Genomic DNA, 140,202 nt, shown 5'->3' with positions numbered 1-140,202 from the left:
AGGGAGGACAGAGGATGGGGGAAGGAGGAGGGGAGGAGGGAGGGGGAGGGAGGAGGGAAGATGGGGAGGGAGGGGAGGGAAAGGGGGAGGGGGAGGGAGGAGAGGGGAGGAACCTCTGGACCAGATCTTGGACCCATTCCCCCTCTGATTCCCCCTCTTGGCTTTTCTGCATGTTAGATACAGGCCTTGTCCCTGGCTGGGCCAGCTTCCCAGGGTCTTGTGAACACAGTTGGCTGAGAGTTAAGAGGGGAATGTGAGATTGGAATGGGGGACTCCTGTCCCTTACTATTGTGATCCTGGATGCACCAGGGCACTAGGAGGCTGTGTGTGTGTGTGTGTGTGTGTGTGTGTGTGTGTGTGTGTGTGTGTACTGCATATCATGCCTCTATGATGAACAAGTGCATCTAGCTTGTGCTACTGCACTTGTGTCCTCTCCCTCCTCTCCCTCCAGCTGGGTGGGGGTGGGGCGTGGCTGGTTCTCATGCCCAGGCCCCATGCAGCTGGTTATTTATTGATTAATCCTGCTGCCAGCTGATGGATGCGGAGCCTGTGCCAGGCGCAGGCCCTCGGCTGATTTGCATAATTAAAAACCATCAGTAACAGAGCCAGGCTCACCCACCAACCGAGTGCTCAAGCACAGTGACAGGCTGAGCCCCCACCCCCGCACCCTTCTCTCTGCACCCCTAGGCCTCCTGGTCCTAGCAAGCCCTCAGCCTGCCTGACGGGCAGAGGTGTCACTCAGGGCTCCTCTGGTCTCCCTGCATGGACATCGTTAGTCTTTGTTTCCAGGGTTCTCTGGCAGAGAGGCCCAGAGTATCAGATTCAGCAGTGACCCTCCCAGGATGTGATTTTTCAAGAGTCTATTACTCTGTGACAAAGAGGAGACATGTTTGCTCTCAGCTGCTGCTGGGCTCCGACAAGGCGGGGCTGCGATCCTGGGCACAGCTCTCTGCAGCTACTGGGAATGCCAGCCACTGCCATGCAGGGGAGACTTGTCCCTTGCAGGGTGGGGAGCAGGCTGTGGAACTCCCCAGAGATACCATGAGATTCGGGGGCCTGGGATCCTGCATCTGTGTGATGTCAACCCCTCGCCCAGGTCTCCTTTAGTGACCTCAGGGAAGGGTCGGATTTAGAGGCACAGCAGGGGGTCATGAGTGTAGATTCTTCTGCTTCCCAGCTGTGTGTCTCTAAGGAAGTTGCTCACCCTCTCTGGGCTACATTTACCTCACCTTTAAAGGAGAAGGTGCTGTAACAATTTAGTGCTAACCTCGGAAAGGGCTCAGTGTGCAGCAGTTCCTCGTGACTCCCTAGTGAATGGTGGCTGTAGAGACTTCGGGGTGAGGGGGCTGTTTTTCCACTGTGTGGTAAGCCAGTCATCAAAAGGACAGTTTTTGCAGAAGAGGGTTGATTCATGAGCTGACCCAGGAGGTGGGAGGCTCAAGTCATCTTCCTGGGGGTCAAGTTTTGGGGTCCTTACAGTTTTTATGGTGTGAAGTACGAGGGAAGAAACTGGAGTTGGGGGAAATGACGTAATGGCTAGTCTATACCTGTGATGTTAAACTTCCTGTCACTCTTTTGCAGACGCATGTTCAGAAAATGGTGGAGGTATCTTGCTCTGAGGGTGGAGTCTTGGGCTTTCTAACATTGAAGGGTCACCTGTGACACTTGGCTAGGGGAAGGCTCAGTGACTTGTAGCTGGTCTCCTCCCTCCGAGGCCTGAAGCAACCTTGGCACTGTTCCACTGGTGACCCTGAGGTGACCCGTATGTCTGAGGTGTCATCCTCAGCCAGGCGACATCACAAGTACCAGTAGAAGTGAGGGAGGCGGGGGCTGGCCCCAGTATTCCTGCATTTCATGGTAAGGCTGATCGGACACACAGGCTTGAACACAAGGAAGTTGGACTTCCTGCTGCCTTGGGGGCACACCTTGGTGTAGTGCAGGAGATGTTTGTTGAATGAATGAATGATTGCTTCTTTTTTCTTTCAGAGCCAGATACTCATGTAGGGGCCTAGAACTCATGAACTTTCTCTGGTGGGTCCCACCCCTCCCTTTGACCCCTCCCTTTGACCCCCGACCTCTTCTTCCTCTCTATTTCCACTGCTCTAACCATACCCTTCAGCAGGAATTCCTGTTCCTCCCAGCTGCCACACTCTCCATAGTTTTCCAGGTGTCGTAGCTAGCTTACCCTCAAGGCCTCAATGTGAACTCGCGTGGAGGGGGACGTCAGCCTTGGTGTAAAAGTTGCTCTGACCCTTCAGTGCTCAGCTTGAGAGTCCTAGAACCAGAATCCATGTGAGTGTGTCTACAGCCTGTGTCAGCTCCAGTTGCCTGAAGACACAGGGAACCCACATGAGCCACCAACATCGGGTCAAGTAGGATGAGATTCTCATAACGAAAAATAAATGAAGTAAAATAAATTGATATTATCTGGGGGCACACTTGGAGTACTAGCTGGGAGGTGGAGGCAGGAGGATCAGAAGTTCAAGGCCATTCTCAGAAACTTAGGGAGTTCAAGGCCGGCCTGAGACAAGAAGCTCTATTTGTTTCAAACAAACAAAACCCATCAGATTGAAGTGAGTGGAGATTATAAGACGGTGTGGATGCAGAGAAGACAGCTTGGCATTGTTCTTTAAGACGATGAGTGCTGGGGCTGCAGAAACCACTAAGCAGTTAGAGCACTGGCTGCTGGTACAGAGAAAGGATTCCGGTTCAATTCCCAGCACCCACTGGCGACACACAACCATCTCTAACGCCAGATCTAGGGGTGATCTGATGATGCCCTCTTCTGACCTCTGCAGGCACTATGCAAGCACATGGTGCACATATATACATACAAGCAAAACACACACACGCGCGCGCATGCGCACACATACACACACACACACACACACACACACACACACACAATGAATGTAATCAAATAAATAAAATTTTAGAAGTTGACTAGCTCTTCCAGTCCTAGGGATGTACTTGGGGAGCTGAGAGGACTCAGACAGATGTCAATATATTCTAGCCTCATTCATGACAACAGCCAAACCCAGGGGAGCAGCTGCACAGCCATCAGCCTCAAGGAGGAGAGAGGTGATAACGTGCACAGCCCTGGCGAGCCTTAAACATGCCGGATGAATGATGAACCACAGGAGGGACAAATGTGAATTTCTGCTCACGGAAGGGTCCCAGGAAGGTCACATTTACAGATGGAGAGAGCTGTGGCTGGGGCCTGTGGTGCAGAGTCTAGGAGTTCTTACTTAATAGGCCCAGGGTTCACACTGGGGCTGAGGCAAAGACGTGGAAATGCAATAGCTGGCGATGTGAGTGGGCTTCCCGACACTGAGCTGATCACTTAGAAATGATGAGACCAGTGGATTCCTCCTATTTACATCGTACCCTGTCTTCACATGGAGCTCTACAGGGGCTGGGGAGAGGTGTTTCAGTAAGGGGCTGGTCACGCAGGCATGAGGACCTGAGCTCGGAGGCTTGGAACTCCTGTTGCTTGGCATGCCCGCCACCCCAGCTCTGAGAGGTGGAGACAGAAGATCTCCAGGCCTCCTTGTCCTGAGCTGTGTGAGGTAGGGAGCTCTGCCTTCAGTGAGAGACCTTACCTCAAAAAGTAAGATGGAGAGAGTGATTGTCCTCTGCACACATGTGCACACAGATGTGCGTGCGCGCGCACACACACACACACACAGCCACATACAAAAGAGTTTTGTAGGACTCAAAGGGATGGTTCTTTTATGAGTGCATGGATGTGTGTGTGCATATGTGTATGTGTATGTGCATGTATGTGTGTGTGGTATGTGTGTATGTATGATGCCTGCATCCGTATGGACACACATGCTCATGGGTGCACGTGTGTGTGTGTGTGTGTGTGTGTGTGGTATGTGTGTATGTATGATGCCTGCATCCGTATGGACACACATGCTCATGGGTGCACGTGTGTGTGTGTGTGTGTGTGTGTGTGTGTGTGTGTGTGTGTGTGTGCAGGCCAGAGGATGTCCTTAGCTGCTGTTCCTTGTTGTTATTGTTATTGTTGTTGTTGTTGTTGTTGTTTTTAAAGCAGGGTCTCTCATTGGCCTGGAACTCAGCGAATCAGGCTGTCTGGTTATGGAGCCCCAGATCTTCCTGTCTGCATCTCCCCAGGGCTAAGTGAAGCCACCACAACCAGCTTTCTTTGTGGGGATGCTGAGGCTTGAACTCTTGTCTGGCGAGCCCTTCACCACCCACACCATCTGCCCAGCCCTGAAAGGGGTGAATCCGCTTCCAATCTTCTTGGTTGTTGCTGTTGTCTGTTTCTCATGGTGCGTCCAGGAGACAGTGAGAGGCCCTCTTTCCCCTGCAGGGAGCTCCACAGAGCTACCAGTACCGAGATCTGAGCAGGGCTGTGTTCTTCTTTTACTTCGTAAAAGATGGAAACAAAACAAGTATTTATGTGAGTGTTATATGAGTGTTTACCTGCCTGTATGTGCACCATGTTTGTGCCTGGTGCCAGTGGCGGTCAGAGGAGGAACTGAATGCCTGGGGAATGGAATTTTGGGTGGTCGTGGGGATGTAGGTGCTGGAAATCGAACCCAGGTCCTCTGGAAGAGCAGCCAGTGCTCTTAACGGCGGGGCCATCTCTCCAGTCCCCTTCCTTCACCTCTACCAAGACAGGGGACTGCAGCTGTGGCTGGGCGCCTGCAAGTGCTTGGTAGTGATTGTCATCCTGGGCTTTGGGGACTGGACGCAGCTCATGGGATGACACAGAAGGGATTTCTCAGGGTGGCCTCCTTCGTCGTGTGCAGTGCCCTCAGGAGCTGGCACGTGGCAGGCCACTGGGACGCCTCCCTTTGGCTGCATTTCACAGTAGAGAGGAAGCTTGCCTGTTGGCTGTGGCTGGCACTCAGCTGTGGTTTTTAATATGCTTGTCACCGTGTCATCGATTTCTCCCTCTAAGCAGCAGAGAAAAACATCAAGGACTGGTTCAGAGTAGGCCTCGTGGGGATCAAGAAGTTAGCCCCATGGTCTGGTTTCGAGAGACATCTTGGTATCTTTTTATGGAAGGTGAGGATTATATCCTGGATCCAAGGAGACGAGCAGATTGTTCAAGGGGCTAGGAGGACGGTGTGCTGACGCGCACTGCTCCAAATCAAAGTGGCTTTCCATGGCTTACTGTGTCACAGAGAAGGGCTTTTAAAGCCGTTCCTCCCTCATCTCCAAAGGCACCATCATCCACCAGTTTGGCGGCGGCTCATTTCTTATGAAGCACCCCGAAAGGCTCAGTTCTGGGTGCAGCGCTGCTCTGAGGGGGACCTTTAGGGAGAACTTCCTGCCCCAACGGCTCTGACCTTATCTCTGGGTGTTCACTAATGTCTTCATAATTTGACCGCATTATTGGGGTGTAGGAGGCAGGGCCTAGTTGGAAGAAGTAGGGCACTGGGGTGTGCCTTTGAAGGATGCATCTTGTCTCCGCCCCTTCCTCCCTCCCCCCCTCTTCCTTTCTGCTCTTTGGCTATCACAAGGCAAGGTGGCTCCTCCTGTTGCCCACGATGCAAGGTCGTCCAGGGCTGAGATGAACACAGGAGCCTAAGTGGAAGGTTTGCTGCAGAGTTATGTGGCTGCTGTTCAAGGCTGTTGTCTTCTCGGGACTCGAAGCAGAGTGGGATGAGGTGGCTGTGCCGCTGGCTTTAGCACTTGGCCAAAGGAGGCCAGCAGGACATGGTATGGGGGAAATGAGGCTTCACCCATGACGACTTCTGACTTAGACCAAAAGGCAAAGCTGAGGCCGGGGAGATGGCTCTGTGGTAAGAGCTCTGTGCTGTGCAAGCCTCAGGACTTACGTTCCACTGTCCAGCACCCAGGTACAAAGCTACTATGGTGGTGTACACCTACCACTGTGGTGGGGAGTGGGGCGAAGTGGGAGTGGAGACAGGAGGATTGCTGGGATGGCTGTTAGTTTAGCGCCACATTCAGTGAAAGACTTTCTGTCTCAGAGGGGTAAGGAGAGAGTGGTAGAGCCAGACACCTGATATGCTTTTGTCACACATGCACACCTGTGAACAGGACACTGATGTCCTCTTGTCACACATGTACACCTGTGGGCAGGACACCTGATGTTCTTTGTCACACAGACATACCTGCATGTGGGGACACAGACTTACTCACTCACACACAGATAATTTTGCCACTCAGTGTGTTACTTGCATCCTAAATGTCCTTGCTGCAGATTTCTGTGTCTGGCTTTTCTCCTCAGCAGTCACTTGGATGCACACCTCTGGTTTTGGTTTCTTTTCTTTTCTTTTCCTTTCTTTTCTCTTCTTTTCTTTCCTTTTCTTTTCAGTCATAGGGGTCACCAGTTTTACACCTGATGCCTTCATTCTATACGCATTGTATAGAAGTCTCCTGTGCCTCCACCCCCTAGGGGCATCTTGCTCCCCCCCACCCCCCATAGGAGAAAAGATAAAAACTCACAGGCTTGAAATGACCACTATCCAGTGCCAGGTAGGCCCAGACAGGCTCCCAGGACAGTGAGGAAGCTGGAGACCCTGGCAGGAGTAACCACAAGACAGATCACCCATGAAAGGGGCCACTTGGGTGAGTGGGCCAGGCAAGGGGCTACCCCAAGAAGACCACTAGACCAGCACAATGGGACCTGGACAGGGAGCCAGCCTTCGATGAACACCAGTCTGGTGCCACACAGGCCTGGAGGGCGAAGTGTCAAACCATTCTTAAGATGACCCCTGCCTGGAGCCATACTTCAGGAGTGGGACAGAGCACTCCTGAGACCGCTCCTGAGATGACCCCAGACACTTAGAGACCCCAGGCACTGATAAGAGGAGCAAGTAAGTGGTGGAGAAATGGAAGAGAAAGAGAAACAGAAGGATGCGGGCACAATGAAGAGAGGCAGAACTGGAGACTGAAGGGTGATGAGGAACAGCCATCCATATCTCTTAGGCCCAGACCCAGAACTTTGAATTGACCCACCCCAACATCTACCCCATTGATGAACTGCTGGAGCACATGCAGGGGCCAGTTCTACAGATACAAAGCTGCAGGATCCCAATGACACAGGGCTACAGTAGCATATCCAAGAGGAGTCCCAGTGAGGATCCAGTATTGACAGAGTAGCAGAAACCAGAGGCCTCTTACCAGACCAACCAGTCATTAAGTGTGGACAAAAAGGTACACTGCGAGACATCCCGTGAAACACTGCAGCTTCCACAACCTTTTCTCTGTTCAGGGGCAGGAAGCAAGGGTGGAGGGCAGGTACGAGGGGAGGGAGAGATGAGTGGGATTGGGGTGCGGTGATGTGAAGTTCACAAAGAACCAATACAAAGGTTTTTTGTTTTGTTTTTTTTTTTTTTTGTTTTGTTTTGTTTTTTTGGTTCTTTTTTTCGGAGCTGGGGACCGAACCCAGGGCCTTGCACTTCCTAGGTAAGCGCTCTACCACTGAGCTAAATCCCCAGCCCCTTTTGTTTTGTTTTTAATTCAGTTTCCCAGGCACCGTGCCACAGGGGCTTGAACCAGCCACATACATCTTGACTCTTTTCTCCGTGGTTTATGAATGCTTACTGGTTTGTGTTTTCTCTTTGCCCATGTGAATTAAACTTACATGAAAAAGTCAGGCTTGGGACACGACACGCCAGAGAGACTTGTGCTCTACACCCCGGGCCACATGCCTAGTCCCAGTCCCCCAGTTTTAAAATAAAGTTCCGATTTGGGGATGAGGTCTCTGTCCCTTCCCTTTATTTCTGTCTAGAGAGCCAAGAGAAAGCAGAGGAAGTTTACACCTGTCACCCAAGACTCAGGAGTCTGAGGCAGGAGAATTACCATGAGTTAGAGGCTAGGCTGGGCTACTGGTCTCAACAAAACGAAACGGAGTGGACACGTCTTCTGATCTCTAAGGCCGTGTGTGCTTCTTGGCCTGCTCTACTGGGGTGCTTGCCCAAGAAGCCTCTGCATTGTACAAAACCCCATTTCTCTCTCTGCCATCCTGTGGGTAGGACTAATTGCCAGCTCTGGCAAACCCACCGGTCAGCAGCAGTGGGCACCTAGTGCTACTCTGTGGCTGAACTTTCTTGGATGCCCAACCCAGCTGGTCTATCAGATGCGGGCAACTCCAGCAGACAACTTGGGGCCACATGACACACATGAGCGTCACCAAGCTGAGCCTTTTCAGAAGTCTGGAGACTCAGAAGCAGGGTGGCACTATAAAGTGGTTGGTTCTGTTTAAGTATATACCTACCTACTACTGATCATCTCAATTATCTATTTCCTTATCTACTGTCGATTAGATATTATCTATCTATCTATCTATCTATCTATCTATCTATCTATCTATCTTTCATCTACCTACCTACCTATCCATCCACCCATTTGTCTGTCTGTCTATCTATCTATCTATCTATCTATCTATCTATCTATCTATCTATCTGTCAGTCATCTATCCATCCATTTATCAGCTATCATCTATATCTCCCTATCTGCTATCAATTATCTATCTATCTATCTATCTATCTATCTATCTATCTATCTATCTTTCATCTACCTACCTATCCATCCACCCATTTGTCTGTCTATCTATCTATCTATCTATCTATCTATCTATCTATCTATCTGTCAGTCATCTATCCATCCATTTATCAGCTATCATCTATATCTCCCTATCTGCTATCAATTATCTATCTATCTATCTATCTATCTATCTATCTATCTATCTTTCATCTACCTACCTACCTATCCATCCACCCATTTGTCTATCTATCTATCTATCTATCTATCTATCTATCTGTCATCTATCCATCCATTTATCAGCTATCATCTATATCTCCCTATCTGCTATCAATTATCTATCTATCTATCTATCTATCTATCTATCTATCTATCTATCTATCTATCATCTACCTACCTACCTATCCATCCACCCATTTGTCTATCTATCTATCTATCTATCTATCTATCTATCTATCTATCTATTTTCCTAGCTACCTATCCATCCATTCATCCACCCATCTGTCTATTATCTGTCTGTCTGTCTACCCACTTATCTATCTGATCTATCTACTTACCTAGCTACCTATCAATCATATATCCACCCATTTATCATTTATCGATACATCTATCTATCATCAGTCTATCTATCTGTAAGCACTGGAGTCTCTCATGATGAATAGCTAGCAGGTATGAACTCTCTGAGTTTCCATTTATTAGAGAGATGAGGCCACTTGCACATACTCATACAGAGTCCAGGAGGGATGCAGGGGCACCTACATTCCACCTCTGGGAGTGATAAGGGGGAAGAAGGCTAACACACAAGACATTTACCCACTGCACTCTGCAAAGGGAAGCTAGCTCCTTTTGCAGCCCATAATCCACCTTTAGGGACCCAGTGAGGAAAATCTCAAATCTTACAGTTTGACACATGAGTGAGGTAGCCGATCTATGCAGTTCAGAACTCTGGAGGTGAAGGCAGGAGGAATGAGAGTTTAAGCTCATCCCTGTTTACAAGGTGGTTTTGAGACCAACCTGGGTTACATGAAGACATGTTTCAAAAAGGAATCCAAAAGATAAAGAAAATTATAAATAAACGTACATTTGAAGGGTTCTAGATTAGTGTGGCTTCACTGCAGGGCTCTTGCCCACCAGACTTAAACCCTGGGAATTCAATTCCCTAATACATGTGTGTGCTCATGCACGTGACACACACACACACACACACACACACACACGAAAAAAGAAAGAAAAGAGAAAAAAACCTTCTAATTTTGCATTTTGTGTTTGGGAAAAAAAACTGGTGAATGAAATTCTAACAAGGCTTTTCATCTAAAATCTCCAAACTGTGGGCGGACAGCAGGCTGGAGAGCCCTCAGGGGAGCCTGACCCCTGACATCTTGAGCCTGTGTACTCAGAGCTTCCTGGCAAAGATATTAGAGCCATAAACTTAAAGGACTTGCAGCTTAACTGCAGGCAGCACCTTGAGCTGCTCTCTTGCTGCCTGCTGCCCAGGGCAGATGGAGAGCAGTCACATCAAAGTGGCAGCCACTGGGGGTGGCTGGAGCAGTTTGGCAGCCCTGGGAATGGTGGTGGAGGCCAATGGTGTGGGAAGGAGGGCTGGGGAGAGCATAGGCATCAGCTCACAAGAGTAGGTGTGCCCTAAGGCTGGGTGGGGAGGCATAGAGCAGCCCTGTGCCCTGTGCAGAGTTGTACAGCCCCCAGTCTGAAGGCTCCACACTTGGATGAATGCTTGGCTGCTGCTGTCCTAAGTTCTTAATGCAGTGGATGCAGGAGCCTACAGTTTCCGTCTCACTTGGCCTTGGAGTCTATAGAGGTACGGACTGCAATGGCTGTAGGGAGTACTATAGGGGGACGAGGTGGCGCTGGCTCAGAATGGAGTATTTCAGGTGGGTGCACAGTGTCTGTATCTAGGCCTGGAGAGCCTGCAGTGAGTGTGGGGAGTAATGAAACCACTGTGTTAGGAAACGGGAGCCTGGGGATTTGAGCCCAGGCTGTGGCACTCCGGAGCTTGAGATCTGACACGCTGGACTCTGCTGTGTCCTTGTGGAATCACATGGCCCTTGCTCTGTGTCCCTCTTTTCCAGTTCAATCTTCCTCCCTGCTCTAGTCTCCTTCCCAAGGCCTTTGTGTCAGCTTTTGCCACCTCTCCCAGCTAAACTTGGCAGTATTCTCTGTGGCTTCCTAGTCCCGGGGTCAAACCTCACTGGGTCTTGCTCTCTGAGTTTGGGCTCAGTCTTCATGGACACTCTGTGGCACAATGCATGCCACCTTCTGTCCCTAGAGACTTTCCCCTCCTAAAACTCAATGGACTGTGGCATAATGGCCCTTCCCCCTCCCCTAGAGCTAATAACTTGCCCCTCCCCCCATTAACCAGGCAATCAAGGTTGACACCAACAAGGAACACTCTTCACCCACAGATCTGCATGACCTTCCAGCTCGACTTTCCCCTGCAGTCCAGACCAATGACATGGAAGACAGACAAACTCAAATGGAAGGACATTCCACACAGTATGTGACCACTCCTTCACAACTTCAAAGCCATGAAAAATAAGGCTAAGACAAGAAACTATTACAGGTCCTGGGAGAGAGGGTGATCAAACACAGGCAGTGTGGTTTCCTGGGTCAGACCCGGATCAGAAAACAAGCACTGGGCGAGAAACAGGTGGATCAAAACGAGTGGGGAGTGTGGCTAACCGTGGTGTGTGATGAGAGAGTAGTGGGTAGACCAGAACAAGTGGGGAGTGTGGCTAACAGTGGTGTGTGATGGGAGAGTAGTGGGTAGACCAGAACAAGTGGGGAGTGTGGCTAACAGTGGTGTGTGATGGGAGAGTAGTGGGTAGACCAGAACAAGTAGGGAGTGTGGCTAACAGTGGTGTGTGATGGGAGAGTAGTGGGTAGACCAGAACAAGTGGGGAGTGTGGCTAACCGTGGTGTGTGATGGCAGAGTAGTGGGTAGACCAGAACAAGTGGGGAGTGTGGCTAACCGTGGTGTGTGATGGCAGAGTAGTGGGTAGACCAGAACAAGTGGGGAGTGTGGCTAACGGTGGTGTGTGAGTGGAAATTCTGAAGGATGGCAGGGACAGAAGCCCAGGGGACATTCATCTGTTCACTGGATTTGGAGCCAGAGTCACTTGGGGACAGCCACAAGAGGCTCATCTTTACCTGGTGGGGGAAAGCTCAGCTGCTCGCCCACCTGCAGCAACCTTTAGACACTCAATTCTAGATGGAGAGAAAGTTGGAAAGGTGAGGCCCAATGACTCATGTGAGTAGGGCCGGGGATGACATGCTGGTAAAACACGGGCCCCGACCTCTGCTCTGACTGCCAGCAAAAACAAAACAAAACAAAACAAAATAAAATCACAAAACCCTGTGTGGATCACACTGCGCCTTCCCTGTGTGGCCCTGGTAGAATCGCTTAACATCTGTCACAGAGACTTTAATTCTTGTGGAGTGCTTGGCTTAGCTCCTGGTGTCAAAGTAAGGAATGGGTGCCTTATTGCAAGTATTGCTTTTTATCTTTTCTTACTTATTTATTTAAATGAGTACATTTTATTTAAATTGTGGTGTGTGTATGTGTACGTGTGTGCCCCAGTGTGTGCAATATGGAGGTCAGAGGTCAAATGTGGGGGTCCTTTCCTCTCTCCTTCTACCACATGGGTCCGGAAGATAGAACTCAGGCCATGAGGCTTGGCTGCAAGTGTTTTTAGCTGCTGAGCCATCTTGTCAGCCCCGGGTGGGGTACTTTTCAGCAGAGAATGAGCAGGAAGAAATCAGCCAGTCAGCAGCTTCCTCTTCCCTGCAGCACCTGGAGCCCGAGCCAGCAGGTCAGTGGTCACAAGCCTGGCTGCAGAGCCGGTGACCTCCAGCTCCCAGGAGACCAGGACTGCCCCAGTTCCGGACCAGAAAGAAAAGGGAGAATGCCACACACCCCCAGCCTCCCTCCAGGCAGTTAGATAGATGGCCCTAATAATGCAGTCTGGCTGGACCTGTGACCTGTCTCACTGTGCCTCCTCCAATGGATGGAGCTCCTGTGGGAGCCGGGGCAACAGCATTGTAGAGCTCTGGGCATACGTTTCAGGCATGGTAGAAAATTTCTGATATCAGAGCTGGGCAGCTTTGACTCTCAGGTTTACGCATCAGACCCATCCAGACAAGCTTCCTGTTCCCTCAGCCAACTCTTTGTGGTGTGGTCTTGAGGGAGATAGTGGGCTGCCATTGGGCTCTCAGTACCCTGAAGATGCCCCTCTGTCCAAGCGTTCAGAGGAGGCCTTATGGATACAACCTTAGTCTGACACGTGCCTCCTCAAGTGGCCCCTCACGAGCGCCCTCTTTCCCTCAGCATCTCTGTGCCTGGCTAGGGTACTCTGGCCTCAGTCACATACGGACTCCCGTATTACCTCCAGGAACATGCAGTAGTCTGTGCTCTCCCAGGCCTGGGGCTCATTACAGTCCAAGCAAGCAGGGGGCCATCTGTACTCCTATTGGGCTCTCCCTGTAACAGGCTTTTGGGGTCAGATAGTCCACTCCAGGAGATTTAAGAATGTAGCACTGGCCCCTGCCTTTGTAGGCACCTCCCCTTGGGGCCATGTTCTGGACCTCCTTCGTCCTTGCTAGCTTTAGAAGGAACTTCATGCTCATTCCTCCTGCCCTGTCAACTCCATAGCTGCTCTTGAATCACAGAGACCACAGATTCCCAGAATCCACCTCTCCTGTGATGGAGAGCAAATGGTGGCTGACTTGGTACCTGTAACCTTTGCTGTTTTCATCTTGTCTATCTGGATACAGAACTTAGAACTTCCTCAGGTTCCTCTGGCCTTGGAACAGCCTGACAGGACCTTCTTCCTAGACCCCACACCCTGTGTAGACCCAGTGTGGCCCTGACCTTGGTGTCATCTGGGGACAGGTTTGTGAGAGCCATCCTGGCTTCTGACCTTTGACCAGCTGCAGGGGAAATAGTCATTGTATCATGAGGGTTTGTAGGTAGACCTATAGGAATGGGGCTCCGCATCCCACCCCCACCCCACCCCTCAGCCTGGACCTGCTTGTCATCCATCATGAAGCAGGCGAGGGCAGGGATGGTCTTATAAGATCGCACCCCTCCCTCCCACTCTGAACCCCAGAACCTGAGTGGCAAGCTTGTGTTGTTTCTGCTGATCTCAGCTACCGAGTTGGGTGGGGGTGGGGGTAATTCATTACACAACAGGTGACAGATGTGGCAAACCAGGGAGGCTTTCCTGAAGGAAGTAGGGCAGAGAAAGTGGGGAGAGTGGAGTGGGGGAGGGGTCTTAGCTGGCCGGGGTGGGGGTGGGGCAGGCTTCCAGCTCCATCCTCCTCCTCCTGACAGTTGCTAACGCATCCTCCTAGTGACCCCAGCCCACCTTCAAGGTCTCTCATCCTTCTTAGGACCCAGAAGTATTCAACCCCAGATCAAGGCAGAAGGCCCAGAGAAGGCAAAGGAACCTGGCCTTCAACCTTGCTTCCTGGACCCATTGTAGTGTCCAGGAAACTAAGAAAGCTACCATTTGAGGACCCCTTGCTGAGAAGGCATCTCTGTCCCCAGTCCTCGTCTCTTCCCGCCCCAACCCTGTTGGCCCAGGGATATCCATGTTGGGCACAGGACAGGGTTCTCTAAAGTCACATGTGTCATCTAGACTCCGCCTCTCATTGCACCTCTCCCCTGCAGTGGGTCAAGCATTCCATCGTGGCCCCAGAGGCCCAACAGGATCGTGACTCCTAGTCCCATGCACGTATCTGTGGTTAGAGAATTGCTTAACTTAACTTCCTAGAATCAACTCAAAATGGCATGCAGATCAAGTGAAGATCATGTATGTGAGGGATTCATCCTGCTACTCAGCTACATGTGGGCATGGCACTGCCACACGTCTCTTTACACTGTTCTCCAAGCCCCAAAAGAAAGACCTTCTGGGGAAGAACATCCTGAAGACATGGGGTCATGGGAATGTGAACCACATTTGGTCAACTCAGGAATGGAGGTCACTTTGCTGGTGGGCTCTGGGGACCACCCATCAGCACTATGAGGAGATCCCAAGGTGGGTGAAGGTCTAGGGTAATACAGGGCTCCAGGCAGTGCCCACCATGTTATCTTGGACATCTCGATTCTGGGATGGTTCCCATACAGCCGTTCCTTCTGCCCACACATCATTCCACCTGTGAGCAATTAGCTCAGCTTTGGGGAGGGGCACCCTGATTCATATCCCATTAAGACGGCCCATGGCTGTGGGGAGAGAAGGAATTGGGTGTTATGGGAAGAGGGAGAGAGGCTGCCCTTAATGGCCACTTTCATAGCTTGTTAATTTGAGTGACCTATGAGGAGAGCACTGGGCTCCTTGATTGGGGTGCTCGGCTGAAGAGGAACTGGGGAAAGCCACAGACAAATGGGTCCCACCAGGGAAGGCCCCAGCAATGGACAGGATAGGAGCAAATGACGTGATGTCATTATAGCCTCTAGAATGTTCTGGGAGCCGAGGAAGGAAGAAGCAACAGCCAGCTCATTAGAGTTAGTCAGGGGAAGGGTCCTGTGGGAGGTGGGCCTCGAAGAGTGCCCTGTGCTAGATAGCCTAGCAGGAGGCATGGAGGAAGGGTCTGTCAGGGAGCGGAGAGGAGGAAAATCCTCAGGAAGGACAGAGTCTGGGATGAAGGATTTGTGGTGTGTTCTGGAAAGCGCCAACCTTGTGCTGCTGGCCCATAGAAAATGTGCCATGTGTTCGGAGGGATGCTGAAAGATGCCGGGGTCCACCTTCTAAGGACCCGTGAGAATGCCTCAGGGTGTCTATGGCTGTGATGGAGCACTATGGCCAAAAGAAACTTAGGGAGGAAAGGGTTTCTTTACTCACAGTGCCACAGAACACTTCATCATCAAAAGCAGTGAGGGCAGGAACTCAAGCAGGGCAGGATCCCGGAGGCAGGAGCTGAAGCAGAGGCCATGGAGGAGGCTCCCTCATCATGGCTTGCTCAGCCTGCTTTCTTATAGAACCCAGGACCACCAGCCCAGGGGTGGCCCCATCTGCAAAGGGCTGGGCCCTCCCCATGAGTTGCTAACTAGGAAGGTGCCTGACAGGCAGCCCTTACGGAGGCATTCATTTCTCAATTGCCATTCCTTCCTTCCAGAAAACTCTAACTGTCGAATTGCCACCAGACTAGCCAGGACAGAAAGCAAAGTGGAGAGTTTGGATTCCATTCTCTAGGAGAGAAGACTTAGCACAGGCCCCAGCAGTTACACTTGAGGCAGACATCCCCAGCTGACCCAGTGAGAACTTCAGGCAGCTGGTGCCACTCACTTGGCATCTTTCTAAGACCACATCTGCATCCCTGCCTGGGCTGCGGGCCACCTCTGGATTGCTTAAACATGCAAGAGAGGAAGAGGGGGCTGTTATAGGAGACCAGGTGACCAATGAGAAGGCCCAGCCCAGATCGGGGACACGCTGATATCCATCTTTGTCTCACCCCACACCCACAACCTGGGTCTTGAGGTGAATGTTTCTGGTTTTCTGAGAAATCCCCAGTGATGGTACAAGTTTGCACCCCCACCAACAATGGAGGAAAGAGGGTCCCTTGTACCACATCCTCGACAGCATGTGCTGTCCCTTGAGTTTTTGATCTTGGCCGTTCTGTGAGATGGAATCTCAGAGTCGATTTTGTTTGCATTTCCCTGGAGTTTGAGCATTTCTTTTTTTGCTTCTCTGGGATTGGGGAGTCCTCTGTTGAGAATTCTCTGTGTAGCTCTGCCCCCCATTTTTTAATTGGGTTATTTGGGTTGCTGGTGTCAAACTTCTTGAGTTCTTTATAAATTTTGGATATTAGTCCTCTGTTGATGTAGGAGAAGATCCTTTCCTGATCTGTAGGCTGCCATCTTGTCCTTTGCCATTCAGAAGCTTTTCAGTTTCACGAGGTCCCATTTATCAGTTGTTGATCTTAGAGCCTGAGCCACTAGTGTTCTGTTCAGGAGTTGTCTCCTGTACCAGTGAGTGAGTTCAAGGCTACTCCCCTCTTTCTGTTCTATTAGACTTACTGTATGTGGTTTTATGTTGAGGTCCTTGATCCACTTGGACTTGAGTTTTGTGCAGGTGATAGATAAGGATCCATTTGCAATCTTCTGCATGCAGGCATCCAGTTAGACCAGCACCATTGGTTGGAGATGTTTTCTTTTTCCATTGTATAGTTTTGCCTTCTTTATCAAGCATCGGTTATCCATAGGTGTGTGGGTTTATTTCAGGGTCTTCAATTTGATCCCACTTTCAACATGTCTTTTCCTATACCAGTACTGTGCAGTGTTTATCACTATTGCTCTGTAGCACAGCTTGGGGTCAGGGATGGTGATGCCTCAGGAAGTTCTTTTATTGTCCAGGGTCATTTTAGCTAGCCTGTTTTTGTTGTTGTTGTTGTTTGTTTGTTTGTTTTTTGTTTTGTTTTTGTTTTCCATATGAAGTTGGAAATTTGCTCTGCCAAGGTCTATTAAGAAATGTGTTGGAATTTTTATGGAAACTGCATTGGATCTATAAATTGTTCAGGGTCCTGGTGTGCACACTCACACCAAGCGCTCAAACGCTCGCTCTCTCTCTCTCTCTCTCTCTCTCTCTCTCTCTCTCTCTCTCCCCCTCCCTCCCTCCCTCTCCCGCCTCCCCCCCCCCTCTGGGCTTTTTCAATGAGGAGGTTGCTGTGTACCCGAATTTTCACTAACATGGTAGCCACAAGCCACACGTGGCCACTTAAGTTTAAATCAATCAAAATAAAAAAGATAAGTGTGTTCGGCAGTTGTAGAAGCCACGGTTTTAACCACACAGTAGCCCCACGAGGTTAGTGGTTCCTTAAATCACTTCCACCGTAGTAGAACGTTCCATTGGACAGTGCGGGTGTAGAGAAGGCACACTCAAGGAACCAGATGGTGTGGTCCACAATGACCCCCACCCCAGCGCCGGCCAATGTCATCCATCTGTGTGGTGCATCAACAGAGCTCAGAGAGGGAAAGTGGTAACAGCTTATCTCTGCCCTGAAAGGGCCAGTCTTCAAAGCGGGAATGTGGGAAACATGGAAGCCCAAAACTACTGCTGAGTGAGTCTAGCCAGCTCCGCAGGCCCCAGGAGAGAAGAGAGTGTACCGGTAAGGACTGGCTGGGACTTAACCATTTCCTTCAGGAGGAAACTGAGGCTGGGGGTGGGGGATGGGGGCGGGGGTGGCACGGGTGTGACTCTCACTCTGGCTGATGACTGGAAACTCATTCAGATGAATCAGAAATGTCACTTTGTAATTCCATGCCTGGTGCTCTCCGGAGTTATTGCTCAATGTCTTGGGTCAGGGCGGATTTAGTAGGCCTCTGCCAGTGCCCACCTCTGAGCACACGCGAGCCACAGGGAGTTTTCTGCAGTTGCGTATTTGATCCACCAGAGGGCGCAGGGGCAGCTGTCTCTTCAGAAGCGGGCCTGGCGGGGGTGGGGTGGGGTGATAGTGGGGTGGGGGATGGTGGGGCTGTGTGTGTGTGTGTGTTTGCGTGCGCGTGGAGCTAGACCCACCTCGGTGCCCAGCCTCGGGTGGGGAACCCTGAGCTCTTCTGGTCCCTTTTGGGGAAGGGGATTAGGTTAGAAGGTGGAGGCAGCGTTCGGGCTTCTTTGGGTCTGCAAGAAAGGCCTGAAGGATAGATAGGAAGGAATGTCCCTGGAACCCAAGAAGGTACAGGTCGGGAGGCTTAGAGGTGAGACACTCCCACAGTCTCTCTGAATTGTGATTTAACAGGTGGCCTGGGTCTCAGCACTTATCTACCCTTTTGGCCCTATCCTGGGCTGCTTTCCTGTCCTCGGATGACAAGAGGGAGATGTTTCTGAACAGCAGTTCTTTCTGCTCTAGTAATATCCAACTCCGCGGGTCCCTCTGTACTTGATACACCAGGATGTTTTCCGCCTCTGTGACTTTTGCACATGTTGTTCCCGCAGCCTGGGATACCCTTCTCCACTTCCTACCCATCAGCTGAGCAACTCCTACCCATCAGCTCCCATTCATCTGTCCAGATTCAGCCTAGGCCTGCAGGAGACATCCTTGTTAGGAGTTCCAGCAGCCGGACTGAGCTGCTGTGCACCACCTGAGGACAGGCACTGGTGAATGCGCCCGGAAAAGTGATTGCGAAGCAGAAAGCTTGGCGGCGGCAGAGATCAACTGTCTGGGTTGGCGGGTCACAGAGGCTGGAGGAGACTCCTGACACCAGCCCAGACTCCCACCAGCTGCTGATGTGCCCAGCTCCTAGTGCAGAGCCTCTCCCTACCGCTGCCGTGCAAGGAGACCCCCTTGCAGGTGGTGGCGGTGGTGGTGGTGGTGGTGGGTGGGTGTGTTTGATGCAGAGCCAGGAAGGCCTTAGGAAGTTTCTCTGTGTGGCCATAGAGCCCAGTATCCTCCCGGGGATGGGGTAAGGCAACGAGAGGTAGCCAAGTGCCTTGGTTTGGAGGCAGGGAGAATTGAGAGACGCCGCGAACTCTGTGTTAACGCTGTGTTAACTTTGAGCAAGCACTCTGCTCACCCACCTCAGCTGCCCCGCCTGCAAAATGGGAACGCAGCAGCCCCACCGCAGTGCTCTCCAGTGGTTAGGCGCGGAACACCGGGTCAGGGAGTAGGCGGAAAGGGGTGCAGGGAGGTGGGGGGATTGGGGATGAGGTTGTCCTCGAGTGGGGCGCTGCACCCGGGGCAACTTAGCCTCCAGCTGTTGAATGAACTGGAGGAGGCAGTAGTGGGGTGAACTGAGACACAGCCTGGAGAGAGGTGGCCGAGGCGGGGCGGGGCCGGGGGGCGCGCTCGGCGGGTGCCCGGGGCTTGGCGGTCCGCGGTGCAGCCACCTCACAGGGCGCTGCAGCTGCAGTAGCGCCAGAGCCCAGCGCGGCCCCCGCCTCGTGGCGTGTGTCTGGGAGCGCGCTTGTGGCTGTGGAAGCAGACGGCGGAGGGGCAGGAGGGTCTGCAGCGGAGAGGCCTGTGAAGGGATCCGGCTACAGAGCCGGACGGACGGACAGACGCAGTGATCACCATCCCCTGAAGTCCTCCGCCCAGCACCCGGGCCCTCTGCGGGCTGCAGCCCTGCGCGGCGGGAGGCGGGGGTGGCAGTGTCTGCGCGCACACGCACGCTCACAGACACACACGCCCGGGCCACGCCACAGACACACGACACGCACAGAGCCACGGCCGGCCGCCGCGCACACTCGCACCCGCGCTCACGCTCGCTCTCCGGCGCAGGCCCCGCAGCAGCCGCTGCCCGGAGGCGGTGGCATCCCTCTCGGATCCCAGTCGGGACTGGAGGTGAGTGGATTCCTCCGGATCCGAGCGCTGCAGGCGGCTGGCGGAGACCCTGGGAATCCGTGCTGAGCTGAGGGCTCCCTGGCCGCCAGCGGGGGTGGGGCTTGGAAAGGGACCCGGGAGCAGAGATGAGCCAGGGAGAGCCACTCCGGGTTCTTCTTGGTCTGGGGATCCCCGTAAGACCCCCAAGGGACCACCCTGCGCAAGGTGGTGGGGGAGAGGCTGGGCGGAGGCTTGGTGGGAGGGCAGGGAGGACGAGCGTCGAGGTGAACATTTTCCCGGTGGTGATGCAGAAGCTTGGTGGAGGACGGTTTTGCTAGCCAGTGCCACACCGCACCTATCTGGCCCCCATTTTGGCGAACCAGAGCTCCAGCCCGCTTTTCACTGAGTCGTGGCGGGTCAAGGAATTCATCTCACTGGTAAGGGGGGTGGGGTGGGGGTTAACGGGGTGGCTAGATGGCTGGCCTAGGAGGAGAGGACCGGGCATGCGGCTAGTCCCCTTATCTCTCAGGGGCACTGTGAATTTAGTAGGGGAACCAGAGTTAGGGTACACTGGAACCCTTGCAAGGGCTTGGATTTTTTTTTTCTCGGCAGGGCTGGTGTGGGACAAGCACAGAAGCACCAGCATAAATCGACAGACTGCAGCTCTGACTGAGCCCCACCACTGCCTAGTGGTGTGTGTGTGTGTGTGTGTGTGTGTGTGTGTGTGTGTGTGTAGACTGCTACTGGCTAGGAGGGGGCAGAAGGTGGGTGTGTTGGCTGGTGGGGTGGTATATGCATGTGAGAAGGGATGTCTGTTGACTCAGGATAGATCCCCCACTGCCACACAGACATAGACACACACACACACACACACACACACACACACACACACACACACACACAATCTGTGGCCCAGCAGGGCTTCCTTGGAATGTTTGGAGGGGATAGAGCTTGTGTGTGTCTGTGCGTCTCTCTGTGTGAATCTGCGTACTTGGAAAGATTGTGTGGAGGACAGAGGCTGCGAGGCCTCTGTGTGTCAGGCATGACCAAGGAGAATGAGCCAGGGACACTGCTTGGAATCTCAGTCAGCTTCGAATACATGTGGTACTTAAAGGCACTTCTCAGGGCTCTGCACTCTGCCTACCCTGCAGCCAGTTCCTTGCTGAGAGATACAGGTGTTGGACCAATGTGTGTGTGTGTGTGTGTGTGTGTGTGTGTGTGTGTGTGTGTGTCTGTGTCTGTGTGTTGAGCGCGCGTGCATTTGTGTGCGCGTGCTCTTGTGTCCGGCTGCGGATGTCACTGCCAGCAGGCCAGGCTGTGGGAGGAGAAGCTGGGGGAAGGGGCAGCTGCCGGCGGTACCTGGAGAAATGTAGTGGAAGCTGCAGCTCTGGCTGTTGGCTTCGATGACGGAGGAGGGGCATCTCAACACCCGGAGCTGCATCACGAGGGCTAGGCATGTTTGCCTCTGTGTGTGTGTGTGTGTGTGTGTGTGTGTGTGTGTGTGTGTGTGTGTGTTTGGCTCAAACTGTTTATGTAGCCTGTGGACACCTGTGGGACATGTCTAGATCCACAGTGGGCTTGTACATGCGTGTAAATGTTGTCTGGTATGTGGGTGAACTCACACTGGTGCTGTCTTAGGTATCTCTGGGCCTTACTGTCACGCATGGGGGACAGGGGAACCTCTGGGCCAATAGTCTTTAGGCAGGAAAAGAAGAGTAGAGAGACGTGGGGAGAAAGAAATGTGTGTGATGTCAGTGAGAACCTTGGGGTGTGACATCAGCTTCAGGCTATTGGTGACGTCACAGGGACAACAGTGTGAGGGCCACCCTTAATGGGCCGGGGCATATGATATCGGTGTGTATGTGTGGGACTGAGTGTGTTTATGTCCCTTGCGGGGTGGAGAAGGAGAGGGTCAGAAAATGGAGCCTCAGAGCAAGCTGTCTCTTGCCAGGGGCCCGTATTTCCTGGTAGTCTGAAGAGGTGTGGTCCTCATTTTTTAAGGAGGTTGCTCCCCAGCCAAGGATGCACCTCATCCTCCCACTCATGACACCCCCTTGAATCTCTCTACTAGCAGCTCACATACCCTGGGCACAAACCTTGTTTGCAAACATTCGTGTGGATGCACGGGCACATGGTGAGGAAGCCTGGAGCCTTGGATTCTAAGCTCAATTTGCCGTTTTCTGAGTTTTACGATTTGGGTACTGTCTTTCTACTTTCCTGCCTGGACCTTCGTCTGTTGCTTGTGGAGGAGGCTAGAGGTAAAGGGTAGGGGGGGTCACAGAAGGTAGCAGGCCCGTTGGTGTCTGGCTCCTGGGGTGGAGCTCAGCCTGTGCCAGATCTGTCTTCCATTTCCTGGAATGCCCCTCCCGTCCAGCACCCCCTGCTGTTCTGGTTAAGTTGAACTTTGCAAAGTTTCGGTTCTCTTCTGGGGTCCTCACAGTAGTCCTCTAGGTGAGTGGGCTGGCTGCTGTCACATCCCTCAGGGAAACTGAGGTCAATACATTTTCTTTTCCCACAGGGTGACTGCAGGGAAAACAAATCAGATCGTCAGGGAAGGGGACCTTTGTGACACACAGGGTGGGTTGAGTTAGGTTAGGTTGAGAGGTTATTGGCTTTGCTCCCACGGATTTGTATAGAGATGGGCGCGTTCATCTGTCAGGCCTTCTCCAGGGGCTCTGACAACCTCATGCTCTCTCCAGTATGTCCCGCTTATCATCCCATGGCTGTTCTGGAAGCAGCAAGAAGTGCTAGGGCCACATCTGCCGTTTCCAGTTGTCTGTGACATAGGCTCTGTACAGAGGAAGGAGTGAATTTGACAAGTAAGATCAGGCCCTGCTAAATCTCCAGAGTCCAGGTCCTCCCTGCCACAAACCTCTCTCTACCTTCTGTGTTGAACTAAGCAAGTCCACCGCCTCCCAGTTTGAGCCTCTGTTCCTGTCAGGCTTCTTGGGTGAGAACAGTGCATAGAAGGTTAACTCACTCATCTGCCTCAAGCTGTCCCAGGCTATCTCTGAGCAAATTAGCCTTCTCCTGGCTCAGTGACTACCCAGGGCAGAGGTTCTGACACCATTACTGGGGATCGTGTCTATGGGGTTGGGATGATAGAGTGGCCTTTCCCTCAGCCCAACCCTGCACACAGCTCCCAGGGGAGCCTTCGGGAGGTCTTGAGGAATGGAGAGACACCTGGACAAGCCAGAGCAAGGGGTTGGCTTCTGAGAACAAAGACCCCACAGTGGCAATGCTGAGAAGAACATTAGGGAGGGGGGTCCCTTCAGGCCCTGCTTAAGACCCAGTTTGGGGTACAATCTATAACTTGTCCTTGGCTCTTGCTTAATCCCACAGAATTCTTGCACAGTGAGAGCGATAGGAATTCTTCATTCCACAGACAAGACCCGGAAAGGTTGTAGACCAGCCCAGGGCTGCACCGACGGGCAATCAGGACCGGAACTTCAAAGGCAGACGCTAAGACAAGCTCCATTCTTTTCTAAACTCCTTGCCAAGTGGGCCTGGGTCTTTTCATCTTTGGGTGCCCTGTCACTAGGGTCCTCACTCAGCTCGTGTCACTCAGTTGTAAGTAAAAACAGGAAGCTGGCCATATGGGAAGCATTAGGTGGGGGGACACCTAGTGTGATGGTTGCAAGCAGAGACAGACAGGAGGAAGGTCTTGTTCTCCCAACCCACTTTCTCTTCTGTGACATTCCTAAAGAAAGTTCTCTGATTCTTGCCTTGCCATGGTGCCTCTGGCATTGTGTTTGTGGGTATTTGGCTGTGTGTGTGTGTGTGTGTGTGTGTGTGTGTTTACAGGCTTGTGAGTGCATACTTCCTGCTCTTTCCAGCCTGAACATCGCATCTTCTGAACTGTGTAGGAAAGTGAGGAGGGTCTGGGAGTTCCATCCTGCCCACCCTAGGCTATGAGGTGAGCAGGGATAGGACAAGCCCCATCCTCCCTGTCATCCCCTCTCTGTAGGGGACTATGGGAAGTGACTCCCGAGAGTTGCTGATCTGTCTGCTCTGAGACAGTTCCAAGACTCAGATGTGACTCAGTTTCTCTCCCAAGTGACATCTTTCCCCCACTGCAGTCCTACTGGGGTCTTGGACGGACAGACAGACAGAGGCTAAGTAGAGCCTGCTTGCTTCTCTTTTCTGCCCTTCTCATGACCTGGGCAGGAGGAGGGGTTTATTTCACAGGTCTGCTTGTTCGCCGAGCTGTTTTTGGTCTGTCTCTGCCGCTGCCTGCCAAACGACATGGCCCTCAGAAAATGCTCATCAAACACATCTCTTTTATCTACCCGAGGTTGGTAGATGCCATTCCCATTCAGATTGTGTTCACATATGTACACCGTTCACCCAGGGAGAACAACAGGCCCCGGGGTTCAGACAAGTGCCTCTGGAGATGAGTCCTAAACCTCTGGCACACAGTAGGGCTTGCTTGACAGCTGGTCTTCATTAGTGAGTGCTCTGACTAGGACGGGCTGGTGCTGGAGGCTGGAGGCAGGTGCTGTGAAGCCCCAGGCCGGCTGGTGGAGGCTGGGCTGCCTTCTGTTCTGGGGAATGTAGAGCTCCCTTGAGCCGGCACCTGCTCTGTGCCAGAGAAACATGCGAAACTCTTCTTTTTTTCCTTGTTTAATTTTGGCTAGAGGATTTTGACTGCCAGCCTCTGGGGGTGGGAGTGGGAGCTCGACCAGGTGGAGAAAGCATGTGTAGGCCAGGACCGTGGAGGTAGGGAAGCATGGAGTGAATTCTGAGAAAGGCAAGTCTAGACTTGTGATTTGGGGGTCCACCATACAGGCCGTGAGTGCTGAGCTGAGAAACCATGCACCGAGCATGCTGTTCTCTACTGTCTGCTAAAATGTAGGGTCTCAGGCCCTGCTGGTTATGACTTCGGTTCCACAGTGTGCTGAGGGGGTCCAGGAACCCCACATTGATGCTTTCCTTAATGATCAACTCATTCATGTTTGCAGTGGGATGGAAGTTGGGGGAAGCTGTTTCATGTTCCTTCGGGTTTCTGGTACTCTTCCCAGACTTTGGGGGAGGCAACAAGGCCATCCTGGTTCTTCCGAGGGGCCTGAACTAAGGACAGAGCCCTGCCTCTGGTGACACAGGTGGATACGGACTGACAATCTTTAGCTTGCCCTGGTTGTTGTTCTGCATGGATTCTGTGAGTCCCTAACACAGTCCCTAGACGCCCTTTGGTAGCACCACTGTTGCACAGATGATCAAGAGGATGCAGTTTGATGTCCCGGATTGGTAAAGCCAAGCCTTGGAGGCAAAGAGCTGGAGAGGGCCTGCCCCAGCACCTTGGACAGAGCATCTGTTCCTTCAAGGAGCTCGGCCTGCGGCTGCGCAACGCAGCGGGTGGGAAGGAGGGGTTCAGAGCCGGGAAGGCATCCCAGAGGAGGTGTGTATCCGGTGGGCCCGAGCTGGTCCCGCGGGTCCCCGCCGCCTCAGTCTCATCCTGCGGCTGCCCGCCCCCGGCTCGGCCGCCGCTTTCCGCCTTACTTCCCTGTGCTTAGAATTTGTAGCCGCAGCCGCTGACGCTCTCACAGCCAATTTCACGGGCTCTGGGCTCGGCTCGGTGCGCAGGATGGAGAGCCGCCGGCGGAGGCGGGTCGGGGTGGGGGTGGGGGTGGGGATAAGGGTGGGGGTAGGAACGCAGTGAGGCCGGCGCGTTGGTGGGGCAGGAGCGTGTCCTGCTCAGAAGGGGATCCAAAGTGCATCCCCTGGGATTTACTGCAGAGGGTGCAGGCATGGTCCAGTGTCCTGGGGTAGCATGGCAGGTGTGCATTGGTCCCCGTGCCTGGGAGGGGTTCCCTGTGTGGGAGGGCTTGGGGACATGTATGTGTTGGCGTGTGAAACTCTGTAGGGTGTCCTGTGCATGGGGGCGTGTTTGTCTGGGTGCCTTTGGCAAGCCTAAATGTGTGAGCAGTCCGCAGTGGGGGGCTAGTGTGTGTCTGTGGGTGTGCTGATGTGTGTCTCTGCAGAGTCTCCAGGCGTGTTGACACAGCTGTGGGGCTGTGTGTTGGGACGTATGTCTATGTAGGGCTCCCCCCTGTCCAGGCTTTGTGGGCGTGTTGGTTCTGTCTGGGTGCACCGCGTGGGTGTGTGTCTAGAGTGTGCCGCATGGGATGGTTGCAGCCCCGCTGGCCAAGGGTCTCAGTGGGCCTCTGCTAGGGCTGGGAGTCATTCTCTAAGCCCCCACCCTTGTTCACCCTCTCTGCCTCTGGGTGGGGGTGAGGGAACCCAGGCAGGCAGGGCTTCAGTGTTTATGTTCTGAGTGCGATGGCTGCCAGTACTGGGTAGGTCTACATATGTTTGTGAATGGCACTGGTGAGGGGGTGAGGTGTGAGCCCCTGCCTGCGTGGGAGGTCTGGGAGTGCCATCTGGGCTGATGGAGGATGTGGGAGCAGACAGGCGAGGGGGGCCCGTGAGTGTGCACAACACGTGTGTATACATTCAGAGGCAGAGCTTGGGCTCCACTGTCCCTGCTCCAATTGTGCCAGTGCAGGTGGAGAGCAGACAGGTGTATGTAAGCCCATGGTGGGAGACTGGCAGAGCAGGGCAGGGCATGACTGGGCAAGGGGTGTCAGTCAAGTGGAATTCTGAATGAGAGGGGGCACGCAGGGTCAGGGTTCTTCCTTCCTGGTGGCAGACAGGGTGTGGCTCCAGTTGATGAGAGGGGCTGCGTGTTGCTGGTGATTTGGATGACCGGCAGGAGGGTGGCACAGGTGGGCACTGAGGTGAGGTGAACACTGTCTGTGTGGGTACCGGACATTACTGTGGGTATGTAACTGTGTGGCAGTGACTGTGAGTGACGGGACTTGAGAGAGTCAGGGACCCTGTGGCAAAGCTGGAGTCCCTCTTTTCCCAGAAGATCTACCCATCTATTGATCAATATTGATTATCTATTGATTACTTCTACCCTTTGACTTCAAAGTTGTCTGGTGGACCCTGGCCTCTTGCTTTGCCCCTAAGCTCCATGGTGTACCTTGGAGAGTTCCCAGTCTGCTTTCTGTGTCTGGAAGCCCTAACCCTCCGCTGTGCCTCCCCCACCGGCACTCTCTCCCCATTTTGCCATATAGCTCCATCCTTCACCCCTACCTCGTCCCTTTCCGTCCCTTTCCCCGTCTTCCTCTCTCCCTCTCTGTCTCTCTCCCTCTCTGTGTCTCTTCATCTCTCTCTCCACCTCTGTCTCCATCTCCTCCCACATGTCTCTGTCTCTCCGGCTATCTCTCTCCATCTCTCCATCATCTTTCTGTCTCTCTCTACATCTCTTTATCTCTGTCTCTCCCCCATCTCCCAGCTGCCACAGCCCTCCGGCTCCGTCTCCAGCGCTGCCTCCATCTCTCTCCTTTCCCTCCACCCCTCCCTTCCCTCAGCCTCTTCGCTCTCACACTGATATCATTTGTGGTATATGCTGTTGCCATGGGAAACCTAAGAAAGAAGTGAGTGTACCCTTCAAGACTTCAGCGTTTTCCCTCCTCCCTCCTCCTGCTGCCCCCTCCCTCTCTTCCTCTCCTCCCTCCCTCTCTCCCCCTTGCCTCCTGGCAGAGCGGAGGACTGAGGAGCCGCTGCTGTGCTGGGCCAGGACCCAAGACCTTATTACCACTGCTGCTGCTGGGGCTGCCTAGAGGACCTCCCTCTTTGAGACCTGGGTCAGGGACAGAGCCTCACTGGCTGCAGATATCTGGTAAGGACAGGGTCCTTATGACTGTGAGTGTGTGGCTATATGTGAGCACAGCTCACATGACCTGGCCTTGCAAACCCGTGATCTAACCCAGCTTCAGCCTGCTGTGGGTCCCCTTCCTGCCTATTCCAGACCCTGCCTCCAGCTATGGGCACCCTAACCTAGCCTCTTCCTGGCTCCCTTTCCCCAAGGCCTCAGAGGCTCCTGTCAAAGTGGCAGGCTATTGGGGGCTGGGACAATCTTCACGGAGGGGGAGCAGAAACCCCTCATTTCCAGTCCCTTTAACTTAGAGGCCGACTCTTGCTGGCCTATGCAGAAGAAACCTGTATCTGCCGGGAGCTGGGTCAACCTCTGGGAATGACTCTTTACTCGTCAGTGGGGGCTTTTCACTAGAGAGCAGGCTGATGAAGGGTCTAGCTGAGAGCTGAGGTGCTGGCTGTGCATGTGTGTGGGGTCTGATCCCGTCGTTGAATTTTAGAGGTGGCAGGGAGAGCAGTGTGGCACCAGGAGGCCGCAGGCAGGCAGGCAGGCAGCCAGCACCAGTCCAGCCTAACTATGGTTGGTAGCTGCCATGGAGAGGAGAGGGCTGTCAATGTCAGCAAGGCTGTGTTGGTGGTGGCCACGTGGAGGGAGCTGTTGTCCAGGCGAGCGGGGCGGGCGCTGAGTGATGGCAGTTGCTGTGGCATTGTGGTCTCCATGGAGAGAGGAGGAGACAGGGAAGCGGCTGGCTGGCCGGGCTCAGTGTTGGTGGTTGCTAAGCAGAGAAGGATGCTGTCTCTAAGGTGTGGTGGTCTCCACGTGGAGGGCTGAGGCCACTGAGATGTGCAAGTCCCAGAAGGGGCTTCTGTGGGGAGGTGTGGTGGACGAGTAACAAAGAGGGGGGCTTCAGGGGACTCCACTATAGGCTGAAGTGGGTGTTTGAGGGGGGAGTGCTCTTCCATGGGTGGGCCTTTTCAAAGCTTTAGTTTGTTCTCTGAGGGGATGGTGGCCTTCCTGGACCTCTCTTAGCCCCTCTTTCCTCAGAGCCTTTGATCATCCAAGTCTCCGTCTGGACACACGGTTCTTTCTTACTCCTGTACTTGTTGGAGACCCGCTGTCCCAGGTGCCGTGCTGTGGGAATCTGACATTGATTTTTGCCTTTGAGGTCCCAGTTTTAGAAGTTCATTGTGCCGACGTCACCCAAGAGGCTCAGGACCCTGGTTGCCAAACACCCAACTTTCAGGCCCCTCTCCTTCCCCAGGGGACCTGTCTCTGTCTTTCCCACTCCCCAGGAAATCCCTGGAGGCAACATTTCCTTGAAATAATAGCATGGTAGTGGAGAGAATGCTGGACTATTGGGTTTGAGTCGTGTGACCCTGTGCTTTGGCTCCCTCCTCTGTGCAGGGGTGGGGGCGACATCTGTGAAAGAGACATCTGCCTCACAGGATGGCTGTCTATGGGACATGGCATGGATACCTAGAGTACCTAGCATGTTTCTGGGTCATAGCTGACTCACAGCAGGTGACGCCGTTGCTATCTTCCTAAAGGTGACTTCAATGTGATTTTCTGCTATTCACAGAAGGCCAGTGGTCTTGTCCCCAGAGATCTGCCTTCGCATGTCCCTGTCCCCAATTCTCTAGGAATGGGAGCAGGGTCCACTGCTGGCCAAGCAGCATGGAACCCCAAGTACTTATAGACTCCCTGGTGGGTCCTCTCCTGCCTGCTTTGTGTGCAGTTCTATTGAGGGGTCCTGCTCACAGGACTGCCTGAGTCCCTGTTTTCTGCCTTCCTCGTTGAGGTTCTCAACTAGCCCTGGCCTGGGGCCTGCCCACCCAACTGACCTAGGAAATATTCTGTCTACTTAGCGACACAATGACATTAAGACAAAAGACAGAGAAGGTGCCTACAGGGGATGCTGAAGTCATGAGTAGCAGTCAAGATGACTATCTTTCAAGTGACAAGGATCTTGGTTCAGATCCTGATCTGAGATGCCTGACTTCACCACACCAGTGGCAAGCCCCTCGCCCCTCACCCCTCACCCCTCTACCCCTTGCCTGCCTTCTTTGCATTTCAGGTTAGCCTGGCGGGGGCGGGGTGCTATTCTGGGAGCCCCCAGATGGTGTTAAGAGGGACCAGGCACCCCTGGACATTAGTTGGGTACTATACCAGACTTACACGGGGTTAAGCTGATATGAGACGGGCAGACAATGGACAGGAGCTCAGGCTTAGGTGGTCTCCCAAGGTACCATTTACGGCCCGTGGGATCTTGGGAGCTGTACTTTCCTTACCTGTAATGGTGAGACGTGCAATGAAGATGACTTGAGATACACTGGGGTATGAGGAAGACATCTGGAATTCATGTCACAACTGCCCAGGTGCTGCTGGCCCCTGAGTACCTACCGTTCCCAGCTGTGTCTCTGGGTTTGAGGTCTCATCTTACCCCCCACCCCCACCCCCACTCTGCAGTGGCTGCCTTGTCTGTCATTGCTGCTTCCTGGTTGACCATTCCAGATGTCACATTTTTTGGGAAAGCCCTCTTCATGGACCAGTGAGTCTCTTTGGGCTTCCTCGCTTTCCCTCCTCATTGCCTTGAACACCACCAATAGTGCTCTTAGTTTATTTTTCAAAGTTGTTATTTTACATGTTTGGGTGTTTTGCCTGGACCTATGTATGTGTACCTGATGCCTGAGGGGCCAGAGGAGGGTGTTGGATCATCTGGAATTGGATGGTTATGAGCCACCATGTGGGTGCTGAGAACTGAACCCTGAACAACTAGTGCTCGTAACTGCTGAGCCATCCCTTTAGAATCTATTAATTTTTTTAGTTTGCATATGCCTATATGTGTATTTGTGTGTGTGTGTGTGTGTGTGTGTGTGTGTGTGTATGTGTGTGCACATGTGTGTTCCGGTGTTTGCATGTCTGTAGAGAGCAGAGGATATCTTTGTCATTTCTCAGACACTGTTCAATTTCATTTCTTTCCTTCCTTCTTCCTTCTGCTCCTCCCTCCCTCCCTCCCTCCTTCCCTCCCTCCCTCCCTCCCTCTCTCCCTGCCTCCCTTCTTCCCTCCTTTAAGATAGGGTCTCACTGGCCTAGCACTCACCATGTAGGCTAAACTGCCTGGCCGTGGTCTCAGGTCTTCCTGTTTGAAGGCCAATGCTTCCCTGAGAGTTATCTCTCCAGCCCAAGGCACCACTTGTTTGAGACAGGGTCTCATGTAGCCCAGGCTCGCCATGTAGATGAGGATGACCTTGAACTCTAGGTCCCCTGATATCATCTCCTGGGTCCTGGCATCACAGGTTTGGCTTTGATGCCTTTTTAGTGATCTGTTGGTTTTCCCTCTGTCCCCCTAACTCTGCGGTGTGTGGGCTCCCCAGGGCAAGTTTTCTGTGTTACCCCTGCTCTGATCTCACAGTCTGTGTGGGGTCTCCATACAGCATTTCACTATGTGATGAGTGTGTGGGAGGGTGACCCTGCCTGTCAACTTGGCAGGCCAGTCTCTTCAGCCCCATTTTACATGGGGGTGGGGTGGGGAGGGATTGAGGCTAGCTGGGCCTGACGATTGCTGGGAACACATGGCAGGAAGTAAGTGACAGGTCCTGAGTGTGAGCCTTGGACTGAGGGACTCCTGATCGGGACTTCAGTCTGCTGCATGCCTAGTCTTGTTGGGAGCCCCATGTCCTAGGCTGGAGGGTTAGCTCTTGACCCAGGCCTCAAAGGTCACAGAAGGCTTTTGGATAAGGAAGGCTAATGCAAGACTCCGTGGTAATGGAGCTGTCAAAAGGAATCATTCTGTGTCCTTAGTTTATGTGACTGTAAAATGGGGATCCTTAATCAGAGCCCTCAGGACACAACAACTTTTGGCTTTGATGTACAGGTTTGGCTCTGAGCCACTGAGTCTAGCAGTCACAGTTGCTCTACACGGAACTGAAGTTTTGATTTCTTGTGTGTGTGTGTGTGTGTGTGTGTGTGTGTGTGTGTGTGTGTTAGATGGCAGAAGCCAAGATCATGTGTCAGTCCTCAGGTGGCATCTATTTTGATTTCTAGGTGGCTTCTCTCACTTCTATCTGGCATTCACTGATTTGGTGGATCAAAAAGGAACCCCAGAGGTCTGCCCCTCTCCTCCTTCCCCACCCTGGAACCTCCGAGCTGGGCTTTTCATAAGGGTTCTGGGCATTGAGCTGGGGTCCTCATGCAGCAGGCATGTTACCAGCTGAGCTACCCCCAAGCCCGAGGTGTTGATTTCTGAAAAAGGACATCGTCAGTGTACAGGAGAGGTCACACTGTTCCCTGCCAGTTTGGGTTCTGTTGTGCCTTGTTATGTCAGGATGGGGGTGGGGGGCCTGAGAGAACCAGAGAATATCAAAGAAGAGTGCAAACTGTTGTTGTCATTATTATTATTATTATTATTATTATTATTATTATTATTATTATTTTGAGACAGGGTTTCTCTGTATAGTCCTGGCTGTCCTGGAACTCACTCTGTAGACTAAGCTGGCCTCAAACTCACAGAGATCCGCCTGCCTCTGCCTCCTGGGTGCTGGGATTAAAGGCCTGCCTCCACAGTCCAGTAAGAAGCTGGAGCCCCTCCTGTATGCCAGGGACTTTCCACTGGCATAGCACCTTATCCCATACTGAGCATACTGAGGTCCATCCGGGAAGTTCTTTACCAGGACATGGGGGTCGGGGATGAGCAAAGCTCAGAACCTCCTATTAGAAGAGGGAACAACCCAGGCTTGGGAGAGATCCTGATCACCTGGGCAGTGGGCTATGGTGTTAGTACTGCAAGGATGGGCTGTAGAGTGCCCAGCCCCATTTCACAGCCTGGACAAGGGTGCTAAAACAGACAGATGGCCCCCCGGCTTGGCTGCCAACCCCACTGGCAGCCACGCCAGGCAGGGAATAGATCTGGCCTTGTATGCAGCGTCCCAGTGTCTTGCTCAAGACCCCATTTGTTTGGGGAGGAAAAAGGGGGGGTCTGTGGTATCCAACAGAGGTGGGATTCATAGACAGGGTCTGGCAAGGAGGGTGGCCTGCCTGGTACTGGCCCAGTCTGGAGGGATGCCAGGAGGGAGGTAGAAAGAGGAGGGAATTGGGTGTGGCACTCAAGAGGAGGCCATGTGCACGAGGGCCCAGGCAAGAGGTGGGCGTCCCACTCTGCCTTTCTCATCTGAGGAAAGGGAGTTCCCAGTGTGGGGGGTAGGGCTTCCTCTTCTAGGATCCCTAGTCTGAGGATGGAGGTGCGGGGGGGCGGTGTGCATTCAGCTAAGCTTGCTCTTTGAGTGTGGGAGAGGCTGGTCCCCTTGTCTGTAGGCTTGCTGAATTCTGGGGAGACTCCTTGCAAGAGGTGGCCCCTGGGGACTGCAAGGGGGTGGTTTTGAAGAGGGACTGCAGCTAGGTTTTCTGCCATTAGAAGTCAGACTATACATTAGATCCACTTTAGAGACGTGGGCTGCATGCGTCTTGGTCTGCTCTGGAGGGGATGAAAGGAAGTAAAGTTGGAGGCAGAGGGGGATACACGCACAGAGGGAGGGAGGAGAGGGAGAGGGAGAGGGACAGGGACAGGGAAAGGGGTAGGGAGAGAGAGAGAAGAGAGAGAAGGTCCACAGGGATACTGTGCCTACACTTGATGACTTCTAGACACTGCTGTAGACCTCCCTCCCACCCACCTGGTGTCCACACTGAGTCACAGCACAATTAGCCCTGCTGTAATGGTCATCAACATAGAGGGAGTGGGGGCGGGGCTGTAAGCCTCCTTCCTGCCTTCCACCTTGCAGAGTGACCCTGGTCAGTTCCACACTGTCTCTGGACCTCAGAGGTCAGCTCCTGCCCTTAAGAACAGTGACCGAAGTGAGTGGATAGACATGGACCTTCCCCTCTTCCCCAAGGTCTGGGCCTTGAGGATCCGGTGGGGAGGCAGAGCTCTCCAGGAACAGACCTGTCCTGGTCCTCGGAGGAGATGGGTGTAAAAGGATGTTCGCAGAGGAGAGATAGTGGCTCATGAGCCCCGGATCTAGGCAGAACCTCCACGGGTGAGCCTTTTCTGTACTGCTAGACACTCCGGAGGGCTGGCAGGGGTGACAGATTAGAGCTGAGAAACTCCTGGGCGATGACGCGTGGAGACGCAGGAGGAGTCAAGCACGTGGGCCCACACGTCAATTTCCGACTCTACCCATAGCAGGCTGCCTGGCTCCATTCCTCAATAGCCTGAGGTGGTGCTCTTCAGTGTCCAGCCCCACCCCGACCCAATAAGGGCTCCTGAATGCCAGCTCTGTGCCCAGCTCCCTGTTGTAGGGGAAGGTTCCAGCCATTATGCTTTGAGGCAGTTAGAGATGGGCGTGGCCAGGGCCGGAACCGTGGGGTTGTATGCCTCTGTAGCCCCTCCCACTCGTGGAACTCACTGCCTGCGAAGACCCTGCCTTTGGAATGGAAGTAAGGACTACTCCTCTACCCTAGCTCTTTGCCCCTCTGTGGCTTTGTGGCTCTGGGAAGATCAGACTCCCAGTGACTTCATTTGTAAAGGGGATCCGTGCTGTTTGGTGGATTGAGCAGATAGAAGAGGAAGATGGGGTTTGTCTGCTCCTTGCCAGGCACATGCTGGACACCCACCTGCTGCTGTCTGCTTCTTGTCTTTCTGATTTGGTGACGGCAGGGCAGCTTCTGAGCGGGGTCTGAGCAAAGCCTTCCTACTGCTGCCTCTGGGGCTGTCCTTCCTGCCCTGTCTAGTCCCCAGCTCTCTGCCTGGAGCCATCTGGGTCCCACAGCCTTCTCTGGCTCTAGGCCTGAAGGGAGTTGGATTGATTTGTGATGCATGGTGGCCTGGGCAGTTTTGCTGTGTGTTGGCCTTGGGCTGGAGGGTATCCCAGTCAAAAAATGTATGGGTAAGCAAGCCCTTTTAAGCCAGGGGGCTGACACATGCTTGTGGAGTATGAATAGAAAGGACTAGGCTGCTGTCTGCAAGACCCCACCAATCTGCCAGCTCTGCCCTGCTCCCTGCCCCCTCCCCCTTCCCTTCCCCCTCCCCTTCAACTCTGGGGTGCTGTTTCTCTTCTTCCCTGCTACAGCTGGCCAGGCACTGCACTCCCAGTGCAGGCTTCTTGGATACACTCTGGGACCAAGGTAGTAGTAGTTCTTGGAGATCTGCTTCCAGGACTGTTGGGCATCTGGGCTCCCCTGGTACCTTTTGGCTGAGCACATGCAGGACCCTGTTCTGATTGGGGTTCTTACCTGGCTGCTTTTTGAAGAAGGGTGATGTGGACTCAGAGTTTCCACGTGCTGGATGTCTCTTGCAGTCCCCGTGTGCTCTGATTTAGGCTTATGGGTGCCCAGAGGAGCTTTTTCAGGACCCAGTGTCCTGTGTGGTAATGGAAGGGTGTGTCTATAGACACGCTGGGGTTTTCCACAGTTGAGGTAGGGTAGGAAAGACGATAGTCACCAAGAAGGGAGAAGAGGAGGATAGAGAGGGTGTAGGGATTAGCCCCCGCTCTGTCCCCTGCATTGTCTCCCACAGTTGTCCTCAGTGTCTCCTTCCTCCTTGGTGTCTGAGCTGGGTGAGTCTTGTGAGTTTTTGTCCTCTAGGTTAATCTGGGGATTTGCTGTGGGCAGGGAAGCCAGAGCCATGGTTTGAGCATTGCCTTTTACTTCCTGTGGGACCCAATTCTTGGGACACCCAAGATTCAGAGGGAATTTATTATTATTATTATTATTATTATTATTATTATTATTATTAAAATGATTTGATAACCTCTATGCTGGGCACTATTGTAAGAAGGTTATAGGTGTTCATTATGCTCTCAGCATTCCAAGAAAATAGATACTATTATATTCCCACTTTACAGAAGGGAAAACCAAGGCACAGAGAGATTAGGAATCCTGCCTACCATCAGTAGTGGAATCGGATTTGAACATCCTAAATCCTTAGCTGCTGCCTGTTGCTTTGTGTGCTAAGTATCCTTGGTGATCTTGAGAACTGAGAGGCAGGCCTGGGTTAGTCCTGGTCCAGTCTGGCCTATGACCCAAGCTGTAAGTGTCTGGGAAGAATACCCTGGATGGGTGGGTGTGGCAGCTTGTAACCAGATTATGATTGGGTCCTTAGCCTGCCATTTACCAGCTTAGTGGAGTCTCAGCTTCCCCACGTGTAAAATGGGGTAGCAATGGTCCTTTAGTGGGGCTGTTATGTGAATCTGGCATCAAGAGGCCTGTGGGGTTCTAGGCACACAGTAGGTGTTCAACACATAGTAGACATTGTGATGGTTCTATGACAGAGTGAGAGAGCACAAGAGAGTTGAACTTACCCTGCAGTGTTTGACGCTGGGCTGTAACTAGGAGTGGAGGGAGCCTAGTGGGTTCACTGACAACTCCTCCTCAGGGTATCCAACTGCTCACTCTTGTCTCTGCCCTGAGGCTGGGGCTAGGCTTGTTTGTGATTATGCATTCAGCAGTAGTTGTAGACCTAGAAGTGACTGACTGGGCTGGGGTGTCGCTCAGTTTGTCAAGTGCTTGCCTAGAACGCAGAAAGCCCTGAGCTCTGTCCCAGCACTGACAGGCCACATGTGGTGAGGGAGGCCCCCAGCTCCATAACTCAGGAGGTAAGGCAGGAAGCTCAAAGTTCAAGGTCATTCTCAGGAACATAGAAAGTTCAGGGCCAGCCTGGGCTGCCCAGAAATAAACAAGCAGTCAGTGATCTGACTCTTCAGGTCATTTGTCAAGTGATTTTACTCTCAACTGCCTCCTGGCAGAGGCCTAGTTCAGAAGAGCCAGCAGGAGTTGGCCTGGGACCTGTCCCTGCCTCATCTTTGTTCACTACAAGCACGAGTTTGCACACACTTGAGAATGCTCACACCCTAGGCTGATTGGAAAGCTTCACCCTGTTTTCTAGCCTAAAAGTATTCATCTCTCTGCCAAGTCCCTGGGCTGCGTACCTTCTCCCAGCCTGCGGCTGTCTTAGGATGGTCTCAGGATGGGCAGAAATCCTGCGAGGGTTCTGAGAAAGTGGGACAGTGGATGCCTCACCTTCTCCCTCACTCGAAGATGTTGGGTACCTGGCAGCTTCTGTTTCACATTACCTAGAAATCACACTCTCCAGACTTGATGCTTGTTCCTCCTCTCTGCCACTTCTGGCCCTCACAAGCTACTTTTTTGGGGGGGGGTGCCATTACCTAGGACCAGTACCCCTCACCATCCCCGAGGACAGCATCCCTGATGCCAGGGATGATAGTAATAGGCACAGAAGGCTTTTGTGAGCACTTACTGTGTGCCAGGCACTCACCATATGCTGAGGACCTACAATGTGCCCACCCATGCCTTTCCTCCCCAGACTTCCCCATGGGTAGCACCCAGCCATACTCACCCCTCCTAGCCATTGTCTCCCTAGCCCAGTTGACCAACCCAACAGCCCTTCCCTCTGTATGTGCCTAGTTAGGGAAATGGGGGAAGAGCAATCTGCACTTTCTCTGATGGGGATCCTGAGTCGGGTGCTTCTGAGGCCTGGCTGATTGTGAAGTCATCTGCTCCCTGTTCCTGTCTGTGGCCCATGACTGATGATAACTGCTCTCATTGATCGAGTTCTTATTATGTGCTACAAGCAAGACACCTTCTGGGCACCACCCAGTCTTCAGGATGATGGTGTGGGACTCAGAGAAGGAAGATGACTTGTTCAAGTCACACAGCTAAGAGGCAGGACAGAGCCCAGATCACTGCTGCCTCAAGCTCTATACTGTGAGCTGCCCTGGGGAGAAACGAAGTGGACAATAACAGTGAGTGCTTACTGTATGCAGGCAGGGAGACTAGTGAGTGAGCGCTTACTGTATGCAGGCAGGGACAGGCTTCCCCCCCTTCCCTCCCTCTCCCTTTCTCTCTCCCTTCTCCCTCCCTCCCTTCTCTCTCCCTCCCTTCCCTCCCCCTCCCTTCTCTCTCCCTCCTTCCCTTCTCTCTCTCCTTCCCTTTTCTCTCCCTCTTTCCCTTCTCCCTCCCTCCCTCTTTCTTTCTCCCTTCCTTCCCTTTTCTTCTCTCTCCTTCCTCCCTCCTCTCCCTCTTCTCTTTCTCCCTCCCTTCTCCTTCCCTCCTCTCTCCTTCCCTTTCTTCTTCCCTCCTCCCTCCCTCCTCTCTCTCTCCCTCCCTTTTCTCTCCCTCCTCCCTCCCTCCTTCTCTTTCCTTGTAAGGTTTTTTTCTTTTGATACCATAGACCTGGAACTCGATATGTAACCCTGGCTGGCCTTGATTTTACAGCCTTCCTCTTGCCTCCTCCTCCTGAGTGCTGAGATTTCCAGCATGAGCCACCATGTCTGCCTTCAGTCTTTCTTATTTCATGCTCATGGTGACCCCTGTGACCATGTGCTCTAGGTCTTTGCTTTCTCCATCTGGTGTTTAAGGAGTAACAATTCAGGGAGGGGAGGGGGTAACTGACTAGTTCTGACCTTTCTTTCCTGAGTTCCCTGTGGTCAGGTTTATAACATGGCTGAGGGGCCTGGCACATAGTAGGTGTTCACCACAGCTCAGTTTCTTGCCTCTTCCCTGAACATGTAGCACCTGGAGCTGCCTGGGAAGCTGTGGGACAGAGCTTGGGTGACATCCCAGCACACACACACACACACACACACACACACACACACACACACACACACACCCGTTGCCTTTACCTGCCAGTGACACAGCAGAAGGGAGAAGGCAGAGTCAGGTTGCACTGCAAGGGTCGGGGATTGGGGGCTGGGACTTAAACTCCAGAGGTCTGGCTCTTAGAAATGTTATATAACCAGCACCAGGGCACCAGAGTGAGCTGTCACTATACCTGTCCCTAACAGTCCCCAGCCTCGTCCTCACACTCAGCCATTGCCTAGGTAGTGCTCCAGGCTCCACGCCCCTAGAGTTTCTTACAGCAGAGTGCTGCGGACACTCACAGCTCCGTTCTCCCTGCCCTCCTCCACTGGAATCGGCCTCTGCCTCTCAGGCATCAGTTGTGGCCACTTGCAGATGGAACATGTCCTCTGAGTCCTGAAGCTTAACTTATAACATGCTATCCTCTCCTTCTACACCCTGCCCTTTGCCCCTTCCTGAGGCTCCCTCCTCCAGGGTAGAGGCTGCACTCTGGTGAGCCTTCTTGAACCTTACTCTGGGTTCCCGGCCTGGAGACCAGCAGTCTGTCCTCACATCTCCCTGTGTTTGTCCCATCTGCCGCCCTTGCTGCTGTCCCTTCCCCATCCTTGCCTGCATCCTCACAGCACCCTTCCTCTGTGCCAGTTCCCGTGCATCCCCCGGCTTCTCACTGTTTCTGGGCCAAGACCCAGATGCCTTGCTCCAGCTTCTGAGACCTGACAGGACTTGGCCCAGGCTTGTGACTTCCTCAGGGTCCCTTCTCCCGCTCACATGCACCATCTAGTCCTGGCCTAAGCTTAGCTCTTCAAAACTGCCACCTTCTGGATACTACTATACCCATGGTTCCCGGGCCAGATTCCACCCGGGTGACATTCTCCCTGGCTCTAGGATGGACAATACCCACAAGTGACCCTGAGGAGGCTTCCCTTGGCAGGCAGTGTCTGCCCACTCTGCAGATGGAAAAACTGAGGCCCAGGTATCTCAACTGGCACTGGGACCTCAAGCCTTTGCTTTTCTGCCCTGTGCTGTCTTCAGTGTGTGCTTGTGTGTCTGCACGTGTGCGCTCACATGGACGTATTCTGGCTGCTGACGACATAAGGCGGTGCTTGGGCTGGATTGTTGAATATTCTCCAGGAAAGGAAGGTTGGGGCTGTCTCTGGGGACCAAGCCCTCCTTTTCTATGGGTGCTGGGGGTGCTGTGTGTGAACCTGGGGGAGTGTCACAGCCCCCCATCAACCCTTGGGACCACAGCCTCTCAGTTTCTCTTGATTCTCTCCCCTTCTCTTCAAAACAAACACCCGCGAGCCCAAACCACCCATCCAGCCAGGGCACAGATGGAACCCAAGTTGGAATTAATTAGTCCTGTTGCCAAGGCAACCGGGATCTGGACTGGGATCCAGTCTTCTCTCTGGGCCCACCCCTTCCTCCTCAGGCCCTTCTCATGTTTCCTCTGCTTGTGTCCCTGGCTCTGGTGTTTGCCCCTGCAGCAGCTGGGGTTGCCTAGGGCCTTCTTCCAAAGTCATGGAGGCAGTGGTGAGAGTGTCTGTGAGCAGGCTTGGAGTCCCCGCTTGACCACTCTTGGCTTGGCGGGACCTTGGGCAAGTCCATGGACAGCTGTGTTTGGTTTGTTAGGACGTGTGATGGAGAGGTGGGCCTGACTGAGTGGCAAGTGTCATGGTACTGGGGGATGGAGGGAGTCTTGGAAGGGGTGTAAGCTTGAGAGATCATGGGAGACCGTGGGTTCCACGGTGACACCCAGTCGGTGGCCCATGATGGATGATGCTTCTATGAACCTGGCATCTTTGTGATCTGTGACAATTCTGGGGTGCCCTTATCCCCATGTGTGATCAGTGACAATTCTGGGGTGCCCTCATCCCCATGTGTGATCTGTGACAATCCTGGGGTGCCCTCATCCCCATGTGTGATCTGTGACAATCCTGGGGTGCCCTCATTCCCCTACATGGGCTCTCACGCTGCCCCTCCATCCTGACCTTGTTCTTTCTCCTCTGAGGAGCCTGCCTCCTTTCCTCTCTCTTTGCCTCTTTCCCTCGGAGCCTCACTGGACCCCAGTCATCAGGCTGTGTCCCCTATCTCTGCTCATGGGGGTGCCCAGCATTGATTCTCCCCACCTGGGAAGAAGTTTGACTTCCTGACACACAGCATACTACTGGTCACCTTGCAGGGCCACAGTGACCTGCCCAGTCCTAGTGGCCACCGGCTATTTCCTGTGCCTTTGATGGGTATAAGCCAAGGGGTAGGTGCGAGCCATGAGAGAGGCCCTGGAAAAGCTGAGACACATTGTAGTTAGCCAATCCTTCCTCCACTGTTCCCCTTGCCTGTGAGGAGAGCTGTGAGGCAGGTGATTGTCCTAAAAGGGACTGGCTGCTGTTTCCTGCCTCTTGCTAGAAGGTGCACGTTGGGAGTGCATAGCCATGAATTTGAGGGCTGGATTTGGGGGCCAGGCTTTCAGATCCTCTCAGTGACTCTGAAATCTGCTGCTTGGACCGGTTGCTTTTCCTGAGGGCTGGGAGATGGGAGAGGATGTCGCTGGAGTATCCGAAACAGACCAGACTGTGAGGGTTAGTTTTGGTTCATAAAATTGGGCCCTGTGTATGGTTGCTGCCTTGAGCCATTAGCGGAGGTAGACTCAGCACGGAGGATATGGGGACTCCAAGGAGAAGGGGCCATCTTCACCCCCTACCCTTATCCAGCAAGCCCCCCGTAATAGTCTGCGAACACACAAGTGTTATTTTCCAAGCCCCTAGGTTGGCTGGCAGTGCAGCTTCTGCTTAGCCGCCCTCTGGGTACACCTTTCCACCTGGCCTGGTGGGACAGGGAGAAAAGCGGCGAAGTCTGGTGCCCATCCTCTCCCTTGGGACCTGTGGATTGGTTACTCTTCTCTCTGCTTTCCTCATTCTTCAGCTGTGTGTGTGTGTGTGTGTGTGTGTGTGTGTGTGTGTGTGTGTGTGTGTGTGTGTGAGAGAGAGAGAGAGAGAGAGAGAGAGAGAGAGAGAGAGAGAGTCTGTTTGACTGAAAACTCATTTTGTAGCCTTGAACTTTTGGCAATCCTTCTGCCTCAGCTTCCTGAATACTAGGAGCTCAGAAGTGGGCTACCACATTAGCTTACCTTCTGAGGCCATGAAATTATGAAGATGAACACACACACACACACACACACACACACACACACACACACATCCTGTCTTTCTTTTTTCCTTCTCTCTTTCTCCCACAGTCTTACACAGGCTAGCCTCAGACATTTATAATCGCCTCAGCACTTTGAGTGCTGACATTTAGTACAGGCGTGGGCCACCATGGTGGTCTTTTAAAAACCCTTTTCCTGAAGAAGCAGGAGTGTCATGTAGCCCAGGCTAACATTGAATTTCTGATCTTCCTGTTTCTATGCCCATGTTCTGGGACTGCATGCACGGGCCACTGTGCCTGGCTCTGAAGCAACTTTTGAGATACATCAATCCTGAGCGACGAACCCTGCTGTGTTCATGTGGAGCTGCCTGTGGGGTGGGTCTGAGTCAGGCAGTAGGGTGTGGTGGGGCTTGCAGCCAGCTCCAGTGGTCAGCCAGCTCTGCCTGATGGCACGGAAGCTGGAGTTTAAATCCACGGAGCTAGCCAACACAACCAAACTGCGGGCTGGGCTGTGTTTGGAGCTGCCAGCCTGCCCCAGAAGGCAAACTCTACAAATGGATTAGCTGGGGGAGGTATTTAACTCTCCTTCTCTCCTTTACATAATAACAAGGGCTAACATTTATTGAGGGCTCACTCGGTGCCAAGAGACTACTAAGCACTTTACTGGGATTATCTGCCTTGATCCTCACACCCACCCTGAGGCAGACAGGGTGCAATCACAATTCCTACTTTGTTTGGAGGCAATTAGACCACAGAGAGGTTAAGTCTGGAGCCTGAGGTCACACAGCAGCAGGAAGATAGTACACCTAGCCCCCGAATGTGTGTGTGTGTGTGTGTGTGTGTGTGTGTGTGTGTGTGTGTGTGTGTGTGTGTATGTGTTCCCTTCCAGGGCAAGCAGGGAGGGAGGTAAAGGCAGACCCACTTGGCAGGGAAACACGGGAATCTGCAGCTTCTCATGTCTCTCACCATCTCAGATGCTGGGGAAGGGAGGGGAAAACAAAATTAAGCAAACGCAGGGTGTTGTGGGGCTGAGGAAATATCTCATTTTCTTATGAGCCTGTTAATGTTTGGGAAGTATGCAGAAATCTGTACCCCTCGTTTGTAAGTGAGGGCTGAGGCGGGCTCTGTCCAGTGACACGGTAACACTGACCTCCAGGTAAGGCTGGCCTCTGCTCCTGCCCAGTGTTAGCTGGCTTTGGCTGATTCCAGGTGAGTTCATGACACAGCTGTGTCCATGGCTCCCAGGTGACCCTTACTGTGGCTAGGCTTTCTCTTGCCCTGCTGCTTCTGGGAGCCTTTGGCTTCAGTGCCATCAGCAGTGACGTGGCCCTTAGATCAGAGACTGTTCTAGTGACTGCCATCAGCTGCTTCAGAGGCCCTGGGACTTATAGGAAAGGCCACAAGCTTTGCTGTCCCAGAGCAATGGGGTTTGAGGCCTGTTGCTTCAGATCTCTGGGCCTCAGTTTCCTCGAGGACAATGACAGTAATGGAGAACAGAGATGACAGTGGCTTGTCAGGCAGCCATGCCCCTTTTCCTGTGATTCATGTTTCTTGAAATCATTGTCTTTTGTGAGCTGAGAGGGGTTTGATCCTTGCTCTAGAGCCTCACTCTGGCCTGGCCTAGGACGTTGTCCTGAAGTCCCATAGCCACCCCACCATGACCCACTAACAACGCCTGGTCTCCAGTGGATCTCCTCAGGAGTGGTGAGTTTCCTAAGTGCAGTACCACGCTGTCTGCTTTCCACGGGTCCCTCACGCCTGCCTGAAGGCAAGGCACGGAGTGGGGCCTGGAGGGGCAGAATAAAAACCATGCGTGACTTACAATGGCAGCTGTCACTATTGAAACCAGAAGTCCCTCGCAAATGTGGTGATTTATGAGTGATTCGGGCTGAGCCCTCACTGGATCTCCCCAGATAGGAAGAAGCAGGGCAGGAGCGGTGAGCCACAGTGACAGGTGACAGGCCTAGAGATGGGCAGGGTGTCGGGAGCCTGTGGTTTTGCAGACACAGCCCTCACTGTCACCTGTTCTAGTTGGGTAGGTGTGAGGCTCATGGGGGAGGGCGGGGGGAGAATGGGTGTTCTTTCTTTTAGGGGTGGTCCCAGAGGAGCAGGATGCTGGACCACTCTGGGAGATGTGACAGGACCGTAAGCCTCAGTTTCCTGTGTGTGGATTGTGACCATTCAAAAGTCAGAACCTCTTATGGTGACTCTGGGATGTGGGTAGCTCAGACTTGGTCTCTAGGCACCTGTTCAGAGGCTCCGGCCTGTCCAGGCAGCTAAGTCCCAGGAGTCCAGGGGACTGGGGAGGGAGAAGGCAGATGCCTTTGCTCTTGTTCCCAAGTGCAGGTGGGCCTTCCTCTGGGTTTCCACATGGGGGCCCCTCTGCAGACAGGTCAGGGCTGCTGACCAGAGAGGCTAATGATCCACCCTCTCTCCCCATCTCTCCTCCCTGCCCCCATTCTTCCATGTGCTCTGCCAGGACCTGCTGGGTGCTGCTTTCCTCCCCTGGGTGTAGACAGGGAGGGAGAACTGATCAGAAGCTGGTCAGGGTGCAGGCATGACAGGAGCTTAGGAGTGTGACCCTGGAGGCTCATGGGAATGGGAGAAGTGGTGAGTAAGAGGATCACAGTAGACGGAGTAGCCCCTGAGAGCTAGGGCAGCATGGGAGAGGCAGTTCTGCAGGGCCTGTATGGAGAAGCGTTATGCAAGGACTGGGGTGTGTGTGTGTGTCTAGAGGCCACTAGACACAGCTTCTGCTTAATTCTCAAGGCCAAGTAGAGGGCAGGCTCAGAGACCAAGCCTATTGTGCTGGAGGACTTCCTGTAAGAGGCAACTTGGAGTCCCTGGTAGCAATTGCCAGTACAGTGGGGCTGTGGAATCTTTGTGTAGGCCAAGAGGTGTGAACAGATGCTAGGGTTAGAGACAGTGAGATGCTTACCAGGCAGCACCGGGGAGGCCTGGAGGGGAACATGAGGAAGGCCTGGAGGAGAACCACTGATTCAGTGTCTTCTAGCAGTAGGGAACATGTCAGGCATGCAAGAGCTGTGATGTGGGAATGGTGTTTCAAGACCAAACACACGAGGGGAGAGCAAAGGGATAGAGGGGAACAATGAAAAGGGGGCTTGCAGCCCACTGGAGAGGGCAGGAATGGGGAGGAACAGGGTCAAAGGAGGGGCCAAAACAAGGGACATAACCAGAGAGCCCAGCCCCAGTGAAGGGGGGGAGATGAGATATATATCATACATGTGTGAGCACATATCTATATAAGCACACATGTATGTGGTATGCATGTACATATGTATGACACACTGGATTGCATGCATATGTATGCGTGGTATATGTACATGCATACATGGCACATAAGCATAGGTATGCAGATGTGCATGTATGGCATGTGTTCCCATGCTGTGCACATGCATGTACCTAGAGAGAGAGAGAGAGAGAGAGAGAGAGTGTGTGTTTGTGTGGGGAGAAGTAGTTTGTGCTTAGAGTGGAACTTCTTCCAAGTTCCTGCCACAGGAGACTGTCAGATTCCCAGGGAGCCGAGGAGGTACTGGGTGACTCTGAAGTCTAGGATGGTACCCAGGTAGCTGCACAGATGGTAGCCTGAGGCTGCAGCCAGGAGGGGGCTTCCCTGGGGGCAGCTGCTGCAGCTGTCTGTGGACCGGTTAGCTGTCGGTACACAGGGAGGGAAGGGTGCCTGGATTGGGTCCAAGAAGGACGGAGGAGGGCTTGCTCTTCGGTGGAAGGGAGGCTTCAGTAAGTGGCCGGAGCTGCTGCTGGCTGCACTGGCTCACAGGCAGAAACAGCTGGGCTAGAAGCCCAGCATCCCAGCTGCTTTTGAAGGGTGAGAGGGAAGGGCAGAGCCAGAGGGAACCTGTAGAGTGGGGGCATTGTGCAAGGTTTGAGGTCACCATGCATGGCATTGCATGGCTAACAGGTCTGGTGCCCCAGTTATGGCGGCAGGGCTCTGAGCAGGCTTTTGTGAAGAGGACCCTGAAAGGGCCTGATTCACAAGGTGCTCTGCATCGAGCGTGCACTGCTCTGATTTCATCTAACATCGCATCTCTAGAGACCCATGAGGAAGTTGGCTCAGACAAGCTGTGCAGGCTGCCGGAGGTCACACAGCTGGAGGCTTTAGAGCAAGAATGGGGGTCTGGGTTGCAGGTGCTTCTTGTTGCTCTTTCCTTGGGGCCCAAGGCTCCCAGGGTGCAATTGGCTGCTGTCTGTGAAGGTTCGTTCTCTCTTGTGCTCCTTTCGCCTCTCACAGGCAGATGCACGCAAGGGTCAGCTCCAGGCCAGCTGCTGGCCTTCAGAGACTGCCCATGTGTAGTGGGGCCCACGTATCTTGATAAGAGGCCAGCTGTGCCAGCTGCACATGCGGACTGGGCTCATCTCAGAAGCTCCATCCACATCCGTCCCTGTCCCTGTCCCTTTGCACTTGTCTGGCCTGACGGTCCTGGGCAGGTTTAAGATGGGATGCCAGGTTGTCCGCATGTTGGTCAAGCCCCTACAGTTGTGATAATAATGACCTGGATCCTGTTGTGGGTACTAGTGAGAACAGCCCCGGGAAAGCTGCGGGAAGGTCACACGGTCCCTTTGCCTCCAGTGTTGTTCCTTCTCTGTGTTGCCTTTATGCTGGGACCCATGCTGCCCTGGTCCTCTCAAGGGAAAACTGTGGACCATTGGTGAACTGCCAAATACAGGACAATTCAGTAGAGAAACCTGGGATTAGGAAGGACTTCCTGGAGGCAGTGACGGGGCTAACACTGGGGAAGTTCACAGCACTGGTGGGAGGAAGATACAGGTTCTTATACAGATGCTTGCTATGACTTTAAGAGCTGGGGTCCCCTCTCCAGGACTGCAGAAATATCAAAAGATTTTGAGCAGCACGGGGCAGCCTCAGAGCAGAGAGCTTTCTGGGAAGCTCTGTGTGGAGGCAGTGTAGAGAGAGGTTAAAGGAGGAGAGGGAAGGGGGAGATGTGAGGTGTGAGGTGTGAGGTGGGTCTTCTCAAAGGTGGGAGAGGCAGAGCTGTAGATCAGGCTGAACCACAGGCAGCCTTGTGATGGCAGCCGTGACACATGGGGGCGCTTGAGGAGCAGAGGTAGGATAGACCTGCTGAGCCTCAAGCATGCCGGGATCTAGCAAGTGGATGTAGCAGTAGCAGGGTGGTTGTCAGTCTGTGGGTCAAGACCCTCCAGAGGTCAAATAGGGGTCAGCATTTTGGATACCCTGCATATCCAATATTTATATTACAATTCCTAATAGTAGCAAGATTACAGTTAAGAAGTAGCAATAAAAATGATTGCACGGTTGGGGTCACCATAGCTTGAGGAACTGTGTTAAAGGGTCACAGCATTGAGAAGGTTGAGAGCCACCAACCTAGGGGACTAGCAAGTGTCAGACGGCAGAGAGGAGGGGCTGAGGAAAGGGGCAGGGAACTTGCAGCAGCTCGACAATATTAATGGATAGAAGAGGTGCTCTAGAGGGACTTTGGGGTGCTCTGAGGCTGGTCCAAGCCACCGCCTCCTCTGGCTTCAGTTCCCTTCCTCGGGGCTGTGGTCACTGCTGGCTCTGACCTTCGTTGAGGTGGAAGACCACAGATGGTACTTGTGCCTGATCACAGACTTGGGGACACAGGTTCTGACAGTTAGCATTGGCTGCATTTACTGATCACCTACTGTATACTTACCTTGTGTAGGGGGGGCCAGGGAACTGCGATCATGCTCCCCCCACCTCTGCAGGGCTCCTGCGGACCATACAACACAGATGTGTCCAGAAAGCTAGGCAGGCCGCCCTGCTTTTGCAAGCCCAGTGGCTTTTTATAAGAGAAATTAGGAGCTGACTGTTGTACAAAATAACTTTCAGGAAGGTATCTTTAGACTCTAAAGCTTGAGTGCATTTGTGGTTTGTGATTTGCCTGGGGTCCCCGTGTGTCCCATCCCACGCTCCTGACCCCTTATCCCTGCTTCCCTTTTGAGTCCCAGTCCAGGCAGCTACAAGACCTTGGCAGGTGCAGTTGGTGGACAGGGTACTTGGCAGGACATAGACTTCTGGGTGCATAGCTTCCCAGACTCCCCAGCTTCTGTCTGTCCTCTAGCTTCCTGGTGGCCCTGGGGTTCAGGGCTTGGCTGTTGCCTGTCCCATGTCACTCTTTGTCACTCATTCCCTGGATCTCCCATCCCTTTGGTGACAGTCAGTACCCACCCCCTCCATTCCTCCATTCCACATGTCTTTATAGCTCAGGGTCTGGGGATGGTCGATGGAGAAAGTTTTTTTGATGAGGCGCTGGATAGTCTGGTCCCGCACTTACAGAGGAGGTGGAGGTTGTGAGGGACTGGTGTCTGCTGCTGAGGGAAGGCCGTGCTCAGGCCTCTGCTGTTGGTGGTGTTCGTGTCTTCTCCCCCACTCCCGAGCAATCTAAGCAGAGCAGCTTGAGAGGTACAGCTGGGGCAATCTCATGCTTTTGGGTTCTTAGCTTCTTAGGCAAGTGGCTCCACTGCTGTGGGCCCATTTCCTCATCTCTCCGATGGGTAGGACAACTAGGCCCATCCCTCAGGGTGTGAGTGACTAAATAATCCGACCTGTGGTCAGGGCCTGATATCCATTTTGCCATAGCCAGATTCTTATAGGGTAGTGCTTACATCCCAGCCACACTGTCCTGGCCAGACTGCTCTGTCTTTCTGGGTCTTGATTTCATCTGAGAAGTGGTCTGGTTAAGCTGTTGGTGGTGGGTGGCCCAGTGCTGGCCACAGGGACTCCATAGGAAGCTTCTTTATGGGGTATCAACTGCACAGTTGTCTGTTACCAGGGCTGTGGGTTGGGGCTGCTTGCTGTGTGATGCCACAAGTCTGGGAGGAACCCATAATCAGACAAGGTGGGTAGAGTCTGAGGGACAGCCAGGTCCTTGGGGGATGGTGACCTTCAAGAAGACTTCCAGCTTCAACCTGGGCCCAAGGCAGCTCCTGACTAGCTCTGAGGAGGAGGCCCCAATGGGTGGCCCTTGGGATGGGAGGATGCAGGGATGCTGGAAGTCCTGCTTTCTATCTGCCTAAGAGCTGTACTGGCTTGGGCAGAGGGGCAGCAAGTGTGAGACCTGGGCAGGTGTCAACATAGATTGTAGATGAGGGATGAGAGGGAGGGGGGAGAGGCCAAAGTTCGGCATGAGGAGTAATGGAGCAGAGGCACCCAGGGGCTTGGTAGGGGGCCCACAGTGATAGAACCAGAGGATGAGAACAAAGCTTCAGGCCTGTATCTCAGTTGGGTGGGGAGGCAGCTAGACCTGCTGACGTTGGTGACCCTCAGCCTGGAGCCACCTGAGGAGCGTGGTGGAGGTGGAAGGCAGGGTTCTTCCACCAGCAGGGTGGGGGCCAAGGGGATACAAACCAAGGCATCCTCACGCTTCGTTTGGGCCTCTAGGCGCCAGGCATAATGGAGACCGATGTGATGTCTGCTGAGGAAGCCAGCTATGTGCGTCTCCATCCGGCAAGCATGCGCGTGGAAGGATCCGTGAGGGCAGGAGGCATTGGATGGAGCCGGCCCGAACCAGATGGTTTGTGGAGCTCACAGCCAGCCCTAGCCATTCTGGGGAGAGAAGCTTGACTTTGCTGGCCTCAGTCACCCCATGTCTGCCTCTCTATACTGAACACGGTGTATGCTATGAGGAACAGTGCTGGGCTTAGCTCAAGACCTGGGGCAGGGGTGGGCTCGGGAGGTGCTGGGGGCTGCTATAATCCCTGCCACTATTAGTGACAGAGCCCACCCTGGGTGGTCTTTAGGGTCACTTCACTTCTGGAGAGCAAGGAATGAGTGAGTCCAAGAAACTGATAGAGCAGGGACAAAGGGTGGGATAAGACTACCTTGACAAAGCTGGCCAGTGGCGACTGACCTGTCTGATTTTACCAGTTCAACATGTGCGAAGCCCAGAGAGGGTAAGGGTTTTGCTCAAGGTCACACAGCCGCTGATACTGGGATCAGACCTGTTGGCTCGCGGGTCTGGGTGCTGTGCCCCTCCCTTGTGAAGAAGAGATGTGATCATTTATCAGGGGAGTTTAATAATGAATGAAGTCCAAGTGTCTCTAATGCAGGCAGCAGGCCTGAGGTAATAAAGGACTCTGTATTAATTCAGAAGTTAATGAATATGCAGGTGTGTCTGAATGATTAATGGGGCTCCCGAAGGCCTTGGAGGGGAGGTGTTGAGCCGTTGCGGTGAAAACATGAATATTGTACACATCTGGGAAGCTGTATAAACTGGGAGCAGGTGGGCATGGATGAACTGGGGACCACAGCGGCCGGAGTGCTGGAGACACCCAAGCAGGTCCTCCGACTCAACGGAGTCACGGCCGAAACGTCTGTTTCTCGTGCGGCTGTCTTGAGAAAGCCAAGTTAACCACCGTGAGCCTCTATGTCCTTGATGTAGGATGGATGGAACCAACAGACTAATGGCTGGCTCCCAGGATGCAGAGAGTCCAGTGAGGCAAGCCCTGTGCGCTAAGGCAGGCCTGGGGCGCACTTATCCACACTGGTGCAGGATTTGAGAAGAGTGGACAGAAAGGCTGTGAGGGGCGCTAGGCGGGTACCTGTGAGGTCCTCTGTCCTAACCTGGGGGGCGGAGGAAAGAGAGTTGAGATGTAGATGAGAAAGGATTATAGAAGCTGGTGAAGGATAATGCTCTACAGTTTGTAAAGGGGGCAGGGACCGTCGGTCTACCCTTCACTTCTTGTAGCAGCTGCATGGGGTCTGGAAGGTGGCTTTGAGGATGCCCAGTGATGTCCAGGCTGCTGACTGTGAGGGGCGGGCTTGAGCTGTCATCCTGTGACTCAGAGGGCATGAACACAGCTCAGGAGTGTTCCGGGTCTTGTCCTAAGGGGTGCAGAGGCGGGGATGGCCTTAAGGCTCTCCCGTTTCTCTACCTGCTGTGTGAGTCCTGTGAGTTGAGATTCCCATGAGACCTTGCTCCTTCCCCATGTGTGGCCTTGGGGCACCTAGATGCTGCAGCCATTGCTGCTGGGGACGGCATGTTTATGAGTCAGTAGGCACTTGTGTCAGATCCCAGACGTGCTTACCGCTGGGCTACACAGTCCCCTCTCAGCCTTGCCTTGTCTTCTCCTTCAAGTGCTCCTGTTGCTGTGGCTGATATCCTAAGCGTGCAGGGCCTGGTGCTCTCGAGGCACCAGGAGGTGCGCCTCTGCCTCTGACCCACATCTGGCTGTGGGCACGGAATCAGCCTGTGGCATCTGCCTTTTCCTTCCTCCAGCTCCAGAGTAGGCATGGAGGCCACGCTGGGCTCTGCTGCACCCTGGCTTTTGCAGAGTGGCTCGGGCTGTCTCCTGGCTTCACCCCCAATGAAGCCCTGCTGCTTCCTCTTGCAAGCTGGGATAGCCCCAGAGGACAAAGGATACCCCAGAGCGTGGCCCATGGAGGCAGCTCTTGTGACTCCTGGCTCCTGGCTGTAGGATGTTGAAGTCGCAGCCCCACCTCTACTCTAGGTCTCTTTCACTATGGCTCCACACTCCTAGGCAGTGAGCAGGCCCCAGCCTCCATACCTTTGGCTGTGAGAGAACAAGGAGGTTGGGGAGCCTCCTTTGTCTCTTCTACCTTCTGGGGCTCTGACCTGGGCCCTAAGGGCCTCTCTCTCCTAGCCAGCCCTACTGGGGTAGAACTCTGTTGACTTTGGCAGGCTCTGTTCTGGTGCAGCTTGCTGTGACAAACATGGAAACCAAGGCCCAGAAGGAAGGCGGCTTTGGGCAGGGTTGGGGTTGGGGCCCTGCGGGGCCAACTTAGCTGTATATTTATAGACCCCACTGATCTATATTAACTCTGGGTCTGCTAAGGCTATGGCAACCTGGGATCTGAGGACTGCTTTGAACCCTCTGGGGGGCTGCTGTATCTGAGCTCGTCCTGTGGGGAGAGGCAAACGGGGGTGAGCCCCCTTCTCACCTTGCCCTTCTGTGCTCGGGAACTCTTGCTGGGTTCTTGGCTTGCACAGTCTTCAGCTGCTTGGGCTGAACTGGGGCCACCCTCAGTGGGGTGGGGGTGGGGTCTGTGTCTTTGTCTGAGGATGTCGTTGTCATGCCTTGCTTCTTCCAACTCTGCAGGGAGACTGCCTATACAGCACGGGATCCAGGGCAGCCCTGCTCCTGCTCCAAGCCTCAGTCCTCTCAGCTGTAGAATGGGCATGATTCCCAGGCAGTTCATAGTCATTAGGTACCAAGTACTCGCAGCTCCTAAGCTGGAGGCCACTATGTGCATGCCTCCTGCATCTCTTCTGGTCCTTGTCATCTGCTGGAAGGGACCAAAGTGTTACCTCTAGATGGGGCCTATGAGGCCCTAGGGGCAGCATGACTTGAATTCAGACTCACCAAAGTCTGAATGTTCCCTCTCAGCAGGCCCCTCTCCAGGGCCCTTGGGGTCCTTGGTAGCGGGTGACTGAACTCCTCCCTCAACAGTGTGGTCCAGCCCCTGGTTGCCATGGAAACAGCTCCACTAACTCTATGCTTCTCTTCCAGAGCAGAGACGACTGGCCGCCCTGAGTGCAATTCAATTCAACAGACATTTACTGAGTGCCTACTATGCGCCAGGCCTTAGGCTAGGCACTGGGGAACACAGAGAGGAAAGTGGGGGTTCCCATTCTCAGATAGTTCTGGTACCAAGAGAGAAGCCTTGTGGAGGGTTGGAGGAGCAGAGCCTAGGCTTGAAGTGCATCATGGGAAGGCTACTGTTTGTCTATACCTCAGTTTCCCCTCCCAGTATGGGAGGGCAAGGTGGGGCCAGGCTTGTTCAGGATTCCATGGGCCACTTATTGGGGGTGGAGTAGAGCAGGGAGGCCATCCCCCTCCTGCAGAGAAGGGGCTGAGCTTTGGGCCCCAAGGCGGTGAGGGACAGGTGGGAACAACCCTCATTCCTCAGGCTCAGGAATAAAAACCTGGAGGGCATGGGGTCAGGCATCCCAGAGGCTCTGTGGGGCTAGAGGAGGAGATGTTAGGGTGTGAGCTCAGAGAAAGTGAGAGAGTTTGAGGATGTGAGTTCTGTTTGGGGCAGTGGTGGCCATAATGGGCTGTTGAGGAGCGAGTTAGGGACACATGGCTGCTTTGTCTCAAACTCCTCCTCTTCCTGTCCCTGGAACTCCCATAGGACCAGCAGCCATGTAGTTAGTGTGGCATCTGTGTTGTGCTGGGCATGTCATGGTTGGTCCTTACCACTGCCCATGGAGGTGGGTATTTGTGGGCCCAGTTCACAGTGTAGTAAACCAGACCCAACCCAACATTGCCCAGGGTAATGATCTGACCCCAACCCACCAATGCTCCTACCATTACCTCTCGCTGAGAGGGTCCGTACTCTGTGTGACTCTCCCACCCTGTCTACCCCAATGCTTTGAGGTGTTCCTGAGAGCCATGGCAGGGCTCTCCCAGATGCCACCCTTATAGACCAGTATAGAGGTGGCTCCTTTCTGTAGGCTGAGGCTTGGGGTTCAGGGTTAGCTATAGAGAGTGACAGTCTGGCCTGGGATCCTGTCTCCCCAGCTAAGGCTTCCAGGTGTTGAACCCCCACCCCACTGTGGGGAACGTCTTCCCCTACAGCCTCAGAAGAGAACACAAAGAACTCAGACCTAAGAGCAGGGCTCCAGTCTGGGTGTTGCCTTGCATGACTGTGTGAGAGACCATTAGCCACTCTGAGCCTCGGTTTCTTAATTTGTTCATGGGAGGGCTGATTCTCCTCTCTACTTAGCAGCTGTAGATATTCACTGAGCACCTACTGAGGGCTGGTGTTTATTGGGCTGGTGGGGAGACTCAGAAGCGGGCCTTCCCTGGAGAGCTGAGTCTTAGGGGAGAAGCAAGTGACAGGATTCTGCTAGGGATGGAGAAGGACAAAGCCCAAGGGCCATAGGGACCCATAAGGGACACCCCAACCAGATGAGGAGAGCAGGTTCCAGCCACAGGGGCTGGGCTGTGGGTGTGCTGGAATTTCCCTGTCAGCCAGGAATCAGGGAAGCTCTGCGTTCTAGCTCTTCTCCCTCTGCCGGGAGGAGGATAGATGTGATAGGTTGGTAAAGCCAGGAGGCCGACCAGTCAGGATGCTGCCAGAGTGGAGTCCAGCAGGAGTGGGGCTGGTGGGCATGAAGATCCCTAGGGTGGGGAGCTGGAGAGAAGCCAGACAGGATGTGTGGGGGCGGGAAGAGTGTCTGTCCTTCCAGGTGCTAGGGAGGAGACAGGCAACGGGAGCAGGGCTGTTGGGGGGTAGGTAGGTGATGGTGGGTATCACAAAGCATCTATTAGGAACCACAGAGAGGACCAAGATGTACTCTGGGGCAGGAGGCAGGCTGGAGAGGAGCAGCAAGCTGGGGTTGGTACCCCAGGTAAGCTTCTGAGGGACAGGGACTTTGGGAGAAAGGCAGCTATGCAGTTCCTCAGACTGGGATGACTGTTATTTCCCTCTGCCCACCATGTTTTCAGAGAGGGAGGCATAATGGATGTCAAGACATGGGTGGCAAGAGACCCCTGGAGGTCAGGGAAGGCAGACCCCAAGCTCAGTCCCAGGAAGGGGAGGCTGCAGTGGGAGGAAGGTGTTTGGAATGGAGTAGAGCATTTGCATTCGTAACAGGGCTGGGGCTAGGGAGAGAGGAAGTGGTAGAGAGATGAAAGGAAATTACCATACATCAGGATCTTGTTATTCAACCTAATTTTCAAAGGGGCACAGCTGTCGCGCTGAGATAATCCGTTAATTATAACAGCCATTGTGCTTTGGCAATGGGAGAGAAACCGAGGCTGCTGCAGGCTTCAAGGCTGGGGTGGGAAATGGGCTTTGAGGGTCCAGGACCTCAGAGAGGGGTCAGGAGAAAGACAGAGTTGGGTGCTGTGCTCTCAGGACCAGAGGAAAGAGCAGGGCAGGGACCAAGCCACAGGCTCTGCACGGCCACTGTCAGCATGGAGCTGATGAGGCTAGAGGCTTGCCAGTTGGCACCATTGCTCCCGGAGCCAGCCTCCAGAACCTTCTGGAGCAGTCAACTTTATTGAGCAGTTACTATGTGCCACACCCTGCTCCCTCTAAGCTGTTCCCTATAGTGAGACCCCTTCCTGTCCCCTTTTCTCAGAAGAGGAAACACCCAGGAAGATAGCTTGCCAGGTCCCCTGTGTGTGATGAGAGAGTATGGCCCTGACCGTGCAGGATAGCCTGAGAGACCCCCTGAGTGGGTAGACACAGGAGCTTCCATGATTTAAGGCATGTCATCACTGTGGTCACGGGTGGCCCTCCCCCAGTGGCGTTTCCGGGGCCCTGGGTGCGGACAGAGCCTCCTTGTTCTCTGGGCTGCAGCTGCAGGCCCCCTGCAGCCTCCAAGACAGCCTTCAGGCTGGCCCCCAACTCCCAGAGCAACTACCCTCAGGGCCAGGAGAGGGTGTTCCACACCGTCTCAGGTGGCACCCATGCTGGCCTTTGCCACCACCTGCCTGGAGGTAGGAAGGAGATAGCTGACTCAGACCTGGGAGGAGTTCTTAGCCACAGCCTTGGGTGGGGCTGAGAGTCCAGAGACACCTGGATGCTGGGGTCTGGGAGAGGCAGTGAGTCATGGGAGGAAACCCTGGTTGTCCGGAACCCCCAGCCCTTTGGTCCAAACTTGGCTCATGAGTTAGATTAGGCCTGATGTCCTTGCAGCTTTGAGCAGGAACTCAGCAGAGGCCAGGTGGCAGGGTAGGGGCTTGTTCTGAAAATTCAGCTGGAATCCCCATGTGACCCAGAAACCCAGGTAGCACTGTGGAGGGCAGGTGAGAATCAGAAGTCCTCAGAGGAGGGCATCAGGTGTGGGATGCTCTTTGAAGACCTCCCTGCTAAAAGCCAAGGGGAAGCCAGGAACACACGGGACAGTTTAAAGTCCTGGAGAATGGAGGACTCCTAGTCCTGGCCCAGATTCAATAGACTGGTAGGACCAAAGAGCCACAGATACATTCTAGAACCCTAGACTCACCATTGGAGGCTCCCCAAATGATACCCCATGCTGTTGATGGTCTTAAGAGTTCTGAGACCCAGAACCACTGTGGGGCATAGTAGTATCTGGTGGGGATGGAGGTAAAAGGTCCGATGTGTGGGCTAGGAGCAGCCTGCTGGTGGGTCCCCATGCAAGCTGGTGTTTCTACCCCGACTCCAAGAGTCCCCATCTTGTTGGCCTCATAACCAACAGTTCCCAGGGATCAGGGCGACAGTCAGGGAGGGCCGTGCCTCCTGCTCTGTCCTAGAGCAGGCAGAACCATGGTGTACCCGGTTGTCTAAGGATGCTAGCGGGTTCCAGAAACAGGGATGCTTTAAAGACGAGAGTTCCCAAGCTTCCCAATTGCCAGCTAGCTAAAAACAAAATGTAATTACTGTCCAGATGAAGCAGGGTCCCTTGGCATTGCATGAGTCAGAGCCTGGGGCCAAGGAGGAGACTGGCACTGCATAGCAGCTGGAGACCTAGTCCCCTCCTCTGCATAGCGGTGTTCAAAAGAGCACAGGCTCACAGGCCCATTTCCCCTCCCCACATGAGTGATCTCCCCAGTTGATGCCTTTTCTGCCCATGTATTCTCCTGACAGGCCAGGCTAGCCCCAGTGGGCTGCATGCTCCAACCTGGAGCCTCCGCTTCTCCCCAGAGGTCCCCTGACAAACTGCCCTGCCTTGGAACGACCCTAAGGATATTGGAAGGCAGGAAAATGCCCACCCTTGGGACCTTGGAGGAGGAGCAGACTGCAGGTAGAACCAAGAGGGTGGGCCTAGCCGGTGCCTGGTACATAGTAGGTGTTCCATAAATGTTTATTGAATGAATGAATGGAGGCCATGCAGGCAGAGGCAGCGTGCGCGCACAGGCACTGTGCAAGAGCGGGTCCAGTGGAGACCGGTGAGTAGTGCCCAGGGGCTGCTGCTGAGCCGAGTGGGGGAGGAGAGGTCAGGCAGAAGAGGGCAGGGGCAATGTGGGTGGAGAGGCCAGGCTGGGAGTGGGCAGGCATTATAGGGGAAAAGAGATTAGGTGGGGAGACAGGAGAGGCTGGGGGGGGGGGGAGAGGCCAGGGAGAGAAAGGGCAGGGTCAGGTGTGGGGAGGAGAGGCTAGGAGGGGAGTTGGGTTCCAGGGGAGGAGAGATCCTGTGATGGTGGGGGAGAAGGAAGACTGCACCCTGAGCGAGGGTGGGACGGGGTCTGCAAGAGTCAGGAAGTGACTGGGGTGCTGTTAGAATGGACTTCCCTACAGAGCCACCTAAGGGCCTCTGTGCCTGGAGCCTTGGGTTGGCTGGGGCTGGGGTGGGCAGGAGCTGGGTCAGGCTAAGTATCGATCGCAGAACTGCTCACAAACCAGGGCTGGGCCTCCATGGCAGACTCTGGACACTGGCCAAGCCCAAGGCTTTGTAGCAATCCTTGACTTCCTGTCTGCAGCAGCTTGGAGGTTTGTCTGTGGTTAGTGCTGGGAGTAGGGATGTAGAGGAACCTGTGAGCTGGGAGAGGGACACGGTGGGCAGAACCCAAGACCCATGCACACCGCTGTTCTCTCAACTGATGGAATTGAGGCCCACAGACAATAAATCCTAAATTTCAGGCCTTGCACAAGGAACCCACTCCCCAGACCTCATTGCCCCAAAGCCATGCTCTTCCTGTGTCAGGGCCCCACCTAAGGCAGGCCCTTCTTGGCTATGTCTCCAGCCAAGAGTTCCAAGCCCCATACATGTGGAAAAGGGTGGAGAGGGGAGTCCTTTTTGGTTTTGGAAGCCCACTAAAGCTCAGAGACAGCAAGCTGTGGCTATTGTGCAGAGAGAGCAGGTACAAGAGCAGCCTCTATGGGGTGTTGGAGGTGTGGTGCCTGACTGTGTGTGCCTGGAGGGATGGCGTGTTCCTCTGGCCTGCTAGCTCCTCCCTGTGACATGGTACAGCGATGGCTGCTCCCAGCAAGGGGCAATACAGTATGGGTGCTGAGGCAGAGGGCAGAGGCCAGCTCCCTGGGGATGCAGAGCAGCTGGCTTGTGGGCTGAGACTAATGGGACGTGACTGAATGGGGTGGATGAAACCCAGCACCTCGGGTGAGACAGAGACAGAGAGGCCCCCGGCTGTCCTGGACGTTCTGAGGGTGTCGGGCAGTGTGTGCACGGGCCCCGGGGCCTGGGTGACATCTAGGACAAGGTGAGAGCAACACTGACGCATGCCCCTGCTGCTCTGACAGAGGTAGGAAGCCAGGCCTGGTGGAAGTGATGGCTCAGACATCAGCCTTGATTCTGCGTTCCAGGTAGCACAGTTGTAGGACCTGGGAAGGCTGAAGTTAGGGTAGGATGGAGCTGACATCATGGTTGGGAGGTGGGGGAGGGAGAGGATGCAGCAAGCATCAGGCACCTACGGAGAGTGTTATAGATGCAAACAGTCCCTGCAGAGACCCTAGCAAGACTCAGGCTGGCTCAGGTTCCCAGCAGTGTGACCTTGAGCATAGTTAAACCTCTCTGAGCCTCTGTCTCTGTCTGAAATGAACAGTGTAAGGGGCTAACAAGGCCAGGAGGCTCAGGGCATTCCCTGACACATCGAGAGCCCCCATGGATGGTGAGTTCTGACCTGACACCCTGGCCCTGAGGAGTCATGGGTTTCATTCAGCCTCTCTTCCTGCACACAGTGGCCCAGCCCTGGTGTGCCGGGGCCTGCTATGGAAAGCATGGGCGGGGGGGGGGGTTGCACCAGTAAACGAGAGGCACTGCGTGTGCTGTTCTGGCTGGTGGTATAGGGGAGTGGGTGGCAGCTGAGGACCTAGTGTCACAGTTGAGTGCAGTGAGGGGACCACAGCTAGCTTGAGCGACAAGGGGGTTCTCTCAGGCTTCTCTCAGTGACAAAGCAGGGGTGAGGTGTGGAGCAGCTTAGCAGAGACTTGACTGAGGTCAGGCAGTGGGTGTGCTGAGAAAGTATATGCTAAGCAGAATCATGTGCAAAGGTCCTACGGTTGAGGTCTCAGCTAAGAATTTGACAGAGAAGTTAGCCTCCCAGGGGCTGGGACAGGCTTCTGTCAGGTAGGGGTACACTGAGGAGGAAACTCATGAGGGTCAGTGTGTGCCCTACTGCCTTGAGTCTAGTACGCCAGTCTTCTCGTCTGTTAACTGAAGCATTAGCCACACAGGGCTGACATTCAAGGATATGTTAGGTATGCCTGAGCCACTGAAAAGGCACCTCTGGGCAAGGAGACTGGAGCCCAGAGAGGGTGATGAACCTGCCTGGGTCACACAGCTCTGTATTTGACCCCAGAGCCTCTTACTTCCGGTGCCTGCATTTTCCTCTCCCAGGGCTTGTCATACTTGAGATCCCACTAATTTATCAACCTGCCAGGTAGTTCAGTGGTGGTGGCACAATTTCCCAGCTTCATAGAGGAGCAGAGATCCAGGACTGTTTGCCTTAGAAGCCTCTAGAAGGGGAAGGCAGCAGTAAACCCTACTGTCCTGCCCTGAGGCCCAAGCCTTGGCCTCAGAAGGTGGAAGGATGGGGAGTGGCCCCGATGGCCCAGTGCTAGCCTCTAGAAAGGGGTGGTGACATTGCTGTAAGATTTGTGAGCTCTGTCTGGGACTGAGGCTTCCGTTCTGTTTAATCTGGGGTAAAGTCACGGATGTGAGTTGTGGCATGGAGGGAGCTTGGCCAGCCTGACCCTGTGAGGTGTCTGTGCTGGGGCTGAGCTGCCACCAGCAATGTTTCCCTGCCAATTCCTTCATCTTTAAGGGGTGACCAGGGCACCAGCCATGTTTCCATGTCCTGTCCCTGTCACTTGAGCTGAGCAGTGTTCCCATAGGAGTGGGAGGCCTGGGGTCAGCACAGATGAGACTGACGTTACAAGACAGGTGTGCTCTGCTGTGTCCCAGAGGCTCCTGGAAGTCCCGGGTACTGGGCACCTTACCACAGAAGAGGGGAAACTGAGGCTCAGAATGCCCAAGGCTCACCAAGAGTCTCAGAGTGGGCCATTCTTATTCAAAGCACCACAGGCTGTGGTGTCATGGTAGAAGCCATACCAAGTACACTGCTAGGCCTGGGCTTCTGTCCTGTGGGAACCCACTGTTAGCCAGCCATGCCTGTGGGGTACGTCCACTGAGCTGTGTGTGGGAGCCAGGGTTCAGGCCAGCGCTGCACTGCAGGGAGTGAACGCTTGCTGAGAGCAGAGCATCCCACTGAGAGGCTGGGGCTTGACACCCTGGGTCCTGAGTCTGATCTGCTCTAGTTCTACGCAGGACCTGGACCACATTCCCTCTCTTGTCCTGGCCCCAGCTTCCCTATGAGAAGATTGGAATCCAACTGAGCCGGGCTCACCCCACTTTGCGGACGCCAGGATTCCGAGTCCATGAAGGGAAACCATGGCCAAGGCACAACCCCAGCTGGGTCAACCTGGCCACTGAAGCCAAGCCTGAGACAGAAGAACACCGCCAGGTGGCTCAGGCAGTCTCTCTCCAGCTCTGACCTACACCCCCACCCCAGTGCCCACTGGGGTTGCTGGCTCTTCCTCCTTTCCAAGGATTCATGGGAAGAGACATCGCACAGCCTGTAGCTGGCCAGACTGCTCTTTGCCGATGCTGCACAGATCTGAGATGTGTTCCCTGCCTGTGCTGGCGTGTCTGTTGCTGCATGGCTCCTAAGCTGCCCCTGGGGCTCAGCATGGTCATTATCGGGCTCTCGGCAGCCGCTTTCACGCTTCCCTCCTCCTTCTGACATGCTCTTACGTGTGTTCTCACGCTTCCCTCCTCCTTTTGACATGCTCTTAGATGTGTTCTCACGCTTCCCTCCTCCGACATGCTCTTACGTGTGTTCTCACGCTTCCCTCCTCCTTCTGACATGCTCTTAGATGTGTTCTCACGCTTTCCTCCTCCTGACATGCTCTTACGTGTGTTCTCACGCTTCCCTCCTCCTTTTGACATGCTCTTAGATGTGTTCTCACGCTTCCCTCCTCCGACATGCTCTTACGTGTGTTCTCACGCTTCCCTCCTCCTTCTGACATGCTCTTAGATGTGTTCTCACGCTTCCCTCCTCCGACATGCTCTTACGTGTGTTCTCACGCTTCCCTCCTCCTTCTGACATGCTCTTACGTGTGTTCTCACGCTTCCCTCCTCCTTCTGACATGCTCTTACGTGTGTTCTCACGCTTCCCTCCTCCTTCTGACATGCTCTTAGATGTGTTCTCACGCTTTCCTCCTCCTGACATGCTCTTACGTGTGTTCTCACGCTTCCTTCCTCCTTCTGACATGCTCTTAGATCTGTTTGGGGGCTTAGCTTGGTCCAGTCTCTGTCTCCTTGGGTCTTGGGAGGTAGGCAGCAGGTACACGGGTCATACCCAAGCCTGTCACCTCCCTCCCTGTGGTCAGTCCTGTTGGACGTGCTTGTTTGTCTCCATAGCTTCCTTTCTCCTTCCTCCCAGGGATGTTTGTGTTCCAGGAGCACCCTCCTAGGAGCACGGGAGGCTGACCTTGTATATTTGACCCTGAGACCCTCACACCCATCCCCTGCACACCTGCACCTTGATCTGGCGAGCAGCTGGGCAGGGGGCCAAGTGCTGCAGTCAGCGCCTTTGTGGCCTTGTCCTTCCCGTGGCTGCACCAGGCCTCAACGGGTGGTGGGCAGACAGCCCAGGATGAGGACAGGGCAACTGACGCATACGGGACACTGTGCTGGGAGCCTCCTCCCCACCGTGCATGCGTCACAGGGAGAGTAGGCGCTGGGCCCCAGCCCAAACCAGCCTGGGGAGCAGAGGAGCAGGAGAGGGCCACTTCAGGGTCACCTTGAGGGCTGGGGGGGGACACTATGGGGCATTCCGCCTACCCTTGCCTGATTGGAAGGGCAGAGCCGGGGAACCAGCGCACCTCTCCAAACCAGGGCCGTTTTCTGCCCCCTCTCTTGGCTCCTTCCTATCCTCTGCCTCACCTGGGCTTTCCTCAGCTGTGGGCTAAAGTGATGTGTTAGCTTAGATCTGAGCAGGGGGAGGGGCTCTGTGTATGGCTGGTGGTGTAAGCATGTGCGCACACACACATGTATGAGCAACATACATGTGCTTAGGTAGCATTGAGTGGGGAGTAATTGGCTGCGTTTCCAAGGCCACAGACAAGAATGCCTGCCACCGTTGCACACACCAGCATGTGGCCCCATGGTTAACCATTGCTGTCCTGTGTGCACACACATACTCCTGCGTCTGTGCCAACCTGCATGCCATCTCGGTGTATACATCAGTGCCCTTGTGTCTGCACCGAGCCAGCTGCACACCTGTGTGTGCACCTGCATATCAATGTGGTCCCCAGACTGAGGGTGAACCACTATTACAGGCCGAGGGCTCTCAGACAGGCTGGTTCCTGCTTCTCAAGACAGCAACTGAGAGAGGACTTACCCCCCTCCACGACGATCTGGCTGCTGGTGGGAAATGGAGGCTATGTGTCAGAGGAGCCAAAGTCTTCGGCTATGAGAGCGTTGTGTGGTGTGGGTGAGGGTGGAGGACTGTCAGCTGCCTGGGCAGCCTTGTGACTCCCACACTTGGCCCCACAGTGGGGAGAAAGGTATGTCAGGCTGGCCTCTAAGGTTCCCGTCCTGCTACAGAGCCAGCCTTTGATCCAGGTTAGACCTTATCACCTAGCTCTGCGGCATGCACGGCCCCTGGAGCCTCCTCTGGGTGCATTCACATGCCTCCCTCCCTTTTCTCCTCTGCTGCTCACAGCTTTAAATTGGCTTCACTTTAACACAAAGTCTAGACATTTTTTTTTTTCAAAGCGCTCTTTCCTAGAGTCTCCCTGGAGGAGGAGCAGGGGGTGGAGGTGGCTCTTGTGGACACTGTTGTGGCTTTCCGGAACAAATGTGGATCTCTCTGACCACCTTTTGTCCTTGCTGGAATGCAACTGTCTAGGGCCATCATAGTTTCTGGAGTCTGGAGTGCAGGGTGTGAGCTGGCGCCAGGTCTGGCTGTGTGCAGCTTGCACGGTACCCAGCCAAATCTCCCCAGCGCTTTGGAACTTGGTTTCCTCATGGGCAAGTAAAGGATGAATCAGATGGGCTACGGGCTGTGACCCCCCGCTGCTGCTCAGTCTTCTGTGTCCCAGGATGAGCAGCCAAATTGCACCTTGACACTTCCCATCAAACGGCCCAGGAAAGGGCTGCTGGCTTCCCCCACACTGCAGGAGTGAGGTAGCTAAGAGACAGTGCTGTTTACCCAGCTCATCAGGCGGACAGGGCCCCTTGGCTCCATGGTGACTGTCAGTGTCTTAGGAACCTTGATCCTGACCCAGCTTTGCTGTGTTACTTGGTACAAAGCCTCATCCTTCTCTGACTCCAGAAGGACGTGAGGTGGTCCCAAGTCCTGAACCCCCTTTGGAATTCATGCACCTTCCCCAGCAGTCTTCTGCTAGGGAGTGGGCTAGAGTTCTTCACTCTTGCCCCTCCTCCTTTGGCTTAGTCCTGCCCACAGAACCAGCCCTCCTTCTGCAGAGACCCTGGCCCTTACACCCCCACCACAAGGGAGGCCCACTGCCAGCCCGTTCTGCTCCCCTCCCCCATGGAAGCTGAGACAAGGGAATTATTTTTGGAACAAGAGCAGTTACACAACAAATGAATTATTTATCTTTGGGCATGGAGAACGAGGCATTTCACTGGGCTTCTTAATTCTTATCCGGATTTGGGGGTGCCCACTTGGATGTGTGGACATGTCTGTCATGTACACAGATGGTAGGGAGGTGTGTGTGTGTGTATGTGTGTGTGTGTGTGTGTGTGTGTGTGTGTGTGTGCCTCCCATGTGTAGCCCATGCAGCTTTGGATTCATGGGCTTTGTGCAGGCCAGCAGTTGCATGTGGACACTGCGTGCCAAGTATGCACTGGAGGGTGGGTGGCCATGCGCTTGTGCCCACCCGATCCTCTCCAATCTTCCTCCTCTGTCTTGGTGCTCAGTCCGCCCCTACACACGGTAACTCTCCCGAGTCTCTCCTTCCCGCCTTGTCACCCTAGCCTTCCTTTGCTTTATGGAAGCAGGGGTCCTGGGGTCCTTGCTGGCACAAGAGTCCTTGGTTCTAAAAGGGTATAAAAGAGGGATGGGGGAGTATGCTGGACCCTGAAGGGGTGGGTCCAGCCCCTCATGCTAATCTGTCACCATCTTTTGATGCTACCTTGCAGGGACAGATGGACTTCTTCCTGTCTCCATTGCTCAGCATCCCTCAGTGTTACACTCCTGCTTCCTGTGGGAACTGCCTGAAGGTCTGAGCCTGGAACCCAAGGGGAAGGGGAAGGAAGAGGAGGAAGAAGAAGACGTCAAAGCCTGAAACCCTGCATACCTTTCCAGCAGGAACCTGGAGTCACAACACCCACTGCCTGCTGCTCGTAGCCCTTCAGAGCAGCAGGCGCCAGCTGTTCCCGTCCTGCCCAAGGCCCCCATGCTGGGGGTCACCCCCAAGATGGTGGCAGCTCCGGGGAGGACTGTGCTACCAGCTCCAGCCTCTGGCTGCTAGGCCTCTCTGTGCTCTGGCCCTTCACCCCAGCGGGGCCTCTAAGGGGCCAAAGCCTGGGCCATGCTGCGCCTGGGGCTGTGTGCAGCAGCGCTGCTGTGTGTGTGTCAGCCAGGTGCTGTGCACGCGGACTGCTGGCTCATCGAGGGGGACAAGGGCTACGTGTGGCTGGCCATCTGCAGCCAGAACCAGCCGCCATATGAGACCATCCCCCAGCACATCAACAGCACTGTGCATGACCTGCGTCTCAACGAGAATAAGCTCAAGGCCGTGCTCTATTCCTCACTCAATCGCTTCGGGAACCTCACGGACCTCAACCTCACCAAGAATGAGATTTCCTATATTGAGGATGGTGCCTTCCTGGGCCAGACGAGCCTGCAGGTCCTGCAGCTGGGCTACAACCGGCTCAGCAACCTGACTGAGGGGATGCTGCGAGGCATGAGCCGCCTGCAGTTCCTCTTCGTCCAGCACAACCTCATTGAGGTGGTGACGCCCACCGCCTTCTCCGAGTGCCCCAGCCTCATCAGCATTGACCTGTCCTCCAACCGCCTCAGCCGTCTGGATGGCGCCACCTTTGCCAGCCTGGCCAGTCTGATGGTGTGTGAGCTGGCCGGCAACCCCTTTAACTGTGAGTGTGACCTCTTCGGCTTCCTAGCCTGGCTTGTGGTCTTCAACAATGTCACCAAGAACTACGACCGCCTGCAGTGTGAGTCACCGAGGGAGTTTGCTGGCTACCCACTGCTGGTGCCTCGACCTTACCACAGCCTCAATGCCATTACCGTCCTGCAGGCCAAGTGCCGCAATGGCTCAATGCCTGCCCGGCCTGTGAGTCACCCCACACCCTATTCCACGGATGCTCAGAGGGAGCCTGATGAGAACTCAGGCTTCAATCCTGACGAAATCCTCTCAGTGGAGCCGCCGGCCTCGTCCACCACGGATGCATCTGCTGGGCCAGCCATCAAGCTGCACCAAGTCACCTTCACCTCGGCCACCTTGGTTGTCATCATCCCACACCCTTACAGCAAGATGTATGTGCTGGTCCAGTACAACAACAGCTACTTCTCTGATGTCATGACCCTCAAGAACAAGAAGGAGATCGTGACGCTGGACAAGCTTCGGGCGCACACCGAGTACACCTTCTGTGTCACCTCGCTGCGTAACAGCCGCCGCTTCAACCACACCTGTCTGACCTTCACCACTCGGGACCTTGTGCCTGGGGATCAGGTCCCCAGCACCTCCACCACCACGCACTATATCATGACCATCCTGGGCTGCCTGTTTGGCATGGTCATCGTGCTGGGGGCTGTCTACTACTGCCTGCGCAAGCGGCGCATGCAAGAGGAGCAGCAGAAGTCCGTCAACGTCAAGAAGACTATCTTAGAGATGCGCTATGGTGCCGATGTGGATGCTGGCTCCATAGTGCATGCTGCACAAAAGCTGGTTGAGCCACCGGTACTGCCCGTGGCCAGAATGTCCTCTATTCCCTCCATGATTGGGGAGAAACTGCCCGCCTCCAAGGGTCTGGAGGCCGGGCTAGACACACCCAAGGTGGCTACCAAAGGCAACTATATTGAGGTGCGCACAGGTGCTGCAGGGGACAGCCTGGCCCGGCCTGAGGATGATCTCCCAGAAATCGAGAACGGCCAGGGCTCGGCAGCTGAGATCTCCACCATCGCCAAGGAAGTGGACAAGGTCAACCAGATCATTAACAACTGCATAGACGCCCTCAAGCTGGATTCCGCCTCTTTCCTTGGGGGCGGCAGTGGCGGTGGGGACTCTGATCTGGCCTTCGAGTGCCAGTCCCTCCCTGCAGCTACTGCTGCCTCCTCGACTGCCACTCCTGGGGCGCTGGAGCGGCCCAGCTTCCTGTCACCCCCCTACAAGGAGAGCTCCCACCACCCGCTGCAGCGCCAGCTGAGTGCTGATGCCGCAGTGACCCGCAAGACCTGCAGCGTGTCCTCCAGTGGCTCCATCAAGAGCGCCAAGGTCTTCAGTCTGGATGTGCCAGACCACCCAACCCCCACGGGACTGGCCAAGAGCGACTCCAAGTACATCGAGAAAGGCAGCCCCCTCAACAGCCCGCTGGACCGGCTTCCACTGGTGCCCACGGGCAGCAGTGGGAGCAGTGGGGGTGGGGGTGGCATTCACCACCTGGAGGTGAAGCCAGCCTACCACTGCAGCGAGCACCGGCATAGCTTCCCGGCTCTCTACTACGAGGAGGGTGCCGACAGCCTGAGCCAGCGCGTGTCCTTCCTCAAGCCACTGACCCGCTCTAAGCGAGACTCCACCTATTCGCAGCTCTCCCCCAGACATTATTACTCAGGGTATTCCTCCAGCCCCGAGTACTCGTCTGAGAGCACACACAAGATCTGGGAGCGCTTCCGGCCCTACAAGAAGCACCATCGTGAGGAAGCATACATGGCTGCTGGCCATGCCCTGCGTAAGAAGGTCCAGTTCGCCAAGGATGAGGACCTGCATGACATCCTTGATTACTGGAAGGGGGTCTCAGCCCAGCAGAAGCTGTGACCCTCTCCTCCCCCACCGGTGAGGTGATGGGGAGGGCAGGGGTATATGGGGGAAGGGCCCCCCCAACAGGGTGGCCGGGAGGCGGGGGACAGGCCAAGGAGCCTGGGGCCAAGAGGCCCGGGGCCTAGGAGTGGACGCACACGCACACGCGCACACACGCACCCACACACACACACTTGACCACCACCTGACTGTGAAGTAACCAACACCCAATAATAACGGACAGGAAAACAAAAATTTTCCTTAAAGTTTACAACCTGCTACTGAAACCAGTTGTCTCTACTGTGCTGCCCAAGGGACTTGCTGGGCTGGGGAAAGAGGCCAGAAAGAATGTGGGACCTGAGACTCAGGCGGGTTTGGTGGCAAGAGAGATTTGGGTAGAAGCAAACCATAGGCCTCTCTTTCAGGGAGGCTATCCTCCAAGCTGGGGAACCTTTCCCTTGGAGATCTGATAATGTGGACATTGGGCATCCTCCCCTCCCACTATGGATGGCCCAGACAGAGAGGAAAAGAAGCCCCAGGGGTCTCTCACCCAACAGGTTACAGCTCTGTCTCCCAGCTTCCTGGCCCCGTGCTGGCCTCGCCTCCAGCTGCTCCTCTGGGCTCTCCCCTTCATCTGCTACTCCTTCCAAAGTTGTGGTCTCAGGGGTCTAGGGACTGAGGCAGGCGGGTGCTTTTCTTCTTTAGAAGAAGTCCATGGTCATCTACAAGGGGGAAGGCTGTGGTCCCTAGCCCTGGGTGGCCAAGGGCAAGCAATGTTCTGCTGACCAGACAGAAGCAGAGGCAAAGGGTGCCACCAGCCCCCTTCAAGTGTCTTCCAAGTAGCCCTGGGGATCTGCCTGGGTGTGGGGTGGTGGGTAGACCTGCTCCCCACTGGTATCTCAGGTGTAGGCCCCCATGCCACAGCCCCTAGTTTCTCTGGGTCTCTGGGATCCTACCCACCACCGAGAGGCAACAGTGAATGACAAGGCCTGGGGCCAGTGCTGAGATGATGTAGATTGTGGGGATCCCTCTCTGCACCCTGCACCCCACTTGCCTGGCTCCTGCTGGGTGCAGCATCTTGGCCTGCCCAGGAGGGCATCTGCCCCCATCCCATCCTGTCTTATCCCCTGGCTAGAGGGACTCCCATGTTTTCATGGAAATGACCACAGTCCTCCTTCCGACACTCCCAACACCAATCAAAGCACAAACAGTGAGGTGCCTCCTACTGCCCTGGTCAGGGAGCAGGCCAGGTTCCTGGCCCCTCCCCTTCCCTAGCTGGTCCGTTGCCACGGCAACCCAGAGCCTGGCAGTTGGTGCCCAGAGCGACCAACTGACCAACCGTTGGGCTCTGGAGTCCTCTCAGTGTGGGTGGCGGCAGAGGGGGGTACAGGAGGCCTGGCCAGGTGACAGCTTTCTCAGGAGCCCAGGAGCTTCTTGGGGACAAGCTCTGGAGGCTGTTGTGGAGTCCCGAGACTAGGCCTAAGGCATTGTCCTGTGCCTTTGAGTGGGCAGTGGGCCTGTTGGGCATTGGGACAGCTGTACCAGACAGTGCTGTCCCCTGTCCGTGTACCCTTTAGCTTCCCATTGAGATAGGGAGGAGCCTTCTCAGCTTGACCCCAACTTCCAGAGACCCCTCATTCCTGTTGCTCTTTTGGGCTTCATGAGATGGGAGGGCGTGACTGGAGTGAGGCAGATGATGGGAGCAGCTTCTCACCTGACCTGTGAGGACTCCGATCATGAAAGCTAGGGCTTGGGGGTGGGGTATAGGGAAGGACCAGGGTGGGGAGACTTGACTGAACACCTCTATCACATCGACTTCGGGGTGGGCTGAGCCCAGGGCTCACTCAGGGGTGACATTTGCAAAAAACAAAAAACAAAACAAAAAAACAAAAACAAAAACAAAAAAGAAAAAAAAAAAAAAGACTGTTCTGGGAAGAGGAGGGGACTGGCCAGCCTGGATGTGAAGAACAAAGCTCCCCGAGCCACAAACCTGCCCCTCACCCTATCCTATACCCACCACCCTGAGTCAGCAGGCAGGCCGAGAGGCTGCGGGGCGTGAGCAAGCAGACCCCTGTTATCTTTGCATGACGATTTTACTGTATTTTTCTGAGCAAACATTTGTCGTGTATGTGCCAGTTTGTCCAGACTTCCCCCACCCCCACCTCCATTCCCTTCGTGTGATCCGAGCAGCTCTTGAAACCCAGGGAGGGCCAGCTCTGCAGAAGACCCAAAACAGGTGCCACCAACCTAGCCCTGCCCCAGACCCTCCTCCCACCTTTCTGGGCACTGGGCCCACAAGTGCTGCCTGCCTTCCTCCCTCTAGAGCCATTCCTTCCCACTTCCCATCTCTGCTTGCCCTCTTCCCTCCTCTCCACCAGGAAAGCAGTCTTAGAAGAGTAGCCCTTGTGGGAGGGGCTGTGGAAGGATCCCCACGGCCTGTTTCCATCTGGAAAGGAAGCTGGGGCCCTCTAAAGAGAGACCTGACCAGCCACATGTGATGGAGAGCGCTGTCATACTGAGTACAGGAGGCTAAGCTCTTGGAGCTTCGTGGGGTGGCTTGGGGCTCTGCAGTAGGGGAGTGGACTTTGTCACACCCAGGGAGACTCCCCACAGTGGAGTGGGCTCTGTCCCTACTTTTTGGCCACCATTCTTGGTTGGTGACTTATAAAACCTCAGATGCCACTTCAGGGGGACTTTAAAGAGAGGTCCATTTCAACAATGGGGAGCAGGTCACAGGGACCTTTGAGACAGAACAAGGAACCAAGACATTGGGCCAGTCCCCAAGTTGACCTGGCCAGTCCTCTAGGGGTAGCCCCTTGGAGTTTCCCTCTGGCATGTCCTATATACATCCCATCTAAAGTGGCTGTCCCTGGGCAGAAGTGCAACTGTCACAAAATGACAAATGGATTCTTATACCCTGGAGCCAAGGGAAGCCACTGACTTTATGAGTTCTAGGCTGAGACTTGGGGGCAGGCCATGATTAGGGGCACAGAGAGAGGAGGAACCTAAGGGCTTGATGGAGTCATCTGAGGGACTTGTGGGTAGGAGGTCACAACTGGGCTTCCCTGTTATAGTAGAAAACAGCCTGTGAGGCCTCCTTTGTGGGACTGTGTGGCTTTTCCAGAATAGGCGTAGGCCTGAAGGAAAAACGCACAGTCTTAGCAGGTTTGAGGAGCCTGGACCAGGTTCTTGAGTCTCTGGAAAGTTCCCGACTCCAGTGTCCCTTCAATTCTGAGACTCCTGAGTACAGAGCCTATGCAGGGCTGGAGGGCCTGTCTAGGGAGGTGGCCAGGGAAAGCCCACTTAGGAGGACCCAGACGGACAGTGCCCGGAGGGGGGGCAGTTATTGGTGGTACTGATGTCTGGGGCTGGCCCATGGCCCTCCTCCATGTTCCCGATTAGAAATCGCACTAGCTCACAATCCAGTACATGTAAGGAGTTGAAGTTGGGCAGAAGTATAGGGAAAGGGAAATCTCTAGACAGGCCACGGGGGTGGGGTGGGGGTGGGGAGACAGACAGGGACAGCCCCCCCATCCTTCCAGTTCATGAGTGGCAGAACTGCAGGGAAGCAGATGGGGGCTTCCTCGCCATGATGGGCATAGGGGACCTGGTGTCCTTTGGTCTCTCCAAGAAGACAGGCAACGGAGCTCTGCATGGTAAGACAACCATTGCTTTAGAAATGAGCTCCGAGGGGGAGGTGTGGGTCCTGTCAGCTGTCCCCCCAGTCTCTTCCCTAGGCACCCACCACTCTGCCCCAGCAGGTCCTATCATGGCTGTGGGCCTCTTTTCCAGGGCGTGGATGGGTGGGAAAAGGCACGGGGGGAGGAGTGTCTAGTTACCAGTAGGGTGACCCTCACCCCCTTAATGTTTGTCCCTCTTGACAAGGCTTGCTGTCTGGGATGGGATCCTCCTTCTCCCAGGCCCCGTGCTCATATCACATGACCTACATCCACCTCTAAGAAACAGTCTCCTCCCCTACCCCCCAGCCACTAGCCTCAGTGTCCCCCTCTCAGCTGCCAGCTGCCCCTGCTTGAAGAGCAGGGAGAACAGAGGTGTCCACATAGGGTGGCCTGCTTTTCCTCCCCTCCTCTTTTGCCAGTAAAGCATAGGGCTGGGGTGGAAGTCCAGGCGATGATGGCCACCTCTCCTCCCTGCTTCCCACATCCCCTTCCCTGCACCCTCCTCAGGAGCTGCCTGCCCCCAGGGGCATGGCGGCCTGGCACCTGGTTTGAGCCCTGCGGAGCTGGGCTCGGGGCCCTGAATTCTGAACCTGTGATCCCTCGCTGTGTACGGACCTTGCCCCCTCCTGGGGGGCCCTAGGCCCTCTCCTTTTCTTCTTTTAGGGGGTAACTTCATTTATTTCTCCTCCCTCCATTCGCCTCCCCCCTCCCCTGATTCTCCTGTTTTAAACCGAATGGCACGAAACCGTTTTCCTCACCTTGGAGACTCCTGTATGGAGAGAATTTCTATATTTGCAATAAATTTCTTATTTAAAACAACAGGGCCGAGGCTTGTGTTGAATGCGTCCCAGCATCTCCAGCTCCTGCTGTCCCGTTCTCATGTCCTCTTTTCCTGGCTAACAGAATGGAGTGGCAGTGTCATCCCAGAGTGCCTGCCCTCAGGGAATGTCAGGGTGCACTCCCAACACCCTGTCACCAGAACCTGGAAGTCACTCAGCCGTGTGACCTGATGTGTTGACCTGGTGTCTACCTGTAGTCCTCCTTCCTCTCAAGATGGACATCTGTGGGGAGGCGCCTGGGCAGCTTCTGGGGAGGAAAGTTGCCCTTGACAGTGGTCATGGAGTCTGACTTGTTCCAGGCCACTCTCCCTGCTGCTGCCAGGATGGGACCCCTAGGCTGCCTTTGGACCTGGCTTGGCACCCATCCCTGGATCTTGATCACCCCTCTTCTGTGTCCTTTACCATCTGCCAACCTCCCCACCCCCCAGCTGAGGATCGAACCCAGGGCCTTGCGCTTGCTAGGCAAGCACTCTACCACTGAGCTAAATCCCCAGCCCCTCTGCCAACCTTTTTTAATAACTCTGAACCGTCTCCACCTTGGAAAACCAAGGCTTTCTCTGGGTTCCTGTGGCCAGGCAGAATGTGGGTTGGTTACATGCTAGTCGGGGCCTCAGGCTTAACCGTCAAAACTTGGCTAGAGGTTTGGGGCCAGAATCACCACCGCATGCCCCTCCCCACTTGGCTTGGATCTTTGAAGAGCTTCTTTAAGTGGGCTAAGCTTAAATTAAGCCCAGGACCGAGCTAGTCCCTGTGAGGGGTGAGCATGACACTATTGTTAGTGGAAGTGGGAAGGCAATGCAGAACTTCTGCCTGGAGTCAGCCGTTCCTCTGAGAGACTTCCGCTTGGGTGCAGCCTGGATTCTGAACTTCGCTGTAGAAACAAAAAAAGACACAAAAACCTTGTGTGTGTGTGTGTGTGTGTGTGTGTGTGTGTGTGTGTGTGTGTGTGTGTCTCAGTCCAAGGCAGAGTTGGAGTTTAGTAAGAGTTTTCAAGGGCTGGGGGTGTGGCTCAGTTGGTAGAGTGCCTGCCTAGCACGTATAAAGTCCTGGGTTCGAGCCCAGCCTCAGGTACAATAACGCATGCCTGTAATCCCAGCACTCTGGAAATGGAAGTATATGGCTATATATAGGAAGTTCGAGGCCAGCCTGGGAGAATTGAGATCTTGTCTCCAAAAAAAAAAAAAAAAAAAAAAAAAAAAAAAAAAAAAATTTAAGTATGGGCATTGAGGGAGAGAGAGTCCAGAAAATGACAGCCCCCATATCCTGGGCTTCTGGCGAAAGTGTCCCACTTAGTCGTAATAACAAGCACAATTACAGTCTTGGTGAGTTCTGGAGCTACATTGTTCAAGGGGTTTCTAAGGACCTTTCTTCCCTTAGTAAACAAGGTCCTTTGGTTTCTTAGGTACACTGTACAAGATAGTGGGATACGGTGAAGCCCTAGGTCACGAGGGTCAAGGAAAGGTCACGAGGATCAAGGGAACCCTTACTTAACTACTCTAGATCACCAGAAAGCTGAGACACATTTCCCAATGTCCCTTGTGTGAGCCTCAAGCTATGGAGGCTCATCGCCAAGGTCACAGAGCTCCAGGCTTTATGCGTGGTTCGTTGCTGCTTTGTGTACGGGTGTTTGCCTGCATATATGTCTGTGCACCACGTGCGTGCCTGTTCCAGTCTCTTTTCTTGAAGCATATGTGAGAGGAACATTGTCTCTACATGGGCCATCTTCACAGTAAATTTCATTGTGTCAAAAGTCCTCTGGTGAGAGACTTCGCCCAGTGGGTAAGGACTCCCTCCTCGAGTATTGCCATAATCCATTCCAACTTGCCCTCCTGCCTGCTGGTCCCTCTAAGCAACCTCACACGGCCTCGGGAAGCCATCTTTAGGCGGTCATGGTAGACCTTGGTCTGACCATCTCTGCTTCCTGACCCTTAGGTGATTGGAGTCCTCCCAAAGTCCATGGTCCTGGGGACTCCTCCTGGGCCTTTCTCCAGCTGCAAGCTACCGTGCCATACTGGATGCGTTCTGCTTCCCAGGCCCATCCATGAGTCCCATCCAGGGGCCCAAAGGCTCTCTCTCCTTCAGGAAAGGGCCTAACATTTTGCTCCCTGATAAGGGCTTTTTTATGGGTGACCTGCCAGTTCACATTTTCTTCAAATTCTTCCTCACTGTGAGGTGTGGTTCACTCTGGCTCCTCCTCTATCATGTTAGCGGGAAATTCCAGACCCCTCTCCTTTCTCCCTTCCTTGTCTGCAGCTCCCAGAGGCCTACCCTGGTTGATCCTACCTAGTCTTTCATAGGCCCTTTAACTACAGGAAGGTGGGCCTGGGCCAGGCCTTTGTTAATGAGGAAATATCTGTATTTCCACTCTTGTCCTTGCAGGTGGGGTTCCCTCTACTCCCTGTCCTGTGGCCCACTCTCACTCATGTGTCCTTGGGCCTTGCTTTCAGAAGAGAACCCTCCTTTTTACCTGCCTTGCTAACACCTTTCAGTGACTAAGGGACTCAGGACTGTTCCTATGGTCTAACCAACCAGTTGAGGCCTGGGCCTGGGCCTGGGCCTCCTTATCCTTCTTCCTGAGGCCCAAGCAATAGCCTGTATATATAGGAGGACCAGTGGTGCTGGACTTGGTGGTCTCCTCAGCACCAAGTTGGCTAATCTACATTCTGCTCGGCTGCAGCCACACGCCCTGTCTTAGACTCCTAGAGAACAGACTCTGGTGGCCTGTCTCTGATCCCAGGGCCCCTGCCAAGCTCACATGAGGAGTTCCACAGTGATAGCAAACACAGAGACACAGGATGCTTTGACTTGTCAGCGTCCTCAACGCCCTTGCACTCAATGTCCTGACCTCCTCCCCTCCCCACAGGTCCTTCTGCTGCGAAGGCATCCACCCCTCCCCCTCCTCTCACTTACATTTGCATGGAGGGTTTTAGGCTCACCCTCTGACCTAGCTGGACACCAAGCAGTGGGGGCTCCCCTGTTCTGCTGCAGATGGCAAGCTTCTCTAGCTGATATTGGCAAGAGACGACTCAGACGAGACCAGGTGGTGGACAGTGTGGCTGGGAGGCAAACGCTCAGCCACAGATTGCATTTGTATGTGGCTGGGCTGCAGTAGATACTGTTGGCCCCCTGGTCTGTACTGAGGCTCCCCAGATCCCCTGACTGCTGGCGCCAGGATCAAGGCTGCCATGGGGAAGCTGGCGGTGGAGTCTAGGAATCCCGTGCTGGGGTGTGGCCGCACAGTGCTGTTTTTTTTTTTTTTCTTTACTCTTTTCTCCTCAATCCCCTCCTCCTAGTCATCCTCCTAACACCTCCCCGCCAGATCCACCACTCCTATTTCCTTTCAGAAAAGAGTGGGCCTCCCAGGGATATCAACTGAACATGGCATACACAAGATGCAATAAGGCAAAGCACAGATCCTCAAATCAAGACTGGACGAGATACTCTAGTAGGAGGGAAAAGGTAGCATGAGCAAGCAAAAGACATCCCTACTCCCACTGTTAGGGGTCACACAAAAACCCCAAGCCAAACAACCACAGCATGAATGCAGAGGGCCCAGCAGATGCATGCAGGCTCTGTGATTGCCTCTTCAGTCTCTGTGAGCCCCTCTGAGCCCTGCTTAGTTGATTCCATTGGGCTGTACTCTCTGGTGCCACCTTCAAGATGTGCTGGGGCAATGGTGGCCTCAGAGCTTGTGGGAGTGGCAATCAATGACTGGTCTAACTTGAGGCCCAAGCTCAAGAGGAAGCCCATGCCTGGCACTGCTTGGATGGCCAGAATCCAGAAACTGAATGGCTTAGAGACCTAGGGTAGAACCAAACAGTGCAGGTCTTTCAAAAGTTGCCTGATCTGCAGACAAGAAGCCCCAACCCTGGACCCTGTGAGGAGTATAGTTGCAGGTTCTGTCTAGCCTTGGGACCTCTCTGGTCCCAGGGGCCCTTTCAGGATACAGCCAGTACCTCCTACCCTTCAGTTCTACTGCGCCTTGAGAGGGAGACAGCACAAGGTCAGCGGTTGCTTCCATGAGCTAGCCCACCTCATCTGACCCCCAAGGCTTTTCTTGTTCTTCTATATAATTTCTTTCTGACATCCCTTCAGTGGGGATGGCCTGACAGAGTGTACCAGTTTGGAGGTCGGCAGCAAGTGGAAGAATGCTAGCCTGTGATAGCCCCAGGTCTTGGATTCTGCGCCTTGACTCAAGCTGTTTAAACTTCTTGTTCTTTCTAAGATAAATTCTTAGGATAAATTCTTCATCCAGAGATAAGAAGAATGAGACAAAAAAATTGGTTTGGGGAGGGCCACCTTGGGTTCTAGAAAGAACCAGAGGGAGCTGGGTGGTTCCTTCACTCTGTTTTCAATGCATCCCAGACATGATACCATGATCCCGAGAGACGGGAAAAGAGGTTAGCATCAGGTTTCCTGGGTCAAGCATGGCCTTCACCCAGGCTGTGTACACAAGAAGGGATTGCATGGGCCCAATCCCACCCCAGCTCCCCACCCCAGCACCAGCATGCACGTTCCCAGAACCTCCACACTTGACCCTTCTTGAAAGACTCGGGACCCCAGGATGGTCTCTCAGTTGACCTCAGGCCTGCATCCAGGGTCTGTGCTCCCGAGGATGGCCTGTGCTCACCTGTGTGGGTGTCCTCTTCTGGGTGCAAGTGGCTGCAGACAGAGCTTAGCAGGGCTGCGTGTGTGTGCAAACACTTGTCCCCTAAGTTATAGGATTGCTGGGGGCTGGGGCAAAAAAGAGAAATGCTATGGGCTAAGGGTTTACCTTTCCCCAGCCACTGCGTCAAGGAGTCTGCCAACTTGAACTTGACGCCTGTCAGGCCCCGCTGAGGCATATTTACCAAAAAAAAGGGGGGCGGGGAGTAGCTATAACAGGTTGTTGGCTTGATTTCTGACTTCTCAATATTTGCTACCATGATATGCAGCTACCTTGGGGCTAGACCTGGGGGGAGGGGGCTTCAGTAAGATGATGTGGGTGACCCCCATTGGAAGAAGATATGGCCATAGGTTGGGACCCCCCTTTTGCATTTTGGTGTCTGGTCAGGAGCAGGTGGCTTTGAAGGCCATCACCTGGATAGAGGTATAGGAAAATGTGCTCCCAGGAGAGAGTAGAGTACTAGGACCCAGGACCTGGATGGGACCGGCCTGTGGGTCTGAGGATAGAGGGAGGGTGACACCGTGGCAAGATAGTTAGGAAGTCCCTTGGCCTGTGGGGTAGCCTCCCTCTGCCTTTGCAAACGAATTAAGGGTGCAAGCCCCTGCTTCTTTAGGAACCTACACAGATCAGGGGCTCAGTCGCTTTCTGAGACAAGACTATACCTTGTTCTGTATGCTTCCCAGTACCCATCCCAGCTGACCTCTGAAATGGAGAAGCCTAGAGGAAATAGGCAGGACCTTTGCCTCCAGGGATAGCATTTCTGTGGCCACCTCTGAGCTCTTTGCCACGCGCTTCCACACCCTTCAAGACTGGTGCCTGGAGCCTGGAGCCCCAGCAAGCAGCAGGGCCTCTTACAGCTTCCACTGTGGAGAATGCCATCGGGGAAACACAGTCTAGTCTCCTGGAATGGAGGGACAGGTCCTCTGCTGTAGGACATCTGGGGTATAGTGGGATTCGGGGCACCTTTGGGCCCAGGCCTCTTTTAGTCTAGTTTCCTTTCCCTATGACCAGCTTTCCCCCCAGTCTGCCACATCCTTTGTTTCCTTGGTCTCCCAGCCTCTCTGGTCTAAGGACCTGTCTAGGGCTACACCTGGAGAATAGCATTGGGCCTAATGTTGATTGCCTGGAGGGCTTGTTTCCAATGGGGCTCCTGAAGCAGGGTCCTTTGCTGTTGGTCTTCAGGTTCCCAGCAGCCTCTCGAGAGCACACGGCCCTTTGATTCTTCCCCAGGGACCTCAGGTTTAGTCATGCTGTTCACTAATCCAAGAAGAGTGCTGGGCTTCCTGACTTCCACCTTGCTAGAACTCCTCAGCCCTGACCCCCCCACCTCCCGCAACCAACCCCAATAAATGATGGTGGCATCCGTTAAACTATGGACCAAGGCAGACCCCACCATGATGACCTGCAAAGGAAAGTATTGGGTTGGGGGGTTGGGATTGCCCACCTGTGCTCCAGAGCCTCTGTTTGCACATCTGTGAAATGGAGCCAGCTACGTCCTCTGGCCAAGCTGTAGTGCAGGGCTGAAGACTTGAGAGCTGAGGCGCCTGTGCCTAGGCACGGCCCACCAAGCAGCTACAGGAAGCTGGCTGAGGGTACTGTCCACATAAGAGCTATGCAGGTTTGTCAAAGGGAAGCAGACTTCACAAAAGAATATATAAGGGCAATAAAGGGAATTGTACAAAAGGCTCTGCTGCCTGGCCAGGGAGATGTTCTAGAAGGACAGCTGTGCTTCCAGCCTGTCCTCTCTGAGCTCTGAACCCAGTGGACTCCTCTTCCTCTTCCTGTATGTCTCAGGCCTGGTAGAATCACTGCTTGCTTTCCCTGCCTCTGGGCAGCTCTGTGTAGCTCCATGCATCTCCGTGCATCTCTGTGCATCTCTGTGTGGCTCTGTGCAGCTCTCTGCAGCTGGTATTCAGATGCCTGTAGCAGTTAGAGAAAAGCACTGGATGCTAAGCTTTGATTTTCTGTCCCTTAACTCCCTGGATCTTAAATACCACCCATAAACTGACAGAGGTCAGGTCACCAGACCAGAGTGGCCCTCAGCTTCCTGGTGGCCATCTAGCTGTCCTATCAGAAGCTCCAGCAGTTGTTGAGGGTCACCCTTATCTCTGTTTTTGTTCCCCAAGTCTTACACTGCAGCGCCTCCCAGGAAATTTCCTCAGAAGAGCAACCTAAAGTTCAAGTGACCTCTCTAGGAACTTCTGGATCCAGGGTACAAGCCATACTCCCTTTCCCTAGGTGCTGTGGTAGCCCCCAACTGTCTTCTGGGCTGTTCTGAACACTACATCAGTCTCTGCAAGCCAATGGGTACTACTGGGCACAGTACCAGGCTATGCTCTTCATCTGCTTGTCCTCATAGCCTCTGGGCACCTCCTCTTCTCCCAGTGGGGGTTCCTGAACCCCTACTCTGTGTGTATGCCAGCAACACACAGAGCATTTGTGGGCATCTGAATTGGGCCAAGCCCCACATGGCGGTGATTGGTTTAGGATGGTTTAGGAATAGCTGCATGACCCAGGTCTCATCAAAGTATGGAGTGGGTAGTGAGGGGAGATGGACCAGGGCTTCCTCAAGATGCCCTTGTGTGTCCCTGAGATGCAGGAACTCATAGCCTTTGCTGTAGTGCTCTCTGGGCTCCTGACTTGCTGGCACGGCTAAGGGAGAAGAGTAAAACAAAGCCAAGGATGGCCTAACAGCGTCTCTTGGAACTCACTTAGTGGCTGGCGCTCGTGCGACTTGCAGCCATGCTTCGTCACTACGCCATCACCATCTCTCCACTCCTGAAGACAGTGAGAGACTGAGCTTGGGGTGGGGGGGTGCGGGTCCCTGAGTGACAGAGCTGCTTCTAGGTCTGATGCAGCCACAGATCATCATGTCAATAGAAGCACAGGATTCAGATGGGGAGGTGTCCAGACGCCACTTGGAGTGACTTCCCAGGAGAGTTGACTCCCTGGAAAGCAAAGCCATTTTAGAGGACTGGGAATCCCTGGTGCACAAAGGATTCAGAAAACTGGGAGGCACTTGGCTCAGCTTAGAGGAGACTCAAGGTGATGTCACTAATCTTTGAAGTTACATGTAGGACTGCTAAATGGAGAAACGAGTGGCCATGTGTGACACTGTGGCCACAAGGAGGTGGGTGACAGGACAGCGCTAGCATGCAGACCACAGAGGATGAAGGTATGACCCAGCAGGTTCCTTTTTCCTAAGGATTCTTGGCTGGAACACAAAGGCTCTGGCCTTGACCTTGAGTCAGCCAGGGAATGCAAATCTGAACTCTCAGTGTCTAGCAAGGTCTGGCATAGGCCAGGGCAGGGTAGCCCCTGACTCAGGCCTAAGCTGAGCTCCCATTTATCTGACACAGATGCTTAGAGCTGAGGACTGCCCTCACAGATTGCTGAGGGAGATAGAGGGCTGGCTCTTCTCCATCACAAGAAGTATGTTTGAAATGCAGAGGCTCCTGTAGTAGAGGAAGAGGGAAGAGGGAGGGAAGAATTCTTAGGCAAAGATAAAAATGGCCAAGAAGCCCCTGCAAACATGCTCCTGTGTTACGTGTCCCGCCAACATCTACTTTTTCACCATAGGAAAAAACTTGGCCACCTAGAATTAAGGCAGTTTCTAGCCTCCAGTCTAGGTGGGGCCCTGTGCCCAAGTTCTCTGATCATTGGAAAGCTTCCAGAAACCTTCCTTAGTGGCTGCTACGCGTTCTGTTTCCTTTTACTTTATCCCTTCTCTCCTCCCATGACTAGAAGGTAAAACGTGATGGTTGAATTCTCAGCAGCTGCACTGAATGAAGGAGACGGGGGGCAGAGCTGGCAAAGCAGCAAGATCACTGTCTTGGTGACTGACACCGTGAAGTCAGCACTGTCGCTTTTCCTTGAGAGTACATTTCTGGCCAGGCATGGCATCTCCAGCCTATGATCCCAATACTCTAGAAGCTGAGGCAGAGGGATTGCCAAGAGTTTGTAGTCAGCATGGGCTTTAGTGTGAGACCGTGTCTCAAGAGAAAAGGAGAGAGAGAGAGAGAGAGAGAGAGAGAGAGAGAGAGAGAGAGAGAGGATCTGTATTAGTTAGTTTCTCCATCGATGTGACTTAGTAGCTGACCAGAAGCAACTTAAGGAAGGAAGAATTTGTTCTGGTACAGTTTGAGGACACAGTCCACTCTGATGGGGAAGGTGTACTAGCAGGAGGGTGAGGGTGAGGGTGAGGGTGAGGGTGAGGGTGAGGGTGAGGGTGAGGGTGAGGGTGAGGGTGAGGGTGAGGGTGAGAGTGAGGCACCTATCATTGTATCCACAGTCGGGAAGGAAGCAGAGAGCCAGGAAAGTTTACTGTTCAGTTCCACTGTTTCAATGTGGTCCAGGAGCCAGCCTGGGAAAAGGTGCTGCCCACATTTAGGGCCTGCTCTTCCTACATCAGTTAAACACCCTCCCCCCCACTAGAGACTCCCTCACAGGCATGTCCAGAAGGTTTTCCCCCCCATATTGTAATTCTAAGTCCCATCAAGTTAACAAGAGTAGCCTTCAAAAATTCACCCCTTGTTGACCTGACACACAAGTGGATCACACTTAAGCTATAACCTTCTATTCCCTGTCTCTCTAAGGCTGCTGACTAATACAAGATTCATCGGAAAAAATGTTCCACAGCCTTTAACAGCTCTGACATTGTAGAAAAGAGCACAGTCCAGGTCTTATCTGGAACTCAGGATACTCTTTTAACTAATTATGAGATTTGTAAAATGCAGGTTACATGTGTCTACTATACAGTGGCACAAAAAACACAAAGGGAACGAATGGGGTACAGCAAGATATAATTAGACCAAAAACTAGCAGGGAAAACATCAAGTGTTTGTCTGTCCAGCATTTGGGGCTCACATGGAACCATCTGGGCTGTAAAGGACTTGAGTAGTTCACCTCTTCAGCTCTGCTGCTTATGCAAACATGGCTTCTCTCTTGGGCTAGCATCACTCTCCAGCTGTGGTATGTCTCATGGTCCTGGCATCTCCGACATCCTGCAGTCTTCATTTTGGGCTTCACCTTCACAGCTTCATGCAGCGGTCTCTCGGGGTTTCCATGCAGGAATTCTGCCACACTGCCACACTGCCACACATTGCCTTGAGTGACTCTCTGGAACTGGGGCAAGATTCCATGACCTTCTCAATCTTGTATGTTTCACGCCTGCAAAACAGGTGTCCTGTGGGACTATGCTGCCATGTTCTGATGCCTGTTTGGGATGGAGGCTTGGACTCCCTGGGTCAGTGCCAGCTCTATGGGCTCGTATGTGCTGATCCTGAGGATACATGCCCCTTGTTGTTGAGGAGCAGAGCACCAGCACTGGGTTTTTAACAATGCTAGTCTATTTAATAATCACAGATACTTTGTCATTTGCTCTCCCGTTGTTGAAACTATAAATTTAGGTACCCAGCTTTACCTCAGCAACCTTTTATTTCCGGTCACCACTGTGAACCTGGATGAGAGCAGTGAGCGAATCCATGTTGCGTCCTGTGTGTTCTTCTGCCAACATTACCTCTGCCAAAGGAGTCTGCTCTCCACCCCCCACCTAAGATGGCGACAACAGTATGTCTCTCAGTAGACGAGGTAGAGAAAAATTGCCTCTAGAAATGAGGTCTGCAGAGGCATTCCAGGTAGATAACACAGAGGTATGGACTAGAGAAACAGTGGGACAAGTTCTGGCCCAAGGCCTCTGTGTCCAAGGAAGGGAGGCCTTAATACTTGGTCGGTTCTGTAAACTGTCATGATTTCTCCTGCCAGCCGACTGGGTCCTAGAGACTATTAACGAACCAGATTCTACTAACAAGATGGCCATCAGTGAAATTTCCTTGGGGCAACAAGGCTTTCCTTTTAAGTTCACTGGAGGTTGCCTCACACCGCTTGTAAAATACTGCAACTTCCTGGACAGAAACACTCTCGCTAGCAGGGTTAGTCAAGACAGAGGGAAGGAGTAAAACTTCGAAGGCGGTCATGACACTGGCGAGATCACACGGTGCTGATACGTATATATGTGAGGTGGGTGCTTGCAGTGAGGGAGGGGAGTAGTGTCCTGGCACCAAACCCTCAAGGGGCTCTCACCACGGGGTAATCTGTTGGAAACATGACCATGAAGTCCACTAGCTTTAACTTCAACTCCAGGGGCTGGAAACACAGCTCAGCAGTTAGGGTATGCACTGTTTTCTGAGGACCTGGATTCGGTTCCCAGCTGCTCACACACTCTGCAGCTCAAGCTCCACACGACTTGATGCCTACCTCAGGACTCAGTGAGCACCACCACCCCTGCCCCACCCCACCTGTCCACATAAAATACAAATGTTTAAATTCAACTTCATTCAGGGTTTCAGGACATGGGCACACGCAGCTATACTATCTGCCTGGGTATTTCCTGAATGGCCTTGTTCTAACCCTCTGAAGCCTCACCGGCCGGGCCTCCAGTGCCTCCTGCATTTCTCTTGGAATTCTACTTTCCCCAGAGCTCTGCTCCTAGTATTCAAGGGCATTTCTAGCCTAACTTCCAAAGCCTTCCACATTCCTCCCAGAAACGAGTCCCCAAAGCCCCAGAGCCACATTGATTTATCACACAGCTCCACCCTGTGTCCATTGCCTTTGTGTTGCTGTGATAAAGCACTGTAACCAAAGGGAACTCGAGGAAGAGGGGGTTTGTTTTGGATTAGGGTTCCAGAGGGATAAGAATGAGGGTTGAGGGGATTGGAGAGGGGGCCAAGCAGCAGTCACACTGCAGGAGCAGGAAGCTGAGAGCTTGTCTCTCAACCTCTTGCATAAAGTGAGAGAAAAGTTGAATGTAGGCAAAGAGCCCTTTTATTCTCACAGCGTGTCCCTTGACATATTGGCTCAGTAAGGCCATAACTCCCAAGTATTCAAATGTTATGATGGGGGACATTTTTAAAAATAGTAAATGTTTCTGCAGGTGTGTATGTGAGTTTCACGTACCTCTGATGTCCAGATGCTTGTGAGCCTACCAGATAGGTGCTGGGAACCAAACTCAGGTCCTCTGCAAGAGCAGCATGTGTTTCCCTCCCCCTTCCTTCCTCCCAGAGACAGGGTCTCTGTGTAGCCCTGGCTGTACTAGAACTCGTTTTGCAGAGCAGGCTGACCTCCAACACAGATCCACCTGCCTCTGCCTCCCTAGTGCTGGGACTAAAGGTGGGGGGTGGGGGGTAGGGGGAGCAGTTAAGAAAACAAAAACAAACCAAAGCAAAACTGTGAGCCAGCTCTTCAGTCTAGAACATTCCACCACTCACCTCTTGGAACCAATTTTCTGGGTCACTGCTGTGACAGAATGTGACAAGATACAAGAGGGAGAAGGGATCTTGGCACACAGCTTGGGGAGGGTGGGGGTGCTGCATTCCACCATGGCAGAGATCAGGGCAAGAAGAGCCTTATGTCTGCAGTTGGAGAGCAGGGAGTGGTGAGTTCCTGCTACTCAGATTGCTTTTTATTCCGCTTGGCACCTTGGCCTATAGAGCGCCTCCGCCCACCTTTAGGGAGGGTCTTCCCACCTTGCTAATGCACCTAGACACCCACTCTAGAAACTAAGCTCAGTCTGGTTTTGAATCCCACCAAGTTGATAGCAAAGACCAACAATGGACGCCTTCCCCACTCAGGGGCGAGCTACTTATGCCCATGTCCTATCTTGACAAATGAAACAACAGGACTTCAAGAGACCACGAAATGTCACTTAAACATACGAGACTGGCAAAAAATTCAAAAGGTTGTATCTGCGGCGAGTGTCAGGGTGGTTAATGTCCCGCCTTTGCCCTGAGGTGTGCAATGCCTGTGTATCGGTTTTCCTCACCCCAAAGATGGAGGCAGAACAAGGGAATTTGGCCAGAGTCACTGTGAAAAACAGAGGTGAGATGGCCCAGGGTGGACCAGGTACCTGTCACATCACTCGGTGACCCCCGGTGTGGATGTGACCCGCACACATGGTCCCTGTGGGACTGCTATTTCAGAGAGCTCTGGCTGGCTTTATGAGAGAGGTTTTGCACCCCAGGGACCCAAAGTCCTCAGGGAAGGAGGACTGTTGCTGGTGTATATGAGTCACTTTCCCACTCAGAGGTGTTCCTGCAGCAGACCCACCCCATGGAGTCTTTAGCCTGGGTGGTCTGGAAGTGAATGCCTGTGGTGGCCCTTGTCATGGAGAGATATGGGCAGGTGGTAAGTACCCAGTGGCCTGCAGCCCCTGGGATGCATGCTGCAGTTCTAGAATTCCCAGAAGAACAGGCAGCAGCTCCCCAGGCAGTGCCCTCCTGGATGACCTTTGCACTGGCATCTCGTGTACCTTCCTGTTCCCTTGTTCCCCTGCATGGCTGCTTCCTGTGTGGCCTTCTGAGTACGTTTCCTTGCCTTTTCCTGTTGCTGTGATAAAGTTCTCTGACGAAAGCCACTTAAGGGAGAAAGGGCTTTAGTTCGCAGTTTCATGCGGAGGAGGTCAGGCATCTGGGGCTTTGTGTCTGCAGGCAAAGGGAACAGTGAGTGCATGCCGACACGCTGGAGCTCTGCTTGCCTCCTCAAACAGTTCAGGGTGCCCCGGCCAGCACCCACAATTAAGATGAGTCTTGCTCTATCCATCAACACAGTGTGATCCCCCGGGGGGGTCCATCTTCCCTTAAGTGTGTTTTCCTCATGCTAGTGACATCCAGGCTCAGATGACACAAAAAGGGGCATATGTGCATGGGTGGGTGTGAGTTTACATTATTTGTGTGTATAGGCATATGGGCATGCATGTACCATGATGTACCTATGGAGGACAGGGGACAATGGTGGGAGTCTGTTCTACTGTGCAGGTTCTGGATATCACACCAACAGCATCAAGCTCGGCTGTGAGCACTTTACCTGCTAAGCCCAGAAAGGCCTTTGGTACCTGAGAGGCAAACACTCTGTCCAAGGAGCAGACAAAAACACAGCTGAAGGCTAATCTGCCCAGGGTGGACTGTGCCACCCTGAGACAGACCTGTGAGGGTGAATGCCCCACCCCACCCCTGTCTCCCAACTCCCTCTCCTCACAGAACCATGCATGCCCTTTTGCAGCCCCTTTCCTCTCCCAACCTGTCAGTCTCAAAACTCCTCGGAGAGCCAAGGAGAAGCAACAGTCACTTCCACTGTGCCTCACCACAACCTGTCCAAATCACCAACGCACTGCCTAGGTGGTAGCCAGAGCAGCAAGGTGGCTTAAAACGGGACCTGTGGTCCCAGGAGGAAGCTGAGATGGTTGACAGGAAGATCCAGTCTCAGAAGGCAACACAGATACACACACAATACAGACACACAGACACACACACACACTAAACAAAAACATCAAAAATAAAACAGATGTGTAGCCCTTGCTTCGAATCCTTGCACTGGAAAAACTGAAGAACCAGGACTGCTGTGAGTTCAAGGTCAGCCTGGGCTATCAGGTGATACTGTCAAATCAAATCGACATGAACACACATCTCCCTGAGAGCCTCTTGCCCTCTCTGGTCCCAGCCACCAGGGTCATCTCTAAAACAACTGTAGGTATCCCTGCCTCAGGGCCTTTCCAAATGTGACCCCTGCAGGCTCCTCTTTCACATTGGTGACTTGTCATTTGGGCTCCGATGCCAGGTGTGCCTGTGGCTTCACTTCCTAAGGATGGCTGCCACTCACTCTAGAGACCCACCAGCCTCTCTAGCCTCTTTTTTGCAGGAAGTGAGGAAGAAGAATAAGGTTCCTCTGCTGTCTCCCCAGAGGCCGTGCCTGATGCACAATGCATGCCGAGGATACCTGGGTGCCGGAGTTGCTGGTGGGACACCGTGGCCTCCCCCTGTTAGAGATGCTATGATCAGAGACAGCACACACACAGACAGGCTGCCTGTGGATCACCAGACCTTACTGCCCCACCCCTATACCAAGAATAAATGAGTCAGAATCATGGAAGGAAAACTGCACAGCTGGCCACCGGGCTTGTTCCCACCCCAGCCTTACCTATGCCCTCCTTTGTGGCCTGCTCAGGACCCTTGTAGTGGGATTAGGTGGCAGGGGGGCTTGGGTAAACATGGCATTTTCCCCTCTCTAGGGGTTGGGGCTAGGCAGTCCAGGGTGTTGTTAGGACAGAGACTGGCCAGGACCTGGGGACCTAAAAAGGCCCAGTGGCATTGGGTGGCTGTCTACTCAGTGAAACCACTCGAGGGCCCTGTGCTGGTTAGCATTGTTTATACATGCTGGTTTGTTTTTGTCTACACGGCTAGAGTCATCGAGGAAGCGGGAACTACCGTTGAGGGAGTCTCTCCATCCATCACGTTGGCTTACAGGGGAGTCTGTGGGTCATTTGCTGGATCAGTGATTTCTGTGAGAGGGTCCACATCACTACAGATGGTTCCACTCCTGGTCAGGTGCTCCTGGGTTCTCTAAGAAAGCAGGCTGAACAAGCCACAAGGAGCAAGCCAGTAAGCAGCATCTCTCCATGGCCTCTGCATCAGTTCCTGCCTTGAGTTCCCTCTTTTGAGTTCCTCCCCAACATCCCTTGGTGACGAACTGCAATCAGAACATATAAGCAACAAACACTTTCCCGAAAACCCCAAGTTCTTTTTGGTCGTGGTGTTTATCACAGCAATAGAAATCATACCAAGGTATCCTGAGAGTAGAAATGCTGGCTGTCTTTGACCGTACACCAGATGGACCAAGAGAAGACTGGTATTGCCCAGATGGAGGGAGTGAGGAGGAGAGAGAGGGAGACCTAAAGATGTGGAGACCAGAAGATCTGAAGATAGTTGGGGGGTGGGGGGCAGTCACCAGAACAGGGCTGGAAGTCCCAGGCACCCAGTGAGACCCCAGAGAGAGCATGGCTGATGGGTTCAAGGAAGAGGTGAGGAGCTGGGTGGGCAGAGTTGGGGAAGAAGACGGAGCAGGAGGGTACCAGCATCAGCATCAGCTGTCTCTGGGAGAGACCACGGCCCAGGCAACGGGGCGGGGCATTAGTATTCCCGACTGCTCTCCGACACCCAATTTTCCAGCTGGGTGCTCTAGCTGGCTTTCAGCACCTGCTGCCAGAGCCAGCTAATTGACAGGGAGAGGAGGCTGCTGGAGTTGGGACAGGGGCAGGAGGAAGTGGGAGGAGGTTGGAGAAGTGGGGGAGAGAAAGAGATGGTGAGGAGGAAGAGAGGGAGGGAGGATGAACGATGGAAGAAGGATGGTAAGAAAAGGGAGGGGGAGAAGAGGAAGGGAGGGGGAAGAGACAGGAGGGGAGGAGACAGGAGGTGAGCACAGGAGGCTGGATGGGAGTGGCTGCAATGGAGAGACCTGACAGGGAACAAGAAGAGCCACTGCTCCTCAGAGACCCAGAGAGATGTGGTGGCTTGCTTGGGGACACACAGCCCAGGAAGGGGAGGCAGCATCAGAGGGATGAGGGCCTGTTTCCTGACTCGAGGCCAGGGATGAGCGGCTACAACAGGGGGAAAAAGGCATGGAAAGAGCTTCTTGGTGGTGAGACGGGACCCAGAGGCTCCCTTGCTTGCTTGCCTTCATTCTGTACTCTACCCACGGGGGCACAGAGCAGGAGCAACTGGCATAATGTGTGGGGGTGTGTGCACATGTGTGTCTGTGTTAATGGAGGCCAGAGGTTGAAATCAGACGTTTTCCTCAGCGTCTCGCTGCTTTATTTTTAAAAAGTGGGCTAGAGAGATGGCACGGTTGGTTAAGAACACATGTCCACACATAGAAGTAAAATGAGGGCAGGAGAGTTGGCTCAGTGCTCAGAGCACTGTCGCTCTGGCCGAAGATTGATTCCCAGCAACCATGTGGCACTCACAGCCGTTTGTAACTCCAGTTCTAGGGGATCTGACACTCTCTTCTGACCTCCACAGGCACCGGGCTTCGGTGGCGCACAGACAGACAGACAGACAGGGAAAACACCATACGCATTTTAAAAATGCTACTTTTCTTTTTCTTTTTCTTTTTTTTTTTTTAAGGAAAAGTAAGATAAATCTTTGTTTGCTTGTTTATTGCATGAGTGTGAAGGTCAGAGGCCAGCTTGTGGGAACCAGTTCTCTCCATGTGGGTCCCGAGGCTCAGACTCTGGTCATCGGGGTTGGTGACAAGTGACTTTACCTGCCAAGTCATCTTGCTGGCTCTTCGCATTAAATCTTTTTAAAAAACGGTTTTTATTTTTAGCTCTGTGTGTAGGGGCTATGTGCACATAGATGAAGATGTCAAAGGAAGCCAGAAGAGTGTGTTAGACCCCCTGGAACTCGAGTTACAGCTAGCAACGAGGCACCCAGTGTGGGTTCTGGGAGCCAAACTCGGGCCTTCTACCAGAGCAGTATATATTCTTAACCCTGAGCCGTCTCTCCAGCCCGTCTTCACATATTTTGAGCCAAGGTCTCTCACTGAATCTGGAGCCCACTAATTGGCTGACCACAGGGCTCCTCCTGTCTCTGTGTCCCCACTCTGGATAACAGGCACTTGGTTATTCCTAACTCGGATGCTTGCTTGCACAGCAAGCACTTAGGTGACTGAAGCATCCCCCCTCAGCCAGAATCTACCATTTCTGATGCTGTCTGTGCTGTTGGGGTGGGCTGTGTGTCTCCCCCTTACCCAGCCTCCCACCCGTGGAGTCATTAGCACTAATGATAGGATTGGGGGCTGTGTTATCACACACTCAGCCCTGCTGGGGCTCAGGGCCCAGGAGGTGGGAAGGGGCTGGCAGGTAGCCCAGGGAGGGAGCTGAGGTGGGAAGGGGGGGGCAGAGGAGGCAGGGCGGGAAGGAAGAAGGAAGGCCTTGGGGTCTGTTCAAGAGAAGCTTCTCAGCCCTCAGAACAAAACCTACCCCTGTGTCCCTTGTAGTGGCCACTGGGCACACAGTAAAGCATGCTCAATGAGGAAAGGGACCTCATGCAGACTGGGAAATCAGGAGGCAGAGAGGCGACTAATGCCTAGGAACCAAGGCCCGTATGCTTAGTCCTGTATATCACTGTCACTTTAGGTCTCCTTCCACTTCTGTCCCCAAGGCTCATGTTTCTGCCAGTTGAGGTTAGATATCCCTTCATTGTCAAGGGTACCCTTAGGTGCTTCATCTGTCCCAAGAGCAGCCCTCTCAGTCCATAGCCCAAGCCCCGCTGGCCTTCACACTTGTCCCTCGGACCCACCAGATGCTGTGGTGGACTCTGTCTTTGAGCTCAAGGACTCTTGGTGTCTCCCAGGGTCCCAGAGATGCAACCAGAAAACTGCCTGTTTTCAGGGGACAAACACCTCTGTGGCAGCCTCTGTTCTTTAAGTATCAAGACCTAAGGGTCTCACTGTGTAGCTCAGGTTGGCTACGTAGCCACTGAGCTCCTCCTGACTCAGCCTCCTGAGCACTGAGATTAAAGGCGTGTACCACCCTAGGAGTTGCGCAATCTTTGAATGAGTGCTGTGTGATACTTCATTTGTGTAATTCTAGCCCTCTAGAGGTTGTGGCAGGAGGATTGTTGTGAGTTCAAGGCCAGCCTAAGATCCTAAGATACAGTGTGTATCCCTGTTCTTGACCTCCTCCATCCTCTACTTAAAGGCGGGGGTGGGGAGGAGGTGGTGGTGGCAGGGGGAGACAAGAATGTCAAGATCTAGACTGGGATTGGGACTGTGGCTCAGAGGCAGAGTGCTCACGGAGTCTGCACATGGCCTAGGGCTCCTTCCCCAGCACTGAGACAAACACACAGAAATCTCAAGAGCCATGTTCATACCTGTAAATCCAGCCCTTAGAGAAGGAGGCAAGAGGACTGTGGGAAGTAAGTTCAAAGCCAGCCTGGCCTATCTTGGGATACTGTTTGAAAGCAGACAGGCAACTCAGCAGTGGATCTGAAGGCAATGAATTGGAATGTTCTGGACTGGGGGTGGGGGGAGCACCAGGTTGGTGGTGGGAGTGGAGTCTGAAGAACAGAATGGTTGACTCCTGTGCCCTTGGAGGTATCCCATACCAGCTATCTAAAGGGGCAGGGTCTCTGCTGAACTCATCCTGTAATAAGCAGATGGCCCCTTGTGTGAGTTCAGCATGGAGAGGAGACTGGATGTGGGAGTGGGCAGGGCCCAGGCACCTCCCAGGAATCTCTAGGCCTTCTGGAGAAATAGGCCAGATTTGGCCCGGCCAATGCAGTGTCCCCAAACTGGGGCAGGATCAAGGAATCTGGGCCGAGGACCTGGTTGGTCCCTGGGGGTAACACCACGTGTTCTGGCATCTTCCCTCCAACTGTCCCTGGGGGAAGAGTTGGGCAGGCCAGAGGTCCACCACTGCCAGTCTGCCCTGAGCCTCACAGGAGTCTGGGTAAAGAGGGACGAGCAGAGCTGGGGTGAGTACCCTGCCTCCTCAGTCCTAGGGTTCAGCTGCTTCCTTGTGTCTTAGAGCACACACCACACGCTCAGAAGAGGTAGCTGAGAGGGAGCCACGTCTCTAGGAGCTTTATCTTACCTGGTTGGCCTCCCCAGTCCTCAGCTTCCATTCACAGCTACTCTACCTCGTCCAGGAAGCCTCCTGATACCACGTCAGCAAGAAAATGTGGTCCTAACTCATGCTAGAACATCCACTGCTGGGCCCTTCTGCTCACAGGTTGCCCTGGAGGCAGGATTCAGTCAACCTTCATGGCTTCCTCCTGCTTCTGCCCAACACCTCAGACAGGCCTAGGAGAGAGGCCTAGAGCGTGGTAGCGATGGCAGAGTCTGTTCTCACTGAACAGAATGTGGGTTGACCGGCATGGAGAAACTGAGGAATGAGCTCCTACATCTGACGTCCATGCTAACCAGCTTCCCCTCCCCTCCTGCAGTCTCAGCAAGCCCTGTGTACCACTTCCCTACCTTTGACACAGGGCTCTGCGCTGCCACACCCTCTCCCTAATTTCCCCTGAGCTCAGAATTCTTGGTGAGGGCAGTCATGGAAGGGCAGATGGTGCTCTTACCTGTCATCCCCTTCCCTGCATCCTTCCCTGACTGAGACTGCATGGTGTCTCGTGCATGGGTGTCTGTGACTTCTCAATCACAATGCTCACTACTCGGTCTGAAGGCCTGGGATAGGGAGAGTTCCCTGACGGAACTTGAGTCTAAGAGTGGCTGGCAGAGGGGTCCCAGGCCATGGCACCAGTGCAGAAGCTGAGGCCAGCATAGCATTCAGTATAGAGACGTACTTCAACTTCATAAGAGATCAGATAAATTGGTGTCAGCACTGGGTGTGTGCGACTGCCGGCTGGTGTGTGAGGTTGCACTGAGTCGGGTTTAGGGCCTCTGTGGCTCCATGATCCAGGAACTGTGGGCTCCTGCCTTAGAGGGTCAAATATTTTCCTAGGGGAGCCTCTATCTTCACACAAACACCTGCAAATCTTCCAGAGGCTAAAGACGAGTCAGTGATGGGTGGAGGGTATGCATGTGTGTGTGTGTGTGTGTACATGTGTGTACATGTGTGTACATGTCTGTATATGTGTAAACGTGTGTGCATGTCTGCATGTATACATGTCTGTATGTGTGAACGTGTGTGCATGTGTGTGCATGTGTGTGTACATGTCTGCATGTGTGAACGTGTGTGCATGTGTGTGCATGTGTGTGTACATGTCTGCATGTGTGAACATGTGTGCATGTGTGCATGTGTGCATGTGCGGGTGTGAACCAGTTCTACAGTTTTGAGAAATACCTTCCCAGATTCCTGAGTGCATAATCATGGAAGCTCATGGTGCCAGACTTGGGCTAGGCTCAGCAGTTGCTCATTCTGTCAGGGCAGCCAGGGCAGTGATGTTTAATGCACATGTGCTTTTGCTGCAAAAAGTGCAGGTTACTGTAGCCATGGTTTGCATGTGATTGTCAACCAGTCAGCCATAGGTAGCCTATGAATGTTCCTAAGAGGGTAACAATACTGGATCTTGAATCCTTGCTGTGTCGAACCTAGGAAGGACCTTTGGAATGATGGGCCTAGAGACAATGAGGATTGGCCTGGGAGCAAGACTGAGTGGAGACCAGAGGCAGAGTCAGCTAGTGGGTGAAGATAGCTTTTCTATAGCCCTTTGTCGGGACTGTTGGGGGGAGGCTCTGGCACAGGGTGTTGTGCTGAGAAAGAGCTATGTGTAAGCACATGTGTGTGCATACCTGTGTTTACATATGTATGTGCATGTATGTGGTTGTGTATGGTATATGGTATAGATATACACGTGTGTGTGCACATGTATGTGTATAGGTGTATGTTGTGGTTGTGCATGGGTGTACATGGATGTGTGCATGTACATATGTGTGAGCATGTATGCCACATGTGTGCCATTGTGTGAATAAACAGGTATACATGTGAGTGTGCCTATCGTGTGCATGTGTGGTTGAGTGCATGAGTGTACGTACACGTATGTAAATACGTATAGTCCTATGTGGTTGTGCGAGAACATTGTATACATGCATATGGGTGTGTGGTGTGTACATTTGTAGCTGCGTGAGTGTACAGTGTGCTTGGGTGCATCACACAGCTGCCATTGTCTTACCTACCTGTTTTGCTGTCATAGCAAGAGCTGCCTGTTGCCCATCACCAGGGCTGGGGGCAGAGGATCCTTTATTCCCCAAACCTTCCATGGTGATTAAGTCTCCAAACTTTTCCTTAACCATCGTATCTTCAAAATGAAAAACCAAATTGCATCTCCGAGAGCTTGGAAATCGATTTCTTTCAAAATGAACTTTGGGTGAAGCGATTCCAAAGAGAAATGAGAGGAGGAAGGTAGGAGGGGGATGGGGAAGGGACAGAGGGCCTGGTTGGGGGCCAGCAGGGCAGGGCAGGTACTGGTCTTTCCTGGGAGGTGGGGGAGGCATCAGGAGTTCTCTGGAAGAGGCACAGTAACTGTGTAACCACAGTGGGGGCAGAGATGGAGGATGCTGGGAGACAAGGGCTATTAGAAGTGGGCTCTCAGGAGGACTTCCCAGCATCCTGAGTGTCTTTCTCTCCTTCCCGTGTGCTTTGAACATCTCCACGGTCCTGAATAGTGCTTGTATCTGAGGGGTAGGGGGAACATGGGGCCTGTGCAGGGGCTTGGCTTGATAACTGCTGTACTGATGTAGGAGTTGAATACTCTCAGTCCAGTCAGGTGGGAGGTCCATGCTGCTGGCCCCTCCCTCACTGCTCAACTGGGCTGCTGCTGCTACTGCCTCTGCCAATGGCCAATGCCGGACAGCCCTAGAAATAGGTCGGAGAGGAAAAGGCTAGGGCAGGTTGGAGAGGACTTGGAGGCTAGGTCAGCTGGGAGGGGAGGAAGAGAAGGGACCTGCTGCTGGAGAGGGTGACCCTAGGAGACTGTGGCTGGCAGCTTTTGAGCCAGGGGAGCAATTGTGGAGGCCTCTCCTCTCCTGCTCCCTGTCTGGCTCAGCTCTGGCTGGCAGCCGTGGGTGTTGAATATTGCTCAGCTGAGCGTCGAGCACTTGGGAGGGAGCAAGACAGCTAGATGGGTGCGCAGTGCAGTGGCGGTGGCAGGGGTGGCAGCAGGAGGTGGCAGGGGAAGTTGGCCAAGGTGGGGGCGGATGAGGAGGCTTCGGAAATAGGGCCTTAGGGCCCAGCTGAAAGATGCAAAACAGTGGTTGGAGGTGGCCTGGGGTAGGGATGGGAGCCTGCCTTTTCTCTCACAGAACACCAGGAAATGAGGAAGCAGACTGCTCATCCATTGGGGGAAACTGAGGCTCAGGAGAGCAGGCTGTCCAGTAGCTAGCAAGTCAGAGATGGGATTCTGGAGCCCAGTATTGGGAGAGGGCAGTAGAAGGTGTGACAGACCCTTAGGGCTGGGGACTCTCCCATCCTCTCCACCCCCAGAGAATCCTTGGACAGGAAGGGAGGACACCTGAGGGACAGGGGAGCAAGCTTAGTCTCTACTGCTCAGTGGCCTCAAGTCCCTGCTCTCAGTGGCCCCAATCACTTCTCTGTGAAATGGGAATCATCTTGGGCTCTTTGTCAATGCTTTAAGCTTTTGTGATGAACCCTGAGATTCCAGCATTCATAGGAAATGGAACCTATTACCCCTAGAAACTGCCTCTTCACTGTTTCAGTCTCCACCCTGCATGAGAACCCCAAGTCTTTCTGGAATGTGCTGGCACAGGGTAGCTGAGTACTGTGCCTCCCTCCTTCCTTCCCACCTCCCTGTCTTTGTCTGCCCCCGACTGCCTCCCCCCCAACCTCCCGCCATCTCCACACTTCCCCCTCCCCCACCCCTGGCTCCCAGATCCCTGGAGGGCTGCTCTGATGAGAGGTTCACTTTCCTTTCCTCATGCGGGTGACAGACCCTGCTGCCAATAATCTCCTGTGACAAATCAACACTGAAGTCCAGTGGCTCCCTGGCCCTGGAGGAATCCAAGTAGATCAAAGTGGAAAAAAACCCAGGGGCTCTGGGACTGGGGCCTGGAGGGACTGCTATAGTCAGCAGACACATCAGGGGCTCACCCTCCTTATCACCCTCTCTCTACCTGGAAAGCACCTCCTTCCTCATCCTCCAGGTGCTTTGAGGGTATAGGATGACAGGCCTGGCTGCAGTGCCAGGAAGAGGGGGTCCATCCTGAAGGGCACCCCAAAATGCCTGGAGAGAAGGGATCCTCTGCTGGACCTCAGGGAGCCATGGGAGGCTTGTGAGCTCAGGATGGTTGTCTCTGCCTCCTTAGCATGCAGCTCTCAGGGTGGACCTGGCCAGCCTCTGGGCACTCAAGCCCTCACCCTATCACGGGTGAGGGGTGTGAAGAGTGCTGGAGGTGAGACCTCTGGATAGGCTACCTCACAGGTTGAGCCTGGGCCTGGCATAAGCTGAGGCCAAGGGTTGGGGGTTGGGCAGATTTTTTCAGATTTTTGTGCCTCTTCCTTATTCTGAGGGAGGGGCTCTGTCTGCACGAACACATTTTTTCAGATGAGGAAAGCCAGCGTTGAGAGTAGTAGAGTTACTGAAGGCCGTCAAAGAAATCTTCTCCCCTGCATCAGCACTCGGCACCATGAGGAGCTCAGCTCAGCAAAGGGAGAGGAATGGTTGCTTGAGGTTTTCCTGGTGAAACAGCTCCGAATCCTTTCCAGATTGGGTTATCCTTAGCAAAACTATCAGAATTATCCACGTTGGAGATACAGAGTGAGACATTGGCTTGACCATGGACAGAGCTGGAGTCGGTGGCAAATCTCTGGGTCCCGTGGTCGCAGGCTATGAGCATGGAAGACATACTCACACTCACTGCGCTGAAGTCTCCCTGGGTCCATCGTTGCGTGGCACTACCCAGGATGGGCAGGGATAGAAGCCCAGTACCATGACAACCTGTCATTGTCCTGAAGAGCAGTACAAATGGACGTCAGTGGGGCAGGATGGGCCAAATGTCCTTAGGCTCTTAGGGATCTCTAAGCTCAAACTGAGCAGAGCGAGCATCTGTAGAGGACCCAGACCTTCAAGGCCTCAACTTCCAGCCTCTCTCCACAGTCACATGATCCCTAGTGCCCTGCTTCCACCAATGACGCTGCCCTGCAAGGCTGGGGGGTCCTCTCCCTGACATCCTCTCCTCTCTGGCTCTCTTTGTGTGTCTTTCTCTGTGTTTCTGTCTGTCCCTTTCTCCCTCTCCCGATGGATGACAGTTCTAAGTCCCCTCCGTGCCTTTTCAGCCTAGTGACCCTTGCCATACCTCAGTTAGGTTCACACCTATGGCTCTGGCCCTCTGGGTCTTGTGTGCTTGTTGAGAGCCATTTGACCACATGGTCTCCTTGAGGTCAGCCTCCCAAGGGAGGGAAGGAGCTGTGTTGGTTGACCACAAGAGAGAGGGGGTAAGGGGACGGAGAGAAGGGGCAAGGGCTCCAACACCTCTCTGGAATCACACTGGGTCCAGGCTTGTACCCAAACATTAGAAAGGAAGACCAAGGTTGAGAGATCTTTGTACCCCAGCCAGCCCTCAAGCCTTGCCCATTCTTCCCTAATGTGACAAGTGACCAGCTAACCCCAAGCAATAAATGGAGTAAAAAAGTGCCTTTTAGACATGTAAAACGGGCTGAATTAGGGTCTCCACCACACAAGGCTGTATATGACCAGAACTCAGTGACGTCACTCAGGATAACCAGACACCGTCTTAGAGCCCCATGACACCCGTTGGACAGTATTTAGGCAGAGACCAAGAACAATGCTCTGCTCTGCACATCGGGAGAGACGACACCTTCCTCGATCTGCCCTTGGGCCAGAGAGTCTACCCCAGGATCCTGGCCCTTCATCAGAGACTTCTGTTAGAGACTGGAGGTGACCTTCGGCTAAGATATGTCACAGGTGAGCAGCCTTGGGGAAGACAGGCTTAGGACCGTAGTGAGGAGTTTAGAGTGTGAACATTGTGCGATGACCCTCAGCAGAATCAAATATGACTTTGTTACACTATGTGTACCTACCTTTTTGCTGGAGACACCCTGGAAGGGCAGAAGGAGTGTGTGTGCACGTGTATTTTTGTGGATGTGTATGATATATGTATCATAAAAGTCCCCCTTGTGCATTTTCATGACATGCGTTTACTGTATCAGCTGACATTTGCAAACGTTTCTGTCCTGCACTCATCAGAAGCAATGACCCCAGTAACCCCACTCCCTAAGTAGAATCACACATTCTGTCCTTTGGTGCCTGGCTTAGGTCACTGAGAATGTTCCGATGACCTCTTAACAGATGGGTAAACTGAGGCACAGAGAGACTGTGGCATTTCCCTCCTGCACCCTTCTGCTCCCTTGTGCCCCTGCCATGCCCCCATCCTGCTGAGAAAAGGAGAAACTGTGAGCTGTGTACTCGTGCATGTGTGTGTGTGTTTGCACATGCATGTGCTCTGGGCCCCAGCTGGAACTCAAACACAGACATTGGAGGAGTCACTTAGCCCTCTGTGGGTGTAGTGTGGCAGGTGGTAGGATGGTCACATCTCTTTGCTGGTCCCAGTGTCTTTCCCTGAGGCCGACCCTAGGAGCAGGCCCTGCGGGTTGCTTCAGGCTATGCTGACATCGCTTCTCCAGGGCTATGCGGTTAAGGGAGGGGGACAGGCTGGTAGTTAGAAACATGGCCCAAGGGGATACCTCAGGCACAAAAAGAGTCTGATATGGCCCTGGCCTGCAGGCGACCTCTACCACCTGATACCTTCTTCCCTACGCTCATGTTTGGACTTCTGAGTTTCTGAGCATGCCTGTGAGCGCGTGTGCCTGTGTGTGCCCATGCCCGTGTGGTGTGTGGTGTGTGTGTGTGTGTGTGTGTGTGTGTAACTAGGACATGAGAAAGCTTTCACTGAGCAGACAGTGTGAGCCAAGGGACCTAACATTCAGGCATCTGACCAGGGGAGGAGGGAAGGTTTTTTCCCCTGGCCCTTTCTAATAAGACCTTCTGTCATTCGACACAGGAACGTGTGTCTGTCCACTCACAAGCAGATCCTGCCGTAGGTAGTGACAGCTCTGTAGATCTGTTCCTTCAGTGGGCACTGACTGAAGACCAAGCCTGGCTGTGCCCAGGAGCAGCACCAGACAGGAATGCCAAGCCGCAAGGGAGATCAACTCACCCAGCTGTCCTTTCTGGGAATCCACACAGCCCAGGGTGCTGAGCGAGTACCAGGAGATGGAAGCCACTGGATGAAGCTGTGGGACGTAACAGGACACAGGATCAGGAGAGTCAGGAGACAGGGGGAGCCTGGCTGAGACCCTGGGAAAGGACTGCCTGTAGTCTAAGACCTTGGGACCTCATGGAGCAGTTGGTGGGAGCTGCTGTAGACTCAGAGCCTCATCTGGGGCAAACACATGAGAGTCCCAGCTTCCTTCAGGATCCTGGTCCAGGGCCTCCTGCTTGTCCATCACACTAACCCCACAGGAAACCGTCAACATGAAGCTGGGAGAAAGTCTCAAGCTGCCAAGGACAGCCCAAGGGCTGTTCTCTGCTGTGTGCTACCCACCGCTCCGAGTATGGCCTTGCCCCTGGATGGCCCTTTCAGCCTGAGGTGTGACTGCCTTCTCTCCAGGGCTCTCTCTGGCCTCCAGGTCCCAACTGGGAGCCTAACTGGGGTTGCAGATTACATAGTCTCTTCCAAAGGTTTGTCACTTAGCCCCAGCCGGGACAGGAGAGTAGGCATGGTTGAGGCTGGGCCTTCAGGAGCCATCTAAGCCCCAGAAGCAGAGAAAGCAGCAGGCTCTAAGAGCTGTTGTGGGTACAGAATCTTGTAACTGGAATTGTGCACAGTATGAGGGTGTGTCCACCAGGGAAGGTGCCAGGCCTGAGAATCACCCTAAGCCCATGACTTGAAATTTTAGGCTTTGAGGGATTTTTATGTGCGTGTATATGTGAGTGAGGCCATCTGTGGAGGTTAGAAATGTTTCCTGAAGCTGGAGTTACAGGCAGATGTGAGCCTCCTGGCATGGGTGCCGGGACTTGAACTCAGGTGCCTCTGGAAGAGCAGTATTTACTCTCTAGCCTCTGAGGGATGTTTTTTGAGATTCAGAGGCCAGACCCATGAGCACTGGAGAAATTGCAACAGTCCACTCACAATCTTTATCAGAGACAGAGACCTGGCTCTCAGGTCCCAGCCAGCCATGCCTCTTGGGAAGACTTTCTAGGGTCCATGATTCACCCCCATGCTCACCTTGGAATTTCCCATTCAGATCTCTGAGATGCTTAAGGTCGAGATTTATCCGCCCCACCCTGCTCGGTCACCCTCAGGCTGGTGGCAGGCGGACACTGGGTACTGATGATAGTTCAGACGAGCAGCAAGGGAGAACAGTGGGGAGAGGCCACTAGGACGAGAGAGGGAGAAACCTACGCCTATCCAAGGGTCCCTTGATATCCTGTGACATTGGGACTGATTGTGAGTACACTAGGAGCCTGTTGAATAAGGGACAGGGTTCTGAGGTCCTCTGAGGACTGTCTCTGCAGAACCCTGAAGCTAGACTGGGAATCCCCTCCCAAGCCCTGGGGCTGGTGTCCCTGCCCCTGGCTCAATCCTCCTCTGTTCCCTACCATGGATCCTGTTGCCCTCCAAGGAAGCAGCAGATGCTGCACCCCAGGGTGGGACACGGAGTAGGGTGGGGGATGTGGTGAGGGGTGGGAGGCAGTGTGGCGAGGGAAGGGGCGTGCGAATTGTCTCTGTCTCTTCCACAGAATGCTTCCTTCTCCTCCTGCTACTGGTGTTATTTTTAAAGTTTCACTTTGTAAACGTTTGTGCTTTATTTGTTTATTCGCTAGAATTACCGGTGCATTTATGCATTCAATATTTGAAAGGTAAGCGTGTGCCATACGGAGGCTCCCCTCCCCTCCCCCAGGGACCAGACTCCCTCCCTGGAGGCAGCCTGCTTTGCCAACGACTTCCCCTCCAAGGTGTCTGCTTAGAAGAACAAACACAGGCGTGGGAAAGCAAGCAGAACCTTATGCTCGCCCCTTTCACTCAGAGAGCAGCAGCCTTCTATCACCAGGATCTTCACGGCAGTTTCCTACCAGATTCTAATAGCTAAGAACACTGCTAAAGTCCGGAGAGGTTAAGACTTGGTCTAGAGTCACACAGCTTGGTGGCAGGATGTCCAACCATCACAGAACACCTGTGGTGTGGGTAGCAGAAAGAGGCAAGGGAGAACCAGAAGGGATGACTTGGGGCTGGGGAGGTGGGTGTGTAGGTAGCAGAGCAGGGGTGGCCTCTTATCTACTCTCTGCTTGGGAGTGGGACACCAGGCTGAGCACACCCCTGCCCTGCCCTGCCCCTGCAGGCCACTGGAGCTGGCCTCTGCCATCTGGAAAATGGGTGTAGAGTAGGGGAGGCAGTATCAAGATATGGAACTGGAGAGGTGGTGTAGCACACACGCAGACACACTCAACGCACAGGCTCGCTCGCACACATGCACATGCACTGTGACTATTCTGTCCTTCCCTGTGCTCCACTGGGTTCTGGGAGGTGACTCTCAACACAGCTTCACTGCAGCTTGAGGCTGTAGCTTTTAAGTGCTGGGGTCTGGGCACGCTGCCCTGAATCCTAGAGCATGGTCCAGCAGAGTTGCTGCAGATTTGATCCCTGCAGGGCTATCCTGACACCCCCACCTCCACTGGGAGCTGGGCAGGAGCAGGAAAGTCGGCTTAGACTGGAGGTGAAGTGTCTGGGACAGACTGATCTTGACTGATGGTTATGGTCACCTGGCCAGAGCAGGGGCCCAATCAGGAGCTGCTGTGATTGAGGATGGTTACCTGTCAGGTCAGCCAGCCTGGCTGGAGACTCTGGAGCCCGTGTGAACCCTTGGAGAGACCACTAGGTATTCCCAGCTCCCTCTCAATTTCCTGATGCCCATACCATACAAAGTCAGAAGGATTCCTGAACTCCTGGCTCCAGGGATCCTCCTGCCTCATACTTTGGAATAGCTGGGACTAGAGCGCAAGCCATTGCCCCTGGCCATTCTCTCTGCTCACTGGCTTCTCTGAAAATGTCCAGAAAGGGAAGTGATTGTGAGCCGCCATCCTACCTGACCCTCTGATTTGCTATGTGACCTTGGGATATATGGTCACCCTCTCTGGGTCCATACTCACACCTGTCAACCTAGCAGTTTCCAAACCCTAGCTGCACATCAGTGTCCTGCCCATTCCTGACTCCTCCTCACACACAATGTGAGTCAGCACTCCCCATACCAGGGAATCTGTGAGCCCACAAACTGTACCTGAGAAGCACGGACCCAAGGACAACTGGCTGCGGCCCGCTCATGGTCTGATTTTGGACTCCGGCAGATGAGGACCTTGGGACCAGGCCTCCATTCTGCTGGGTCCCAGCTTTACTCCTGGAGGCTGAAATGATTCTGGCTAAGTAGCCTAGGCTGGTCTGGAACTCAAGGCAAACCTCCTGCATCCTCCACCTCCTGAATGCTGGGGTAACCTCAAACAGCTTCCCTGGTCTCTCAAATGTTTCTCCCACACTCCCAAGTGCCAGGTTGCTGTAGGCAGGGCCATAGTGGAGCTGTGGGGGAAGGGAATGGCAGACTGTGGTGGAGGGGTGGGGGAGGGAGCTGCCTCCTCCTTAGTCTCCAGGGGTTTGTGTTCCACCCTGGCTCCGGAGGAGGAATGGTTTGGGAGAGGAACTGATTGAAATGTACTTTTCATTTCAGTGCGGGGTGGGGGGTGGGGGGGAGCGGTGTTTAAAGTCTTCAATTTGAGAGAGTGGCGGCAATTAGTGTCTAATCACGGGAGGTTCTAGAATGTGGAACAGTGCCCTGGCTGGGGAGGGCACCTGGCCCCAGGGCTGATTACAGACCTGCTTCCTGTCAGCCACCCCCAACCCCCACAAAGACCAAAGTATAATGGGTGCATCCATTTGTTTTCTGAAGGAGAGAAGCAGCTCCTAGAGAGGTGATACCAGGGTCCTCTTGCTCCATCTTGCTCTGTGGGAGCCATGACGACGAGGAGTAGGGAGAGCGAAGCGTCAGAAGGAAGATGCCACCATCTTCCTTAGGGACTGGCTTTGAAGTCTCTCCCATCCGGTCCAAACCCTGTCCCTGCCACTTATTTCCTGGCTATGTGGCCATGGGAAACCCACAAGTCTCTGCGCCAGGCTCGCATCTAAGAAGAGGACAAGCCAGTGGGAGGCTGCGTGGTGTGGTGCAAACGCACCTGTAGATCATAGTGGGTCCATGCTGAGGGAGAGAGGAAGGTGGGGTCAGCTATGGTGGCACTGGGCCCATGCACCCGGCTGAGCAGGGCTCAGGCTGCTGCCAGATGGATCTTGGGCCACACATTCTGGATGCCAGCAGAAAGAGCTGGAGTCCCGGAGCATGGCTTCTAGGCAGAAGGCAACAGCCTAACCCATGGGTGGTGAGACACCTCTGCAGCTCTCTGTGAGCCCAGCTCGCCTTTTCCTTCCTTCCTCAGCACTCGGAACCCACTCAAGTCCCTACTGTCACCTTTGCTGTGGCACAGCATTGACAACCACACAGACTTGGGGTGGCATCAGATCCCCCAGCTAGCCGTGTCTGGACCCCTGCCAGGGAAACCTCTAGATGCCACCTGCAGTTCTCTATGTTCCTATCTGGTTGCAAACATTGGTAGCATTCACCTCCTTGCCTCTCCAGCAAGGCGGATGCCTTGGGAGGGTGGGCTCCCAGGAACAGTTTTGGGTTCCGAGCTGGGGGAGTCGGGCCTCCAGTCCACAGAGTATAATATAACATACCAGGTATTGTGCTAAGTTTTCCCTGCCCTTGGGTTGCCTTCTTGTTACTCCTCTGTGAGGCAGACACAATCACCCCCATTTAACCATCTGAGAAACTCAGCCTCCTCCCAGTGAGAAGCCAAGTGATGGGCTCTGCTGGGCTGACAGGGAGCCAGGGCTCTGTCCAGTTCTGGCCGCACTGCAGGAGTCAGAGGCTGCAGCTGCGTGGGTGGGCAGGCGGGAGCAGGCCCACAGGCTTGGCTAACGGCCCTCGGTAAGACTGCCATGAATGGGAACAGGAAGTGCTAAGTTCTGATCTGGTGGGAAGGCAGAGTTCCTCTGACTGTCCCTCCTTCATCTCTCATGCCATGGAGGAGAGAGACCCAGAGTGGAGGCTCAGAAGGAAGGTTTAGACCTCCATTGCTAGAGACTCTGGGGCTGTGCCTCCGCTTTCTCTTCTGCCCAGTGAGCTCGTGACCCCTCCCCTCAGCTCCTGCTCTAAGCACCAAAGGGTAAGGCTATAATGCAGTGGTTCTCAACCTCCCTGGTGATACAGTCCTTAATACAGTGTCTCATGTTGTGGTGACCCTCAACCATAAAATTATTTTTGTTGCTACTTCATCACTGCAATTTTGCTGCTGTTATGAATTATAATGTAAATTTCGGATATGCAGATGGTCTTTGGTACCCTGTAAAAGGATCTTTCAACCCCCAAAGGGCTTGCTTCCACCTGGTTAAGAACCACTGCTATAATGTAAGGTGTGAGCCTGGTAAAATCTGAAGAGGGGGACTACTTGGGAGGGTCAGGTCCCCCAAGATAACATCTAGTCCTTGGGGGGCTCTCAAGAGAGTATGGGGGACAGTTTGATGATCTGAGTCATATCAGGAGCCCCGCTTCTTCCCTTCTTGTGACTTCCCCAACAGTTCTAAGTGAGGGACATTCACAGCCAAGCCTGAGTAGGTGGGTAGGTAGCACTGGCTTAGCTAAGAAGTGCCTCTCTCTGATTCGTGGCTGGTTTCTATGGTAACCGATTGATTGCCCCAGCTGCAAACTCAAGGAGAATGAGCTTTCTCCCAAGCTGGGCTGCCTGGGAGGCCACCACAGCAGTGGTACCTATGCCTCCTCAATGGGGTCACCTTAGCTCAGCTCAAGAGCCATGGCGACACCTGGTACACACATACGTGATGGTGTAACAGGAGGAGGGTCCTAGTGTGTGGGAAGCATCTACTATCTATGACTGGAGTCCTAGAGCCTTGACCAGAACCTGGCCCAGCCACATCCCAAGCTTGGGAGCTTAGCTGAGTTTAGCCACGAGGCCCAGACGCTATCACCACGGCACTCCGGGGATTAGCACAGTTAGTGGAACCCACCAGGACAGAAAGGCAGTCCATGGGTCTCTGAGGGAGGCCAGGATAGAGTGATGGATGAGTCAGGGTGTGGCTTGACTGAGAATATGACTGGGTGGGAGCGAAGGGGATCAGGTGTGGTAAAGGAGTGGACAAAGGCAGGGAGGGTGACCAGCAAGACCCTGGTCTGCCCTCAAACTATAATGAGGTGACCAGGCTGGTGTCTGATTTGTCAGCTTCTAGTCCTTCTGGCCACACCTGCTTTCTTAAGGACCCCTGTCCTCAGCTCTGCTTTCTGTCCAGGTCTGGACATGGGCTTCCAGGGTGTCCTCTGCCTAGGCCGGCTGAATGTCTAGCCTCTAGCTGTTGTGGAAGGGTCCCAGGTACTGATAGCGTCTTCTCCTTTTTATGCACTTATATTCTTTCTGTCTCTTTAGCCCCTAAAACTACCTCTGTTCTGCCCCTACCCCCACCCCCTGCGTTCCTTTCTTGCCCTTGGAGGCAGTTTTACAGTGAGCCTGGCCCTAATCCCAACCCGTTTCATTCAGTGTGGTTCTCATCCCACCCTTGCTCTCTGACCTGCCTCCTGCCTCCTCGCCCTCTTCATTTTCAGCCTCTGCCTGGTCTCTGGTCCCCAGATGGGCTCTTCAGGCCTGGCCTCATTGACATTCTACCCATGGCAGCCTCAGTCGCATGCTAGCTGCAGGAACTGTTCCAGTGAAGGAGCAAGACAGAGTGGTTGGGCTGCGGGCTGGGAGAGGACTGAGGGGGGTGCTCTGGGGTGTCTGTCTGAGCTTCAGTCTAGAGTCTAAGCAGGACAGACTGCAAGTCATGTTTGCCACTGAAGCACTGCACCCAGAACTTCAAACCTCAGCTGCTTAAACCCAGGAGCTGGGGAGGCCTTTCTGATCTTCTGGGAGGTGAGGCCCATCCCTAGCGGGACGGCTGCCAGACATCCGGGTCCCAGCTCCCGGGTCCTTGGGGCAGTTAGGCAGATGGTTCTTGCTCCCAATGCTCCCGGGTTCCTGAAGGGCTGGGGAGCCTCTACGAATAGAATAGAATCGGGGTTTAGCAAGGAAGCAGGAGGGGGACCTGGATCATTTCATTGAGAGCGTCACAACAGGAGCCTCAGAGATCAGAGATCATCGGACAACACAGAGTGGGGCCTAACTGTATTAATTGGTTATTCATTGTCCTCCCGCCTCTTCCTTGTCCTCCTCTTTTTCTATTCCTCCTCCCCCCCCCTCCTTTTTTTTGAGGCAGGATTTCACTATGCAGCCCAGGCTGGCTTCCGGGTCACAACAATCTTTCTGCCTCAGCTCTCAGTGCCACACTACAGGTGTTCAGCACCCCAGGTGGCTTTCATTTATTGCATATTTAGTTAAGTCTGGTCCATGCTTTTGCTGGGACTGCACGTTCAGAAATACCAATACAAGTCCTGGTGCTCCCTGGCCTAACAGGAGAACTATGAGAGATTCATGAATATTCATAAGGGCAACAGGAGACGCTCATGCATATTTATAAGGGCAGCAAGGTCTCATCAGGGGCAGCCAGAGGTGGGGGTTGGGGAGCACATCTAGAGAGGTGCCCTAGACTCAGGCTTTTCTATGATCATGGCTTGAGTGGCCACACAGAGAATGAGGGGCCACACTGGACTGGGCATAAGGAAGAGAATTCCTGACCCATGCACTGGTGTCGGAAAAGCAGGCTACAGTGGATAGATTGGAGAAAGGACAGCCTTCCACATTAGGGTGCTGAGCAAGGGCCTCCAGGGGTAGGGCAGTGAGGAATCAGAGGGCTGTGGGTTACCTATGGAGAGTATGGGATGAAAAGCAAAGAGACTTGAGATCTGGCTCCATCTGGTAGAGTGATCGTCCAGCATGCACGGAGCACGGGTTCAATTCTCAGCACCCCATAAACGCTGGCAAGTGCCTATAATTCTAACTCTAGGCAGGCGGAGGCAAGAGGCTGAGTTCAAACTCATCCTTGGCTCCTGGGTTACGTGGACGCTGTCCCACCGAAACAATTACAGCAAAACAAAAGCAAAAACAAAATACCCCAAACCTCAACCACCACCACCACCACCACCAGCGTAGCCAGCCAGGCTTCTCACAACCATGCCATCCAGGTAATGTGTGGTCTCAGGGCCGGAGATGAAGCTGGCATAGACTGTGTGTGCTATGATGGAGGCTAAACTAGGGAGATGGAGAGAGTGGGTCCCTTCCGATGAGGGCAGGAGGCAGGGTCACCCAGGAGTGACATAATACATCACAGGTATTTCCTGGAAGGCCACAGTGCTCGCTCTTGGGCACTCTCCCAGCCTTCGCAGGTAACCCTCATTGTCTGGCATTCCCATTTGTTCTGATGAGAATCTGAGCCTAATGAACCACTCGTCCCATTAGGGAAGGGTGGGCGCCAGATTCCGGAAAGGACTGGGCAGTCCATAGTTTGAGAGTTATACCTTGTGGGCAAAACTACCCAGCTTGCCTATTCCTTGTCATGGAAACACCACCACAGAATGGGTGGGGTTTAAATACAGCCGTGGTGTGGAAGTGAAGCTCAGTGGGCAGAGCCCTCCTAGCACCACAGAGGCCCTGGGCTCCACACTCTCTGTACTCAGAACTATCAGTCTGGGTACAAACACAAACTTGAAAAGTCCAATTTCAGACAAATTTCACAGGAAATGTTTGTTTTCTTTCTCTTTACAAATATTCGAGCTGAGGATACTGTGTGCCTACAGTGTCAACACTCAGAGGCTGAGGTGGGGGAGTGACTGAGAAACAGAGGCCAGCCTGGGCTACATAGTGGGATCTGGTCTGAAAGTAAACCATGGATGCAGAGATTGCTCAGTGGGTAGAGCTTCTTCCTGACCCTCAAACTCAGGGTGTGCACCCCCCAAATAAAAATAATAAAAATGAAAGAAACAACTTGGGAGGTTGATGCAATATGAGATTGTGCTGAGTTCAAGGCCAGGGTGGGCTATGTAGTGAGTTCAGGGCCAGGCTGAGCTATATAGTGTAGCACTCTGTCTCTAAACATATATACATACACACATACATACATACATACATACATACATACATACATGCATGCATACGTACACACATACATACATACATGCATACGTACACACATACATGAGTACATACATACATGCATACATATATACATATGTATGTATGTATATACGTATATACATACATACATACATCCTTTTCTAAAAGATAAAACTCTCAATATTATTTTTAAAGGGTGATTAATTGCCAGTTATCCCGAAGCAATGTTAGCAAGACTGAGGCTCCTTGGGTGGTTACTGTGCAAGCATCTCTGGTGTCCAGCGCAGTCCAAGGCCGAGTCTCCTCCCATAGCCTTGCCTGACCTGACCACCTCCCTCTCTTACCCTGGGATGCACTTGCAAGCACAGCGAACCCACTCCCAGGACACCCAGCTCCGTTAGAAGGTAATGTGAGCCGGCCACCCAGAACAGGATCTCTCCCCAGCTACTCCCCAGTGGAGCATCTGAGACCTCCAGGAGCCTCCATTTCTCTGCTAGAACTCTAGTTAGTATTCTGTTTGTGGGCTGTAGCAGAGAACCCACCTGCAGGGTCATTGTGGGGTCTCTCTGACAGTGTCCTTGGAACGGTGTCCAGTTCCCGAGTGCCCCAGTCCCCTGTCCCTTCATTTCTCTTCTTTAGAGACTGAAAAACAGTGTCCTATGGTCTCTGTGGCCTCTGGGTGGTGTTTCAAATGCTATTAAACATGAGGCTCCCCCCAGGCCCAGCCTGGCAGGGGCCTCTGTGGGAGCTTGACCAAAGGGCTGGTCATTATCAGTTCAAATAGAGAAAAAGTCACTGCCCGGGGAACAGAACTGGACAGAAGAACAAGTTCCACTTAGGCACCATGGTAACTGTGGATCCACTCAACTCCTGCTGCTGACTTGGTCGCCTGATTCACTTATTTTGTGTGTATGCGTGTTTTGTCTGCTACACACACACACACACACACACACACACACACACACGCCTGTGGAGACCAGAGAGGCTATTCCTTGGAACTGAGTTGGGAGATGTTCCATGGCTGGGAACTGAACCTGCATCCTCTGGAAGAGCATCATCCAGTGATCTTAACCACTGAGCCATCTCTCCAGCCAGGCTCAGCTAACACAAGAGACCATTTTTGTTTGTCCTGAGAAAGGGTTTCTTCTAGCCCAGGGTGGCCTGAAACTTGATAAGTAGCTAAGTATGACCCTTGAATTTCTCATTCTTTATCTCCTGAGTCCTGGGATTACAGGCATGTGGTACTGTATTGGCTGGTTTTGTGTGTCAACTTGACACAAGCTGGAGTTATCACAGAGAAAGGAGCCTCCCTTGTAGAAATGCCTCTATGACATCCAGTTGTAAGGCATTTTCTCAATTAGTGATCAAGGGCGAGGGCCCTGCCCATAGTGGATGGTGCCATTCCTAAGCTGGTGGTCTGGGGTTCTATAAGAAAGAAAGCTGAGCAAGGCAGGGGAAGCAAGCCAGTAAGCAGCATCCCTCCATGGCCTCTGCACCAGCTCCTGCCTTCATGTTCCTGCCCTGTGTGAGTTCCTGTCCTGACTTCCTTTGATGATGAACAGCAATGTGGAAGTGTAAGCTGAATAAACCCTTTTCTCCCCAACTTGTTTCTTGGTCCTGATGTTTTGTGCAGGAATAGGAACCCTGACTCAGACAGGTATTGTGCTGGGCTGTGGGTCCTTATTGTTTGTTTGCTTGTTTGTTTTATGAGACGGGGTCTCCTCTGGTTAGCCTGGAACTCATTATACAGACCAGAACTCCCAGAGATCCTCCCGCCTCTGTCCAAGTGCTGGGACTTGGGGGGCAGTTCTTAAAGCCCTTGCCTGTTTCCAGCTGGTAGTGGGTGACAGGACTCCCTAGGAGCCTTTCTGGAGGGGACCTGTGAGTGGGGAGAGAGAACACTGCAGTATATGCAGAACTTATGGTGGGGATGGGTATAGGACAGGGAGACCCAAGTTCCTGACTCAGTCCTTTATCAGAACCAGATAGCTTGGAGTGATCCAGGACACTCCCTTCTCCTCGAAGCCACCGAAAGGCAGGAAGTCCCACCCTTCAAACCCAGTTCTTTCTCTTTGTCATATTCTAGACCAAGTCATCAGCTAAGCTTGACCTTGACTGAGGGAATAACTACTGAGGCGGAGGGAGCGGCTTTGGCTTCCTGTAATGTGCACATTTTCTCCGCACGCAGGGAAGCTGTGGGGGTGGGCTGTCTGCTCTGGATGGAGCAGGTGGGGAAGGGCAGGGGCTCTGCAGATAACGGGCAAAGGCAGGCAGGAGCCGGTGATTCACGCAGGAGAGGAAACACATGTGCTTAGCCAGGCACAGAGATAATTCATTCCCACTCAGCTCTGAAAGCCATGGAAATTTTAATAAATGCAATTCCATTCAAATGAACAAATATTTTAAAACACGAAGTTATTTAATCTAGCACTGAAGAACACTCACTGTCTTCAACAGCTTGTCACCAGCCTGGGCGTCCCCTCAAAGCCTGCCATGTGGGCCCTTCTCAAAGGGGCCACAACTCACAGGTGAGGAAACTGAGTAGGGATGAGTCACCTCACCAGCAGCTGTCAGGTGACAGGCAGGTGGCACAGAATGGCTAACTGGGTAGGTCTCAAATGCGTGATCTTAGACCTGGAGCCATCAACACAGCCCAGGAACATGCTGGAAACCACGTTGGTGGGTTCCACTCAAGACCTACTGAGTAGAAATTCTGATGATCATGTATGTATTTCTCCGAGCTCTCTTTGGGATCTGTGGTGGAGACGTCTCCTGCTGGCTTCTGGGAGAGTGTGTAACAGGCCAATGCCCATCTGATTGTTTAGCTTCATTTCTCCTTCAGGTACCCTGACCTGCTGAGCCACTCCACAGCTTGGCATTGGGTTTGGAAAAGTGTCAAACCAGAAGCAACCTAAGTCTCCAGACATATAGGAAAACTATAGAGTCATGCAGTCTGGCTACTGCACAGTAAGAAAGAAGCTTATGAGGGACGTAGGATATGGCACAATGGGTTTCAGATCTGCCCAGGAGGAATCCCCAGAGTTAACACCAGGCATCCTGACTCCAGAACCACCTTAGCCCTGAGCAAATGGGATCACATAGCCGCCTGAAGGGTAACTGCTGTTAATGCTGCGGGCAGACTTGTTCTGCTGCCCTCTTGCTGGGCAGGGGTTAGCATGGTACTTCACTCTCTTGAAGCTAGGCGACCATATGACTTACATCTGCCAGTGAAGCATGAGAGGAGATGACTGTCCTGCCCAGATGACATCTAGTCAGGCCGGGTCCCCAACTGCCCATGGCAGAGACCCTTGTGCAACTTCCCACAGGGTAACGTAAGCCATGCCCTTCATTGCAAGTGATATATGACATTATTTCTGGGAAGACACAGACCCAGATAGGGAGCCAATGACAGACTAAAGAATGGGTACCATAAAAATCTAGTCTTAAGATGTTTTGACGGGGGTGTGTGGTGTGTGGTTACCTACAGGAGTGTGGGTGAAGAATTACTCACAGGGAAAGAAATGAATCAAAGACAGCCGCATCTCCAAAGCCTAACCCAGCACGGGTGACAGCTCACAAAAGCTGGGAACCTGGAGCATGGGGCACAGCCAGCAGGTAGCTAGATGGCTTCAAGAGTGTCCTTTTCAGGGAGTGCAGTTGGTCTAAACCAGTGCTTCTTATCCAGTGGGTCATGACCCCTGGGTGCAACAGCCCTTTCACAGATGCCCTGCATATCAGATCTTTACAACTCATAATAGTAGCAAAATTACAGTTATGAAATAGAAATGAAAATAATTTGTGGTTGGGGATTATCACAACATAAGGAACTGTATTAAAGGGCCACAGCATTAGGAAGGTTGAGAACCACTGCTCTAAACCTCTTCCAGGACACTCTTCTGGTCTCTGCCTCTTCTAGGAAGCTTAGAGGGCAGTCCTTACTGCTGATATATGCTAACAGAGAGCCCTAAAGAATCTGATCAGTTTCAGGGACTTCCTGAAGCTTTTGAGTTGTTTACTTCCGCATGGAACCTTTCACTTCTCTTTAGAACAGTCTGTCTCTGAAGGCACCTCCCTCCAGAATGGAATGTTTTCTCTCTCAGGGAATTGCTACACAACTGCAAGGGATTAAGGCTTGTTACTGCAGGGTGCCCTCACCTGCTCTGACTGGTCCTGTAGGACATGGGAATTCCGTAGTAGTAAGGCAGATGCAGGCCACTAAATAGAATGGGCTGTACCACTGCGGATATCTAAGTCATCACACATGTGTGCGTGCTAGACAGGTTTGGAAATGCTGGCAATATCAGGTATACTATAGGAAGTTTTGTGACTTTTATTTTCTTCTCTGTTACACTGTCTTAACTTTCTATAGAGACTGTCTTTATTGTTTTTTGACAGTGGATGTTTTATTAAATAATTTCTTTGCAGCAGAGATGGCTGCTCTCTGGTCTTTATTCAGGGAAAATCCTCAAGGGAGATGGGAAGAGATTAATTGTAGCCTTTAGAGGAAGGACAAGCTGAGGAGGTTGTGGATCTGACCCCACTATGATGAGCAATGGCTCCTAACAATTCAACTACTGGGTGGGAGTGGTCCTGTCTCTCTGTGGGCTGCTGGGAGGAAGTGATGACATACATCCAGAAGACGGAGGAATCTTCCTTCCTTGGGGGCAGGGTGTGTCTCTGTGATGGTACCTTAATAATAGTGAACCTTTGTTTCCTCTGGATGGATGGAAGGAAGGAAGGAAGGAGGGAGGGAAGGAAGGAAGGAAGGAAGGAAGGAAGGAAGGAAGGAAGGCAGGCAGGCAGGCAGGCAGGCAGGCAGGCTGTTGTTACTGGCTAAGAGGTCCCTGGATAGGGCTGTGGTTAAACACGACATGAGATGAAGTGTCTCAGAATCAGCTGCGTGGCACTTACAGCCTCCTTGAGGGCAGCCCAGACAGCCACGGTTTTGCACCAGAAGCCAAGCTGTAACCAGATAATTGGGATAAGAGAGAGGCTAGAGTCTTTGGGAGAAACTGGCTGGTGCTCTATGGCACAGGGAACTGCCCCTGCATTGGAGAGCGCAGGAGGAACGGGGTAAGCTGGCAGCTAGAGTGGCTGATAGGTGTTTGGCATTTTGGGCTGTGGCATCAGTGCTGGCCCAGGTGGGCTGTGCTGTCTGTGCCTAATGCAGAAATTTCAAGAAATTGAGGGGACGCTGAACGAAGAGGTAGATGCTGGGAACCCTAGAATTTCTCCCGAAGAGAGGATCACAATGAGTTGATGCCAGCATGGGTTACAGAGTGAGACCCTGCCTCAGAAAACTAATCCCAGTATTCAAAAAGCTAAGGCAGGAGGACTGCCCATGAGTTCTAGGCCAGCCTAGAACCGTGAAATCCCATTTCAAGCAACCAAGCTTCTAAACAATTCTCCTAAGAAAAAGAAAACGGAGGGACAACTGCAGAGCTGTCAGGGTTGTTAAGGCTAGTCCACTGCAGCCTTTAAGGTAAGAGAAAAGAAGGGTCAGGGACTTCTGAGACCCATCGAAAGTCTACTTCTTCCTTTGGGCTATCCTGGGCTAGCAGGTCAGCTGGAGATTCTGAGACCCAAGATTACATCTGGGAACCCCAAGCTTCCTGTGGCAGGAGGTGCGCTGACAAGGTCCAGAGACAGCAGTGCATCTGGGCCAAAGCCATACAACTGGCCTTGGGGAAAGTCAGGATCTGAACTCAGGTCTTCAATTACTTACAATATGCCATTGGGGCAGGGCAGGGTGACCAAAAAAGAAAGACAGGGCACAGGAAGACCACAGGGGAAGTGGGGGGGGGGCTTCCATGTGGCCTAGCTGACTGTCCCAATATAGGGAGTCTTGCACCTTGTAGCTCCCTCCACTGACTGTGGTTTATGTCAGTCTGGCCACGTACCAGACTGTTGGGAAGAACAGAGATCCCCGACATTCAGGCTGCTGCTTCCCAGCCACCATCTCCCCCACATCCCTGCCAGTGCCGGGGTCTTCCTTACTCCACCCTAATGGAGAGTCCCTAGAAAGGCTCTGGGCCCTGCCCACAGTCTGAGGCTGCACACCCTTCTGCTGCTTTTTGTGTCTTCTTGTTCTAAGGTAGCCACAGAGCAGGGAAGTCCCCTCCCCCAAATCCACCAAACTGCTCCCCACTTCCCACTTGTGTCCAGCTGCTGTTTGAGGGATTCCCATACTCCCTAGAGCAGACCTTCAGGTGGACATGTCCCCCACCCCCACCCCGAACCCCTCCCTGCTATCTCCTTGCCTCTCTGTCACTGCGACCTCTAGCTTGCACAGTTCATCCTGGGTTCCAGTGCCGGCCTGCGACTTGGCCCTGGAAAGTTGCTGCCTCCCCTTTCCTAGGTCCTGTGGAGTCTGGCTTTTCTCCTGGAGAGCAGTTGGGAGCTTTTCTGGTAAAGAAAACATCACTCAACTTCTGAGAGAAACCAACGGGATGAGAGAAGGAGGTGGGGCCTGGTTCATTGCGGTAGAGAATGTGGGTACAGAGAGGGCCAGCCATTGGACTAAGATCACAGAGCAATTTGGAGAAAATCCAGGATTAGACCAAACTGTCTCTCTCTGAGGGGTCTTTCTGAGGGGTGAGGTCAGCTAGTGCCTGGGCCTTGTAGGCCAGAGTGGCTGTTTCCCATCGCTGGGGTGATGGGCTTGGCAGTACCCTGGTAGGAGGAGGCTTGCCTTTGGTTCTTTGATGCTCGTTCTCTTGAACCCCTGGGGAATGCCTGAGTCATCGCCGAACGGCAAACATATTTAGCTCCTTTCATCGTCTCTAATAAATCAACTTCTCCAGGTCTCTCATACCAGCCTCCAACTCCAGGCTGCCTGCCCCCACGTCCTGTCACCTGACATCTGGGCACTACAGAGACTTCCAGCCCCCAGGTTCCTGGCAGTGGTCCTCTCACCATTTCCTCTCTCTCCCCAGGCATTCTGGGCCAGACCAGGCCTCCTCGTGCTGGGCTGGCCTCCACTCAACAGCTGCGGTCCTGGAGCCTTCCAGAGATCCCTGCAGCTAGGAGCTGCCAGGCATGGACACAGGGATGAGCAACTTCCGCCACAGCTCACCCCTGACCCTGACTAACACCACCGCACCCTCTTGGCCCAGTGGGGCTCGTGTTGGGGCCCAGGGAATTTCCCAGAACACCTCATCCTGTCTTTTATGGGTCATGCATGTGCATGTGAGTGTGTGTGCGCATGTGTGCATGTGTAAGTGTCCCAGGATATACAGAGGTCAGAGGATGGCTTTTATGAGTTGCTTCTGTCCTACCTTGTGGGTCCTGAGGATCTAACATGGATCCTCAGGTTCCTTGACAGGTACATTTACCCATTAAGCTTTTGTGTTGGCCCCACTGGCCTAAGCATTTTGTATATATACTTAGTTATTCCTATTTTACAGGTAGGCAGTCCAAGGCACCGAACCCAGATCTTCTGGAAGGCTATCATTGCTTTCCCTCCATTGGAGTAAGTGGCCATCAGAGACCTGCTTGTCACCCCCTCCCATTGCTCCGGCCCTGGGAAGAGCCCATTCCTGAGACCTCGTTGTCAATAGACATCTCCATTAAAGGTTAGTGCCATTAAAAGAGTTCTCAGGGAAGAAAATCTAATCCAAACAGAGAGCAGCTTGTTCTGAGGTGCAGCCAGAAAGAAGGCCGGGGAGGCAGATGTGTGTGGTCTCTGTGAAGAAGGGAGAAGACCCTAAAGGGCTGCTCAAGGACACAGGACCTCGCTGATCAGATGCCCGCCACATGCCACCCCCCAAAACTCACGATTCCTTCACAGGTTCTGAGCTGGTCAGGGGTCCAGGCTCTGTCCTTCCGATTTCAGGAGAAAGCTCTTCTGTGTGTGGTGAGTGCCGCCTGCTGGCCAGATATAGCACTGACTGCACATCCGCAGAAATGGGTGAAAACCATCCCTGGGGAGGTCTTCTTGAACAGAGTCAGAGGGACCTCCCAAATGTCCAGGTGTGATGTGATCCTGGGCCCTCTCTGTCCCTAGAAATATCTGTCTTTTTGGTCTCACAGTCTCAGAGGCCCCGGAACCTATTGATGCTGAGACCTCAAGGGTTTTATTGGTTTTGTTTTTGTTCCTGTTTTTTAAATAGGGTAATTTCAAGCCAAACTAACGATTACTTTGAACCCATTGTGTGCCAGGTGCTCAGCAAGTGCACAGTTAGACCTGGATGGATGCCACAGTCTGGCAGGGTGAGGTGACTCTGTAATACAGGTCTGGCTGCCTAGCCTAGGCACCCTCCTCCTGGATTCACCTGCTCAGCCCAGTCCTTCCCTGACCCCTGTGCATGCCAGTCCGCACTGGGTCTGCACCGAGGATTTGTGTGTAGAACAGTTTCACTCTGTAGCCTAGGCTGGTCTTGAACTCACAGAGATCCAGCTGCTTCTGCCTCCCAAGTGCTGGGATTAAAGGAGTATGTCACCATACTCTGCATGCTATTTTTAAAAATTATTATTATTTACATGTACATGTATGAGTGTTTGAGTGAGTATATGAATGTGTGCATGCATGTGTGCATGTGTGGGCATGTGTTTTCATGCACATGGATGTGTACATGAGTGTGCATGTATGTAGATGTGTACATTTGTGTGTGAGTGTGTGCATGCATGTGGATGTGGATGTGTGTGCATGTGGATGTGTGTGCATGCATGTGGATATGTGCATGTGTGTGCATGTGTGTACATGCATGTGTGTGCATGCGTGCATGTGGATATGTGCATGTGTGTGTACATGTGTGTGCATGCATGTGTGTGCATGCATGCATGTGGATGTGTGTGTTTACTATGTGCCTGTGGGGGTCTCAAGATGAGCTTGGATCTCTTGAGTTACAGGCGGTATGAGCTGTGTGGGGCTGGAAACCAAACCTGAGTCCCCTTGGAAGAGCAGCAAGTGTGCATAACTGTTGAGCCATCTCTCTAGCCTCCAGCCTTGGATGCCACTGTGGTCGCAGGTGTCTTTGGATCCCCGGCTCTGTTGCAGAGATCTGGGTACACCATAAACACTCAATACATGGACAACAGAAGAGAGCCATGAACAAGCTGGACTAGTTCAGCCAGGGATCTCTGAGGAGGGTCCTGATAGTGGGGTTTTAGGTCAGAGCCTGAGCGAAGGACCAGAGAGCACTGGATCATGAGCTTAGGTGGCAGGGATTCTGCCTTGGCCTGCCAGTGCCTGGGACAGAGCCTGGCACAGCTGGGATGCTTCACAAACATCTGTGTGAAGACAGTCAGCAAAGCTTACACCATCCTGCCCCACACTGGTCCCTGAGCCAGTCTGTGCTTGCATCCCTCCAGCGGTGGTGGGATCACTACCTATTTTCCATATCACTTGTTCTATCTGTAGATTGGGCTGCCTTCTGGAAAATTCTGTCTTTCCCTGGGCATAGCAGAACCAACCCAGCATAGCCCCACCTTCTGCCCCATGTGAGCCCACGGAGAAGCTTGGCTGCTGGGGAACTTCTGTCCAGCATGGTAACACCCACCCCACACAGAGTCCCAAGGCTCACTGAGTGCTTCTTCTTCCTGGTCTGGGAAAAGGATGATGGGGGAGGACCAGGGAGGAGTCAAGGGTGGTGATGTAATCACAGAAGGATAGCTTTCTGCCACGAGTTGAGTCATGAGCTTTTATTCTTGCTTCTAAGTGTTACAACAGGAAAGAAAAAGATGCTCCCCCACCTTGGAGCTGGGGAAGGAGCTGAGGACCAAAGAGGGGAAGGGATAAGAGTCCGACAGCCTCTGTACACACACACATGCCAGAGGCAGAGGAAGACTTTCGGGTCCCTTAACCCACAAATGGGAGCAGCTGGTGTGGACTCAGCTCACCAGAAAGTCTTCAATAGTCCAGCAAGGGCTCCATTGCCGATGCCCCAGCTCTCAGCCGAGTGTTCCTCCTGAGACAGGCGTCTTACCCCACCCCACCCCACCCCACCCCACCCCACAGCACTTCTCTTCCTACCCTGTAGACAGTGCACCCATGTGTGCTCCTGCAGAGGACAAGGGTAGCCTAGCCACCTGCTGCTCCTTCCCAGAGCCCAGGCTGGCCCAGGGCACAGGGAGCCCCATTTCTTGCTCCCTTGCTGAGGAACTTTCCCTCCTTCGGTCTCTTCAGTCAGGAGGAGGTACAAACGCTCTGGGGAAGAAATATCCCCCCAAGAGGGACCTCCCTGGGGACAGAGCAGCCTGTATGCAAAGCTGGCCTTGCTCTGTCAGGAGGCAGGAACAGGGGCCCATCCTGCAGCCCCTGACTACCTCAGCTCTGCTGGCCAGGTCGCCAGCAATGGCACCATGACTGAGAGTCTGTCCAAGCCTGAGTCCTGTGTTACCACAGGCTGGCTGTGGCCTCCAAGCAGCTGTCCTGGTGGGCACAACCTGAAGCATTCTCTTCTCCCATTTTCCTTGGTTGTACGCCAGACTGGCAAGCCATAGAGACTGCCAGAGCCTCCAGGGTCTGTCTCCTCTGCTCGTCTCAGGTCAGCACCCTTGGGAATAATGCTGGCAGTGTCCTCAGAATCTTCCAGCTCAGTCTGTCCCATTCAGTCACCTGGTATCCCAGCTCCCTCTGGAAACCAAGCTGACCATAAAGTTACTGGACCAAGATGTTTCCTATTCAAACTCTATGATTCGAAAGACCCAGAGGAGGGCTGTGTGCAGTGGAGGGGTTTGTCTGAAGCTTCCGAGCTCCAAGTTAGATGAACGCTGATACTTGTCCATGGCAGAGACAGCCTGGCTCAAGCTGAGGGAAGGAGAACTTCTGAGGTGGAAGCCTCCAGGGAATCCATAGTCCTCCTGATGGGAGGGAAAGGGTGAGATACACAGAAGGGCTCTAGGCTGGCCATCCACACACACAGTGGTCCCAGATAGAGCTTCATAAGTTCTTCCTGTCAAGCTCCCTGTGAACTCTGTGCTTTCTGAGGATCCACAGCCCCAAACAGCCAGTTCCAATGATGTGGAGGGGCAGGTTTGTGAGCAGGAGCAGGCACAGTGGGTCTGTGTCTCCTGGTACCATGGTTCCCACGGGGTTGCCAGCACTGCCTCCCAGAAGTTCACTGCTTGCCCACTATCTTCTTTTTCCGAGCAGACAATAGATCATAGAAGGGAACTCGGGTGATGCTGGCCCTAAGGGTAGGGAGGAAATGAGACTTCAGGGCTTGCTAGAGTTTAGGACTTCCAGGCTTATGATTTGGGACATGGGCTCACCCTGTTGCATAAGAAAGGCCAGGGATAGATATAGTAATGATCATCCTTGCTAGTTTTGTCTCAGGGGCAGGCCCAGCAAGCATGAGACCACCAGATACCACCAGACTCCTTTCTGGAGAAGCAAGAGAGCTGGTGGTGGAGCCAACTGGGTCCCTCACTGCTGTGCAGCTCTGAGCAAGGGTCTGCCATCTCTGAGTCTCTCTGATCCTTCAAATGCCTTGCCCAGTGGCCACTGCTGCCTTCTAGCTGACAGGTCTCCCATTCACCCATGTCTGCCCTGTTATCTACATACAGAGTCCTTCACCTCTTCCCTTCCCTGTCCCAACCCCTTCCAGGCTGAGCTCCTTGGAAGCACCAAGTGCCTGGGACCTCCCTTCTGAGTTCCCTGGATTTGGCATGGCGCCTGACTCAAGAACATGCCCACCGATGGCCACCCAATAGGAGAGAGATCTGGAGTTTGTTTCCTTATAGACAAGGAAAGAAGAGCCCAAAGAAGTCAGAAGGGGACAGATGTCCACTGTCCCTGCTGCCCCTCACCTGATGGCCTCGATCCACTGGTCGCGCTCCTCGGCATTGGCAGCTGAGATGCGGTAGGATTCGTGTTTGCCTTCCACCACCTTGCCATCCCCGTCCGTCTTGCATGCCTTTATCTTCTGGCCCCGGCAGCTGGGGTTGTACAGCTCCAGGCAGAACTATGTGAGGTGCCATTTAGGGTGAAATTCAGGGGACAGGCTAGGACAGTCTTGGGGGGGGTCAAGGAGGAGGGAAGAGCAGCATTCCCACAGAATGCCCTTCCCAAACAGCCCTCGGGGAGAGGAAACTGAGCACCTACTATGTACCAGGTTTCCTAAATGCCATGTAACAGATCTGGGGCATGCGTGCATGCATGAGTGTGTGCGTGTGTGGGTGCATGAGTGCGTCTGTATCCTGGCTCAGAAAATAGCTGGGATTTAGAAGTTCCCTAGTTAGTGCCAGAGTCAAGCTCCACAAGACAACTGAGGCTTGTTCTTTCAATGACACTGTCCAAAGCTTCAGGAGACCCTACAGGAGGAGTGGTTGGGCCTCATGGAGGGTCCCACGAAGGCCCCTTCCCTCAGCCATGCAGGGAACCCCCAACTGAACCCTTACCGGCTTCTTGGGGTCATCCACCTTCTGCACAGAGAGGTTCTCCAGGGGGATGATCCCCCGAGGCTCTTTGTCCTACGGAAGCAAAGTAAGGGGCAGGAAATAATCTTGGGACCTCCTCAGGCCATCTTTGCATACTGCCTAGCCAGAGAGCGTTCAACACTAGCGCCTTGGTTGGGATCTGGAAGACCCAATTAAAAATGTCTTTTTCATTTTTTATTCTATGTGTATGGGTGTTTTGCCTGAATGCATGTAAGTGGGCCACACGTTGGGTTGGTAGTGCTCACAAAGGCCAGAAGACGGTGTCCGATTTCACTTCAGGACTGGAAGGAGTTACAGACAGCTGTGAGCCACCATGTGGGTGCTGGGAATTGAACCCAGATCCCCTGGAAGAGCAGCCAGTGTTAACTGCTGAGTCATCTCTCTAGCCCCCTACCTCTTTTACAATGTTTTTTTGAAAGAAGGATCTTGTTCTGTAGCCCAGGTTGGCCTTGACCATGTTAGGAGCTCCCATGCCTGGCCTTTAGCAACTCCATTTGCCTTGAACAATTTGTTTGTTTGTTTGTTTGTTTTCGGTGCTGGGAATTGGCCAGGGCCTCACACAAATTAGGCTCACGCTTTAACACTGATCTACAGCCCTAGCCTGGGAAACCCAACTTTAAGCCAGGCCTCTCCCCTGCCCAGCCCCTTCTCCTCTTAGTTCTCTACGTCTGTGGAATGGGACATAGGGGCACTGAACCCTCTAAAAGGGCCTAACACTCTACAGCAGTGACACTGGCTCTCTTGCGGACAGGGTCTGGTTATGTCTGGTTGTGTCCTATTCCCACCTCCCCACACACTCACTCACAGTGGTGAACTCAAAGTAGTAGAGGCAGTTGTCCGTGAGAATGAACCAGCGTCGCTTCCATGTCTTCACACGGCCCCCTGCACGAGACAGGCAGAGGGGAGGAGGGTCAGCCTTCCTCCTCCTGGGTCACCAAGTCCCCCCAGAGGACAGCCACAGAGCCTTGTGAGCATTGCTCTCCAAGCCTCCAGATCCATTCTTTCTATACCTCAAGTGTTAGCAGCTCCCAGCAACTCCCATCACCCCGTTTCCTTGGATTTGGGTTCCCAGAAATTAGGTAGAGGGACAGTGGCACTGTTCCCTGCTCTCCCAACTAATGTTACCTGACCTTTACTTGACCCCCCACCCAGACCCATGCTTGCTTTACGTGCTTGCAATGCTTAGTGTGGACTGTATGATCTAAAGTCATCAGGACAAGCCTCTGGACAGGTCCATTCACGAGAGGGTTTCCTGACTGAGTTTGCTGAGGTGGGAAGACCCCCCCTTTCAATGTGGGTAGTAAGCAGGGGCTGGACTCCGGGACTGAAAAAGGAGAGACTGAGCCTTCGTTGCTCTCTGCTTCCTGACGGTGACCCGCCTCCCCAAGCTTGTTGCAGGAGGGGCTCTTCCTCCTCAGTTGCTTTTGTTGCAGCTCTGAGACCAGTAGCTAACACAGCACTCTACCTTTGATGTATCAGGCCTTTGATGATGAAGATGTGAATCCCTGTGGCCATTCCCACCACACCCCTGGATGGCCACTGGCAATCCCATTTTATAGATGAGGAAACCAAGGCTGGGAAAAACTAGACTATGTATTCAAGTCCCTGTGCTTTTCAACTCCAGTGTCCTTGTCCTGGAGCCCAAGCTCTCAGCCATGTTGCTATGTGGCCAGCATTCTCTTGGGTCACTGCCTCCACAGTCCAACTACAGAAAGGGATGCTGAAGAGGGGGCAGTGAGTTCTGACGCCCCCTCTGCTGTCTGGCTTTGTGACCTGGAGGCTGGAAGCCAGTGCCGGGCAGCAGAGGAGGCCCAGAGGACTGTGGGAAGAGAGGCTGGGGTGACAGACAGAAGGCTTGGTGGGCATCTGGGATATGGGTAAGTCTGTCATGATCTAGGTACACAGTAAGTGATGGAGACTGCCCAGCCCAGGCATTCCTCCAAGATGAGCCATTTTTCTTCATCTGCCTTGGAAGACCCCAGTCCTTGCCTGGCTGGCCATGCTGGGTTGGCTCCTGAGGGTGTTTCCGGAGGCAGGGTTGGTTGTTTCTATCAACCATTGGAGCACCCATTGCTGCATTCACCATGGCTCTGTCTTAGTTACACCCTTCCCCCCTCCCCTCTCTCTGTCCTCCTGCTTCAGGGACATCCAGCTCTCTGCTGCCCTAGGTAGGATGCTTGCTGTCTGTGTGCTCTTGAGAAGTTCCTTTAACCTTGCTGACTCTTGGCTTCTGGAGAATGATCACCCAAATGTTCGGCTGTTCAAGGACCAGCACCTTACAGTCAGTAGTCCTGAGCAGAGCTACTCTGCTAGACTCTTCTCTCCAACCCTCTGGGAGAGAAACATCCATGGAGCCTCTGTCTCCTACTGTCCTCTAGCAGTCACCCCTGTACCCCTGTACCCCTAAGACAGATGGATGGGTAGAAGGGGAGGTGTTTTTATATATATGTGCACGAGTGGATATGTGCATGAGTGAATATATGGATAAGAAGATAGGTAGATGGATGAATGGATGATGAGCAGGAGGATGGATAAAGGAATGTGGATAGATAGGTGGGTAGATGGATGGAAGAATGAGTGGATGGATGAATGAGTAGAGGAATGGGTGGGTAGATAGATGAGAGGATAGATAGAACAATGGTGGGTAGGGGTGGATAGATTGATAGATGACTGTAACAGATGGATAGATAAACAGGCTAGGTGGAGAGGTGAATGGGACAGTTGGATAAGACAATTGGTGGGTAGGTAGATGGGTGGGTGGATAGATGGGTGAGTGGGTAGATGGGTGGGTGGGTAGATGGGTAGATGGATGGATGGGTGGATGGATGGATGAGTGCATGGGTGGTTGAGAGGAAGGATAGAAAGTGTAAGCAGACTGCTAGGCTGTGGGTTAAGAGACCCAGAGCTGTGCAGGTCCACTCCTGAGGGGTGTGTGTGTGTGTGTGTGTGTGTGTGTGTGTGTGTGTGTGTGTGTGAAACGTGTGCAGGTAAGCACATTTGAGAATGTGCATAGAGGTCTCACCCAGCTTGAGTAGCCATCCTTCACGGTCAGGATTGAAGAAGGTGTGAGTAAGGTCACTACCATCATCTTCGGGGATGGAGAAGGGCTCACTCTTGATGCTGTCAAACAGGTTCTGCCCGAGAGGAGGAAAAGGGTGGCTTCAGTTCACTGATATGGGCCCTGAACAAGTCAGCCCTCTCCTGGTAAACCCATTCCTGAGCCATTCTTGTGACCTATCCCGCCAAGTCCCTGTCCCCTCAGGTGACTGGCACTCACCTTTTGCACTGGCCACACCCAGAGCCTTGTATGCCTTCCCCTGTGTTACCCACAGGCAGAGTCAGCAGGGTGGGTGCCTTGGGTTCACACATAAGGACACTGACGCTCATTCCTACCCTCCCTGGGGACAGCAGCTGAAGTAGGAACTGCTTTGGGCAGGGCTCATGGTGGGAGATGCCTCTCTTCTATTTAGATAGACAGTAGAACCTTCTAGATAACACATGCTGGGGTGAGGCTAGAGGAGGCCTTAGGGAGGAAGGGATTGACTGCTCCAGGCTCAGAGGCCCAGTGGCAGGCAGGAGAAGTACCCAGTGTGGGGTGCTGGCCACGGTGTCTATCTAGAATGGGTTCTCATTGTAGGGATTGGGATTTAGAGGGTCCCCCTTTAGCCCTCCCTAGATGACTTAGCTGTTTAAATGTGCAAAGAGTGACCCCAGAGGTATGTGAGCCAGGGCTGAGATGGCTTCTACCCTAGGGCAGGGCGTGGGTGCAGACCCACCAGAGTGATTTGAATCTCTAGTGGGCACTGGGCTCGCCCAGCTGTGTGATTGAATCTATGGGGGTGGGCCTGGGCCATCCTCTGGCTCAGCCTTTATGTCCCCTTCCAATCTTACTGTGGTGTGGGAATGACAGGAAAGTGAGGACCCACTTTTTTGGCTGGAGTAGGGGGAGCGGTTCGTGGGGGTGGGGCGGCAGGCTTTACCTTGGGAATCCCCAAGTGGCCTGGCAGGTGGAATGAGTGTCTGGGGCAGGAAAACCATTGCAGTAGCTGAGCTGTTAGCTCAGACAACTATTAGGGAGCCTGAGGAGGCTGCAGGGCCACAGACAGGTTTTCAGCCTCTGCTAAACCCACAAGGGTACCTGAAAGTTTCTGCGGTCGCAGTAGCAAAGTTTGTATTCTGCCTCGCAAAGACGGTGCAGCACACCCACACTTCCTGTGTTTTGAAGACACCCGAGGCCCCTGTCACTGAACAAACCACTGCATAGAAAACGTCAGGGCCCTGGGTGACCCTGTGGCCCTGTTCCTAGGATTCCCTCTCCTCTCCTTTTGTCTAGGTTTACAGTGAGTTGGGTATCCCACTCCATCTCCAGATTCCAGGGAGGGACAGTGACCTCCATTTGGCTGTGTACAGCCTTGTATCCTATGTGCTATGATGACTAGTTTAAGCAGAGATACGTGACCCCAGCCAGTCAATAGGAATTCATTCCAGGAGTTTAGTTTTCTGGGCGAAGCTGGCAGCCTGGACCCACTTGGGTATCGCTGATGTAGCCAGGGTCTAGAAGAGAGCCAGGGTTCAGGGTAGCCTTGATGTGACATGTAGCTCCTTTGAACCATCAAGCCCCTGGATCTAGCCACACCTGAAGCCAACAGTCTGAGAAAAAGGGAATTCCTGTTCTTTCTTTCTAAAATCAATCAATCAATCAATCAATCAATCAATTGTATATGCACGTTCGTGTGAGGGTGTTGGATTCCTCGGAACTGGAATTACAGACAGTTATGAGTTGTCATGTGGGTGCTAGGAATTGAACCCCAGTCCTTTGGAAGAGCAGTCAATGCTCTTAACCGCTGAGCCATTTCTCCGGCCCCATCCCTGTTCTTTCCAGTGATATTAGTTGTGATTCTCCCAGTCAGTGTGACAGGACAGGAAGGCATGAAGGAAGAGGTATTACGATGTACATATGATGGGCTGGCTGAAGGGCTCAGTGGGTAAAGGCGCTTGCTGCCAAACCTAATAACCTGAGCTGGATTCTTTGGAAGGAGAGAACCAACTCCTGAGTTGACCTCTGACCTTCACAGGTGTACTGTGGCCCCATGTAAGGGACAGAACCCACAGAAGATGAGCCTCCATTTTCAAATGCTGAAGAGAACACTGCAATGTGAAGGAGCCGGAAGGGTGAGGACTGGGGACCTGCAGCTTTCGACTCTCGGTCCTGTCCCAGAAAGCCTATCTCCCTTCTCAGAAATGCCTTTTTCTTCCTTAGTAAACTCCTATCACTATCCATATGTCCCTGGTTCCGTTCTTTGTTTTAGGACACACGAGTCTGGGAACCTCAGCGGGTATCCCTTAGACCTCCTCCTCTGTGACAGCTGGAGGTAGTATGCTCAAGTCCGCTCCCCCAAACCTTCTAGCTCTTACAGGAGGCGACACTGCTTAAGCTAGGACTCTCCTGTCATAAACATGAAGCCTCAGGTCAGCTAACTCCAGTGGCACCCTGTGACCCACCGTAGCTTGACCCTGGTAATGGGGGTGGTGGTGTGGGGGTATGGGGGTGTGGGGATATGGGGGTGTGGGGGGGACCACAGTGACAGCATACCTAGGACATTGTCTGCTGTGACAGAGAGCCTAAAGAGTGGCCTAGGGAAGAGCTGTATTCATCTCCTGCCCCTGTGTCCAGCCCCTACTTCTGCACCTAAAACCTTGTAAGTACTCTGTCCCGGTTGCCTGTCCCCTACAGCTACAACACATCTCTCATAGTCTTTCCTACAAGCATACCCTCCAGGGCTGTGTGACCTTGGGGTGACCTCTCTTGGGGCATGCCTCTGTGTAAATTCACTTCTGTCTCTTGGTGTACTTAAATGCATTTTGTGGCTTCTTTGGAAGTTGAGCAACAAGGGTCCATGGAGAATTCACTTCTGCAAAGAGACAGTGTGGCACTGGGCTCTTGCTTTTAAAAAAATATTAAAACAAGGCCCAGGGGCAGGTGAGGGGAACCTAGGTTCATGTGGCTGCCGGTGAAAACCTGGGATGGCTCTCAGAGTGGGCCTGGGCACCCTAGGACACAGCTGGGAAGATTCGAACTCGCTACCCATTCGCTATGAGCTCTGCTCACTCCTGCTGGAGGGACTCCAGGACTCAGCTGCGGCTGAAAGACGGGCAGTCATGGGGTGGAGGCTCCCGTTGGCCCTGCTCTTTGCCTGCCTCTGTGCTGCTGACCAGGGCACCTGACCTCTCCCAGCCTCCTAGACAGATTGGAGGCTACCAATCTGAGGTGCCTAGCTATTACTTCCAAGAAAGTTCTAGCCTGGGGCCATGAGGAGGGGATGATGCTCTAGAGGCTGTCTGGACAGAAGGCAACAGGGGTCAGTTGGGGAGACCACGCACATTCAGGGCCCCTGTAGGAGGCATGCTGGTTCTGCTCCCAGGTATGATGCCTCTAATGTCTGTGTGTGTTCTAGTCTGCACTGAGGGCTGGGTTGGTTTTGTTTTGCTTTGTTGCTCCTTTTGCTTGTTTGTTTTGAAACAGCATCTTCTCTAACCCAGGCTAGCCTCAAACTTGCTATGTAGCCAAGAATGCTTTTGAATTCCTCATCCTCCTGCCTCCACCTCCCTGGTGCGGGATTGTAAAGTGAGCGCTAGGGACTGGACCCAGAGCCTTGCGCATGCTTGGTTAGGGTTCTGGGGTAACACCTTTGCCTCTCCCACCCGGGCACCCAAGATGGCAGCAGCATGTCTCTCTGTAGCGAAGCTCTCGTGGTCATCACAGTTGATGTCAGCTGTGGGGTTGAGTGTGGATGTGATTCATGTGTGGTCCCTTCCCACCAGACCTTGGACTTTGGACTTGGTCTAGGCAGGACCTGTGTGGAGTTAACCCTAGGTCCCTATGCCAAGAACAGGTTTTGGTGCAGTGTGGCGAGGATGCTGTGTTGGGATTAGGGGATAAGAGACTTGGGACTAAGCTTGCTGTAGAGCTAGTGAGGATTTGTGGGAGACTGGCTTTCCCCCTTTGAGCACCCAGCCAAGCATTTTCTCCCCATGACTTGCAGAGAAGCTGGGATTCTGCGCTTAGGAGGTACTGGCCCCTTTTACTGGGGTGCTCAGATTGGATCCCTTACAGTCTGTGCTTGCCCTTGAGCCACACACTAAAGTACCATTTGGGGGTAAGTGTGAACAATGGCTGACCAGGGTTCCCCTAAATCTAAATCTGATGGACTTCCCATGGTCCACCTGCCAACATCCTTGTTGAGCTGAGGCCGGGCTGATGATGCCCACACATGATGGCGCACCTCACAATAATGACTGGTGTGGTAGACCTCCGCACCCTCTGCCTTCGCTGTATCTCAGAGGGGATCGGTAAGGGAGTGGTGAGCTCACCCGCAGCTGCTCCTCAGGCAGGTCACTGCCACTGTTGATGCCGCGATTCATGGACACAAAGTGCTCGAAGTGGGGTCTGTCCCGCACATTGGGGTTGTGGAGGCCGGTGTTGAGCATGATGACAGAGAAGGACAGCACGTAGCAGGTGTCTGTGGAACCTGGTACTGGTCACAGTTCTGGCCCAGGTTATTGTCCCGTCCTCTGTCCCAGTGCTGCCTGAGCTTGGCAGACATTCAAGGCCCAGCCTCCCCTCCCACTCTTGCGAACCTCAGCTGCTGTTCTGCCCCCTGCGGCTGTGCCCTCCCTCCCTCCCTTTCAGATCCAGCTTGCCATCAGCCGCAGCCCTTCCAGGCCCGCCCACTCTGTTCTCTGCCTCCTGGGAGCTGGAGCTCTTTGTTAGCCGCCCCTTTAGTTAGTAGCTTGTTCTAAGCTGCTTGGTAACCTGGAGGCCTCTGCAGGCCAAGCTGCCAGCGGCCTGCTGTAATGTAGGAATTTGTGTGCAGGCTTCCGGGGGTGACTACTGTTCTGGGTCTCCTGAGAATCTGGAACCTGAGGGGGCCAGTTCCAACCCCTTGACCTGTGCTCAGTTCTCTGCACCCCCGGCCTGTCCCAGGAGAGAGAGGTACAGCTGCACCTCTATCTTAAAGACCAGACACTGAGGCACAGGAAGTTGGGTCACACGGTGACTCCAGGTGACACAGTGACAAACTGATCAGATGATTAAAATACCTTCCATTTCTATGTAGCCTGAATGACTTAGATTGATTGAGACAGGGTCTTACATGAAACCCTGGCTGGCCTTGAACTGGCAGCAATCCTCCTGCCTCACCCTCCCTAATGTTGATATTATAAATGCATGGCACCACCCCTGGCCTCCCACCAGTGTTAATTGAGCATTGCACTATTCTGGGCTCTGGGAGTCACAGGTGAACATGGGGTTGATGAGCTCCCTGCCCTGGCTGGGTGTTTAAGTGTGTAGGAACCATCAGGCAAACAAATGCCAGCTCACGGGGCATGGCCAAGTACAGCAAAGGCTCCAGGGGACTTTTGTCCTGAGCACAGCAGAGGAGGAACAGTTCGACTTAGAACAAAGTTGCTTCCCGTCTGACTCTGGCTCTGTGCTTCACCAGGGACAATCTGTTGCTGTGCCTAGAGACTCTCATGGGGGATTTAAGGACGCTGACAAGAGGCTCCAAAGGCCTTATGCATATAAAGTACCAGGAACACAGGGACCCCCTCTGAAACTTGGCTTGTGGTGTGTGGGCTCCTCCCTCATCCTGTCCCTATCTCAATATTTGGTTGCCCTTGGAGACCGAGGTATGTGTGACAGAGCCTGTTGGTCACCTGCTCTGTCCTTTGCCCCTTGCCTGCCCTTCCCAGGATGTTACATGTACTAGAGCCTTTGTTTAAGTAGAGACAGTAAAGCATTTTCCCATTCTAACTTCTTAGAGAACTCCTAGTCATCCTTCAAAACCTCACTCAGACTTTGCTTCCTCTGAGAAGCCAACCTATACTCCACACCCCAACGCTGCTCTCTTTCCCTGCTCTCTCTCTCGAGGACCGTGCTTCAGACAGACATGGAGTTGATGCTCAGTGAGGGTTCAGTGAAGGCTTGAATGGGTGAAGGGCCTGGGGGACATGAGGAGCTTGTCACCTGTGGACCGGAAGACTCCAGGGTTACAGAGGCAGTAGCGAGCAGCAAAGGCCTCCATCATGCGGTCAATCTTCTGGGCCTCACCTGGCAGCCTGAAGCTCCACAGGAACTGCCTAGGGGGACAGGACCATGGTCAGTGAGGCAGGTGGAGCTCTTGGAGGGGGGGTGGGAACCAGACCGTGAATGGGAACTGGCAACCACTGGGCCCAAACATGACGTGGGTGAGTTCAGGTGTGAAGGTGCCAAGAGCATGGAAGGATGTGGAGTCTTACAGAATACTGGCTGTGGGGCCCTGAATGTCACCTCTCCTCCATGGACCTCCCTCTCCCTAGGACCAAAGCTTCCCCTGTGTTCTAGAAACTTGTAACTTAGTGTCAGCAAAGTTCTGTTATCTCCTCAGGTCACTTAAAACCCGCTCAGCAAAAAGCTTATTGAATGAGAGAAAGAGTAAGAAAGAGAGAAAGCAAGAAAGAAGGAGGAAAGAAAGAAAGGAAAAAAGATTGATAGTGATAGATAGATGATGGACAGATGATAGACAGATGATGGATAAATAGATGATAGATGATAGAAAGATGATAGACAGAGAGACAGACAGATGAGTGATCCCTAAGCCCTTCCTCCCGGAAGCCCATATGGCTTGGATAATAGTAGCCTCTTCTTTCTTAGCCTTGCAAACTCCTACTCATCCTTCAAAGCCCAGGTCAAATCCCCCTCTTGGGAGCTGACTTCCAGGCCCTCCCAACAGCAGCTTTAAGACTTCCTAAGTTGACACAAAGTCTCACTAAGACTTAAAGCTGACACATGTGAAACCGGCTGTGGCAGATTACAAGTCCTTCCTCATTTAGCTCTCCTGCCCTCCCAACTTGGTCCTGATTTCTGTTATAGATGAGAAAATAGAGGCCCAGGGAACCTTCCTTCCTCTTCTGGTTTTTGTTTCATTTTGTTTTGTTTACTTGTTCTTAAGACAGGGTGGTCCACACTAGCCTGGAACCTGCTATGTAGCCCAAGCTAGCCTGGAGCTCACAGCAATGCCCCTGCCTCAGACTTCTAATTGCTATGATTACAAGCGTGAAGCTCCACGCCCAGCTTTGAGGTTTCTTCTTTGTGCCTTGCTCTGGGTCACGTGGGGAACGAGGGGCAAGGCTGGGGTTTGGAGAGGACGTTATGGGGCAAGCGCTGCTCACGTGGGCACCCTGCCGTGCCCACGGGTGGAAAAACACAGGTGGAGGTCAGTGTATTAGAATCTGGGGGTCACGAGCCATAGCAGCTGTGTTCTACACGGAGCTGGACACAGGAAAAAAGTAAACGTGTGCTAGCCTAGAAAGCGCTAGAACATTGTGCTCGACCCTCAGATGTCCATGAGGAATGGCAGTTGCAGATATCTCAGTGGTGGAGCAATGAGAGGCAGCTGCAGGCTTCTATACCTGGGATTCTCCTGCTTCAGCTCTACAGGGCCGTGGACCTCTCAAACTTCCTCCTCTGCATGCAGCTCTGGGTTGGACCCCCACCCCTACCCTCATCCCCATCTCCCATCCTCACCCCCAACCACGTCGTCCCCTCCCTGCTCCACTCACCTGAGGGCCTGAACGAGGTTGAGGTTGGCAAACTCGTGGCAATCCACGAAGGCCTGCAGGACCTGCAAGTTGATGGGGTCCCTGGAGAGGGACAGGACAAGAGGGTACACTTGGCAACTTGCTATGTCTGCCTTCTAGAGGGAAGGAGAGATCACATCCTCCCAGCCCAGTTATACAGTGGGGGCACACCTCTGTCTCACTCTCTTAAACACACACACACACACACACACACACACACACACACACACACACACACACACACACACGCAGTGAACTCTGGGCTACTGCATCAAGTTCTTCTTGGTCATTTCCTGCTTGGTGACCCTACTCCAGCCTCTGCACACACGCATGCCCCTCCCCCCTTGCCTGCTCATTAGCAGCAGGAGATGTAGGCCTTTCTACTTCCTCTCCCCAGCTCTCAGGTCAGGAGCCTGTGAGCTGCCTCACTCAGCAGTGTTTGAGAAGGGCTGGTGACTCACAGCCTCCTACACGGTGGTCCATCCCCCTACCAGCTAGAAAGTGGTCCCAGACACTCCTGTCTAGAGCCTCCACGGATCCCCCTGCCTCACACCCTTCCTCCCTCCTTCCCAATTCTTCACTCTCTTCAACCTGCCGCTGAGTTGAGCTGTCTCTGCCTGAGGGCCTTTGCGTGTGACTGTTCTTACAGCCTGGAATCCTCCTGTGTGCACAGCCTTCACTTCCTAGCCAACTGAAATCAGAGCCCTAGCTCAGAGCCCTCATGCTTGCCTTCTGTGTACGGACAGAGCTCATCCCCCTCTCTCTCCCATGCACCTGTCCCCAAAGACAGGAGTTTGACCATCTTGTCTTATACAGCCAGCATTTGGAAGAGAGCTCAGAGCCCAGTAGGCAGAAACAATATGCATGCATGCATGCATGAATGAATGAATGAATAAATAAATATGCCAGAGCCTGGGAGTCAGTGCTTACCCCAAGTCCTAAGCATGATGGCTTCCAAGCCCTGCCCACCCTGAGCAGTATGTCTACCCCACACCCTCACTTCCCTGCTCCCCGTCTGGGGACCCTCTTACTTTTCCCCCAAGTAGGTGCCAATGGCTGTCTTGTTGAGACCTTCACCCTTGTACAGGAATTGGGCGATGTCCTGAACATCAGAGGTCAGCAGCTTGTGCTCAGTGAGATACTGGATGCCCTGGAGATAACACAGAGTTCACAAGTAGCCCTCACAGCATGGGCCCTGGTGGAGGAGGGGGACCTGGTGTTGGACTCTCCAACAGCTTGTTCCGGGATGGTGTTCTCAAGCTGCCCTTGGAAGGTGGTGAGCTCCCCGTCTCTGGAGGTGTGCTCAGGGAGCTAAGTGAAGCAGTGCTTCCTGGGGTCCCTCCAGCCTGGCACTCTTAGACTACACCCTCCCATGGTTGCTGGAAGTCACAGTTCTAAGACTCGATGAGTCAGCCTCTCGTTTTCTTACCTCCCCACTCTTATTATTCCAAATAGTTTCATTTTGATCACAGTAGCAATCTACGCTCATTGTGTAAAAGTCACACAAACCAGCTGAACCCAAAAGGGGAGGTGACTGTAGGAACCCCACCTGGGAGGTAGCCAGCCTCCACGGCAATGACCTTCACTGCTCTTCTCTAGTGGCTGGGAGGGCATACCCCACCTCCTGGCACCTTGAAGCCAGCTTTGCTGGGCCTCCTATGGCAGAGCTGGCAACATGTGCATGTTTGTAAGAGGGCAGAGAGGTGGAGCAGTGATCCAGGGCCCGTGGCTGTGAAGGGTGAACACACAGCCCAGGCGGTCTCAGCCAGAACTTGGCCTTCCCTGTGGCTGCCTGGACTCTTGCCCTAGTGCAGTGTGTGGCTTCCTCCTGTGGCTGTCCCTGGTGCAGGAGGAACCCATGACCACTTGGCAGAGTGAAGGCTGCTGGCTGGCTCTGAAGCCATGGGCAACAAAGATTCAGACTGAGTTTCTGCAGCCTGGGTTTGGAAGGCATGCTGGGGACAGAGTTCAAGATCTAAGGGCTTCACTGCCCTAAGCCCACTCCAGAGTAGGGCATGGAGCCTGGGAAGCAAGGGGATTGGTCCGTAGGGGGACTTCACATCCTTCTTGTCTTTGGACTGCCATGTTATGGAATGAACAGAGGTAAGCCCTAGCTAGGCACCAAAGGCTTGTCCCTGAGGGGTCTCAGCTCTCTCCGCAGTTGGGTGGTTTGTGGGGTCAGCTGCAAAGGTGCCCAGAAGGCAGCTTCCTCCATTACTTAACTTATCTGTGTACCTTGGTGAGGCCCATGTCTTCCTCCTGTGGCCACCCAGATGCCCACTTTGGTGGGGTTCACGTCCTCTCCCCTGGATGTGTACCTTAGCAGGGTCCATGTTGAATTTCTTTCTCCCGATGCACATCTCCTTCTCTTTCTGCGCCATCCGGCTGTGAACAGAGTCATATCAACATGGTGGCTCTGGAGGTCACTGTCCCCCATAAGCCCTGAGGGGACCTTCCTCAGGAGAGCCAGCATACCCTTGGAACTCCATGCATAGCCCCAGCCCCTGTGTCTGAACTACCTGGGAGAGCAAGAACAGAGTGGGAGGCAGTGAAGGGGTAGGGTTGTAAGCTGAGCACTGAACTCTGGGCCTCTCAGGAGCCCAGCAGAGCTCACTGGGGAGGAGACAGGGGCATGATGGGGCCAGTGAGAACATGGGCTCCAGAGGCTGCTCCTGAACTTAAGTCTTCTTGCTGTATATACTCTTGGGCCAAGCCACTAGAGTGAGTCCTTTCATTTCTCTTCCCTCCCCCAGATCTGTTTCCTTCTCTGCAAGGACCACCTGCTGCCCTCATGCATGCGTGCGTGCGTGCGTGCATGCGTGCGTGCGTGCGTGTGTGTGTGTGTGTATGTGTGTGTGTGTGTGTTCATGTGTACACATGAGTGTGCATGTGCATGAGACATTGGTGAAGCAGGGGTTTCAGAGGCTGGGTGGGCTCCTGGCAAACCATGTGTAGTTCAATAGTTCAGTGCCCTAGAATCCTAGCAGACATGTTCAGCCTGCTGGTTACAAGGGGTTGCATCAGGCTCAGGAGAGCGATGAATGCCAACCATTACACACCTTATTTAAAATGTTAAAAGATTTATTTTTTGTAATTTGTAGCTGAAATGTCACTTGTGGTTTTACAATGTCAAGATGTTGGGGCCTAGAAGATTGTGTGGGAACCCAACCTTCTCCTTATACACAGGGGGAAACTGAGGCCCAGAAAGAAGACCCAGCCCTAGGGAAAAAAGCCAGCAGGAACCTTCTTGTGTGAGGAATGAGGTGGGCCAGCAGAGCCTACTCCAGGTTTCCAGATACCAGAGCTCATCCGGTTCCAGCTGCCTCTGACCAGTAATGTGTAGGTAGTGCTGTGGGGAGGTAGGGTGGAAAGGTGAGAGCATGGGGGCTGTTTGAGAATAATGGGGAGTGGTCCAGACAGCGTGTGGGGGGCTGTGGGCATCTCCTTGGGTCCTACCACCATCCCTGGCACACGGGGAGCGAGGTGTGCCCAGGAACTGTCTTCCCATGGGCCAGGCCCCTTACCTCTCCTCTGTGCTCTCGAAGCAGTCAATTTGGGCAAACACGTCTGCAATTTCATCCTTCAGTTTCTGTGGACGAACGTAAAAGGGTCAGCCTGGAGGTCAGGATGTCCCCTTGGCTCCCTCTCTGCTTATGGTTCGGGCTCTTCCCCCAGCCTTCTCAGCCTCCCCCACGTCCTGCGCCGTTTTACTTTCAAAGCAGGAGCTCAATACCTCTGTGCGCTCTTGTGCCTGCACCAGCCCTTGTCTCAGAGGTGGGAGTCCCTGTGCACACGCCTGACCCTATTTTCAGCTTGCTCTCTCTCCCATGAAGTCTCCCCCTCTCTGTTCCCACCAACGAGGCCTCACTCCACCTGGCTGGCAGCTCCCCATAGAAGCATGGTGCTACTCTTCCCTGTTCAGAATTCCTCTGTGGCTCTCCATGGCCACTAGGACATGGACCCTACCTCTTGTCTGGCATCACATCTTCCCAGTCACTTGTCACTTGTCAGTAAGTGCCTGTCATATGCTGTGGGTGCCCTAGGGCGGGGCAGCACAGGCCTCTCAGTAGCTGTGCAGTTCATTGGAACAGAGGGGACAGAAATGCCACGGCCAAGGGGGCGTTTTCATGTCTACAGCGCAGATTCTAGGCCTGTGCTGCTCTCGATTCCATCCCAGCATGCCTCAGCCTGCTTCCAGGGCTTGCCCAGTACAGAGGAGGTCCCCACCCCAGCTTGCCCACCAACCACTAGGCAACTAGGAGTAGCCTTCCTGGTAGCACCCTGCGGGTAGTAGATGAACAGGGTAAACTGCCCACGAGGCTACCATCCTCTCCCCACAAGATGAGGGGTAGTGAGGTAGGCGTGGGTGTTCCTAGGGATCAGAACTGACATGGGACCCCTTGCTCTGAGGGCTGACAGATCCTTGCCTTAACTTCCACCCATAGGCATCATGGGGACACCCTCACTAGTATTGACTGAGTACCTGTATGCTATAGCTATGGGGCCAGGACCAGGAGCCAGGGGTGAACAAGGCCCAGGTTCTGTTTCATGGAGCTGGGGTTTGGGGATTTTGAGACCATGGGTGCATGGTGAGGGGGCGAAGAGGCTAAGGGAAGAATTATGTAGAAACTGCCAAGACGGAGCCTGACACACGTGTGTGCTCAATAGGATGCTAGCCGAGCGGGTGCTTTCCCGTGGAATCAAGTGTGTATGTGTGTCTAGGTGGCAGGCAGCTGGGAGGAGGAGGTAGAGCCTCGTTCAGGAAGAAGAAGGTGTGGGAATGTGAGGAGAGCCGAGAGGAACCCCAAGTGGAGGTAAGGAAGTACGCAGAGGCCCAGAGGCTGGACTGAGCAAGGGGGAACTGAGGAATGGACCCCAGTCTCTGGTGGTCACTGATAATTACAGGAGCCCATGAAACCGGTGAGCTCCCCAGAGCTGAGCCCAGGGTGAGTGTGACCTTGTCCAAAGGGCACATGAGGGAAGAGACAAGCGCTTGTACTTGGTCTGCTCTGGGCCTGGCTGCTGAGCCGGTGTGGGCAGTCCCTGGCTACTTCAGCCCACTTTCTATTTTTGAGGTGAGATTAAGGCTGGTGCTCTGGGACCTAGGATTGAGCTGAGAGGAGTCAAGAATCCAGGACTTGGGGTAGGAGGCTGATGCTTGGCTCTTGAGGGGAGGGGCTGGTGCCTGGGGTTTCAGGGAGGAGAAGACAAAGTCTGACTGGCTTTCTGAACGTTTGGTGAGGAGAGTAGGAGATATGATAGTGTTGAGGGCTGGCTTGCAGGCATGTGTAGTTTAGCCATTAGTATGAGTGCATGTGGGTCCCAGTGTGGGCATGTGTGGGTCTGTGAGTGTGAACATGTGTAGATCTGAACTAGATCAGGTATGAGTCTGTTGAGTGTGAGTGTCTGTGGGTCTATGAGTGTGAGTATAGATGTGCACACACCTGGATGTCCTCCAGTAGCTGCTTCCTGTGCCATTTGATCTGCTGTAGCTCCCTGGCCTCGCCACTGCTGAGCTCAGCTGTATCTGGAGAGAGAGGAGGATTGTTTGGTTCTGTACCCCAGGGCTGCTGGAGAGACCCCTGAAATAAAGTAAGACCCATGATGCCAGTGACACTTGCTGGTGCCACTAGAGCCTGACTGGATGCCACTACCACTGAGAGGCATTCTTGGACATCCCTCTCCAGAGTAGCCCCATTTTTTTCATCATAATTCTTTTTACTCCCTGGAGAGAGATTCCCTGAGGCCATTGTGGGGTCACCTGGCCATACCTAGCTGCAAGGGAAGCTGGCAAATGAGCTTTACTAGGATGATCCTGACTTTGTAAGAAGAGAAAACAGAGCCTTTCCAACTTGGGCCTAGCAGAATGGGTCCCACAAAGAAGTGGGGTGGCAAGAAGAAGAAGGGCCACTCTGCCATAGCAAGGTGGTGATGTTGAGAATACACTATCAACATTCACAAACGCATCCATGGAGAGGGCTTCAAGAAGCATGCTCCTCGGGAACTCAAAGAAATCTGGAAATTTGCCATGAGAGAGATGGGGAGTCCAGATGTGTATGTACATTGATATCAGGCTCAATAAAGCCATCTGGGCCAAAAAAAATAAGGGATGTTTCAGATTGCATTTGTACAGAAAACGTAATGAGGATGAGGATTCGCTAAACAAGCTCTACACATTAGTAACTTACATGCTTGTAACCACCGCCTGTAACCACATTCAAAAAATCTACAGATCACCAATGTAGATGAGAATGTTAAACCTGCCGAATGTTAAATAAAGTTGCAGAACTGCCAAAAAGAAAAAAAGGGGCATAAACAGAATCTGGGGGTTTGGCACACCATCAGTCCATGCTCTCAGACACTGCAGCTCAGAGAAGAGATCGGACTAGCTCCCAATCCCATGCCATCCATCAGCCCCCAAAACAAAGTGAGGCCCACAGTGCTGGAGCCACACACAGGACATTGCGCATTCTCCCCACCTACCACCCTCCAGTCAGGACCTCCACAGAGCCGGCTGCAGAAGCTCATCATACTTGTAATCCTAGCATCTGGGACGTCGAGGCAGGAGGACTACAAATGTGATGCCAGCCCAGGCTATAGGGTGAGACGCAGCCTCATCAGCAACAACCAACAACCAAACAATCAAAAGCAAACTACAGCCAACAATGTGGGCAGCTAAGGATCACCAAGCCATCCCAGAAAGACCACGGCAGAGACCTTGGTCAGGGCACCTGATTCACCACTTCCTGTGGTTCAGGAAGAGAGGGTAATCTTGAGTTCCTGCTAGCAGTGACTAGCTGAGACCAAGGCCAAGTGAAAGGACAGTAGATTTCACTTGGGGGCACAGGTTGGGAGGAGGCATGGGTAGCTTCATGGAGGATGGTGAGCAGAGATTTGCAGGGGTCACTAGCAGGCAGGTGCACAGGAGGGGCCTGAAGATACATCATGACCAGTGACTCACCAGCCTCCTACAGAGCCACCCTGGTCCTGGCACGGCAAAGGAAGTAGCCATATGGTGTGGTAAGAAGCTGGACTCCTTCCTGGGTCCCCTGACTACCACCCATCGATGTCCAACCAACCGGGTGCAGATACTGGCACTGGGCCACCATTTCCCTTGGGCTGGAACCTTTGCTCTAACAAAAACCAGCCAGTTCTTTATTTTTGCGTTGCTAAGGATAGAACCAATGGCTTTGAACAGGCCTGACAGATTCCCGACCACTGAGCCCCATCCTGGCCCAGCTATTCATGTTGGCTGGAGTCCACAGGTTCAGATAGATACCGTTCCTCTACTCAAGGGCTTTCAAATACCATGGGACCATGTGAAGCCAGGAACATTTTCTTAGCAAAGGCTGTGTGCAGTGGGACCTGAATGTCCCCACCCTTTGTCACCACCACGGCCTGCTAGAGAACAGAGCAGCCTTATGGTGATGCAGAGAAGGTCCCCTGCTTGGATGGTCCCTCCAGGACACACAGTGCCCCTTCCCATTGCACATGCAGCTGGGGTGTGGGGCTCCTTAAGCGGGAGTATAGGCCTGTTGCCTCAGTGGGACTTTCCCTGCAGGGGGTAGAGATCCTGTTCCAAGTGGGGCAGAGAGGAGTGGGATGCAAGTCTCATTTAAGTCCAAGCTCTTGGACACCCAAGGGACCCTGTTCACTTAGTCTTCGTGATGGGGTAGACTCAGGGACTCAGAAAGGTGAGGTGACATATCCCAGGTCACACAACTGGGAAGGAGCAGTATGGGATTTCAGCGTGGTTACTGACACAAGGCTTTGCCCGAGAGAGCCAGGGGTGTGTGTGGTGTGTGTGTGTGTGTGTGTGTGTGTGTGTGTGTGTGTGTGTGTGTGTGTCTGTCTGTCTGTCTGTCTGTCTGTCTGTCTGTCTGTCTGTGTCTGTGTGTCTGGAGAATGAATGAGCATGTGTGTTCATCTGTGTAGAGGCCAGAGGCTGACACCATGCTTTGTTGTTTCTGTTGTGCTGTCTTTCCTTCCTCCCTTCTCTCCTTCTCTCTCTCTCTCTCTCTCTTTCAACAGGGTTTCTCTGTGTAGCCCTCTGCTGTCCTGGAACTCGATCTGTAGATCAGGCTGACCTCAAGTGTCACCTGCCTCTGCCTCCCGAGTGCTGGGACTAAAGGCGTGCCCCGCCACTGGTGGCATCTCTCATGAAACCTAGATGGCTACCAAGCTGCACCTGGACCTTACACAACTCTGAGAATTCCCCTCTACCCAGCCTCTTACTGAGCTCTAGGAATGTACCCCAACCACAGGCACCTTGACACTACCTCCCTTTACCCTTTGGGCACCGCCATCATCAGGTCTTGTCAATCTTCCTACCATGTCTATCCTTCCCCCCGGCCCTCCAATGACATCTGATTGCCTTACTCAAGGTGGAAGATGGGCTTCCCAATGCTGCTCCACCTCCCTCTGTGTGCTGTCCCTGAGTACTCCCAATACCTCCTCCTCCACAAAGGACCTACTGTGTGTACTGCTCATCCTGTCTCTCAATCCCCCACTGCTCTGAAGAGGGGATTTCTAACTCCCTGCTCTATGAGATACTCTTGGGCTTCCCAGAGGTTAAGTGACCTCTCTCAGCTGACATAGCTGGGTGGTGGTGGAGCTGGGGTTCATGCTCTGCCCACCTGGGGCTGGAGGCTACAGCTGCCCTGGAACCTTGTAAAATCCACAAGCTTGGGTCTTCTGACAGCCACAACAGTGTGAAAAGCGGTCACCCTTGACCCCAGCCTGCTCTGTCTTCTGTGCTCCTGTCTCAGGTCTATGAGTGCCCAGGGCCCGCTGCCCGGCAGCCACTACCTCAGCCTCTTACCACTTCCCTCTTGCCCTTCCTCTTTCCCGTCATATTTTTAGTGCCTGTGTCTTAGCTTCCAGGGCAGCTGGCTCCACTTCCCTTTTCCCAGTGAAGGGGGGACCACTGGGCACACAGGGAGGGGGCTCCTGAGGGCTGTTTGCTAGAAGGGGAGGGAACTTCCTCTCCCTGCCAGTGACCTCTAGTTTTAGTCTGCTTGCCCTCATGCCTTTACCAGGCAGGACTTTCTTGTGCTCAGGGCTCGCCTTGCAGCAGGCCCTGGGGAAGGGCCTTAGCCTGTTCCACTGTATATAATACAGGTCCATGGCAGGAGCCAGAGGCAGCTTGGGAGAGCCTTTACCTCCATCCCCAGTCATAACCATCACATGGGAACCCAGGCCTGCTGTGGAGGAGACCCAGCCCTGCCACCCGCAGGGCAGATCCCCACATTCTCAGAGGTCGTCTGGGAGGACGAAGGAACAGTCGTCCGCAGACAATGAATCCGAGGAGAGCCCTGGACGCCACGGGCTCCTGTGGGACCTGGGCAACAGAAAGATCTTTCCCTTCCCAGGTGCCTCCTCCAGGAAGTCCCCAGTCCCTCTCTTCATTCTCCTCATTTGTGGGTGTGGCCAGGTAAGGATTAGAGTCCTCTGTCCCTCCACTCAGCACCCTGGTCAGCCAGCTCCCCTTTGGTCATTGGGAAGCACACCACAGGGCTATTTGTAAAATGAATAAATAAAGAACAAACAGAAAGATGAACTGGTCTGTGGAGACCCTTTGCCTGGTCTCGCTTTGCCGTCATGTTGGCCTTGAGCCTCAGCCTAGTCCCTGGGTCTCTGTGGAACTTAACACACCTCCCCTTTCTCCCCGCCCCCAAAAGCCCCAGAGACACAGTGGAGAGGTTATGTTAAGGAGATCTTTGGTGGCCAGAGACGTAGCCTCTTCTTATATCATGTCTCCTCAAAGCCTCCTGTGTCCCGTCCATAAATGAATGGCTGTTGAAAGAGCCCGAGGGAGCCAGGTACGGTGGGACAAGCCTTTAATCCCAGCACTGGGGAGGCAGAGGCAGCTCTGTGATGTGGAGGCCAGCCTGGTCTACAGAGCTAGTTCCAAGACAGCCAAGGCTACATGGAGAAACCCTCTCTCCAAAAATCTAAAAAAAAGGGGCGGCCAGGGCGGGGTATGAAAGAAAGAGAGAAAGATAGATAGATAGATAGATAGATAGATAGATAGATACAAACAAACAAACAAGCAAGCAAACAAACAAAGAAGAAATGAAGGGAGAACCTGATAGGTTTCTATGTTCCTGGCATTCAGAACAAGGCCCAGCATCTGGAGACGGCCCAGTGTCAGCGGGTGGGGCCTGGCTGCTCAGCATTAGGTTTCATTTGGGGAAAGGTATCACTCTGAACCAGTTAGGAGACCTGGGGATCCAGACAGTTAGCAGCTGCTGTCCCTCAGAGCCTCCAATTCCAAGAGAACTCTCTGAGGCTCAGGGCACAGGGACAAAGCTCCTCCCACAGCCCTGCTCTCTGCTCCCTGTCCCTCCAGTGTCAACTTCACAGCCTCCCTTTTCTCTGTCCTTCAGACCCACCACCCTGGCTACTGAGTGAACCCTGGCACCAGGGCCTCACTGAACGTGTTAGTCCTTCAGTCAGTGTCCCCAGCCTCCATCAAAGGTCACCAGACCCTAAGAGCTGAAAAGGCTCTGTGGTCCCTCACACTGGCCAGGTACGTGTCACCACCAATAGTATCCACCTTCATCCAAAGTCATTTTTTTCAGCCACCTCCGGGCCCTTGCAGACGACATTCCCTCTTCCTGAAAACTCTTCCTGGGGACTCCCAAGAACTCTCTTTCCTGAGCTGTGTCATGCTGAGGCCTCTAAATTTCTTCTCTCCTAGTCCTTGATCTCCTGTCTTATCTATCTTTTATCTCGTTTGTCACCATCCACCCCATAGCTACAGCAGAGCCCAGAAGGTTAGTGACCACTCAGATCCCTGTGAGACCCTGAGACCTGGAGTCTAGCCTGGTGCCTGCCTCTGCACACAGAGTTTGATGTTTGCGACTAGTTAAAACCAGTTTTATTTCCAGGTCTTTCAGGCATGGCTGCCATTGTGTCCCTGTTCTGCAGGAGGAAAGGGCTGAGACCTGTGGCTAAGACCTATTGCTTACCTGCATGACATACATCCATTCTGAAGCCCCCGGGGGAAGGCGGCCCAGCTGCTTGTCTTGCTGGCTCAGAGGCTGCTCTGGTGGGTAGCCACCAGGACCAGTCAAGGCCCCTTCCTGTCTGCCCCGCCCAGACCCTGTGGGAGGAAGTCAGCCCAGGCCACAGGGGTCTGTGCGCAGGCTCCTGACGCAGTGAGCACTTCCTAAAGGCAGTTGAGTTTCACCAGTTAGCTTAGACCCTGGCATTTGAGTTCTTGGAAGGTGAGAAAGCAGAAGAAAGGCAGATCTGAGGCAGGCCACTGGTAAAGACAGACAGACAAGACAGACAGATAGATTATGGGTATCCACAAGCTCAGTCACAGAGAAGGTCCTAAGGATGGACCTCTTCTGGGGGCTTGGGCCTTGACCCAGCAACCTCTTTATATATAAGCCAAAGGGTTTTCCAGCTTCAAGGGTCCTCTCTGAACTCTTCCTT

General features: G+C 53.4%; 2 protein-coding genes and 2 long non-coding RNA genes across 16 annotated transcripts; 2 read left to right on the top strand and 2 right to left on the bottom strand.

The window, feature by feature from the left end:
• The first annotated feature begins 19,310 nt into the window (after positions 1-19,310).
• Elfn2 (extracellular leucine-rich repeat and fibronectin type III domain containing 2) lies at positions 19,311-70,593 on the top strand. 5 transcript variants are annotated; one of them, XM_006242041.5, is made up of 2 exons: positions 19,311-19,779; positions 63,256-70,593. In XM_006242041.5, exon 2 carries the CDS (start codon positions 63,648-63,650, stop codon positions 66,108-66,110), a length of 2,463 nt encoding a protein of 820 aa, XP_006242103.2. In that variant the 5' UTR covers positions 19,311-19,779; positions 63,256-63,647; the 3' UTR covers positions 66,111-70,593. The 5 variants fall into 5 exon arrangements, with proteins under 5 accessions (XP_006242103.2, XP_038936206.1, XP_038936205.1 ...); XM_039080278.2 differs by lacking the exon at positions 19,311-19,779 and adding an exon at positions 19,890-20,195; XM_039080277.2 differs by lacking the exon at positions 19,311-19,779 and adding an exon at positions 26,671-27,445.
• Positions 40,931-66,781, bottom strand: LOC102549375 (uncharacterized). Of its 2 annotated transcripts, none has more exons than XR_010053444.1 (4): positions 66,643-66,781; positions 63,249-63,344; positions 51,093-63,152; positions 40,931-49,754 (listed from the first exon to the last, which is right to left on the bottom strand). It is a non-coding gene; the product is annotated as an uncharacterized LOC102549375 (long non-coding RNA). The 2 variants fall into 2 exon arrangements; XR_593647.4 differs by having other exon boundaries at positions 40,931-51,434; positions 51,515-63,152.
• Positions 70,594-86,492: 15,899 nt separating the features above from the next.
• Positions 86,493-98,398, top strand: LOC134479754 (uncharacterized). Its single transcript, XR_010053443.1, has 2 exons — positions 86,493-95,505; positions 96,602-98,398. It is a non-coding gene; the product is annotated as an uncharacterized LOC134479754 (long non-coding RNA).
• Positions 98,399-115,386: 16,988 nt separating this feature from the next.
• Cyth4 (cytohesin 4) lies at positions 115,387-139,880 on the bottom strand. 8 transcript variants are annotated; one of them, XM_039079763.2, is made up of 13 exons: positions 139,731-139,880; positions 134,202-134,284; positions 132,282-132,346; positions 131,076-131,142; positions 129,789-129,907; positions 128,740-128,820; positions 127,166-127,278; positions 125,512-125,669; positions 121,163-121,274; positions 118,946-119,022; positions 118,102-118,173; positions 117,511-117,665; positions 115,387-116,892 (listed from the first exon to the last, which is right to left on the bottom strand). In XM_039079763.2, exons 1-13 carry the CDS (start codon positions 139,747-139,749, stop codon positions 116,820-116,822), a joined length of 1,194 nt encoding a protein of 397 aa, XP_038935691.1. In that variant the 5' UTR covers positions 139,750-139,880; the 3' UTR covers positions 115,387-116,819. The 8 variants fall into 8 exon arrangements, with proteins under 8 accessions (XP_038935691.1, XP_063120207.1, XP_017450546.1 ...); XM_063264137.1 differs by having other exon boundaries at positions 134,202-134,339; positions 139,731-139,839; XM_017595057.3 differs by having other exon boundaries at positions 125,512-125,660; positions 134,202-134,339; positions 139,731-139,835.
• Positions 139,881-140,202: the final 322 nt, after the last annotated feature.

This window comes from Rattus norvegicus, chromosome 7 (genome assembly GCF_036323735.1).
Source record: "Rattus norvegicus strain BN/NHsdMcwi chromosome 7, GRCr8, whole genome shotgun sequence".
Taxonomy (NCBI): Eukaryota; Metazoa; Chordata; class Mammalia; order Rodentia; family Muridae; genus Rattus; species Rattus norvegicus.
This window is presented reverse-complemented; position numbering and strand designations above follow the sequence as displayed.

What these genes read in the sequence shown, in the direction of transcription:
- Elfn2 (XM_006242041.5), top strand. Translation starts at nt 63,648, where the DNA reads ATGCTGCGCCTGGGGCTGTGTGCAGCAGCGCTGCTGTGTGTGTGTCAG.
- Cyth4 (XM_063264137.1), bottom strand. An exon ending in TTCGAGAGCACAGAGGAGAG is followed by an intron (nt 131,143 to 132,281) that starts GTAAGGGGCCTG and finishes CTCTGTTCACAG; the next exon opens with CCGGATGGCGCAGAAAGAGA. An exon ending in TGCCTGAGGAGCAGCTGCGG is followed by an intron (nt 121,275 to 125,511) that starts GTGAGCTCACCA and finishes CCTCTCGGGCAG; the next exon opens with AACCTGTTTGACAGCATCAA.